This window comes from Tamandua tetradactyla, chromosome 6 (assembly GCF_023851605.1).
Source record: "Tamandua tetradactyla isolate mTamTet1 chromosome 6, mTamTet1.pri, whole genome shotgun sequence".
Taxonomy (NCBI): Eukaryota; Metazoa; Chordata; class Mammalia; order Pilosa; family Myrmecophagidae; genus Tamandua; species Tamandua tetradactyla.
The window spans coordinates 23,218,792-23,340,687 of NC_135332.1; the positions used below are offsets into that span (position 1 = coordinate 23,218,792).

At 49.4% G+C, this 121,896-nt stretch overlaps 6 protein-coding genes and 3 long non-coding RNA genes across 28 annotated transcripts; 4 read left to right on the forward strand and 5 right to left on the reverse strand.

Annotated features, from left to right (window-relative positions):
- Window positions 1-11,269: 11,269 nt before the first annotated feature.
- On the forward strand, window positions 11,270-27,377 carry SLC4A1 (solute carrier family 4 member 1 (Diego blood group)). Of its 2 annotated transcripts, XM_077164176.1 has the most exons (20): window positions 11,270-11,386; window positions 15,004-15,086; window positions 15,219-15,306; window positions 16,326-16,387; window positions 17,208-17,388; window positions 17,487-17,622; window positions 18,063-18,186; window positions 18,351-18,435; window positions 18,562-18,743; window positions 19,241-19,451; window positions 19,700-19,912; window positions 20,090-20,238; window positions 20,346-20,540; window positions 21,577-21,741; window positions 22,141-22,230; window positions 22,777-22,943; window positions 23,475-23,728; window positions 24,695-24,864; window positions 24,950-25,123; window positions 25,815-27,377. In XM_077164176.1, the coding sequence occupies exons 2-20, from the start codon at window positions 15,072-15,074 to the stop codon at window positions 25,893-25,895; spliced, it is 2,742 nt and encodes a 913-aa protein (XP_077020291.1). In that variant the 5' UTR covers window positions 11,270-11,386; window positions 15,004-15,071; the 3' UTR covers window positions 25,896-27,377. The 2 variants fall into 2 exon arrangements, with proteins under 2 accessions (XP_077020291.1, XP_077020292.1); XM_077164177.1 differs by lacking the exon at window positions 15,004-15,086 and having other exon boundaries at window positions 11,320-11,386.
- On the reverse strand, window positions 23,858-26,329 carry LOC143687312 (uncharacterized). The gene is made up of 3 exons (XR_013177490.1): window positions 24,665-26,329; window positions 24,477-24,531; window positions 23,858-24,119 (listed from the first exon to the last, which is right to left on the reverse strand). It is a non-coding gene; the product is annotated as an uncharacterized LOC143687312 (long non-coding RNA).
- Window positions 26,804-29,068, reverse strand: LOC143687313 (uncharacterized). Its single transcript, XR_013177491.1, has 3 exons — window positions 28,989-29,068; window positions 28,745-28,849; window positions 26,804-27,420 (listed from the first exon to the last, which is right to left on the reverse strand). It is a non-coding gene; the product is annotated as an uncharacterized LOC143687313 (long non-coding RNA).
- Window positions 29,069-56,069: 27,001 nt separating this feature from the next.
- UBTF (upstream binding transcription factor) lies at window positions 56,070-70,853 on the forward strand. Of its 6 annotated transcripts, none has more exons than XM_077164180.1 (21): window positions 56,070-56,427; window positions 59,317-59,420; window positions 60,911-61,086; window positions 61,649-61,732; window positions 61,828-61,983; window positions 64,487-64,551; window positions 64,803-64,923; window positions 65,278-65,388; window positions 65,723-65,856; window positions 66,020-66,161; window positions 66,492-66,533; window positions 66,682-66,795; window positions 66,887-67,042; window positions 67,402-67,557; window positions 67,641-67,751; window positions 68,204-68,292; window positions 68,394-68,583; window positions 69,539-69,586; window positions 69,684-69,755; window positions 69,841-69,984; window positions 70,072-70,853. In XM_077164180.1, exons 2-21 carry the CDS (start codon window positions 59,363-59,365, stop codon window positions 70,195-70,197), a joined length of 2,295 nt encoding a protein of 764 aa, XP_077020295.1. In that variant the 5' UTR covers window positions 56,070-56,427; window positions 59,317-59,362; the 3' UTR covers window positions 70,198-70,853. The 6 variants fall into 6 exon arrangements, with proteins under 6 accessions (XP_077020295.1, XP_077020293.1, XP_077020299.1 ...); XM_077164178.1 differs by lacking the exon at window positions 56,070-56,427 and adding an exon at window positions 56,747-56,893; XM_077164182.1 differs by lacking the exon at window positions 56,070-56,427 and adding an exon at window positions 57,693-57,762.
- A 6,380-nt stretch (window positions 70,854-77,233) lies between these two features.
- Window positions 77,234-84,660, forward strand: ATXN7L3 (ataxin 7 like 3). 7 transcript variants are annotated; one of them, XM_077164188.1, is made up of 13 exons: window positions 77,234-77,288; window positions 78,655-78,765; window positions 79,063-79,195; window positions 79,361-79,532; window positions 79,730-79,827; window positions 80,012-80,034; window positions 80,335-80,401; window positions 80,555-80,640; window positions 80,977-81,045; window positions 81,317-81,360; window positions 81,630-81,701; window positions 81,786-81,943; window positions 82,054-84,660. In XM_077164188.1, exons 2-13 carry the CDS (start codon window positions 78,715-78,717, stop codon window positions 82,200-82,202), a joined length of 1,122 nt encoding a protein of 373 aa, XP_077020303.1. In that variant the 5' UTR covers window positions 77,234-77,288; window positions 78,655-78,714; the 3' UTR covers window positions 82,203-84,660. The 7 variants fall into 7 exon arrangements, with proteins under 7 accessions (XP_077020303.1, XP_077020302.1, XP_077020304.1 ...); XM_077164187.1 differs by lacking the exon at window positions 77,234-77,288 and adding an exon at window positions 77,417-77,986; XM_077164189.1 differs by lacking the exon at window positions 77,234-77,288 and adding an exon at window positions 77,417-77,718.
- A 60-nt stretch (window positions 84,661-84,720) lies between these two features.
- TMUB2 (transmembrane and ubiquitin like domain containing 2) lies at window positions 84,721-88,775 on the reverse strand. 3 transcript variants are annotated; one of them, XM_077164194.1, is made up of 4 exons: window positions 88,617-88,775; window positions 88,007-88,165; window positions 86,210-86,776; window positions 84,721-85,966 (listed from the first exon to the last, which is right to left on the reverse strand). In XM_077164194.1, exons 2-4 carry the CDS (start codon window positions 88,039-88,041, stop codon window positions 85,600-85,602), a joined length of 969 nt encoding a protein of 322 aa, XP_077020309.1. In that variant the 5' UTR covers window positions 88,042-88,165; window positions 88,617-88,775; the 3' UTR covers window positions 84,721-85,599. The 3 variants fall into 3 exon arrangements, with proteins under 3 accessions (XP_077020309.1, XP_077020310.1, XP_077020308.1); XM_077164195.1 differs by lacking the exon at window positions 88,007-88,165; XM_077164193.1 differs by lacking the exon at window positions 88,617-88,775 and having other exon boundaries at window positions 88,007-88,540.
- On the forward strand, window positions 88,537-100,207 carry LOC143687320 (uncharacterized). Its single transcript, XR_013177492.1, has 3 exons — window positions 88,537-88,676; window positions 96,538-96,591; window positions 100,037-100,207. It is a non-coding gene; the product is annotated as an uncharacterized LOC143687320 (long non-coding RNA).
- ASB16 (ankyrin repeat and SOCS box containing 16) lies at window positions 94,926-101,508 on the reverse strand. Its single transcript, XM_077164185.1, has 5 exons — window positions 101,068-101,508; window positions 99,502-99,769; window positions 97,075-97,567; window positions 96,558-96,671; window positions 94,926-96,088 (listed from the first exon to the last, which is right to left on the reverse strand). The coding sequence occupies exons 1-5, from the start codon at window positions 101,366-101,368 to the stop codon at window positions 95,903-95,905; spliced, it is 1,362 nt and encodes a 453-aa protein (XP_077020300.1). The 5' UTR covers window positions 101,369-101,508; the 3' UTR covers window positions 94,926-95,902.
- A 2,532-nt stretch (window positions 101,509-104,040) lies between these two features.
- Window positions 104,041-120,070, reverse strand: HROB (homologous recombination factor with OB-fold). Of its 6 annotated transcripts, XM_077164200.1 has the most exons (11): window positions 119,933-120,070; window positions 118,400-118,450; window positions 115,430-115,925; window positions 114,765-115,318; window positions 113,695-113,778; window positions 109,634-109,774; window positions 108,950-109,058; window positions 108,680-108,765; window positions 108,194-108,319; window positions 106,635-106,752; window positions 104,042-104,750 (listed from the first exon to the last, which is right to left on the reverse strand). In XM_077164200.1, exons 1-11 carry the CDS (start codon window positions 119,963-119,965, stop codon window positions 104,659-104,661), a joined length of 1,890 nt encoding a protein of 629 aa, XP_077020315.1. In that variant the 5' UTR covers window positions 119,966-120,070; the 3' UTR covers window positions 104,042-104,658. The 6 variants fall into 6 exon arrangements, with proteins under 6 accessions (XP_077020317.1, XP_077020315.1, XP_077020312.1 ...); XM_077164202.1 differs by lacking the exon at window positions 119,933-120,070 and adding an exon at window positions 119,409-119,606 and having other exon boundaries at window positions 104,041-104,750; window positions 114,765-115,925; XM_077164197.1 differs by having other exon boundaries at window positions 114,765-115,925.
- Window positions 120,071-121,896: the final 1,826 nt, after the last annotated feature.

The window sequence follows — 121,896 nt, forward strand, 5'->3', positions numbered from 1 at the left end:
TTATTCTTATGCATTATATCGATATCCCTTTTTAGTTTATGGTATATTAGAGTGGCTAGAGGGAAGTGCCTGAAGCTGTAGAGCTGTGTTCCAGTAGCCATGTTTCATGAAAGTGACTGTATGATGATATAGCTTTCTCAATGTGACTGTGATTGTGAAAACCTTGTGTCTGATGCTCCTTTTATCTACGGTATGGACAGATTAGTAAAACATATGGATTAAAACTAAATAAATAATAAGGGGAACAAATGTTAAAAAAATAAAAATAAAAAGGATGTTTGCATGTCTGTTAAGTGTTCAGTTATAGATCCTCTCATCTATGGACAATTGATCTTTGATAAGGCAGTCACGCCAACTCACCTGGGACAGAACAGTCTCTTCAATAAATGGTGCCTAGAGAACATTATATCCATATGCAAAAGAATGAAAGAGGACCCATATCTCACACCCTATACAAAAGTTAACTCAAAATGGACCAAAGATCTAAACATCAGGTCTAAGACCATAAAAGAGTTAGAGGAAAATGTAGGGAAATATCTTATAAATCTTATAATTGGAGGTGGTTTTATAGACCTTACACCTAAAGCAAGAGCACTGAAGAAAGAAAGAAAGAAAGAAATGGGAACTCCTCAAAATTAAACACTTTTGTGCATCAAAGAACTTTGTCAAGAAAGTAAAAAGATAGCCTACACAACGGGAGACAATATTTGGAAACGACGTATCAGATAAAGGTCTAGTATCCAGAATTTATAAAGAGATTCTTCAACTCAACAACAAAAAAGACAGCCAATCCAATTACAAAATGGGAAAAAGACTTGAACAGACACCTATCAGAAGAGGAAATACAAATGGCCAAAAGGCACATGAAGAGATGCTCAATGTCCCTGGCCATTAGAGAAATGCAAATCAAAACCACAATGAGATATCATCTCACACCCACCAGAATGGCCATTATCAACAAAACAGAAAATGACAAGTGCTGGAGAGGATGCGGAGAAAGAGGCACACTCATCCACTGTTGGTGGGAATGTCAAATGGTGCAACCACTGTGGAAGGCAGTTTGGCGGTTCCTCAAAAAGCTGAATATAGAATTGCCATACGACCCAGCAATACCATTGCTGGGTATCTACTCAAAGGACTTAAGGGCAAAGACACAAACGGACATTTGCACACCAATGTTTATAGCAGCGTTATTTACAATTGCAAAGAGATGGAAACAGCCAAAATGTCCATCAACAGAAGAGTGGCTAAACAAACTGTGGTATATACATACGATGGAATATTATGCAGCTTTAAGACAGGATAAACTTATGACGCATGTAATAACATGGATGGACCTAGAGAACATTATGCTGAGTGAGTCTAGCCAAAAACTAAAGGACAAATACTGTATGGTCCCACTGATGTGAACGGACATTCGAGAATAAACTTGGAATATGTCATTGGTAACATAGTCCAGCAGGAGTTAGAAACAGGGTAAGATATTGGGTAATTGGAGCTGAAGGGATACAGACTGTGCAACAGGACTGGAAATGGACAGTACAATACTACCTAACTGTAATACAATTATGTGAAAACACCGAATGAAGCTGCACATGAGAATGATAGAGGGAGGAGGCTGGGGACATAAATGAAATCAGAAAGAAAGATAGATGGTAAAGATTGAGATGGTATAATCTAGGAATGCCTAGAGTGTATAATAATAGTGAAATGTACAAGGTACAATTTTAAAAATGTTTTTGCATGAGGAAGAACAAAAGAATGTCATTATTGCAGGGTGCTGAAAATAGATGGTAATTAATATTTTAAAATGTCACCTCATGTGTGAGACTAAAGCAAAAAATGTTTGTTACAAAATTTATATTTTGACTAGTGCATTTCCTAATATAACTTATGTAGATAGTTTGATTGAACGCCATAAGTACTTGGAATCTCAGGTAGGACATGAGATTTTGCTGGTTTGTCCAGAGTAATGTCCCGATGAATCCCAGAGTGATTCGATCAGTGAGTGGAAAAGTATCTGCAAAGCCCCCTTTGGGGAGTGGTGAGAACGGGGATAAATTCAACTTTCCTAAGTTGAATTCTTGATATTCTCACAAGCAGTGTGGACAACCAAAGCTATAGGCAGAGCTCCCAGTCTTGGGGTTTGTTCATATTAAACTTAACCCCGCAAAGGATAGGTCAAGTCTACTTAAAATTTAGGCCTAAGAGTCACCCCCAAGAGAGCCTCTTTTGTTGCTCAGATGTGGCCTCTCTCTCCAGCCAACACAACAAGCAGTCTCACCACCCTCTCCCTCTCTACGTGGGACATGACTCCCAGGGGTGTGGACCTTCCTGGCAACGTGGGACAGAGATCTTGGAATGAGCGGAGACTCAGCATCAAGAGATTGAGAAAAACCCTAGAATGAGCTGAGATTTAGCATCCATCAAGGGATTGAGAAAACCTTCTCAACCAAAAGGGGAAAGAGTGAAATGAGACAAAGTGTCAATGGCTGAGAGATTCCAAACAGAATCGAGAGGTTATCCTGGTGGTTATTCTTATGCATCAAGTAGATATCATCTTGTTATTCAAGATGTAATGGAGAAGCTGGAGGGAACTGCCTGAAAATGTAGCGCTGTGTTCCAGTAGCCATGTTTCTTGAGGATGACTGAATAATGATACAGCATTCACAACGTGACTGTGTGATTGTGAAAACCTTGTGTCTGATGCTCCTTTCATCTACCTTGTCAACAAATGAGTAGAACATGTGGAATAAAAATAAATAATAGTAATAAACCTGAAGTCTAGTACCATCTTTTTTCAAGATTAATAAGAGTGATTTTTAAATCCCAGTGTAAATGATATTAGCATGCTAACTAGTTACATGATAGTAGGGGGTTAATGGGGACTTTTTCTAAGAAAGATGTATCATTTATTACTTATCTAATTGCATTTTCCCACTAGATACCAGTCTTACATTGAATTACATCATCTTTGATTTTTAGCAACATTACCTATAAAATGGGAATGTTTGCTTCCCTTCCCCAAATTATACAAAAATTCTAGAATTTGCATTAAATAATTAATATTAAGTGGCAAATACATGATTTATAAAATGTTTTGTATTACTAAAAGTTTGAAGTAGAACCTTAAAATATGAAATAAAAAAGCTATTATTTCAGGAGAAATATATTCCCTTGATACCTAAGGAAATCTGTATTCTTTATTTTCTTGTATAAGGTCTCTACCCATGCTGTGTTGATATATTTTATTCCTGTAGTAAGTTAGTTCCACAATAAATAATTTAATAAATGTGTTAATAAATAACAGTAACAGATATTTTCAAAAGACAAAAAAAAATAATAGAGGGAACAAATGCTAAAATAGATTTAGTTTGAAATGCTAGTGATCAATGAAAGCGAGGGGTAAGGGGCATGGTAGGTATAATCTTTTTTTTTTCTTTCCTGTGTTCATTTTATTTCTTTTTCTATTGTCTTTTTATTTCCTTTTCTGAATTAATGCAAATGTTCTCAGAAATGATGAATATGCAACTAAGTGATGATATTGTGAATTACTGATTATGTATGTTGTTTTATTTTGTTTCTTTATTTTTTAATTAATAAATAATTTTTTTTAATGTTAAAAAAAAAAAGAGATGATGCTTCCTTCCTGAGGAAGGGCTGCTGGCAATACGTGGCTCCTCTGTCACATAACAAGGCACACAGCAACATCTCTCCCTTCTCTTCTGGGTCCTGATGATGTTTAGCTTCTTGCATCCTCTGGCTTTCTCTCTATTTGCCAAAATTTCACTGTTTATAAAGGCTCCAGTAATAGGATTAAGTCCTATCCTGAATGAGCTGGTCACACCGTAACTGAAGTCGTCTCATCAAAAGGTCTTACTTACTGCAGTGGGTTTAGACCCACAGGAATGGATTCGATTTAAGAACATGTTTTTCTGGGGTCCATACAGCTTCAAACCACCATGCCTACTTTTTGACCTTACACAAGTTACTGAACTTCTCAGAGCCTCACTTTGCCCAACTGTCAGATGAAGATGAGAATGCATCCCTCAAATTATTATTCGGTATGTTTGGGGTGGGTATGTGCATTCTGCATAATTTTTCCATAAACCTACAGCTGCTCTAAAACATAAAGTCCATTAAAAAATAATTATGGAAAAAAAATAATTACAGGGGGTATCATTCGGTCTTTCATTGAGTAAATATTCAGAGCCCACCGTGTGCCGTGCCAGGCACCATGTGGGACACTGGAGGTAGCGTGATGGACAAGGCTGGCAGAGAACCTGTCCTTTTGGAGCTCACCTTCTAGTGGGGAGAGAGAACAAACAAATAATTAAACAATAAATTCGGAGCTGGCAGGTAAAGTAAGGGAATCTAGCAGGGTGATGTGACTGTGGCTGAGATTGCTGGGTGTCCTCTAATTTCCATTCTCTTCTTCCTTGGGAATACAACAGTAACCACATGACCTCTCAGAATAAAGACAGCATTTCCAGGCTCCTTGAAGCCAGGTGTAGCCATGTGACTAAGTCCTGAGGAAAGGAATGTAACCAGAGGCCACCTTAAGGACGATCCTTAAAGAAAGAGACACATCCTTCTCCCTTTCTGCCAACTGGAAGGCAGAAAGTGGTGGCTGAAACTCAGGCAGCTATATTAGACCATGAGGAGAAAGCTGCTGAAGATGGCACAAGATAGGAGGTAGCTGGGGTCTCTGGCACTGTGAGCACTCTCCCAGTCTGGGGTCTCCTCCCTCTAGACTTTTACCTAAGAGAGAAATCAACTTTTCTATTGTTTTAGCCACTAAGCCACAGTGCCCCCTAATTTTTCTGACACAGTGATGGAGAATGACTGGGGGTTATCTCTAATTGGGCGGTGAGGAAAGCCTTTTTGCCCTAGGGGGGTGATATTTGATTTATCTGAGACCTGAATGGTGAGAAAGAGCCAGCTATAGAGGGATCCAGAAGGGAGGGGAGAGACAGGTAGGAATGGCCCTGGTGAGTTGGAGAAGCAGAAAGAGGGGACTGAATAGAGGGCTAGGGGTAGCCCCGAGGAGGGAATGGATGGTACATCCAGGGGAGTAATAATAGCTCCTGGTTTTTGTCCCTAAAAGATCACTCTGGCTGCTGTTTGGCACCTGCACAGCAGGGAGCCCAAGCGATGGGAAGAGGCCAGGTGGGAGGCTCGTGGGGTGATGAGAAGTGAGATGATGGGGCCTAGGGAAAGGCGGTGGAGGTGGGGACCAGGGTGCAAGTGTGGAGCAGGAACCACAGAAGGAACCCTGGCTGGGTGTCTGGGTGAAGGAAAGGGAATTAAGGAAGCACCTTGGAGTGGGCTCTTTGAGAATAAAGGAGGCCCAGGGTTTGTTTCTTTGCTTGCTTATTGTGCTGGTTTGAAAAATTTATGTACCCTAGAAAAGCCATGTTTTAATCCTGATCCATCTCCTGGAGGCAGCCGTTTCTTCTAATCCTGATTCAGCACTGTAGATTGGAAGTCTGATTAGATTATCTCCAGGGAGATGTGACACACCCAATTGTGGATACTAACCTTTGATTAGAGGGAGATACGACTCCACCCATTCCAGGTGGGTCTTGTTTAGTTTACTGGAATCCTTTAAAACAGGAAACATTTTGGAGAGAGCCACCAAAACTGCAGAGCCCATGCAGTCAGAGACCTTTGGAGATGAAGAAGGAAAACGCCCCCAGGGGAACTTCATGAAACAAGAAACCTGGAGACAAAGCTAGCAGACGTTGCCGTGTTCGCCATTTGCCTTTCCAGTTGAGAGAGAAACCCTGAATGTCATCAGCCTTCTTGAACCAAGGTATCTTTCCCTGGATGCCTTACATTGGACATTTCTATAACTTTGCTTTAATTTCGACATTTTCACAGCTTTAGAACTGTAAACTTGCAACTTTTTAAATTCCCTTTTTTAAAAGCCGTTCCATTTCTGGTATATTGCATTCCAGCTGCTAGCAAACCAGAATGCTTATGTTTAGGGGAAATAAAACCCTGAATGTCATCAGCCTTCTTGAACCAAGGTATCTTTCCCTGGATGCCTTACATTGGACATTTCTATAACTTTGCTTTAATTTTGACATTTTCACAGCTTTAGAACTGTAAACTTGCAACTTTTTAAATTCCCTTTTTAAAAAAGCCATTCCATTTCTGGTATATTGCATTCCAGCAGCTAGCAAACTAGAATGCTTATGTTTAGGGGAAATGACTAGAATCAAATGTCTGTTAATGTATTGTCCATATGACTTTTCTCAAATCTTAGTTGTCTCAGCTATTTTTTTAGCAGTTGGGTAAGGGACCAGTTTTTCATTGGTTCCATCCAAATCAGCAAACAATTACGAGCCATCAACTCCGGGCAAAACACTGGGCCAGGTTTAAGGGACTGAGCGGTTCGCCCTATCTCCGGGGCTCTTGGCTGTGGAGGAGAGAGATTGGCCTGGGCCGTCCCAGTAGAGCACACGTGTAGTGACAGGTGGGCTCTGGGCTGAGACCCCCTCAATCTTCTACAGATGGGGTGGTATTGGGGAAGAGAAGCTGTCACAGAGCCAGGACTGCTGAGCCTTGAACGTGACAAGTTTGGGCCAGCAGACCCAGAGAGGAGGGGTGTCTCCGGACAAGGAAGCAGCAGACATAAAGACCCAGACGCCAAAAGGACACGGCATTTAGAGAAGGACACATGTTGACACTCTGAGAGAACTTACAGCCCTTCCTTGAGGCCCCCTGAGCAGGTCCTTCCTCACAGGACTAACCTCATAGCCACCCAGAACTGCCCTTTGGCTATCTTCCTCCTCTTCACTTGGGGAACCCCATCCATCCGCCACGGCCCTGCTGGAACCCCTCCTCCCCTTCCAGGAAGTCTTCCTTGATCACCCAGCTCGCAGGGACCCTGCAAAACTCCCACTTTGTATTGCTGGAAGGATGCTCAGTGTGAGTTACCTTTGCATAGATCTGGCCTGGCTTTCCCCAGTCACAGGTAGATGCCTCCTTCTTCTCAGGACCACCACAGGACCCAGCCCAAGGGTATCATTGGGGTACAGGGTTTGGGACAGGAAGGCTGGACTGGTTTAGCCCCTTTAGGTCTTTCCAGTTCCAGGCCCACCCGCAGCCCCAATCCCACTGTAATGACTGGTCCATTTGTGATGTGTGTGTAGGTATCCGCTCACCGCCATTAGCCCCAGACTGTTCTGCATTCCCTCTCACGCTGTGCCTTACACCCCAGGTCCCTCCACCTGAGGGGCCTTGCTCCCTCCTCCCCTCACAAACATCAAGCCTCAGTTCAGATGACTCCCTCAGGGACTTCTGTCCCCTCCCCTCTTACTCAGCCTCTTTGGACTCCTCATCTTCTCACTGTGTGGTTATCTCCTGGGCTGGTGCCTGTTCTCCCTTCTGGCCATAGATCCTGGAGGATAGATGCTGCCTCGTCCCCACCCTGGCTGCCTTGGCCCAGGGCTCACCTGAAACACCGGAGACTCTCACCCCATGGCTCCTTCATGCCACCCACAATGCAGTCCCCTACCCACGTCCAAAGCAGAGTATGTTTTCCTGCACCTTCCCATCTGTTATCCCACTTGGTCATCGTAACAGCTCAGAGGGAAAAACAGAGACCAGAGGGAGGACATGGCCAGTTCAAGGTCACCCAGCCAGGGGCAGAGCTCCCTGCCACAGCTGTTCCACTGGAACCCAAATGCCCCAGCCATGGGAACATACTTCCCTCTAGTACAAAATCCCAGTGGTTTAAGTCCCCAGCTGCACGGGCACAGAGTCACATCTGAACCAGGAAATTTCCATGGGTTCCTCCAGGCCACCCTGGCTGAATCTTACCTTGTCTGTCAGCCCCCTGGTTCCAGCCCACCACACTCCCCTCATGGGTTCCTCCATTGCTATCTGGATGTCCACTCACTCTAGCTGCCACTGCAAACCATGGCCTGCTTTGCCCCAAACGTGGGCCCAGACCCTCCCCTCGCTCCCCACAGGGCTGGCTAAAGCAACTGCTCTTGTCCAGCAAGTCTTAGGAATAGCAGCCACCGGGCATCCAAGAGCTGATGTGAGATTATGAGAAAGGTCTGTCCTTGGTGGTCACAGACCCAAGCCGCTCAGCGCGTGCGCGTGACACATCGTTGCCAGGGCAACGCATTGTAAGGGACAGCTCACCTAACCACAGGGGGAGGGTCCTTAACGCTCCCTCCCCCACCCAGAGTCTCAGCCTCTGTTCCTTCAGGCAGAGAGAGAGCAGCCTCACCTCCAAGGGTCTCTGCCAACTCCCCACGTCTCACTGCATCCCAGGAGGACTGAAAATGAGAAACTGGAATAACATCATGTGGGGGATGCAACCAAATCACTGTTTGGGTGGGCTTCAGCAGTCCCCACCTTTGGCAGATTCCTGCTGACATCTGGCCTTGGCTCCCAGCCTTCCAGGAACACAAACCTGGACAAGGACACCCATAGGCCTCGGGAGGGAACTGGCAGGCTCCTCCCTTAATGCTCTAGGGAACAGGAGAGGAGGGGGAGCGAGAGGGACTCCAAGGAAAGGGAATGCTGGCATTGGCGGGCTGATCAGGACACCCTCTCCAGGGGTTCTGGGGCCCTGCTCCATCACCCTAAATGCTAGCCTTTCTGAACCTCTCCGTCCAGCCCGGGGGCGTGGCTGAAGGAAGGCAAGTTTCTCTCTTGCCTTGTTTCTCCAGCACCCAGCCCGACACCAGGCATGTAGTGGCCTTCAATGGAATCGAACCAACCCAAGTCCATACTAGAATAAAATGAGTGAGAGGGGCCATCACTTCTTGGAAAGCATAAATAAGTGTAAATGTGATCTTGGGCAGATTTGGGGAAACATCCACATTCAGTCAGGGCAACAAGAGGGACTAAGAACATGCGGTGTGAGCAAAAAGGATCAGATGCCCATCTGCTAAGCTGCTGTCTGGGTGTCTGCTGCCCGTCAGAGTCTGGAAAGGGACTACATTGCCATGTATAGAATAACTGAAAGAATGAATGAATGATGGAATGGAGACTCAGAGCTGGACTTTTCCTGTCTGGCAAACACGGCCCTTTCCAGGACTTTACCAGGCTGCTGCCAGCCCCTGATGGGGCCTGAGGATGATCCAATTTCCTTTGCTTTAATGCTCTGAGCTGGAGGGCACAGACTCCAGAGCTGGGCTGTGCAGCCTTGGGAAAAACCACTCAGCCACTCTGTGCATTTGTTTTAGAAACTACCTCAGAGGGTGCTCATGAGGACCGAGTGAGTCAGTGACACTTACCAGGTGCTGAGAAGACAGTGCCTTATGCAGTGAGAGCTCCGACGGCTGAGCTGGCATCCCTCACCCGCCCCCAGGGGCACCTCTGTGGCACGTGCAGAACAAACAGCTGGGCAGATGCTCCTCCTAAGCCGGATATTCCCATTTGTCCTCCCCACCCCACCCCTAGCCAGCTGCCTGGGCTGGGGCCTCGGGAGGGGGCCACCCCCGTACTCAGCCACCTCTGGGCTCCTGAGGCAGGCAGCAGGGCTGGGCAATGGGCCACTGGGCAGGCATTCGTGGTCAAGGCACAGCAAACCAGGGCTGTACAGGCTAAACGTGAGGGTGTTCCCTAGCTGGGAGCAGGAAGAGGCACTCCCAGCCCACCCTGGCCAGGGCCTGTCTCAATCCTGCAGGGCACGATGGCAGAGGGTGGCACGAGAGGGTCCTGGCCTCGGCATCAGGCCAAACAGCAGCTCTGTGATCAGAATGCCAAATCCTAGGCCCGGCTCCTGCTTTACCAGCCAAGAAGCTTTAGGCCGTGTGCTTAACTCTCGGGCCCTCACCGTCCTCCCCTGTAAGAGGGGAACAAATAAGAAGTACCTTCCTTGGAGGGATTTCGAGGCCAATGGGGTACCACACATGACGAGTGGGCGTGGTGCCCCCCACACGTGCATACAAGTGCCTGGTGTCTTGGGTCCTTAGAAGCCACTTTCCCTCCCTGTCACTTCAGTTTCCTCCTCTGTGAACGGGGAGGCTGTCAGGGTTCAGTGTCATTGCCAGGGAGTGCCGCGGACAGCGCCCGAAACAGGGGAGGGTTCGGGGTCTGGGCCGAGTCACTGCCCTCACGTTCTCTGCCGGGACCCAGCACAGCGCTGGGCTTGCGGGTCGGGACCCAGGAAATGGTTGTGGGATTGGGGATCTGCCCATTTCTCTCTCTGTCCTTGGCTCTGCGTTTCTGAGTCCGACCGGGAAATCTCCAGGCTGGTGGACACAGAACCCAGCACTGTCTCTCTTTATAGATGAGCAAACTGAGCCTGAGAGGGGCAGTGACTTGCCCAGAGTCTCACAGCCAGGCAGGGTCAGGCTGGAGTGAGGCTACACTCCCGAGGCCACGCCCAGAACGGCATCCACGACACCCCTTCTGTCTCTTCATTTTGTCCATCTGAACTCTCTTTTAGTCTCCACACCACCCCCCTCGCCCCCCCCCCCCCAGAAACCAGAGTCCAGGGATAGGTGCCAGGGCTGCAGCCACCCCCCACCCCCATCCCCAGGAGCAGAGAGACTGCCCCGTTGGGGAGAGAGTGGGGAGGGGCGTCTGTGGGTACCACAGGGGCCAAGAGTGCAGCTGCTCTGGCCCGGGTGCCTGGGCCGCCCTGCTCACAGAGGAGCCAGTGTGCCCAGACATTGGGGTTTTGTGAGCCACGGCGCTCGGAACTGGGTGCGGGGATGGGTGCTTTTGTTGCCCTGACATTGTTTCAGGTTGACGGAGCATCAGTGTCTTAGCTCCCAGGAGCCAGCCAGGGTCTTGGGGAGAGGGTGGCCAGGGCACCCCAGACAGGGGCGGGAAGAGGAGGGGGTTGTCAGGGTCCCCCCCAAGCACTGAGCAGGTCCCCAAGGGGGAGGCTGCGAGGGAGGAGTGGGAGTGAGGAGGACATCAAGAGAGGAGAGGGGAGAAGGCACCTGTACATGGGGCCAGGGCGGAGGGGCCTGGCCAGAGGGGAGGATGGCCAGAGGCAGGACGGGGGGATCCAGAGGTGGCACAGACCTGCTGGGAAGCTGGAGCTCCGAGAATCCGCCCACCAAACCTCAGACCACAAGTGAAGTCTTAGAAGCAACCTAGGAGGGCCACGGGATGGCTTGGGGGCTGGCTGGGCCAGGCATGGGGGCCAGGCTCACAGCTGTCCAGATGTGGGGGAGAGATAACACTGTTTACTGGGCACCCATTGGGAGCAGGGCGGGGGGTGGGAAGGGGCTCCTGGGGCCCATGGGGCGGGCAGATTAGGAGGCGGGGGCATGAGTCAGGGGTTTGCGAGCTGCCCCTGGGGAAGGACCTGGCGCTGTTAGAGCTGGCGTGAGCTCGGCTGATCGCAGAGGGCACGGGCCGCTGCAGGAGTTCGCCAAGGGATCCCGAGGCTCGTGAACAGGTGGGTAGGGCTGGGGGTGGGGTGGGGGTGGTCCCACAGCACCTGCCCTGAGGTTCTCAGCAGGTGCCCAGCCTGAATCTGTGCCCAGGTAGACATGGGCATCTCCACCTCCAAGGGGGTGCAGGGGGGTGGATAAGGAGTCCTGATGTGTGCTGTGGTCCTAAGGGCACAGGGCCTTTGGCACCTGCAGCTGGGGAGAGTGGCGTGCGGGCATTGGGAAAGAGAGGCTGGCATGTCGCAGCCAGGTGTGTGCTGCTGGTGTGTGTGTGTTGGGGTGGGGGGTAGCAAATCTGACACCACTGCAGGAGTGGGTTCTTCTCTGGCTCGTATTTATAAGTCCCTCAGATCCCACAGGTGTTACCCAGTCCTTGCCCCCCATTTCCTCTATATATGGGGGTCCTCAGGCCACCTGGTTTCCAACTGAGGAGGCAAGATGTCACTGACACTGCCTCCCCTTTGGGACACTTCCGGGGTTCTATCAGGAGTTCTGGCACTGTCCCCTGTCCGGTGGAGTGTTTGGAGGGACAGCAGGAGCCCACTGCCACCTGAGTTTCTCAAAGCCCTGAGCTCAGGCCCATTCCATGGGAACTGAAGGAGGATGAGATGGGGGTGAAGACAGCAAGTCTGACCTGATAGTGAAGGCAGACATTTACATAGAGCACTATAGGCCAGGCACTGTCCTAAATGCCCAATGTAGATGAACGGATTTAATGCTTACAATTACTCTATGAGGGAGATACTATTATATCCCTGTTTTATGGATGGGAAAACTGAGGCCAGAGAGATTGGGTCATTTGCCCAAAGTCACACAACTAATAAATGGCAGGGCTGGGGTATGAATCCAGGCAGTCTGCCTATAGAGTCCCTGCTCTTAACCACCAAACACTGAACCACCTCTAAGGGCTCAAAACTGTATACTGTCCTGGGAGGCAGCTCAGCACACGGGGAGAGAGTGCCTGGGGTCAGGTAGACTAGGGCTTCATCTTGCCGCTGGTACCTACCTACTGGGCAACCAGATTGGTAAACCTCCCTGAACCTCAGCCTTCTCATCTGTAAAACGGGGCTAAGGACATGTCATACTTCACAGAGTGGTGTGGGGAGTATGTGTGATAAAGCGGAGCAGCTCTCCATGTGACATGTGGGTGATTACATCAAGGTGGGGCTCTGCCACCAGGCAGCCCCTCCCAGTCATCTGGTCACCGCCCACCCCCCAGCCTCTTCCCAGCTGTGTTGCCCCTCCCCCTGCCCCCTGGGGCCCAGATGCTCCACTCACCCTTATCTGCCCCTGCCTGGCTGGCTGGCCACCCAGGTGTTTGGCACACTTCCAGGCGCCGGGCAGTGATGGGGAGTGAGCTGTTATTGACGCCAGGCAACCGAAGCCTGTGGCCGGGGGTTGTCCAGGCAGGGCAGGGACAGCGATGTGGGTCAGGGGTAGGCCCTCCAAGGCCCCGGCTGAGCTCCAGGAAGCCTCCGTTCTCCCTTCTTCTCTCTCACTGATGTCTCAGAACCATGGCCAAGAGGCCCACCCATTGTACAGATGGGCGGCCGAGGCCTGGAGAGGCCTGAAACCACCCACTGCCTGCCCTACCTCTCAGAAGGGAGAACAGGCCACAGTCCCAGCCCCACGGTGTGTGTGGGGAGGTCTTTTAGCACCTGAGGCTTAGACATCCTTGAGGCTTCCCAGAATCTGAGCCCAGGAGGGGAGTGGGCAAGGCCAGAGAAGAAAGAGAATAGAAATGGGGGAAGAGAAAGGGAGGAAAACTTGGGGAGAAGGGGAGAGGTATGAAGAGGAGAGAGAAAGCCCATGGCCAGGACCCTCCAGGGGCAAACCCTGTCCTCAGGCTTGAGGACCTTCCCATGGTCATCACTTGTCTCCTACCCTCCACCCAAGGTAGGGATCCCCCTGTTCTCTCAGTTCGGTGGGGCTCAGTCATGCCCTTCCCTATTCTAAGAACTTTCCTGAGAAAGTTCTTTGTGCAGGTCCTTCTGTCTACTCTCCCTGCCCTATTCCCCCACAAAACACCCAGCCAAGCTTTGCACGGTCCCACCTCTGCACCTTTGCACCAGCCATTCCTCATACCTGGGCTATCCTTCCCCCTCTCAGCCCATCAAATCCCACCCGTGCTTCTAGGCCCAGCTCCAGGGACCGCTCTGCCAAGGGTACCCCCTACCAAACAGTCCTACTCTTCTTCCTGCCACACAGATCCAGGGCACCCAGCACACCCAGCCTCGTGGCCTGTGTTTGTTTGGGGGACACATTGTCTCTTGAACCACTCTGGGAGCCACGTGCCCCCAGTTTGTCTCCTCAGTCAAGGCTAGGAGCTTCTTAGGGACCAGACCTTGTTCCTCTCAGCATCTCCAGGGCTCGGCAGGAGGCCAAGCCCAGCATAGACATGCCTGTGGACCTGCCCCAAACCCAGGGTCCCTGTGCTGCAGGGGTGGTAGGGGTAAAGAAGGCTCCTCCACACCCAGCCACCTTAGGTGACTCTTGACCTCCCCTTGGGCTTGTCCTCACATTCCTAGGGTGGGCACACCTTCCTCTCTGTTAGACACACACTTGGGGAAGCTGAGGCCCAGGGCTCAGTGGCCTGACTGCATCCTGGTCATCTTGGCTCCCCAGTTCCCCAGTCCCAGTGGGGAGCCATTCTTACATTCTTTATGGAGCACCCATTATGTGCCAACCATTCTGCTAGGATGATTCTGTGGTGATTGAGACAAATGGGTCTTTGCTGTCATGGCTTCCCTTCTAGGGGTAGCATCAGATATTATATACACAAGTCAATCTAGATACCAATAAATTGATCGGGTTAGTAAATGTTAGAGTGGTCAGGGAGGACCTCTTTGAAGAGGTGGCATTTGAGCTGAGATGTGAGAAGGGCTGAAGGGTGTGTGTGTGTGTGTGAGTGTTTTGGTGTGTTCCAGGATGAAACAACCGCATGTGCAAAGGCCCTGGGGCAGGAAAGGGCTTGATGAGTGCTAGGAGCCACAAAGATGTCAGCAGAACAGGTTGAAAGAGAGGAAGGGGCCGGGCTCAGGATGGGATTGGGGAGAGAAGCTGGGTCACGTCATCCAGGGCCTTATGGACCAAAGTCAGCAGTTTGAAACCCTCCCCTCCCTCAATGTCCTCAAGGCAGAGAGCCCACACTGCAGATACTTTGCCCCACACACTCCCGAGGATGCTGCCACCCCATGGCCAGTGCAAAGCAGCTATTTATGGGAGAACAGAGTATGCTGTGGAGACCTTCAGGGGAGCTGGGCCCCTGAAGAGAGGCAGGCCATGCCTCTGCAGTTGGCTGAGTCCTGGGGATGGGCAGGAAAAGAACCCAAGTGGCTGGAAAAAGGAGTCAGCTTTGAAGAAAGCTCTCCCCCACCCTCCACAGCACACTTAGATGGGTGCCAGCCACCTAGCTTCCTCTTCTCTGCACTGTCCCATCCCTCCTAGCCTCTGGGCACCTACCAGAAATCCAGCTCCTTCACCCATGGCCCCACCCCCTTCCTTCCTGTGGCCCTATCATCACCCAACCCCTGGGATTCCCCTTCACTGAAATGCAGCCCTCTCTGGGGGAGACAGGAGACCCCAGAGGCCCTGTGCCTCAGCCTGTGCCCCTCCCCTGTAGGGACCCGCAGGGCGGGTTATGCTGGGGGCTCAGATCGCTGCGCACAACTGGACACTTGGGACAGCGCCATGGGGGACTTGCAGGTGGGTCTCTCTCGGCATCTGCAGGGTTCCTACCTGAGGGCTCTGGGGACCCAACCCTGGGCTTCTGCCTTCCGGGGGAATGGCGGTGGTCAGGAGACCCTCACAGCTGCACCCTGATGCCATTCCCCTCAGGATGACTATGAAGACTTACCAACAGAGATTCTGGGAGAGGATTATGAAGACCCAGGTATCCCCGTGTTGCAGGTGGAGGAGCCAGCAGGTGAGCTCTACCTCCCCAACTCTGCCTGGGATGAGATGCTGAGCTCCAAGACAGTTGGGGAGTTTGTCCTGTCCCCTTGTCCTCACTTCCCCAGCCCCAGGGCCAGTCCTCTCCACAGTTCTGGCTGATTGAAGGATAAACAGAGTTTGTTTGAAATGATCACAGAAGGTGACTGGGGGGTGGGAGGACAGGACCAGTCACCCGTCTCTGAGCCCCATAGATGTGTGTGAGGCCAGCCAGGCCGGTCAGGTAGAGGGCATGAGTTCACAGGCCACCTGTGCCCATCCAATGCCAGTTTTGAGGCCAGGCACTGAGCCTGTTCTGGGAAAGGTGTTCTGTCTGGGGAACCTAGAGGTCCTGAGAAATGGGGGGGCCTTGGGGACCCCCAGGACAGAGAGGCATCAGGAAGGGTACACCTTCCTTGACCTGTCCAAGGTCTTAAGTGGGAAGCCCCAGGCACGGACCTGTTTACTGTCAATAGAACTTAAGTGCTGGCAATTGGCATTGGAGACAAGAGGCCCCTCTGGGAAATGAGGGCTGGGGAGGGATGGAGTGGGGAGAGTATAAGTTCCGAACCCATGACCAGAGCTCAGCCTGGAGGCAGTGAGAAGCCGCTGGCCTGGCAGGAGTGCTGAGGCAGGTGGAAAGAAGGAAGGGAATCTGGTCCTGGAGGGTGGCAGAAGAGGAAGGAGACGCTAGGATAGTCCTAAAAATGACCATTTAGGACTCTCCAACAACCTGGGAGATGTCCCCTCCCCTCTGCATCCAGGCAATCTCCAGGATGCTCACCCAGGAGTGACAGAGCCAGGCAGGGTGGAGGACAGACCTGGGGAGCCGCAACCCTGAGGGGCGGGGTGGACTGGGGGTGCCAGTGTCAGCCAGCGGCCATGGGAGACAGCTGGGCATCCTGCCAGGCCTGGTCTCTGAGACGCATGGTGGGTGCTGCAGGGGGATTTCAAGAGCCCCTCAGGCTCATGGAATCATCGGGGGGCAACACTAACCGGCCCCCGGGTTTTCAGCTTTCCTCCCAGAGTCAACAGCCACAGACTACCAAACCACATCGCACGCCAGCAGCCACGAGGTGAGGCCCCCCATGGCCCCCCACTCCCTTGCCCAAGCTGCTTTTGGGACCCATCATTCCACCAGGGCAAGGGAGGGGTCAGGGGCAGGCAAGATCCCACAGACAGGCAGAAAAACAGAAGGGACATGGAGCGGGGAAACCTGGCCGAGATAAACTGACCAGTCTGAGTCCCCAGGCCCTGTGGCCCTGGCCAGATGTCCGGTGCTCACTGGGGAAGCACAGAATTCAAACGTGTGCTGTCCTCTGCCCAGGCCCCCCAACCCGCCTGTCAAGCCGGTGAGGGGATTGGGCTGCCCCTCAGCTAGGCTCCTGGGAGTGGCCACCTGGCCCCAAGGAGACCCTAAGACATGTTGAACCTCACGTCACCCAACAATCTTGGAAGCAGGAGACTGACCCAATGACCCCAGAGTTCCCTGAGCCACCAAGACCCACCTTCCCTCTCTGTTCCCTCTGAGTGACCACCCCAGAATGCCTTTAAGTCCAGAGGTTCTCCAAATTCTTTCTGGGATGGGCTGAGGGGTCTGCTCAGAAAGTTGGGGAATAGAGCCAGAGGCTTGAGCTGCCACCCACAGGGGAACTTGGGCATCTTGCCATGCTTCCCACCTCAGCCGGGACTCCTGGTTGCAGCATCTGACCATCCCGATCGCCCCTCAGAGCTCAGGGTCTGCCCCTGAACCTTCCAGGGCCCTCGAGCACCCATAAGCACCCCTCGGGAGCCTGCTGAGTTCAGGGTATGGGTGTCCACTGTGTCCTGGGGTTCCAGTCTCCCCATGGCCCTGCCCTGCGCCTGATGGACTGACTCAGGGCGGTGGGGCCGCAGGTCTACGTGGAGCTGCAGGAACTGGTGATGGACGAGAAGAACCAGGAGCTGCAATGGATGGAGGCAGCACACTGGGTGCGGCTGGAAGAGAACCTGGGGGAGGATGGGACCTGGGGTCGCCCACATCTACCTTATCTCACCTTCTGGAGCCTTCTGGAGCTTCAGAAAGCCTTCACCAAGGGTGAGCCCAGTGGGCCCCTCTGCGGCGGCTGCCCATGAGGCCTGGGGGTGGAGGAGGGCCATGGGCCAGCTGCTTAGGACACCCTCCACCACCTGCAGGCACCGTCCTCCTGGACCTGCCAGAGACCTCCCTGGCTGGGGTTGCCAACCAGCTGCTGGACAGGTTTATCTACGAGGACCAGATCCGGCCTCAGGACCGAGAGGAGCTGCTTCGGGTCCTGCTGCTCAAACACAGGTGCCCCTGCTCACCTGGCCCAAGGTCTCCCTGGGTTCCACCCCGCCCCACCAGGGTGGGCCCACTCTTTATTCACCATTGCTCCTACCTCTGACAATTCTCAAGGGGTCATCATGTCTCCATGCTCGGAGTTGGCGGCAGGAGTCTGGGAGCCAAAACCTTCCCAGGCCCCTGCTCCCAGGAAGGCAGCCCCTTAAGCCCTGTCATCTGTCCAGTTTTCTGGGTCCCCTTAGTCATTTTGGAGAGAGGTCACCCACTCCTATCCACAGTGTCATTTCAGAAAAGGCTCTGATTCTCCTGCCCCAGGGTCTGTCCGGTCTGATCACTGGGAAGTCCCACTTGGTGTCTACACCTGATCCCTCCTGCCATCCTAGCCTCTGTTTTGCTGATAGCCCAGCCTGGTCGGCTCACTTACCCCATGTTCCCTATGTGTCCTGCAGCCATGCTAGAGACCTGGAGGCCCTGGGAGGTGTGAAGCCCACAGTCCTAACGCGCTCTGGGGATCCCTCACAGCCTCTGCTCCCCCAGCGCCCCTCGCTGGAAACACAGCTCTTCTGTGAAAAGGTGAGGCTGTGCCAGGTGTGTGTAAGGTGAGCTGAAAAGCCCCATCCAGAAAGTGATTAGAAGTGAGAAGGGGGCAGGGCCTTGAGGAAGGGTCTGGATGCTCAGATCTCCTGGGCACATGGTGACCTGAGGCCTGCCTGCCCTCACCATTCTCCTTCCATCAGAAAGAAGAGGACACAGAAGGGCGATTGTCATCTGGAATTCTGGAAAAGATCCCCCCAGATTCAGAGGCTGCCCTGGTGCTAGTGGGTAAGCGGCTCAGCCTCCACCCCTCACCCCACGCCCCCCACACTAACCTGGGGTCCTGGCCCAGCGGCCCTTTCCTCAAGTACACACCACCCCCAGCCTGGCCTGACCCCCTCATTCCTCCTGCAGGCCGTGCCGCCTTCCTGGAGCGACCTGTGCTGGGCTTCGTGCGCCTGCAGGAGGCCGCGGAGCTGGAGGCCGTGGAGCCGCCTGTACCTGTGCGCTTCCTCTTCGTGCTGCTGGGACCCGAGGCCCCCTTCATCGACTACCCCCAGCTCGGCCGGGCCGCTGCCACCCTCATGTCAGAGAGGGTGAGGAGGAGGGAGGGCTGGGATTGCTGGGAAGCCTGGCTTGGCTCCGGGAGGACTACTTTTAGGTTCACTGGTTTGACCCATTCAATCCAGTCCCGCAGGCTCTGACCCATCTGGCCAGGGCAGGCCCATCTCTGCGCAGTTAGGTCTAGTCCCACTGGTCGGCTTTGGTCTGGTTTACTCTGGCTTGACCTGGTCTAATCCCACCATTCTCACCTGGTTCCATCTGGTTAGATCTGGCTTGGTGGGGCCACATCTGGCCTGGTTCCATCAGGTTTGTTCTAACCCACCCGGTTTGCTTTCCCCGGCTGGGGCCCTATTTTTTCTCCCCAAAGCCCTGTCTTTGTGTGGGGGGAGAGTGGAAGGCACAGGAAAAGCCGCTCCTAACAAGGAGGAGCTGGTGAGTCTGTTGTGGTCCCTGGAAGCCCTGGCTGTGGACCCCTGGCTCCTTCTGCTCAGCAGGCCGGGACAGCCCTGACCCCCATCCCTGCCCGCAGGTGTTCCGCACAGACGCATACCTGGCCCAGAGCCGGGGGGAGCTGGTGCACTCCCTGGAGGGCTTCCTGGACTGCAGCCTGGTGCTATCCCCCACGGACGCCCCCTCGGAGCAGGCCCTGCTCAGCCTGGTGCCTGTGCAGAAGGAGCTGCTGCGGAGGCGCTATCTGCCCAGCCCTGCCAAGCCAGACCCCAGCTCCTACAAGGGCCTAGGTACCTGCCCCTGCCCAGCCCAAGGCTTTCTGAGCCTCCAAAGGCCCTCGAAATACCCCCCAGCACAGCCTTGTGAGCCCCCGCCTCTCCTGAAAAACCCTTTCTTCCCAGCAAAGACCCTTCTAACGCCTCTCCCTGTCCTCATGCCTTCTTGGCCACCCCAATTTCCTCCCCCCTCCAGCCAGCTAGTTCCCTTGTCCCAACACCTCCTCTGATACCTCCAACCCCCATCCTGTCCTCCACCACAGACCTGAATGGGGGCTCCGGGGCTCCTGGGGGCCCAGACGACCCTCTGCAGCGGACAGGCCGGCTCTTCGGGGGCATGGTGCGTGACATCCGGCGCCGCTACCCCCTCTACCTGAGTGACATTACGGACGCGCTCAGCCCCCAGGTGCTGGCTGCTGTCATCTTCATCTACTTCGCCGCCCTGTCACCCGCCATCACCTTCGGCGGCCTCCTGGGTCAGTGCCTCTACCCGAACCCCTAACCCGCCTCTCCGAGCCTCTGGCCTCTGCCCCACCCTGACTTCTGACCCAATCTGATCCTCTGGACCCCAGCCTGAGCCTGCCCATGACTCACTCTAATGGCCCCTGGATGTGATCTCCTGACCTTGACTCCACTGTGACCTCTGTCCGCAGGAGAAAAGACCAGGAACCAGATGGGGGTGTCAGAGCTGCTCATCTCCACCGCTGCGCAGGGTCTGCTCTTCGCCCTGCTGGGAGCGCAGCCCCTGCTGGTGGTGGGCTTCTCAGGACCCCTGCTCGTGTTCGAGGAGGCCTTCTTCTCGGTAGTGCCCCCCTGGTCCCACTAGGCCCCCGGCCCCGGTCCTGCCCCCTGCCCCCACCCCAACCCGGGCACTGGCCCTGACCCCCACTCCCTCTCGCGGCCTCACAGTTCTGCTCCACCAACGACCTGGAGTACCTCGTGGGCCGCGTGTGGGTTGGCTTCTGGCTCATTCTGATGGTGGTGCTGGTGGTGGCCTTTGAGGGCAGCTTCCTGGTCCGCTTCATCTCCCGCTACACCCAGGAAATCTTCTCCTTCCTCATCTCCCTCATCTTCATCTATGAGACCTTCGACAAGTTGATCAAGGTGGGCCGCCGCGGGGATGTTAATACACGTGGTGCGCGCGCCTGTGCGACACAGCACGTGACTGAGTGCCGCTGCACGTGGGCATGTCCGGCATTTGTGCGGCCGTGTTCTCACCTGTGTGTATCACTGTGCGACTATAGGTGGCTGCGGAGACATATGTGTCTCCATGTCCCCATACCTATCTGCACACGTGACTGTGACAGCATGACTGTGACCACGCATGTGTTGACACCTCCTGCCTGGGACCCTGCGTCCTTGCCATGATGCGCAGATCAGCTGCACAGGAGGGGGCACCCCTGGGTGTCCATGTCCATGTTTATGACCACCGTGTAACGAATAGCAAGTGTGACGGTGTGCATGATTTTGTGTGTGAGACTGAGCATGGGAGCTGCCTTCAGGGAGAGGGGAGTGGGGGTTCTGGAGACTCTGAAGTCCCCCTGCTTGCTCTTTTGCACTTGCCATCAAGAACTGCAGGGCACACCAATGAGCACCCTGCCTCCCCAGCTCTGTCACCTTGAGCTTTGCCTGCCTCAGATGGAAGAAGGGTGCACACTGTATGTCTGATTCTGTTGCTTCATGGGTCTCTCTCTTCTAGATTTCTTAAGCTCCTTCTAGAAACCTCCTCAGCACTTGTTTTCTGCCCTCCAACCTTCTCATGAGCCCCACATACTTGGTGCACATGCACAGACACATACCTTCAATTGTGCACACATAAACTCAATTGTGCACATACACACTCACTATTCACATATATATATTCATTATATACACATACACTCATTGCACACACCTGTGCACACGTATATACTTATTGCCTCCACGGCCCACTCCACTCAAGCCTAGCCTGATCTTCATCCTGAAAAACAAGCCATGGAATCCCACAGCTATTCTGTTACCATAACAGCTAAGGAAGTGGGGTGTTCGGATGGATGGACGGGTGGATCAGTGGGGGATGGTATATGAGTATATTTTGCTCATACTTCTCTGCCCAAGCCAAAGCTGGGAGGGAACAGGGTACCTTGGTTTTCTGCTGCAGATCTTCCAGACCCACCCGCTGCAGGAGAAGTATGATTCCAACATGCTGAAACCCCAACCCCCACTGCCCAACACAGCCCTCCTCTCCCTCGTGCTCATGGCCGGCACCTTCTTTTTCGCCATAATGCTGCGCAAGTTCAAGAACAGCTCCTACTTCCCAGGCAAGGTCAGCATCCCCTCCCCTCCTGCCCTTGCCTCCCATGCCTTATCTCCGTCTAAAGCCCCTCCCCAGATTCCCATTCCCAGCTGCACTCCTGTGTCTTGAACCCTCCCAAATCCAAGCTTCTGTGGCCTCGTCTCACCAAAGGCAAGCCCAGACCAGGCTGAGAACCCGGTGGGAAACCGGGAACAGGTCTTGGGAAGGGAGTGGAGAAGGGGGCCAGGGATGGGGTTGAGCCAGAAGAAGAAAAGCAGGAGGTACAGTTGAGATGCAGGATAGGGCATTAGGTCTTGGTGGATTTCTTGGAAGGGCTGGGACCCCTGGGTGAAGGTGAGGCCGGAGGGAGGGTAGGCGGGAGGTGGGAGCCACTGGGCACTGACCACTGGTCCTTGCACCTGCCACCAGTTGCGCCGGGTCATCGGGGACTTCGGGGTCCCCATCTCCATCCTGATCATGGTGCTGGTGAATACCTTCATCAAGGATACCTACGTCCAGGTGACCCCTCTCCCCAGCCCTCAACCCCCAGACCCCTCTCCCTGGTCCTCGTCCACTCCCTCAGGATGCCCCCTCCTCAGAATAACTTCCCCCAACCTGAAGCAATCCAGAATTACCCTTAACCCCATTCCTGCCTCGTCTGGGAACCCCATGTCCTTCCCAAAGCCTCTCAGGACCCCTCTGGCCAAAGCAAGGGGCTTGATCAGGATCCCCCTGTACCCTTAACCCAGGGCAGTAGGAAAGCATCTACTCTGGAGCCGGCAGATCTGGATATAAATCTCACTTTGGCTACCTAGTAGCTGTGTGATGTGGGGCACACTACATAACCTCTCTGACCTTGTTTCCTCATCTATAAAATTGGGGACAAGATGTAAAGGGCTTAGTGCAGTGACTAGGCACTTAACGTGCCTAAGTTCCCAAGTGCTCCCAGCACGATTCCTTGGCCCCCCAGAACCCTGGCTCCCCACCACCCACTTGTCTCCATCCTCTTGCCCCTGCAGTCTTGGGCAGTGGGACTGTCTTCTCACCAGCTGCCCCCTCCCACAGAAACTCAGTGTGCCCAAAGGCTTCACGGTGACAAACTCCTCGGCCCGAGGCTGGGTCATCCACCCGCTAGGCTTGTACAAGGATTTCCCCATCTGGATGATGTTCGCTTCCGCCCTGCCTGCTCTGCTGGTCTTCATCCTCATCTTCCTGGAGTCCCAGATCACCACGTAAGAGCCAGGGTTGGAGCCAGGAGGGTCAGAGGCAGAAAAGGGGGCAGAGTTCGAGGCACGGAAGAGACGGACGACTGAGTGTGAGTCTCAGCTGGGTGTGTGACCCTCTGGAATGATGAATGATCAGGGGGCACGTCCAGGTTTTGTGAGACCTGAAGCTTTATAATTTGAGGGGCCCTTTTAAAGAAAAAGAATACAAAATGAGAACTACAAGCTTTAGGCGCAGGCTCTTGGAAGAGGCCTGTGCAAGCCAGGGTTTCTGAAGTTGACGCTTTGTTACCTTCCTAGTAAATCTTCCTGTAGACGTTCTAAGTGGTGCCTAAATACATTTCTGCTCTTAGTGTCTGTGATTCTAAAGATGGGGAGGGAGAGAGAGAGAGCAGGAAGCTCAAAGGGAGATGGGCAGAGAAGGACAAACTGAAGTGCAGAGGGACCCCAGTATGGGGAAGGCTGGGAGGGGTAAATGAGATGGGAGTGGGAGTGGGGAAGACGTCTGCTCACCCCTGACCCCCACCCCTACACCCCCAGGTTGATTGTCAGCAAACCAGAGCGCAAGATGGTCAAGGGCTCTGGTTTCCACTTGGACCTGCTGCTGGTTGTGGGTATGGGGGGGCTGGCTGCCCTCTTTGGGATGCCCTGGCTCAGTGCTACCACTGTGCGTTCTGTCACCCACGCCAATGCCCTCACTGTCATGGGCAAGGCCAGCACGCCTGGGGCTGCGGCCCAGATTCAGGAGGTCAAGGAACAGCGGATCAGTGGGCTCCTGGTCTCCGTGCTCGTGGGTGAGTGGGGGCCAGGGCCACGCTCTCACCCTGGGCTCAGCTCCTTCCTGCCCCTCACCTTGTCTCCCACCCAAGCTTTCAGCCCTGCCCACCCTTCAAGCAGGCCTCCCTGCCCCCACATATCTCGGCTGTGTCTTTCCAACATCCGTTATTCACTGGCACTCCTGGCTAGAGGGAAGCCTAGAGGAAATGCCCAGGGCACTGGGATGGGCATCAGAGCAGAGAAGGAAGGACGACCTTCATTACTGAGGCGCCCTCAGAGCCATCTAATAGACGCTTACTGAACTCTGGGTTCCAGCAGTGCCCTGCTGCTAACTTGGTGTCATCTCCTTGTCTCTGGGCCTCACTTTCCCCGTTAGATGCAACTGTAGTCTCTTCCAGCAAAACTGTTCTATGATTGAAGAAAAGGCCGATGCTCCAGGCATCGTGGGGGGTGGGGAGATGGAAGATAGACGGGTCCCTGGGGTAGGTCTGAGTTCTGGAGCAGCTGGAGCTCAGTGTGGGTGGTGCCCAGTTGCTGATGGAGACATCATGGAAATTATGAAGTTGCTGTTATTTGGGGGGGTGGGCTTGGGAGTGGTTAAGATTTGGATAGGTGAAAACTAGGGAGGCATTCTGGGCATTCTGGGCTGGAGATGGGGTGGTGGGAAAGGTGTGACACCCCCCTCCCCCCTCACACACACAAGGTTAAAGGAGTTGGCTTTGAAGTCATGCAGGCAGGAATTTGACTCCCAGCTCTGCCACTTACTAGCTGTGTGGCCTTAGGCAGGCTGCTTCACTTCTCTGAGCCTCAGTTTCTTCATCTGTAAAGTGGGGGTAACAGCAGCTGCCTGGGGTTGTTTGAGGATTAGGAGGGCTCACAGTAGGGGCTCTGTATGACACCTGCGGATTCGTACCCCAGCCCCGGGTCTCTGCTGACGCTGGTCCCCCACTGACCTGGCTGAGGGTGCTTGGTTCTCCCTGCAGGCCTGTCCATCCTCATGGAGCCCATCCTGGCCCGCATCCCCACAGCCGTGCTGTTTGGCATCTTCCTCTATATGGGGGTCACCTCTCTCAGCGGCATCCAGCTCTTTGACCGCATCTTACTCCTGTTCAAGCCACCCAAGTACCACCCAGATGTGCCCTACGTCAAGCGGGTACAGGGCCCTCCCGGCGCTAGGCCCGGGGCGGGGATGGGAGTGCAGGGGCAGGGCAGGCGCTGACCCAGGCCTCCGCCCACAGGTGAGGACCTGGCGCATGCACCTGTTCACGGGGATCCAGCTCATCTGCCTGGCAGTGCTATGGGCGGTGAAGATCACCAAGGCCTCACTGACTCTGCCCTTCATCCTCATCCTCACCGTGCCGCTGCGGCGCTTCCTGCTGCCGCTCATCTTCCAGAGCCTGGAGCTCCAGTGTGTGAGTGGCGCTGGCCCGCCCCCACCCCCTCCCAGGGCCTGGGGAGGGCAGAGCGTGGGCGGCAGGACTGCTGGAGCCAGGGCAGGGAGGGGGCATCAGAGGGGCTGAGCGCACGGGGCTGGGGGGTGCAGGCGGCGTGGAACTTGGGAAGCAGGAGAGCTTCAGGGTTGAGGTCAGGCGAGCCTAGGGTGGAGATCCAAATCCTGCCCCTGCCCCTAGGGGCAAGAGCCCTCGTTTCTCCACGTCTCCGTTTCCCTCATCCGAACAGGGGCGTAAATAAGGACGGGGTGTTGGGAGGGTAAGGAGGCACGCAGGTGGGGAGCTGTCTCTACCACTGAGTGGCTAGTTCTGTGGCTTTCAGCTTGTTTGGGGCGGGGTGGCGCCTGCAGTCGAGCTCTTCCACGGCGGGATGCAGCTGACTGCGGGCGCCCTGGTGCAGGGGGACGCTGCCCCGCCTCTGCAGGCCCTCCCCTGCCGAGGCACCAGATCCCCAGGGGCTCCTCACTCTCTGTAAACTGCTCATCTAGACCCACCCCTGTGCGCACCAGAGGCTACGGGGACAGGATGGGACTTGTCCAAAGCTCAAAGGCAGCCAGGCCCTCCCCTAAGCCCAGCGGCACCTCTAAGCACCAGGGAGGGCTTGTCTGGCCTTGTGGCCTCTCACCCTGTTTCCTTGCTGCCCCACCTCTAGCTGGATGCAGAGGACGATTCCCAGTTGACCTTTGACCAGGAAGAAGGCCGGGATGAGTACGAAGTGCCCATGCCTGTGTGAGGGGTGGGTCGAAACCCCGGCCGCTCTCGTCATTCCATTCCCCCATCTTCCCAGGAGAAGCAGAAGTCCACAGACACCCCCTGGAGTCCCAGCCCCTCTCCTGGGGGAGCAGCTGAGGCCCCTGGGCGGAGCCATGTGGGTGAAGGGGGGGTGGGGTCAGGAGTGTCTGGGAAACCTGCCACAACTGACTGGCTTTTCTGGCTGGAGATGCCTAGGGGGCCTACAACAGGGGACTCGCTCCCCTGTCTGTCCCTCCTGCTGCCACCCACGTGTGTGCACCCTATGCTGGAAGGCTTACCTCTGAGCTCTCCTCCTCGTGGCACAGCCAGAGGCAAGTTCTTGCTTGTGTGTGATCTCGGGCAAGTCCTTTGACCTCTCCAGCCTCTGCTTCCTCTCCTGTAAAATGGGTATGTTGCTAATAATACCCACGTTACAGGATGGCTTCTAGGGACCAAAGATGTATGGGAAAGGAGTATTATACTCTAATCATCATGGCTTTTCGAGCCTGCACACGTTCACACAGCTCCTGAGCCTTCCAGCCAGGACCTGGACCACGTCGCCTGACTCCTGGACCAGAACTCGGTCCTCCACTTCATCCACCCACCTTCCCATGCTCAAAAGGTGCCCCTGCTGACTGCTCCCAGCCCCTAGCCTGTGACTTTCTTCTCCCGCAGCAGGGAGTGGTGTCCTAGAGAGAACTAGCGAGCACAACCAGGGCTGGGACATAGGACTCCTGGGTTCCTGCTCCCTCCCTCAAGCTCTGCAAAGGACCCTGAATTCATTCATTCATTCATTCATTCCATAAACATTTAAGCAGGGCCATTTACAGGGGTGACTGAAACAAGATCCCGCCCTGGGAGAAAGGAGGGTGCAAAGGAGGCCACAGTCTGCTTTAGATTTGGATGGGGGTGGGGGGAGGGACAGGAAGGTAGGGAAGGGAAGGGAAGATGGGAGGGGGAGTGGAGAGATTTGTAATTTATTAATTGTGTATTTTCTAAGGATTTTCATTGTACTTTGGCTTCATACATGCACACACCCTTCCCCCCATAATTACAGACCCACTGTCCCCAACCCCACCCAAACGGAATCTTGGGGAAAACCGAGATTTAACCAATTGAAGTAGAAGACTGGGCTCTCCAGAACACGGACAAAATCTATTTTTTTTAACAAAAGAAAAATATAAAAAAGACTTGAAAGAACTGGAAGTGGTGAGAGATGGGAGAACCTGAGGAGCAGGACGTCATAAAAAAGAAAGAGGTTGTGGGCTCTCGACTGCCCCTGAAAAGCGGACATCCACCTCCCACCACCTCCGTGATCTCTGCCTCAGTTTCCTCATCTGTAAAATGGGGACGATAATTGTACCTACCTTGTAGGGTTGTTGTAAGGATGAAATGAGATAGACATGCATGTAAACTGCTTGCTTAACAGAGCCGTGTGGCCTCAGAGGAGTTCAATAAAAGTTATCTGCTGATGTTATTTTGATTGGGGTGTCCTTTCCCTCTCTGTCTTTGCTCCTAGAACACTGCTAAGAAAAGCAGGGAAGAAGTCACCCACTCTGCTAGCTCCCTTTCCCTCGAGGCTTAGGAATATGTTTGCCAATAAATGTGTCTGTGGTTGAGTGGCTGCCTTGCCAGACTTCCTCTTCCCAGAGTCAGGGATCCAGGGGGTCTTGGCTGGACATGGGGTGTGTGGTGGGAACCGGTGCAGGGCTGTAGCCTTGGAGAGCAAGGAGAGCCAGGCTAGGGTGGCCCCAAGGCTGAGGCAGGGGCAGAGCTGATGGCCTGAGGCCTCAGGGTAGAGGGGCCAGCACCCAGTGAGTGGGTGGGAGAGCAAGTAGAGACATCTACACTCTAGGCATCTTTCCTCTCCCCAGATAAGCAAGACCTGTGGAGGGGGACAAAGATGCTGTAAGGAACCCCCGGACCTGCCCCTCGTTACCTGTGGATCCCCACATCCCTTTGGACTGGTCAGCCCCTTACTCTGGATCATCAAGTTGGGTAATAGCTTTAAGAGGCTCAGAGAGGGAACCTGACTTACCCTAGGCCACACAGGAATACCACCAACACCTGACCAGCTTTCCATTTGCCCCCAAACCCAGTTCCCTTTGGAGTTTGTGCATCTTGCCCCCCACCCACCCCCAGCAACAATAGGTGGCTGCTGGGTCAGGTGTCACCCACACCCAGAGAGGAGGATGCTGGGATATATCCCCTCCCCACCCTCCCCAGCCTTCCAGCAAGAGGTCAGCACAGGGCTGGGCTGCCTGGCTTCCTTCCCTGAGTCTATATTTACTTGCTGCTTATCCCCAGCTGACCCCTCCCAGGCTGGCCGGGACAGCCAGCAAGGGGCTGGAGAGTTGACATCGTCCTAGGGAGAGCAGCCCAAGCCACCCACCTCCCACAGCCAGCAGCTGTGTGGCCCAGCAGCCCTGCTCTTGGCCCTCTCCCCAGGGCTTGCCAGACCCCCGTTCCACGCCCCCACATAACTGGAAGCCTGGCATGAGGGGATTGTGCAGAAGGCTCAGGCCGAGATTGCTCCCAGCCTCCTCCCAGGGTAAAGGCAGGCTGTGCAGCCCTGTGCACGTTGGTCCCCTCTCTGGGCCTCAGTTTCCTGCCTGGCAGATCCCCTCTGGCGAGTCCTTCCCATCTCCTGAAGGAGAAACCAGCTCACCAGGATGTGGACTTAGGAGAACAAATGCTGGCTCAATTTGGGGGGAAAAGTCCTGTCTCTTTAAGGTCTACACCCCCTGTCCATGTTTTTAATCTGAATTCTGGGACAGTCCCAGGAGATCAGGTTGGGGCACCAGGTGGGGAGGCTGGGGGACCCTGGCGGGGCTCCTTAAAGCACCGCACCTCTGTGCAAAGTACCGTCTGAGGACCAGCAGCAGTAGCAGCGTCGCTAGGGAGCTTGTCACAAATGCAGTCTCCGGCCCTAACCCAGGCCCGCTGAAGGAGAACCTGCATTTTAACCAGGGCCTCAGCTGACTTATAAGTGCGGACTTATATGTGGGAAGTGGGGCCTTAGGAAATGAGAGGAATAGGGGTGGGGCAGGGGAACCCGGACTTGAAGCCTCTGCCCTGCTCACGCCACACCCACCCTTTTAGAACAGATCCTGAGGCCTGGTTTCCTCTCCCAACCCGTTCTTGAGTGAGTGAGGGGATTTCTGGAGGGTTCTCAGGGGGAGAGGGAGGCAGCTAGATCACCGGCTGTCTAATTCCAGCCCCCCCGCCCCCCCCCCAGTTCCCGGCCTCAGTGTGGAAGCCCTCAGCCTGCAGAGGAGTGGGAAATGGGAAGTCCCCGGAAGTCCGCCTGGTGCGGCTTCCGGCCCCTCCCTCGGCGTTTCCCCTCGGGGCTTTCCTTATGCCTCTGGCGCCCGGCCCTGTCCACACCCCCCAGCGACCTCTGCCACTTTAAATCCATTCAACCCCTTTCAGCCCATTTGGGGAAAATTACCTCGACCCTCCACCCTTGAGGCGAAGTAACTGCCGTAATGAAATCCACACCTTGTGTGAACACAAAGCAGCCCCACTCCTGTGAAGGGGATAATTCCACAGAATCAAAAAGCTCCAGACCCATCTGTGTTACTCGGTGAAGAGTTAGCCCAGTCCATAGTTTTAACTGCTGATATCCCCCACTTTTACCTCTCTGCTCTCCGGGGCGGGGGGGATGCTCAGAGTGCACCCACTCCCCTCCCCCCAACAAAGCTACAGTGCCGGGTCCCCTTGTGGCTCTGGGTGCGATTCTCTTTAGATTATGCTCCTAGGTCTCAGGACATGAATTGCTGGGTCATGCTGTATAAATAGGTCCACCTACATTTGGACAAGTATGGACCTCTTTTTCTCCACCATATCTGCACCAGTCCACAAGCCCACGGACAGTATAGGATGTCTCTATGTCCCCATGTGCTTGACATTATTCATTGGTTTAATTTTTGCTAATCTGATGGAAGTTATTTTTCCATTTGTCTTATTACTAATGAGTTTGAGCCTCTTCATTTGCTGACCAAATAAATAAAATAAATTGCTTTATCATAGCTTTTGGTCATATTTCTATTGAGGCTGATGTTTTCTCTCCGGATGTTGGTTTGCAGAGTTTCCTGGTATAGTTGAGTCCTTTTTGGTTTTAGATATTGCAGAAATATTCTCCCATTTTGACACCTGTCTCTGTACTTTGTCCATTTCATTGAGCAGAAATCCATAGTTTTGTAATTAAATAAATATTTTTTTACTTTGAAGTTACTTTCGTTGTTTTAGTTTCTTTTTTTAACATTTTTATTGCAAACTATATATATATATACAAAAAAAGCAATACATTTCAAATACATTGTAACAAGTAATTTGTTCTAGTTTGCTAGCTGCTGGAATGCAATACACCAGAAATGAAATGGCTTTTAAAAGGGGGAATTTAATAAGTTGCTAGTTTACAGTTCTAAAGCTGAGAATATGTCCTAATTAGAATAAATCAATAAAAATGTCCAATCAAAGGTATCCAGAAAAAGATACCTTGGTTCAAGTAGGCCGATGAAGTTCAGGGCTTCTCTCTCAGGTGAGAAGGCACATGGTGAACACAGTCATGGTTTCTCTGTCTGCTGGAAGGGCACATGGTGAGTATGGTGTCATCTGCTAGCTTTCTCTCCTAGCTTCCTGTTTCATGAAGCTCCCCTGGAGGCATTTTCCTTCTTCATTTCCAAAGCGTTGGCTGATGGACTCTCTGTTTCTCGTGGCTATGTCATTCTTCTCTGCTCTCTCTAATCTCTCATTCTCCAAAATGTTTCCTCTTTTATAGGACTTCAGAAACTAATCAAGACCCACCCAAATGGGTGGAGACATGCCATCACCTAATCCAGTTTAACAACCACTCCTGATCAAATCACATCTCCAAGGAGATGATCTGATTACAGTTTCAAACATATGGTATTGAATAGGAATTATTCTGCCTTTACGAAATGGGATTTAGATTAAAACATGGCTTTTCTAGGGGACATGAATCCTTTCAAACCAGCACATACTTATAGAACAGATTTCAGAGTTGGGTATGGGTTACAGTTCCACAGTTTCAGGAACTACTTCAAGATACCGGAGATTAAAAGAAATGTCAGTATATAATGATTCAGCAGTCATACTCATTTGTTAAATCCTGTCTTCTCTGTTATATCTCATCCTTCTCCTTTGATCCTTCTCCCAATCTTTAGGGGTATTTGGACCATGTGCATTGTTCCAGTTTGCTAGCTGCCAGAATGCAATATACCAGAAATGGACTGGCTTTTTAAAAGGGGAATTTAATAAGTTGCAGGTTTATAGTCCTAAGGCTTCAAAAATGTCCCAATTAAAGCAAGTCTATAAACATGTCCAAATTAAGGCACCAACACGAAGGTAACTTCACTCAAGAAAGGCTGATAAGTCAGGGTTTCTCTCCCCACTGGAAAGACACATGACCAACATGGCGATGTCTGCTAGCTTCCTCTCCAGGCCTCTTGCTTTATGAAGCTCCCCAGTGGTGTTCTCCTTCTTCATCGTCAAAGGTCACTGGCTGGTGGACTCTGGTTTTCGCCTAGTTCTGTCGTGGTTCTGGGGCTCTGTCCTTGTTCTAAAAAGAAACTCTCTCCAAAATGTCTCCTATTTTATAAGATTCCAATAAACTAATCAAGAGCCCACATAGAATGGGTGGAGATACGTCTCCATCTAATCAAGTTTAATACCCACAACTGATTGAATCACATCTCTGTGGAGATGATCTAATCAAGTTCCAACCTATAGAACTGAATAGGGATTAGAAGAAACCATTGCTCCCACAACAGTGATTAGGATTAAAACATGGCTTTTCTAGGGAACATAAATCCTTTCAAACCAGCACACCCATTCTCACTTTTTCATGTTGGAAAGTGACGTCGACAGTATGGGATAGAGGGATGGAACTAGTTGATGTTCTTAGAGAGGCTGGCCCCTCTGGGTTTCAGGACTTCTCTAGGCTAGGAACCATCTGGAAGTTGTAGTTCTGGAAAGTAATCTTAGTGCATGAAACTTTTGTAGAACCTCAGATAGAACCCTAGGTGTTCTTTAGGGTTAACAGGAATGGTTTTGGTGGAGTTATCAAACCATGGTAATTAGCAATATGTAGCTGAAACTTGCATATGAATAGCCTCCAGAATAGCCTCTTGACTCTATATGAACTCTCTTAGGCACTGATATCTTATTTTGTTACATTTCTTTCCTGCCTTTTGGTCTGGAAGGCATTGTCAATCCTGAAGTACCAGGGTCGGGTTCATCTTTGGGATTCATGTCCCATGTTGCCAGGGAGACATCTGATGTTATGTTCCTCATAGCAGGGAGTGTAACGATTTTCTTTGCAGAGTTGGGCTTAAAGAGAGAAAGATCATATCTGAGCAACAAAAGAGGTTCTCTGGAAATAACTCATAGGCATAACTATAGATAGGCTTTGCTCCTCCACTATAGAAATAAGCTTCCTAAGAGCAAGGCTCAAGATCAAGGGCTTGGCCTATTGATTTGGGATTTACATGTTTGAGACAGTATCAGGAGTTTCCTTGATGGTAAAGTTTAATAGTTCCATATTTTTTCTCCAGCCCCACAAGGGACTTTGCCAATACTTTTTAATTATCTTCCCAACACACTCTGGGATGTATCAGGGTATTACATCGCACTAAACAGAACTACAAGCCTTCATTCTCATTCTGGGTGCCATGTGTTTGGGTCCTGTAAATGAGCCATCCAGATGATGATTTAGATTATGCGCTACAGAAAATTTAGGTTTTGGACAAAATAAACCTTTCTTCCTTTGGTCTCATACCATAGGTGAAGTTCTAAAATACAGACAATGTTATCCTTTACCCTGTGTTCTGATTTACCTTAGTCTCAACCAGATTGGCTTCATTCTTATCTCTAATCAAAGCACAATCTCTTTTTGGTTTCTTTAACAGTTGTTGTATATAGCAATCTATGTCTCACCTTATCCCCACTTAGTTATACAATCATCAACACTCTCATTTTAGACAATTTTCATTGTTCCAAAGAGAAAAATAACAGATAAACACACTCTCGCCAAACAGAAAATCCAAGCCTCCCCTTAACTCTTGTCCTCCCCCACCCCCAATTTTTTACCCCTGGTATTGCCGTGGTACTGTTGATATCTTCATGTTAAATTTAGGCCATAGCATGCAGTAATAGTTTTCCCCCTATATCCTTCTATTATTGGCATTTTGTACAAAATTCATACCATTGAGATAGTTCATACAAGAACTTATTTATATTTGTAGTGTTACTTGGTGGGATATATGGCTCTATATAATTCCTTTCAATTATGTTCACCTTCAATATGGCAGTATTACTTATAAACCCACTTCAATCCATTCCCTTACATTTAAGTTCAACCTCATTAGCTAACCATTCACCCATCTTTAGCTTCTGTGTATCTCTAGGTCCCCTATATTCTACATTATAAGCCTCTGAGTTTACTTTTACCAAGATCATACTAGCGAAATCATACAGTATCTATCCTTTTGTGTCTGGCTTATTTCACTCAGCATTATGTCCTCAAGGTACATTCCTGCTGTCATATTCTTCAGGACCTCATTTCATCTTACTGTTGCATAATATTCCACCATGTGTGTATTCCACATTTTATTTATCCACTCATCTGTTGATAGGCGCTTGGATTGTTTCCATCTTTTGGCAAGTGTAAATAATCCTATGAACATCAGTGTGCAAATGTCTGTTTGTGTCACTGCTTTCAGATCTTCTGGGTATATACCAAGTAGTGGTATTGTTAGGTCATAGGGCAACCTGATGTTTAGTTTTCTAAGGAACCACCAAAATGTGTTCCACAGCAGCTATACCATTATACATTCACACCAGCATAAGTGTCCCAATTTCTCCACAACCTCTCCAACATTTGTAGTTTCCCATTTGTTTAATAGCAGCTATTCTTGTAGGTGTGAGGTGATATCTCATTGTAATCTTGACTTGCATTTCCTTATAGCTAATGAATATGAGCATCTCTTCACGTGTTTTTTAGCTATCTATATTTACTCTTTGGAAAAATGTCTATTCATATCTTTAACCCATTTTATAATTGGGTTGTTTGTTCTTTTGTTGTTGAGTTGTATAATATTTTATGTATACAGGATATCAAATCTTATTCGATAGGTGGCTTCCAAATATTTTCTCCCATTGAGTTGACTGCCTCTTCACATTTTTGACAAAGTCCTTTGAGATGCAAGAGGATTTGATTTTGAGGTGTTTCCATTCATTTATTTATCTATTTTTTCTATTGTTGCTTGTGCCTTGGGTGTAAAGTTTAAGAAGCTACCTCCTATTACTAGGTCTCGAAGACGTTTCCTTATATTTTATTCCAGGCATTTTATGGTACTGGTTCTTCTATATTGGTCTGGGTTTTTTTGTATGCTGTATGGCAAGGTCACATTTCATTCTTTTTTTCTATGTATCCCGTTATTGCAATACCATTTGTTGAATTTTTGTTTGTTCGGTTTTTTTTTTTTTTTTCCCGCTTGTTTGTTTGTTTCTTGGGAAGTGCATGGACCGGGAATCAAACCCAGGTCTCCTTCATGGCAGGTGAGAATTCTACCACTGAACTATGTTTGCACTCCCTTATATTGGTCTTTGATCTACTTTGACTAAATTTTTGTATAGGGTGTAAAGTAAGGATGCTCTTTCATTCTTTTGGCTATTGATATCCAGTTCTCCCTTGTCCATTTATTGAAAAGGCTATTCTGTCCCAGTTCAGTGGGCTAGGGGACATGTCAAAGATTAATTAACCATACAGTTGGTGGTCTATCTCTGCACTCTCAATTCAATTCCATTGGTCAATACTTCTGTCTTTGTGCCAGTGCCATGCTGCTTTGACCACTGTGAATTTATAGTAAGTTTAAAATCAGGAAGTGTTAGTCTTCCCACTTTGTTCTTCTTTTTTAGGATATCTTTGGCTATTTAAGTTCTCTTTCTTTTCCAAATGAATTTGATAACTAGCTTTTCAAAGTCTTCAAAGTAGGTTGTTGGAATTCTGAGTGGTATTGTATTGTATCTGTAGATCAATTTGGGTAGAATTGACTTCTTAACTACATTTATTCTTCCTATGCATGGGATAGGTCTTTCCACCTATCTATATCTATGATTTCTTTTAGCAATTTATTTGTAAAATAAATAAAATGTATTTATTTTAAGTAAAACTTTATTTTATTTAAGTACAATTTTTTAAAAAAAGTTATTTCTAGATATTTGATTCTTTTAGTTGCTATTTTGAATGGATTTTTTTTTCTTAATTGTCCCCTCTGTTAGGTCATTATTTGTGTATAGAAAAATTACTGATTTTTGTACATTAATCTTTTTTCCTGCCACATTGCTGAATTTGTTCATCAGTTCAAGGAGCTTTGTCAGGGTTTTCCAAAAACAGTATCATGTCATCTGCCAATAATGAAAGTTCTACTTCTTGCTTTCCAATTTGGATGTCTTTTATTTCTTTTACCTGCCTTATTGCTCTAGCTAAGATTTCTAGTAAAATATTGAATAATGGTGGTAACAGAGAACATCCTTGTCTTGTTCCTGAACTTAGGGGGAAGGCAGTCAGTCTCTCACTGTTGAGTACTAATGCTAGCTATGGGTTTTTCATATATGCCCTTTATCATATTGAGGAAGTTTCCTTCGATTCCTACCTTTTGAAGTACTTTTATCAGAAAAGGATGCTGAATTTTGATGAATGCTTTTTCAGTATCAGTAGAGATGATCATGTGATTTTTTCCCTTTTGATTTGTTAATGTGCTGTATTACATTGAATTATTTTCTTTTGTAGAACCACCCTTGCATTTCTGTTATAAACCCCACTTGGTCATGGTGTATAATTTTATTTTGAAAAGGGGAATTTAATAAGTTGGTAGTTTACAGTTCTAAGGCAGAGAAAATATCCCAATTAAAGCAAGTCTTAGAAATGCCTAATCTAAGGCATCCAGAAAAAGATACCTTGATTCAAGAAGACCAATGAAGTTTAGGGTATCTTTCTCAAGTGGAAGGGCACATGGCGAAACCAGTCAGAGTTTCTCTCTCATCTGGAAAGGCACATGGTGAATACGGTCAGGGTTCCTTTCTCATCTGGAAGGGCACATGGTGAGCACGGCATCATTTGCTAGCTTCTTCTCTTGGCTTCCTGTTTCATGAGGCTCCCCAGGAGGCATGTTCCTTCTTCATCTCCAAAGGTCGCTGGCTGGTGGACTCTGCTTCTTGTGGCTATGTCGTTCTGCTCTGCTCTCTCTGAATCTCTTTCTTTCTCCAAAATGTTTCCTCTTTTGTAGGACTCCAGAAACTAAGACCCACCCAAATGGGTGGAGACACGCCTCCAGCTAATTCAGTTTAACAACCACTCTTGATTAAATCACACCTCTAGGGAGATGATCTAATTTCAGTTTCAGGCATACAATACTGAATAGGGACTAGAAGAAATGGCTGCCTTTACAAAACCAGATTAGGATTAAAACATGGCTTTTCTAGGTATACACATCATTTCAAACCAGCACACTTGTTAAAGTCTATTAAAAAATTAGAACAGCCCTAGTTTAAATCAGAGGCCCTTTCTCATTTGTTTTTACTGTGTTTTGTTGTCAAAGAATTGGGGGTTGGTTGGGGTTGGGGAAGAATTATAGTGCCAGTTTTTAGGTAGATGCTAATTTTATGTTGGATTAGTGGAGCATAACTAAAGAAAGGTAGGACCATATCTCTCTGTACACAGTCCAGGAGATGAGATAGGGCAGTGGGTGAGGGACCATAAGCAGTCATAGAATTCTGGTCACACAATAATTGGCAGCAAAACAGAAAAAGTGCATGTTCCTGACTTCTTGTGTGTGAATATGCCTTCTACTCATATAGCATTGGGGGGCAGGGAGTAAGTTGGATCAAGGGCAGAGGATGTTTACTTATTTGCAGAGCTAGTTAAAACTTTTCAGGTTTATTAGCATATTTGCAGTCTTGTGTACAAGTACATTTTGTGAGGGAATCACAGTAGCACCACTGAAAGACTATTGAATGGTGAAGTAGAAGACTAGATTTTTCAAGTTCTGTTCTTTCCTAAGTGGTTAAACTCCCTGTGCCTCAGTTTTCATACCTGCAAAATGAATGGGTTGGACTGGGTGGTACCCAATGTTGCCTTTGCTTTAATCTATAAGATATCTAAAAGTTGTTAAGTAACTTCCATAATTCTTACTTGAAATAATATGATTAATTGATAATACGAAATTGTCTTCTCTAGTTTAGTTTAGCTGACTGTTTTGTGGCGCTAAATATAAATGTTATTCTTTGTAAGATCTTATGTTTAAACTTTATAGGCTAGTGTGCCAATAATTCAATCCATAAATAAAGTTGTATAGCCCTTTTAAAGAGTATTTATTTAGAAGATAGATTACATTGTAATATTATATATTCCATCTGAAGCAATGGCATTAAGCAATAGATATTAGTTGTGTTGTTCTAAATTTACAGCTATGAATTGCTTTTTTTATGCTTGAAAATATATCTCAGATTAGAAAAATCCTCTTTTAGGACACACCTACACACCCACAAGACTATATAAAATTTATATAAATTCTTATAAAAGAATAATTTTTAAGGACCTGGGTGCCCCACCCAGTTTCGGAAATGATTTGGTGCTCCCTTTGTGACTCTTACCAGTCACATCTCTTCTCTGCTCAGAGGAACCCACAGTCCTACATTTTTGTTTATCACTCGCTTATTTTCTTTATTTTACTATAGATACATCTTTAAATGTCATATTGTTTAGTTTTGCAAATGGTGTATAATCCTTTTAATGTGTCATTGGATTGGATTTGCTAGTATTTTGTTGAGAATTTTTGCATCTATATTCATCAGAGAGATTGACCTGTGTTTTTCCTTTCTTGTAGCTTCTTAATCCAGTTTTAGTATTAGGGTGATACATGCTTCATAAAATGAGTTAGGTAGTGTTCCTTTTTCCTCAAATTTTTGGAAGAGTTTGAGCAGAACTGGTGTTAATTCTTTTTGGTATGTTTGTTAAAATTCCCTGTGAAATCATCTGGCCCTGGGCTTTCCTTTGTTGGAAGATTTTTGATGTCTAAGTGAATCTCTTTACTTGTGATTGGTTTGTTGAGATCTTCTACTTCTTCTTGAGTCAGTGTAGGTTGTTCATGTGTTTCTAGGAATTTGCCCATTTCAACTAAGTTGTCTAGTTTGTTGGAATAATTGTTCATAGTATCCTCTTATGATTTTTAAAAAATTTCTTCAGGTATTTGACAGGGGTAATGACCCCCTGTCATTTCTAATTTTTTTTTTATTTGTATCCTTTCTCTTTTTTACGTTTTCAGCCTATCCAAAGATCCATTGATGTTATTGATTTTCTCAAAGAACCAACATTTGGTTTTATTGATTCTTTCTATTGTTTTTTGTTCTGCAATTCATTTATTTCTGCTTTAATTTTTGTTATTTCACTTCTTCTATTTGCTTTGGTGTTAGTTAGCTAGTTTCTAGTTTCCTTTTCTAGTTCCTCCAGGTGAGCAGTTAAATCCTCAATTTTTGCTTTTTCTTCTTTTAAATATGGGCATTTGGGGCAATAAATTTCCCTCTCTGCATGCCATTGTCACATCCCATATGTTCTAATATGTTGTATACTCATTTTCACTCATCTTCAGATATTTATCGATTTCTCTAGCAATTTCTTCTTTGATGTGTTATTTAATCTCCATGTATTTGTGAAACTTCTGGTTCTCTGGTGGTTATTGATTTTCAGCTTCATTGTGTTATGATCAGAGAAAGTACTTTGAATGATTTCAATCTTTTTAAATTTATAAAGACCTGTTTTGTGCCCCAGCATATGATCAATCCTGGAGAACGTTCCATGAGCACTAGAGAAGAATGTATATCCTGGTGTTCTGGAGTGTAAATATATATATATATATAATCTAATTCATTCATCAAATTGCTTAAGTTCTTTATTTCTTGATTCTCTGATTGTCTCTTCTGAGAGTGAATGGTGTATTGAAGTATCCCACTATTATTGTTGAAACGTCTATTGCTCCTTTCAGTTTTGACAATATTTGCCTTATGTACTTTGGACCTCCTTGATTAGGAGCTTAAACATTTATGATTGTTACTTCTTCTTGGTGAATTGTCCCTTTTATTAATATGTAGTGTCCATCCTCATCTCTTATGACATCCTTACATTTAAAGCATATATTTTTTTCTGATATTAGTATAGGTTCTCCTGCTTTCTTTTGGTTACAACTGTTATGAAACATCATTTTCCATCCTTTCATTTTCAGTTTATTTGTATCCTTGGGTCTCAAATGAGTCTCCTGTAAGCAGCATATAGATGGATCATATTTCTTAATCCATTCTGCCAATCTGTTGCTTTTGACTGGTGAGTTTAGTCTGTTGACATTCAAAGTTATTACTGTCAAGGTATTTCTTGAATCTACCATTGTATCCTTTGATTGTTATTTGTCAGATCTATATATTCTTTCTCTCCTCTCTGTTTATCCTTTAAGTTAGCCTTACTTGTACTCTCCAATTCTGTTCCCTCCTCCAGACCTCCCTCTCTTGTCTTTTTTTTTTTCTTGTAGCTGAACAGAACTCTCTTTAGTATTTCCTGTAGGGCAGACCTCTTCTTTGTCTGTGAAAACTGAAATCTCTCTCTCACTTTTGAGAGACAACTTAGCTAGATAAAGAATTATTGGTTGGAGGTCTTTCTCTTTCCAATGATGCTAATTGTATCTTTCCATTGCTCTTCTCACCTCCATGGTGCCTGTTGAGTAGCCCGAACTCAGTCTTACATGGTTTCCCTTGTATGTGGTAGTTGCTTTGCTTTTCTCATGCTCCTTTCAGGACCCTCTGCTTTTCTTCAACATTTGACTGACTGATTAGTATATGTCTTAGAGTAGGCCTATTTTGATTTATTTTATTTGGGGTTCATTGGGATTCTTTGATTTGCATATTTATACCTTTTATAAGGGTTGGGAAGTTTACCCTCATTATCTCCTCAACCATTCTTCCTAGCCCTTAACTCTTCTCTCTTCCTTCTGGAATACTGAGGATTCTTATATTTGTGCACATCAAGTTATCCATCATTTCCCTGAGATCCAATTCCAATTTTTCTATATTTTTGCCATTTCTTCTTTTATGCCTTCTAACTCAATTGTCCTGTCATCTAGTTCTTTTATTCTTTCTTCTGCCTCTTCACATCTGCTGTTGTATGTCTCTAGTATATTTTAAGATTAGTCAACAGTATCTTTCATCTCTTGTGAGATCTGTTATTTTTCTATTTAATCTTTCAAATTCTTCTTTATGCTCTTCTAGTGTCTTCTTGATATCCTTTATGTCATTGGCCAACCCACTGAATTTATTTAGGAGGTTTGTTTGTATGAGCATATTTGATTTTTTTATCCAAATTCTGTGTCTCCTCTGATATTTTAGTTTGGTCATTTGGTTGGGCCTATCTGCCTGCATCTTCATATGCTCTGTGATGTTCTGTTGGCTTTGAGGCATTTGATTATATTGATAGGGTTATTTGGAAAGTTGATTTCTCTCAGTCATCTAAGGTTTTGTATATTCTTCAGTTTATGTTGAAGTTTTTCTTTTGTTCTTGGTTTGTCAGTAATTCTCCACCAAACCAAGGTCTACACCTTATGCAGGGGATGCAGCTCTACTTGAGGATCTGTTTAAAGCTAGACGGGTAGGCAGCTTGCCAGACTACACTTTCCATTTCTTCCCAGCAAATGGCACTCTTAGGCATCCTCTTCCCCTTAGGTCCACTTCTCCCTGATTGCTGCTGCAACTGGTTAAGCTGGATGAGGACCCTGTGCAAATCCAGCCAGGTCCACTAGCCCTGGTGTGCACTGAAAGCTGCCAATCCCAGGGCCAGGGGTGGGCAATGTGCACCTCAGCAGTGCTTCTGCTCGGGAGCCTGATGGTCTGTGGGCCACAGTCTCCCATTTGGAATGACCTTGGTCTGTGGGATTGGGTATTTAACTACCCATGTAGGGGCAAAAGGCATGTTGTGGGGGTGTGACTGGGGGTTTGGGGCATGGGACACAGGGTACAGGGACCCAAGGGTCCATGTGGGGGCACATGGTGGGGTGTGAGGTATGGTGCAGGTGGCGCATGGCAAAGGTCACAGGGCACGGGTACACAGAGGTGAGTAGCACAGGGCCAAGTGCAGGGGCACAGGGTACAGGCCTGTGGTACTGCTGGCGTACAGAGGTGTGGGTTGCAATGTGGCTTGCTTCTTCATCAGTGCACTCCTGAGGGCTCCAGGCCTCCATATGAAAAGCTGAGTGGTGGGCTCTGTACACGAGCTGAATGGTCTCTGTAAGCACAGAAAGCAAGTTTGCTGGCTCCTGAGTTTCCTAAGGAAGCAGCAAGCTGTGGAGCTGAGGGAGTTGATCTCCCAAGCTATCTGCAGGGGCAGGCCCTTTCCTGGGTGCAGCCTTTTGTCCCAGTGGAGTTACAACCAAGCACATGCACCCCATGTCTCCATCTCAATTCCTTTGCTTTTTCATCCAGGTCCTCCCTATATAGTGTAGAAGACTCTCTCAGGTCACTCACACCCTGGATTGATGTCCTGGTCATTTTTCTGTCACTTCCCTAATTGTTCCATGGAGCAAGGGTGAACTCAGCCTATCCTATTCTGCCATCTTCCTGGATGTCTGAAGCTACTTTTAATAAGTTTTCTCTGACCTTGTGTGCTGGTTTGAAAGGAAGTATGCCCCCTAAGAAAAGCCATGTTTTAATATAAATCCCATTTCATAAAGGTAGAATAATCTCTATTCAATACTGTATGTTTGAAACTGTAATGAGATCATCTCCCTGGTTGATGTGATTTAGTTAAGAATGGTTGTTAAACTGGATTAGGGGATGACATGTCTCCACCCATTTGAGTGGGTCTTGATTAGTTTCTGAAGTCCTATAAAAGAGGAAAGATTTTGGAGAATGGAAGATTCGGAGAGATTCAGAGAGAGCAGAGAATGCTGCAGCACCACGAAGTGGAGAGTCCATTGGAGATGAAGAAGGAAAATGCCTCCCGGGGAGCTTCATGAAACCAGAAGCCAGGAGAGTAAGCTAGCAGATGATGCCATATTCGCCATGTGCCCTTCCAGCTGAGAGAGAAGCCCTGACTGTGTTCGCCATGTGCCTTTCCAGATGAGAGAGAAACCCTGAATTTCATCGGCCTTCTTGAACCAAGGTATCTTTCCCTGGATGCCTTTGATTGGACATTTCTATAGACTTGTTTTAATTGGGACATTTTCTCAGCCTTAGATCTGTAAACTAGCAACTCATTAAATTCCCCCTTTTAAGAAGTCATTCCGTTTCTGGTATATTGCATTCCAGCAGCTAGCAAACTAGAACACCTTGTTCACAAGAATATTTTCCTATGCTTTTTTCTATGAACTTTATAGTTCTACCTATCATATAGAGACCTTTAATCCATTTGGAATCCTCTTTTGATGTACTGTTAAGAGATCAAGTTTTATTTTTCTTCATTTAATGAGCCAGCTTCCCCAACCCACTAACTAATAATGAATCCTTTCCCCAATGATTGGTGGAACCAAGTTTATCATATATTATATTCTAATATAAGCAGAGTCCTGTCTCTGTGCTCTCATTTTCTTCTTTTGAGCTATTGACTATTCTTTTTTATTATTATAGTTTTGTAGAATGTCTTTATATCTAGAAAAGCAAGTACCCCCTTGTATTAGGGAAAGGAAGATTATCCTGTGGTGATAACCACAAATCTCAGTGATCTAATCCATGAAGATTTATTTCCCTTTTACAAGGATTCACCACATCCCTCCTGAGCAGCTCTCTTCCAGGCAGAGACTCATGGATCCAAGCTGACTGCAGCTTGTGACTAAATTAAAATATGCACTCCCAGGTCACCTTGACAGAAGAAGAGAGGGCTGAAGGGTACCTGCTCTTAAATGTTTTAGTTCTGCAATGACAGTTTCTTCTACCTACAGCCCATTGGCCAGGAAATCACATGGCCCCACCTAACTCCAAGGAGGCCAGCGAATTGGGAGTCCAGCAAATTTAGTCAGAGAGGAATAGAATATCTCCACCAAACATGTCTTTACTTTTTTTTCTTCAAGTGACTTAACTATACAAAGATCTTTATTCTTATTCTTATCAAGTTCCTCCAAAAAATGTAATTACCAGCCTGCCCTACAGAATTCAGACTCAAGACTGCAACATCAGTTCACACCCGAGTTTCCAGTCTGTCTGCCTGCCCTACAAATTTCAGATTTTCCAGCTCCCACAATTGCATGAACTAGTTTTCTACAATTAATTGATACACACACACACACCTACACACACACACACACACACACACACATCCTATTGGTTCTGTTTCTCTGGAGAACCCTGACAGTGTGTGATCTTTGAGAGACTAATTTTCTCCTTTTGTCTCTGACTGTCCATTCTCTTTGTGAAATGAAGAATTGGGTTGGAGAGAATGGGGTGAGTGTGCTCGGTTGGAACTCCACTGGAGACAAGAGGCTCTCACGTTCACTGATCTTATGGAACAATTCCAGGGCAGAATGACAAGATGCAACCAAGTGCTGGCGGGCAGCAGGGACACAAGCTCTTGGAAATTAAAAGGTTGGAGTTCATAAGGGACTGAAGGATGAGCTCCTAATATTTTTGAGCACTGTTTATGTGTCAGGCACACTTTTACACACTTTCTACATTCTTCCTCTTTTAATCTACCCAATAACCTTACGAGGTAGGTTCTAGCCCCTCTTTACTAGTCAGGAAAGTGAAGCACACTTCCTTAAGAAAATAAGGAACTTGCCCTAAGTCACATGGCTTCTAAGAAACCCTCTGGGGATTAAAACACAGTTCTCTCTAACAGCAGAGTCCCCTCCCCACTACTGCCTATCAGGCCACATGTGGTGAAATGGAAGGTTTTGTGGAAAAGAGGAACTAGACTTTGGACAATGGGTAGGATTGGTCTCCAGGGTCAGAGAGAATGGAGACCGTGGTTACTTTCACATGATTCTTGGAGAATAATTTGACCAAGGGCCAGAGGTGGAAATGGTGTGTGGAAGGCACAGGAAGGAGTCAGGCTTGCTTGCATGAGTGAGTTCTTCTTGAATAAGCTAATATAAGATAGAGAGAGCAAAGTCATGTTTGAAGAACCATGTATTCCAAGAAGAGTTTGGACTTGATTCAGTAGGCACAGGGGAGTCCTTACAGGTTCTTGAGCTGAGGAGTGACATGGGTAAAGTGCTTCATCTGGGAGCTAAAAACAGGAGCAATTGGCTGTAAGGGAACAAATTAGGAACCAGTGCCTGTGTGAATCAATATCAGGACAGGTGGATGTGGTGCCCGCTCTCACAGTACCTACAGTCTGCAGGGAAGTCTTTCTTCCAACAAGAGTGATGGATTTGCAGAGAGTGGTGGGAGCAGAAAGCACTGGGGTTAGACAAGGCTTCCCAGAGGCAGAGACATTTGTGCTCAATCCTGAAGGAAAAAGAGATGGAGAATGTTTTGAGAAATCAGGGTCTGGAAAATGAGATACATCTGAGAAATATCCTGAGGACAAAATGGATGGAATTTGCTCAGCAGAGTCAAGTGACATCATGGAAAGCCTGTTGGTGGGCCACATGGTGACTTCAGAAAGTTATTTCTTTCCCAGTTGCCTGGGCCTCCAGCCAAATGACATAGGTGAGGAAGGAAGGGCTGGTGAGGAAGCAGAAGCAGGAGCTACAGGCCATGGCCTGGGAGCTTTGCAGAAGCAGGACCAGCAAAAAGCACCTAAGTTGACTTTTTTCCAAGATGGACCAGAAAATGCTTTTCAGGCTGGGGAGGCACATTCATGGACATGCAATCATCTCTCTCATTCCTTTAAAACATATCTTTATATGTTTTAAAGATATCTTTATGTTTTTCCAAATAAAAAAATTACATGTACATTATAAAACACTTAAAATTATAGAAAATTTTAACATAGAAAATGAAAGGCTCCAGCATTCCCTTCAATCCACCCCTAATAACCACGGTGAACAATTTTAAGTATACTCCTCCAGACTTTTAATATATTTACATATGAACATTAATCTGTTTATATATATGCATGTTATACATATACATGCATATATATTAAGCAGAGCATATATATTTTAACAAAGCTTCAAAATATGTGAAGCAAAAACTAATAGAACTGAAAGAAAAAATAGATAAGTCCACAATTATAGTAGAAGACTACAACTGCTTCCTCAATAATCAATAAAACGAGTAGACAGAAAATCATTAAGGTTATAGAACCCCTGAATAACTCCATCAACCAAACTGACCTAATTTATGTTTCTAGAACACTGCACTCAATAATAGCAAAATACACTTTCTCAGTCCCCTTCAGGGAATGGTGAGAACGGGGAGAAATTCAACTTCCCCAAGTTGAATTTTTGATATCCTCACAAGCAGTGTGGACAACCAAAGACTGAGGCCCCAGACTTGGGGTTTGTTCATATGAAACTTAACCCCACAAAGGATAGGTCAAGTCTACTTAAAATTTAGGCCTAAGATTCACCCCCAAGAGAGCCTCTTTTGTTGCTCAGATGTGGCCTATCTCTCCAGCCAACACAACAAGCAGTCTCACCACCCTACCCCTCTCTACGTGGGACATGACTCCCAGGGGTGTGGAACTTCCTGGCAATGTGGGACAGAAATCCTGGAATGAGCTGAGATTCAGCATCAAGAGATTGAGAAAACCTTCTTGACCAAAAGGGGGAAGAGTGAAATGAGACAAAGTGCCAATGGCTGAGAGATTCCAAACAGAGTCGAGAAGTTATTCTGGAGGTTATTCTTACGCATTAAGTAGATATCACCTTGTTATTCAAGATGTAGTGGAGAGGCTGGAGGGAACTGCCTGGAAATGTAGAGCTGTGCTCCAGTAGCCATGTTTCTTGATGATGATTGAATAATGATATAGCTTTCACAATGTGACTATGTGATTGTGAAAACCTTGTGTCTGATGCTCCTTTTATCTACCATGTCAACAGACGAGTAGAACATATGGACTAAAAATAAATAATAGGGGGAACAAATGTTAAAATAAATTTAGTTTGAAATGCTAGTGATCAATGAAAGGGAGGAGTAAGGGGTATGATATGTATAATCTTTTTTTTCTGTTATTGTTTTATTTCTTTTTTTGTTGTCTTTTTATTTCTTTTTCTGAATTGATGCAAATGTTCTAAGAAATGATGAATATGCAACTATGTGATGATATTGAGAATTACTGATTATATATGTAGAACGGAATGATATTTTAATGTTTTTGTTTGTTGTTAATTTTTTAAATTAATAAATAAATAATTTTTTTTAAAAACTGGCAAAGAAAAAAATACACTTTCTCTGTATTACACATGGATTGTTCACAAAATTGACCATATTCTAGACCATAAAACAATTGAAACCATAGAAAGCATAATCCATGTGTATAACAGAATTAAATAAGACATATATAACAGAAAAATATCTGGAAACCCCCAAATATTTGGAATCTAAATAATAACTTCTAAATAACCCATGGATCAAAGCTCAAGGCATAAAGGAAATCAGAAAATATTTTTAATCAAATGAAAATGAAAATATAACACATCAAAATTTGTGGGATGCAGGAGTGCATGGTTGGTTCAGTAGTAGAATGCCCGCCTTCCATGCAGGAGACCTGGATTCAATTCCCACACTATGCACTCAAAAAACAAACAAAAAATTGTGGGATGCAGTTAAGCAGTGCTTAGAGGGAAACTAATAGCATTAAAGATTTATATTAAAAAATAAAATCTCAGATCAATGATCCAAGCATCCACCTTAAGAACGTAGGAAAAGAAGACCAAATTAAACCCAAAACAGGCAGAGGGAAAGAAATAAGAAAGATAAGAGCAGAAATCAATGAACTTGAGAACAGACAAACAATGGAGGAAAGCAATGTAACTAAATGCTAGTTCTTTGGGGAAGAAATCAATAAAATTGACAAACTTGTAGCCAGATTACCAAGAAAAAAAAGAGAGGAGAAATAAATTACAAATAACAAAAATGAAAGAGATGACATCACCACAGATGCTAAAGACATTAATAGGATAATGAACAAATACTACAAATACCCATAAGTTCGACCGCTTAGAAGAAATGAGTAAAATGAAACACAAACTGCCAAAGCTCACTCAAATGAAACAGATAGCCTGAAATAGTCCTGCATCTATTAAAGAAATTGAATTTGGAGCTATAATCCTTCCAACAAATAAAACAAGGCTGAAATGACTGCACTGGTGAATGCCATCAAACATTTAAGAAAGAAATAATGCCAGTTCTTCATAAACTCTTCAAAAACATAGAGTAAAAGGAAACACTTCCCAATTCATTTTATAAAGAGACCATCATTCCCCTGACACCAAAAACCAAGATATTGCAAGGAAAAAAACTACAAATATACCTCATAAACAGAGAGTCAAAATCCTCAAAAAAAAAAAAAAACGAAAAGCACAACACACTAGCAAACCAGGTCTAGCAATATTTTAAAAGAACAAAACATCATGACCAAGTGAAGTTTATCCTGTGAATGCAAAGTTGGTTCAATATTTGAAAATCGATCGATGTAATTCATCATATCAACAAACTAAAGAAGAAGAAACAGGATAACCTCAATATATGTAGAAAAACCATTTGACAAATTCTGTATTCATTCATTTATGATCAACATTTTCAGCAAACTAGGAATAGAAGGAAACTTTCTTAACCTGGTAAAGAGAATTTACAAAACCCCACAGCTATCTCTAGATCCTCTATAGTCTACCTTTCAAGACTCTGAGGTGGGCAGAGGCTAGAGAAGGGGGAATTGTTACCTAGTATGTACAGAAGAGTTAATGAGATTGGGAATAGATAGAGGTGATAGTAGTTCATTAATGGGTTCATAAGTAATAGTGCCATATTGAAGGCGAATATGATTGAAAGGGGTTGTTTAGAGCCATGTACCTCACCAATTAGCACTACAAATATAAATAACTTCCTGCATGAACTACTTCAAAGGTATGCCCCTTGTACAGAGAGTTAATAATACAGTGGTATATAGGAAAAACTACTCAATGCATGCTATGGTCTGTGTTTAACAGGAATACATCACTAGTGCCACATTTGTACTACGGGTAAATAATTGGGGGGGGGGACAAGAGTTAAGGGGTGTTTTGTGTTTTCTTTTTTGATGGGAGTGTGTCTATTATTTTTCTCTTTGGAGCAATGAAAATTGTCTAAAATTGAGAGTAGTGATGCTTGTACAACTAAGTCAGGATACTGTGAAACAGTGATAGTTCATTTTGGATAGAATATATGTTATGTGAATATATCAACAAAATCTGCAGATTCAAAATAAATAAATAAACAGAAGGATTCAGGTGCTAGAGAAAATGTGAAGAGGGAGGCATATCTATTCAATGTTGGTAGGGGAGCAGAATGGGGCAGCCCCTCTGGAAGATAGTGTAGAGGTTCCATAGGAGGCTAAATATAGGGTCTCCATAGGATTAAGCAATCCTGTTATTGGGAGTGTACTCAAGAGAACTGAAAGCAGGGACTCGAATAAACATTTGCACACTGATGTTTATGGCAAAATTATTCATGACACCTAATGGATGGAGGTGGCTGAAGGATACACTGGCTGAGAAGCAGAAGGCTGAATTGTAGCGTATACAGATGATGGAGTATTGTGGGGCTGCAGAAAGGAAGGAAGCCATGATGCATGCAACAAGATGAATGAGCCATGAGGCCATTATGTTGAGCAAAACAAGCCAGAAACAGAAGGACAAATATTGTACGATCTCTTTTAGAAAATGCTGATAAGAAAATTGGGGCCTAGATGCTATGCTTTTATAACAGACATTTATTCCTGAGCTTTAAGTGTAATTTCTAAATTTTGAGATGTTGTGCTGTATTTGTACAAATTGGTATTTTCCTGGAACTTTGGGTACATGTGTGACATCTAAGACTCAGAGTTGGAGTTTTGCAACTCTGAAAGTCAGCATTGCCTTATTCACTCTAATACATTAGAGACTCCCAAGTTAATAGGCCCAAGCCCTTGATCTTGAATCTTGCTCTTAGAAAATTTATTTCTGTAATGGAGAAGCTAAGCCTACCTATGATTATGCCTAAGAGTTACTTCCAGAGAACTTTTTAAAATTTATTTATTAATTAAAAAAAATTAAGAACAAACAAAAACATTAACATATAATTCCGTTCTACATATATATTCAGTAATTCTCAATATCATCACATAGTTGCATATTCATCATTTCTTAGAACATTTGCATCAATTCAGAAAAAGAAATAAAAAAACAACAGAAAAACAAATAAAACAATAATAGAAAAAAGATTATACATACCATACCCCTTACCCCTCACTTTCATTTATCACTAGCATTTCAAACTAAATTTATTTTAACATTTGTTCCCCCTATTATTTATTTTTATTCCATAGGTTCTACTCATTTCTTGACAAGCAGAGAACTTTTTTTGCTCAGATGTGGCCTCTCTCTCTCTAAGCCCAACTCTGCAAATAAAATAGTTACCCACCCCCTTACGTGGATTTGACATCCAGGGGTGTAAATCTCCCTGGCAACATGGAACATAGCTCCCAGGGTTGAGTTTGGCCCTGGCACTGTGGGATCAACAAAGCCTACCTGACCAAAAGGGGAAAAAGAAATATAATAAAATAAGGTTTCAGTGGCTAAAAGATTTCAATTAGAGTCAAGGGGCTATCTTGGAGGTTACTCTTAAGCAAGCTTCAGCCAGATATGGTAAATTGCCATGGTATGCCATATCTCAACCAATAAGATTCCTGTAAACCCAAAAGAATACACAGGGCTCTATCTGAGACTCAATAAAAGTTTCACTCACTAAGTTTATTTTTCGGAAACCTACAACCTCCAGATGGTTCCTAAACCAGATAAGCCCTGAAATCCAGAGGGACTAGTCTCTTCAAGAGCCTCAACCATTTGCATCCCCTACCTCATAATGCTGACACCGCTTTTCAACATGAAGAAGTTAGAATGGTCAGTGCCGAAATATCCCTAAAGATTGGGAGAAAGATTAAAGGGGAAGGAGGAGTTATAACAGAAGGAAATGCCTAAAATTGTGGAACTGTAATGCATACCATACTTTGAAACTTGTTCTATAGTTACTTGTTAAAATCCACTTTGAAATTTACTGTTTTTTTGTATATATGCTATATTTCATAATAAAAATGTTAAAAAAAAAACACAAACCCACAGCTAACACCATATTGGATGAGAAAAACTGAATACCTTTTCCCAAAGTTTGACAAGGCAAGGTGTCCATTCTTGCTCCCCGTATTCAACATCATACTGCTGTATAAAAAGACAAGAAAAAAGAAATAAAAGGTATAAAGATTGCAATGAAAGAAATCAAACTCTTTTCACAAACCACATGATTTTCTATGTAGGAAATCCCAAAGAATCTTTAAAAAAAAAAAAAGCTAATAAATGAGTTTAGCAAAATTGAAGGATTAAAGGTCAATTTAAAAAATTAATTTGTTTCTATATGTTAGGAATTAACAATTTGAAATTAACATGGAAATATACCATTTGCAATAACACCAAGAATACTTGAATATAAATCTAACAAAATATGTACAAAACTATACAGTGAAAACTACAAAACACTGATGAAGACCTAAATCAATGGGGAGATATACCATATTCATGGATCAGAAGATTCTGTAATGTTAACATGTCAATTTTTCCCAAACTGATCTATAGATTCAATGCAATTCCAGCCAATATCCTAGTAGGCTTTTTTTGTAGAAATGGACGAGTTGATGCTTAAATATGTATGGAAAGGCAAAGGAACCAGAATAGCCTAAACAATTTTGCAAAAGAAAAAGTTGAAAGACTCATCTACCTGATTTCAAGATTTACTATACAGCCAAGGTAATCAAGACAGGGCAGTGATATTGAAGAAGGGAAAAGACGTATAGATCAATGGACCAGAATAGAGAGTCCAGAAATAGACCCATACATATGATCAATTGATTTTTTTTTTTTTTTTTTTTTTTTTTTTTTTTTTAAAGGAAAGACAGAGAGAAGGAAGGAAGGAAGGAAGAAAGGGAAACATCTTTAAACATTTTCTTGTTTTATTGTATTTTGTTTTTCCGTTTTTTGTTACATGGGCTGGGGCCGGGAATCGAACCGAGGTCCTCCGGCATAGCAGGCAAGCACTTTGCCCGCTGAGCCACCGCGGCCCGCCCTGATCAATTGATTTTTAACAAAGTCGCAAAGCAATTCAATGGAGAAGGCATAGTCTTTTCAACGAATGGCACCGGTACAAACTATATGAAAAGAAATTAACCCTGATCCATTTCTTACACCATATATAAAAATGAAGTAAAATTGGATCATCGCCCTAAACATAGAACCTGAAACTATAAAACTTCTAGAAGAAAATATAGGAGGAATTCTTTGTGACCTTAGTTTAAACAAAGATTTCTTAGTTATTACACCAAAAGCATGATCCATAAAAAAAAAGATTCTTTCCGGGGAAGGTCTGTAGGCCCTGATGCCAAACACAGTCCTCAGCAAACTGTTTTCTCTCACCTCTAGGCTCAGGGGAGGCCAGGGCCAGGTACCCATTGAGGGACTGAGATATACAAAGGCCACACAGCAAGTTGGAAACAAAGTGAATTCTAGAACCTACGTTTTTCTAACTCCCTATTAAGTATTCTTTCCTGAACAACAGCATTTCACCAAGATCAAGTCCTGGGCCAAAGCTGCAGGATATCATGGCTATTGATCTTGATCCTTAGAGTAACTGGGATTCAAGGCCTACAATTGACCAAAACCAGAAGTCACTACTTTTAAGGATTCTCTATACAGCATCATTGTCCAGTAGAACTTTCTGTGCTGATGGGAATGTTCTATATCTGTATTGTCCCATACAGTAGTCAGTACAGACAGATGGCTATGGAGCACTTGAAATGTAGCTAGTGTGATTGAGGAACCGAATCTTCAATTTCATTAAAATTTAAATAGCCACAGGTGGCTAATGGCTATGAGACTATACAGCACAGCTATAGAGTTTTCTGAATTTCAATCTTTTGCCCATCACCTGAATGATCTTTGTCAAATCTGTGTATCGCTTATACTATTCTTTGCCTAATATTTTCCTATATGTTGACTCACTTTTTTTTTAGCAGCTTAAAACAACAAACATTTATTATTTCACAGTTTCTGAGGTTAAGTATCTCTGAGTGATCTAGGTGGGTGGTACTGGTCCAGATGTTCTCAAGAGGTTGCAGTTAGACAGTTGGCAAGGATTATAGTCTCATCCGATGGCTCGACTGAGGAAGTAGCTGCTTCCAAGCTCATGTGATTGTGGGCAGACCTCAATTTCTCGCTGTCAAATGGAGACTTCAGTTCCTTACCACTTGGGCCTCTCCCTTGGCTGCCCAAGGGGGCTGCCTTTGCCCAGAACAAGTGATCCAAGAAAGATCACGAGAGTGAACAAAACTTAAGCTGTAGTATTTTTATATCCTAATGATGTACTTTCACTTCTGCTGTTTGCTACTGGACACACAGGCCAAGGCTGGTACAATGTGGAAGGGGACCACACAAGAATGTGACTTCTGGGAGGTGGGGATCCAATATGGGGGCCAACTTGGATGCTGCCTGCCCCAGTGAAAGTCTACCAAATCATTGATTTGCCAATATTCCCCCCATCTGCCCAGTCTACGGCTATACTATTATGTGTCTATAAGAGATTGCCTTAGCAGGGCCTACCTTGACTGACTTATAAAACTCAAATAAATGTTTTAGAAAGAAGACTTAATATATGCAAAGGTAAACAACATCATTAGTTAACAGGGAAGGCTCGAGTTACCACTACACGCCTTCCAGAGTGGCTAAAACTTAAAAGGACTGATAACGTCAAGTGTTGTTGAAGATGTGGAGCACCTGGAACTCACATACCTTACTGTAAATTTGGAGGAAAAATTGTTGTGAGCATTTTGGAGAAATATTTGGTGACCTCTATTAATGTTCACAATATTTCTGCCCTATGATGCAGGAATTCTGCTCCTGAAAATATGCTCATGAAAAGAATGCATATATCCACTAAAAGATATACACAAAAATGCTCAAAACAGCTTTATTCCTAATGGTTAAAAACTGGAAAGAATCCAACTGTCCTTTACAACTATAACGGTTAAATTGTGGTCTATTTCTACAACAGAATACTACATAATAATGAAAAAGAATGAACCACTGCTATTCACAACATCATATTAATCTCAGACATAATGTTGAATGAAAGAGGCCAGGTTTTAAAAGAGTACACACTATGATTCCATGTAAATGAAACTCAAAAAAAAACAAAAAAAGGCAAAACTTATCTATGGTGATAGAGCTCAGTATATTGATGACCTTTGGAGGGGGGTTTGACTTTGTGAGCTTGCCAGGTGCTGGTTTTGTCCAAGTTCTTGATTTGGGTGGTGGTTACATGGTGTATACACATGTAACATGTATACTATGTGTACATATGTAAAAACTCGTCAAGCTGTACGTTTAAGATGTGTGCACTTTACTGCCTGTACATTATACCTCAATAAAAATAGAAAAAAGCAGTAGTGAAAAGTAGCTCAAAAAAATATAGTGGGAGGGGAGTCTATTGAAATAAAAAAAAAGAGAACATTTGAATACACATTATAAATACACACCTCTGAAAAGAATATGCTCATCTCTATACCAGCTTATATTATTCACCAGGAATTCGAGTACCACAGTTTGGTTAATGCTCTCCAGGGCTTTTATGTGGGCTGGTGGCTGGGATGCTGGCAATCCCGGAAAGGGAAGGGTTGGGGCCAAGAGGAGACTACATAACTAGGCTTATACCTCATCACCTGCCTGGGGAGGGGTTATGGAATGCTGATGCTCTACTTCAAGGCTCATGCCAGAAAACTGGAAGGGGGAGGAGGGCAGTGAATTAGGAATGGGGGCAAAGGAAAAGGGCCAAGGGCAGATTCCCTCAACTCCTGACCTAACCAGAGATGCAGTGGATATAAAACAAGCCAATTGGTTTCCAAGTGGGAAGGGCGCCAGCCATGATTTTTGCTACCCAAGGAATGAGAAATCAATAATAATCACTCTTATGATTCATGTTCATCCTGTTTCATTCCAAGCTTTTTACCGAAAGGCCCCTTGGCCCAGCCAAGAAGTTCGGGGCCAGGAGCCAGGACACCTGGACTCCAGATCTGTTGTAAAGTGTTCGGAATTTTCTTGGGGTCTGTTTCTCACACTGCAATCTTGACAAGTGACATCTATGAAGTATTTACAGTTTTATATATATTATCTCATTTGACCTACTTGGTGGAAAGCAGAGGAAATAGAATTGCTATTCTAACTTTACAGAGAAGGAAACTGGGATTCGGAGAGGTTTAGACTTGCTCAAACCCACACACTATTAAGGATGGGGAAGCTGGGACATTTGACTCCAAACTCTTTGCTCTTTCCCAGTCAAACAATTCCCCATGGCCCACTCTTAGTAGTGTGCGATGGCTTGAACCTACACAAAATTCTTTGTGTTTGTTACAGAGACAGATCTGGGTTTGTGGGGCTTGAAACTTGTACATGGGGCGGGGCGGGGTGGGGGTGGGGGGTAGTGCTCTTTAACAACAACAAAAAAAAATACCAAACAATAATTATAAAATTAAGTACAGGGTTTTGGAGAGGCCTGCAAGCTGAGAGGCCCTGAAGCTTCATTAGCATCATGCTAATAGTCTCTTCTACATGCCCTGCCCTCGAAAAAATCCGGATACACCAGATCTTGACAGGGGTTTTCCTCCCTGTTTGTGAAACGTGGCAGATGTGGGATGTGGAAGTCCTGGGAACCCGATCTCATTTCTCACAGGAGACCAGAGGAATTACAGCAGCGGCGAGGCCATGTGTGAGGAGGGAGAAGACAGTGTGCCAGGCAAGAGTCCAAAGGGGCTGGCGACCCAGCTGGCCGCGATGTGGGTAGGAGCAGTGCCGGTGGGAGACCCGGCAGCCCCGCGAGCCAGGAGCGATGGCGCTGCCCCGGGCGCGAGCGCTCGAACCACAGGCCGCTGGCCTGTTGCAAGCAGGAGTCCTTCAGACTGTCTTCTGGCTCCCATCCGATAACCCTTCCACTGAGAAAGGGAGGCAGAGACTGACAACCATAGCCGACGGCAATGGGGTTGGCTGGTGGTCCCCGCCCAGGCCTTTCCATACCCAGGCCCAGGCTGGTGGGGTGCGGGAGACCCACGCGGAGGCTGCCCCGCGGCGGCTCTAACAGCGAGGCCGGGGTGCCCGGCTCCCCTCGCGGCTCTCAGTCGCCGGGGGGCAGCGCCTGCGGCCTGCTTTCCCAGGGCTGGCCGAGCCTTTTTGACAAACTGATTGCGTGGCGGGGATTGGCTGGTCCAGGCGTGACGCCGGTAACAACAAAGGTGGAGTTGGAAGAAATTAGATTAAAGACTAGGAAAAAAAAAAATTAAAGGGGGAGCTGGCCAAGGGACAGGAGACAGAGATCGAAGGGTTGAGGCGCGAAGCGCCGTCTCGCGGCTCCGACCTCTCCCCGGAATCCCCTGCGTGCAAACCGGTCCGGATTTCGCTCTCCACGCCCACCCGGACCCAGCTCTCCAAAGCCGAGGTGGAAGGGACGGCTGGTACTTTCTGAAAAATCCCCCTCAACTCCCACCCGTGACACCCCTGGCTACGACCCAGGGGGGGGAACTTTTTGGTCGGACTCCTCGGATCCTATACCCGGCGGAGGTGGGGACGTTGAAAACAAGGAGAGACTCGCTCTAAACCCCGGAAGGCCCTTGCAGGGCACGAAGATCGGACCAGGCGGGGTGTTCCCCCGTTTTTTCGATGTGTTGTAAATCTGAGAAGAGCGTCTTTCGTTTCATTCCTTTTTCCTTCTTCTTCTTCTTCTTTTTTTTTTTTGTAAAATCCCCCCTTGATTCGCACCCCACCCCCAGCTTTGGCTTCAGGGTTACAAAAGCAAAGAGCAATAAAAAAAAAAAAAAAAAAAAAAAAACCGCGCACACACTCAGGCACACACCAGTGGCGACAGGGGAGAGTAGGAAAGACGCAGGAGAGAAGCAGGAGGCAGGAGGCAGCGGGGAGGGAGCAATGGGAGCGGGAAGGAGGCAGGTTCCCTGGCAAATCCGCCTCCGGCCTCACGCCGCCTCACCGGCCCCGGCAGGGGAGCGAGGAGCCGGGCAAGCAGATGGAGTGGAGCTCGCTCTAGGCAGCGGGCTTGGCCGGAGAATGGAGGAGCCGCCAAGCGACCGGCTGATTGGAAGAGAAACGCAGAGCGATGGAGGCGGGGGTAGGAGGACGATTTCTCTGCGGGGACTGGCGGCAGCGTACACGCCCGGGTCGGGCGCTGCAGAGCTTGGCTAGCTTTCAACCCGCGCTCGCCGGCTCCAGCCCGGTGCGCCCCCACCCCCAGCCCTACCGGCGGCTCCGCAGGTGAGTGCGAGCTGGGGGCAAAAAGACCCAAAAGTCTCAAAACGCCCGCCCTGCGGGTAAAAAAAAAAAGCAAGAGAAAATGGAAAAGAAAAGCATGTTTCTTTCTTTCTTTCTTTTTTTTAAAATTTTTGTGCAGTTCCCAGCACGGTGGGAGGGAAGGGGTGAGGCTGAGCCGCCCGGAGGAGGCGGAGGGGCCAGGCGAGGCCGGGGTGGCCCGGGAGGCGGCGGCGCCGAGGCGGCTCTGACGGGCGAGCGCTCGGAGCGGCGCTGCGCTGCGCCGAGGCGGGCGGGCGGGCGGAGCGGGGCGGGCGGAGCGCGGCGCGTGGGGCTCGCCATTAGCCGTCGCTCCGCTTCGCCATCTCGGGCTTTGTCTGGCGACTCGCTGCTCCGGTGTCGGCTGCGGCTCGGCTCTTCGGCCCGCCGCGCCCCCAGGTGCCCCCGGCCCGCGTTCCCATCCACTCGTTCGGTGAGTGCGCCCCAGCGCCGCGGGATTTCGGGAGAAGAGGGGTTGCGGCGAATGGCAGCGGCGGCCGATCTCCATGCGCCCGGGCGGGCCTGGGGTAGCCATGCCGGGCTGGATTGAACCGGCTCCCAGAGCGGCTCCTCGGCCACAGCCGGTCGCCCCCTCGCCGTTTCCGGGGTGTAAGGAGTAGAGAGGAATTTTTTTTTTTTTTTTTTGCGGGAGAGCGTTCCTGGGGGCGATTTTTATTTTGTTAAAGTTTAGTGTATATCGCTCTACTCGCCAGCGCGGGGACCGCGAGGCGGGCTGGCGCCGCGATCGGCAAGTCTGCGCCCCAAGCCCGCGGCCACACGCGGAGGATATGGGTGGGCGCGGACCACCCGTTCCAGGAGGCAGGAGAGGGAAGCGGGTGAGGGCTGGCCTGGGAGGCCGGAGCTAAACTGAGAGGAGTGGTGGGAGAGCTCCGGAACAGGGCTACGGGCACCACCGAATGTCCCCGGCCGCCGGGGAGCCCTCCGGGCACCCTCGTCGCAGCCGCGCCCTCCCTCCCGCGCCGGCCAAGCCTGCTAGTTCCCCCGCGGGTCTGGGGAGGTCGCTCTCAGCGCGCCCGCCCGCCTCGGCTCCGAGCCCCGCCGCCATCCGGGCGGCTGCGTGTCTCCCTGCCTCGGCCCCCCCCCTCCGGCGGCAGCAGCAGCAGCAGCAGCAGCCGCCGCCGCCGCCACCCCCCTCCCCTCCTTCCTTCCCTCCGCCTCGGCCGCCCGGGTCCCCCTAGCTCCCGCCCCTCCTCCCAGCTGCCCCCCGCGGAGCCCGCCCGGGCAGGCTGTGGGAGGGAGTGGAGCCGGCGAGGCAGGCGGGCTGGCGCTCGCTCCCCGGGGGTCGGTGTGCGCTCTACGGGGAAGGACGCGCTCGCTGCCCCGCTTCTCCCGCCCCCCCTCCCGCTCCTCCTCCTCCCTTCTCCCTCCTCCTCCCCGCTCCGGCGGCGGAGGCTGCGGCGGCGGCGGGGGGTGTGCGAGCGGAGGCCGGGGCCGGCGGGCGGGCGGCGGGCGGGCTGCCTGCAGGCGGAGGGCGCTGTGCTTTGTGCTTTTCGCCGCGAGGAGCAGCAGGCAGCAGCCAAAGCTGCCGCCGCCGCCGCCACAGCAGGAGCAGCCGCCGCCCCAGCGCCGCCGCCGCGCCCGGAGGAGGAGCCGCTGCCGCCGCGGGAGGGAGCTGCGGCTGTGCCCGGCCGAGCGGGGGAGGGCGCCGCCGCTCAGAGCCGGGGAGGGAGCCACGGGAGCGGGAAGCCCGGAGGCCGCGCTGCGCTGGGTAACTGAGGCGGACGGAAGACGCGCGCTGGGGTCGGGGCCCAGCAGCGGGGAGCGAGCTGCGGATGCGGGGGGCGCCCGGTGGGGACCCGAGGCGACCTCCGGGCAGGGGACTGGGCGAGAGCAGACCAGGGCACTGGGGAGGACACGCCGAGAGCCGGGGGAGGGGAAGGCAGGAAGCGAGGCCCGAGCCGAGCCCCAGCCGCGAACGTAGGAGCCCGCGCTTCTCCGAGCCGGCAGGCGCAGTTCTCGCCGGCCGCCGGAGGGGGCGGCGGGGCCGGTGAGCGCTGCGCCCCCGCCTCCCGGCCGCCGTCCTCCCGCCCTCTCCTTGGCTCGGCTCCCCGGAGGCCGGGGCGGGGGCGCCGGCAGGGCTGGGCCGCAGGCTCGGGGGAGGAGGCGGCGGTTCCCGCCGCGGTCGCGCCTCTGCGCCGAGCTCCTTCGTGCGCGTCGGGGTGGCTGGGCGGTGGCGGCGATTCTGGCAAGGGTGGGTGGCTCGGGGGCGGGGGGCAGGCAGGCTAGGCCGCTTCTCTCCAGCTGGTCGCCCGCCCGGGCGGGCGGGGACGGCGGGAATCCAGATCCGGTCCCCGGGGGCGGTGCGGCTGCTGCGCTCCGGGGCCGGCGGCGGCTGAGCTGCGTCCGGGTCCCCGCCGGGTTGCGGAGGCGGGGGGAACGGGCCGCGGGGAGGAGGGAGGAGGAGACTGCGGCGCGTGCTCGCTTCCGCGGCCACGCGCGCCCTTTACCCGCCCTTCCTTCTCCCCCGCCCTCCAGCTTGGGGCCTCCCCGGGGCGGGCGCACGGAGAGGAGGAGGAGGAGTTTTTTTTTTTTTTTCGTCGGGGTGGGGGAAGGAGGGCGGGAGCTTGCTGCACGCGGGAGCCGGGAGCAGTCTCTCGCGTGGGCAGGGGAGGGCGCACGCCGCGGAGCCGGGAGAGGGGGATAGGGGAAAGGGAGGAGCTGCGGGGTCCTTCAGGCAGTCTCACACCCACCGACCCATTAAGTCTGTTAGGGTCTTGTCAAGGTTTCTCTGACTGTGAACTTGTGCCCCCCTCCCTTTCAAGGGAGGGAAGAGGGAGAGAAGTCACTCACCGCTCAGCCCTCCTGAGTGAGGACTGGTATCTATCTCTTCTCCAGGGTGAGGTGGCTTTGACCCCGGGTTGCCCGGCTGGACGGCTGGAGGATGAACGGAGAAGCCGATTGCCCCACAGACCTGGAAATGGCCGCCCCTAAAGGCCAAGGTAGGAGCTCCCTACCCCAGTTCTCTTTAAGACCTCTTCCCATATGACTGCAGGACCCACTCCCGTTCTAGAGTATTTCTCCGGTCTTTTCTCTGAATTGAGGTGGGGGGATTGTTTTGAGTATATCTAAGTGTCAAGCACCTTTCCCTCCAGCGAGGGTTTGGCTGAATCCAAATTATTTTGCCTTGGACCTATAAATTGTATTTTTCACAAACATATCCACTATATCAGAGGGTGAGAAGGAGACCTGTGCAAGTTTTCCTTCTGGGGGTCTCAGTCAGTCTGGCATGTGTTCTGCCCTTGTTCTGAAATGGTGAGGGAGTGTAGTTGGAGAGGGCGATGGAGTGGGCTTTTTACTGTTAAGAGAATAAGGTTTTTGGAGAGAAGAGTGTCTTGGTGGTTTGAGGTTCTCAGTCATAGAAGACACATGATTAGATCCCACTTCTTTAGTAAGGATCCAGTCTGTAAAGGCGGGATGGATAAATGAAGCTAAGCATCTGGTAATGCCTTTGGGAATGGAGAGAGACTAATGGGTCCATGTGGCCCACTCTGGGGAGCCCTGGCCCAGGTTAGCAGGTGTAAATGAAAATGAAGAGCCCTTTATACTCATGGCCTTGAACGGTTTTCCCAGCTTCTTCCTTTTCAGAGTAACCACTCTCCATTGAGGGTCCTTACCCTCCACAGGACCTGACATTTCAGTAGCTGGAAATAGCTGATCCAGACCCGCGCCCCCCCCCTTTGCCTCCTGGGTTGTTGAGCAAAGATGACAACTCAGACTTTGGGGCATTCTCCTTGGAGCAGGGTGCTGAGAGCATTTGCCCATCTGCCTGCCTTGCCTCATCGCCTTGTGTGGTTCTTCAGTCTCCATCCCATCTTCCTTACTTATCAGAAATTCCTTCGTCCTTTGGTCTGCCTTGAGGAGCTGGGAGGGAGGGCTGAATATTACAACTTATGTCTCTAATATTATTAGTTTCCAACTGTGCTGGTCAGAGAAATATCTTTATGAGTTTTCCTTACTGCTCACACCCCAATCTTTAGTCCTTGCACTTTTAGGGCTTTGCCCCAGAACTTGGACTAAATGTGTTGCCTCCTTTCTCTGATAAGGTAGCTGCTTTCCCACAGGGCCCAAATCACTAAGGCTTCCTCTCCCCCCCCCTCCCCATTCCTTACAATAAATAGCTGCTCCTGGCATGCTGGCATGTTAGAAATGACAATACCTTTGAAGGCAGCCAGACCCAAGTTCAAATCTAGCTTTCTGGGTATGATACTATCTGGACCAATGTAGCTCTAAAAAGGGATCCTCTCTGCCCTAATCCAGTGTGACCACAGTTTTCCCTTAGCTCTGGGCCATGTCTTGTCTGTGCCTTCGGGAGGGAGATAACCGGAAACTGGGCTGCTCTGTAGAGGAAGGGTCAAATGCTCAATGATGGGGAAATGAATGTGGGGGGATGGCTTGAGCCAGGCATGATGGCCTCTCTCACCCTCACCAGACCGCTGGTCACAAGAAGACATGCTGACTTTATTAGAGTGCATGAAGAACAACCTTCCATCCAACGACAGCTCCAAGTTCAAAACCACCGAATCACATATGGACTGGGAAAAAGTAGCATTTAAAGATTTTTCTGGAGACATGTGCAAGCTCAAATGGGTGGAGATTTCTAACGAGGTAACTGCCTCCCTTCCCAATACATGTCACATTAATACATACATACATACACCCCAATCTCACTCAGCCTTCCTGGAGGAGCAGATGAAGCAGAAGGCTGGAAATAAAGAAACCAGGCAATATGCTCATGTGATCACCTGTTCACTCTCTACCCGCCCCTGTGCATTTGGGGCACTTGGCACGGTTGGCAGCACTGGCCTAGTGGGTTTCGTTCTATGGCTTTGAATACCTACCATACTGGAGCTTCTAACTTCGGCTCTTTTAGGGGTTGAATGAAGTGCTGGCATGAACAGCCACACTGAGGTCAAAAGGTCACACTCAGTGTCCTTTGTTGTGCACCTAGCCCACCTGGGCATCCTCAAGTGGCATGGCCAGTGGCTGACTGTCTGCCTTAGTTTCAGGGGTGGCCTGAGTGGTAAGATTATTGGTCTCTGCTCCTCCTCCTTTGATAAATTCAGTTTAGGGGGCAGTGGAGGAAGCACTGGAAAATGGGGGACATGATATTGGATGGTGTTTCCCTCTTCCAAACTTCCTCTTCCACCCACCTCCCTTCTTTCTTCAGGTGAGGAAGTTCCGCACATTGACAGAATTGATCCTTGATGCTCAGGAACACGTTAAAAATCCCTATAAAGGCAAAAAACTCAAGGTGAGTTTCCAGGAGTAGGAGCACGAGAGGTAGTAGAAGAATGGTTCAAAGAGTGAATGAAGTCTGACCTTCACCGTGTCCTTGTCTCCTTCCAGAAACACCCAGACTTCCCAAAGAAGCCCCTGACCCCTTATTTCCGCTTCTTCATGGAGAAGCGGGCCAAGTACGCGAAACTCCACCCTGAGATGAGCAACCTGGACCTGACCAAGATTTTGTCCAAGAAATACAAGGAGCTTCCTGAGAAGAAGAAGGTGGGGGGAGGGGGAGTTAAGGTGGAGGGAGAGGAGAGGCTGGGGTTTCTAGCCTTTTCTAGAAAAGGGTTGGCTGTAGGGGGCTGGGATGTACCTTAGAGGGACGTGGCATCAGGGCCATGGGCAGGCTAGCAGAGCAGAGTAGACCTGAGCCCAAACTGCTCGCCTCTCCCAGGCCCCCTCATGGTCAGACATGGGCACCACCACAGACCTGATCCCTACTGTGGCAGGTGTTCAGACAAACCTTTCAGCCCAAAGACAGGCCACGGCGTTCTGTTTTCATACAACTCTTGTCCCACACACCCATCCACACTGTTACATCTGCCCAGCAATTCCTCACCAAGTCCTTTGCATTTGATGTTTGCAGTGCCCTCGTGAAGGTAACCCTAGGAGAAGGGGCTAGCCTGATTTTTTGGGCAAGGCACTAAGGGGCAGGAGGGTTAAGTGCCTAGGTCTCACAAGTAACGGGGTCAGAGCAGGACTTAGACACAGCGTTCCAGCTCCCTGCCCAGTCAATGCCTTCCCACTGCTTCCTGCTGCCGTGCACACGTTAAGACATACTTCTTCCCTGTGCATGTGTGTTCTCCTGAGTACATATGCTGTCCCTAATGGCTCCCTGCTGGTCACCCTGCAGAGGTGGGGTGCTGTCCTAGACCATTAGAGGATGTTAATTTTGGGCACAGGTGCCCCCAGCCTCCCAGGCAGGGATGGACACACAGGCAAGCACGGTCAGAGATAGGCAGCAAAACACTGGAGGAGCCGTGCTGATGGGACACAGGATGGCATAGCATATCTAGGGTAGGGATGACATAGAGATGGGTTGGGGAGAGAGACAGACACAAAAAGGAGATAGGAAGGGCAAGAAGAAGGGTAGAGACTGTGAGGGGGCCAGGGAAATGGTGAGGGACAGCAGGAAAGACAAAAAGGAATGTTCTTGCTGGGAGAGGGAGCAGTTGCACATGGCCAGCTTTCAGCAGGTAGGACCAGCGCTACACTGGGAGCAGCCCTTTTCCTGGTTCATATACCCTGGTGGTGGGCTCACATACCTTTGGTTCTACACCCAAAAAAGGAGGTGAGCCAGTCTGGCCAGGTAAAACCAGCTGTCTGTGCCCACTGCCCAAGCCAGGCAGGAGGATGAAGTACCGCAGTTGTTATTGACCCCTTTAGTGGGGATGTTGGAAAGCTGACTGTACACATAACACCCAAACACTCACGGGATGGGAGGCAGAGGCCAAGAGGTCTGAGAACCAGGGAGGGACAGAAGAAACCACATGGTCGAGTGGCAAGGCACTGGCCTGGGGGACCAAGACTCGGGCCTGTTCTGGCTCCTGCTGAATCACTGTGTGTGTGGCCTTTGGTAAATCACTTAGCTTCTCTGGGCCTTGTCTTTACCTGAGGCGTGGAGGGTGAGCCGAATCTGTGTGGTGCTGTCCAGCTCTAAATCCTGCTGTTTGTCTGAGGAGGACTGAGGGTGGGGCAAAGGAGCAAGAGGAAGCTCTGCTCTGCTTTGGGGTCCCTCCAGGAACCCCAGGGGAAGTGGAACTGCCTCTGCATCTGGCACTTCTTTGGTGAGAGGCAGGATTAGGCTCAAGTGCTGTGAACTCCATGGCTCCAGAGTAACCCCTGTGACTATAAAAAGAGAACAGAGATGGACGTTGAATGAGAGCCAAGATAGGAGACAGAGGAGGAAGGGAAAGGAGGTAAAAGAGGGAGGGGTAGAGGAGAGGTGGAAGGAAAGATGCAGAGGGAGTCAGGTGAGGGGGAAGGGAGGGGCAGGCTGATGGAGGGAACAGAGCAGAAAGGAAGGGAAGCCAAGTGGCAGCAGAGAATAAGTGAGCTGGGGTGGAGGGGAGGGCTCACGGAGCCAGACAGCCTGGAGCCTGGAGGAAGGGATCTGAGGAGGGAAGGAGGGGATGGCTGAGGAAGGAAAGAAGAAATGGGGCTGGTGTCAGAATCAGGAAGGAATATAAGGGCAACCAGAGACCCTGAGCAGTGAGTGGGAAGAAAAATCCAAATTCTGGAGTCGGACCTATTAGGATGTGACCTGCGTGGCAAGAATTTACTCTGGATTCCCTTGGACACAGTCTTCCTCCTGCCTTGGAAGCAGGGCTCAGCCTGCCCCCAGGCCAAAGGTTAAGCCAACGTTAGCTGCCTTACCGCACGCAGGCCGGAGGGCAGGAGGTGAGGGCCAGCCCTGTCCAGCTCACTCTGACGGGGTGACTGCCAGGTTGCCCCTTCCAGGACACTTTCCCTCTTAAAAGGAAGGAATAGGAAGAAGGATTCCTGTTCTGAGCGAGCCCCGTAGCTCCTACTGCCTTTGGTGATGCCCCCAACCCGCAGGAAGCAGACCACTGTGCCACCTCCTACCCACTCGAGCCATCTGCATTCTGCTACCTTGCTGAGTGGGAAGCAAAGAAGGAGTTAGGAGGGCTCTGGGTAGCTTTTGTAGCTCAGGGTGAGGAAGGCCTTGGGTCCTGGATGACCCGTCCCCTCCTTCCCCCAGATGAAATATATTCAGGACTTCCAGAGGGAGAAACAGGAGTTCGAGCGAAACCTGGCCCGATTCAGGTAAGGCAGTGGAGCCCAGGGCACTGGGTGTGGCAGGGCAGGCTGACCCTGGCCACCTCCTCAGGCTTGCCATCTGTGAAGCATGGAGGATGGATGGTTCGTGCTCTGGGACAGGGACAGGCAAGCAGCTGCTGTCTGTGAAACCCCATCTGAAAGGCCCAGGAGCCGTAGTGGGCAGGCCTCTAGCCTGGGTCTGCCATGGCAGTGTCCCAGCTTGGCCCTGCTGATCGATGCTCCCATGCCCTGGCTAGGGAGGACCACCCTGACCTAATCCAGAATGCCAAGAAGTCGGACATCCCTGAGAAGCCCAAAACCCCCCAGCAGCTGTGGTACACCCACGAGAAGAAGGTGTATCTCAAAGTGCGGCCAGACGTGAGTGTCCGGCCGAGGGGTGAGGGTGGAGGGTGCACGGCGGCGGTGGCAAGGGGGGAGCCGCGTCAGGTCGGCTGGGCACGGTGCAGGGGAGCAGGAGAGGAGGCCCCTCCCCAGGGGTGGGCTGCATGGACAGGGCCTGGGCCAGCTGGCGTGCGAGCGTGTGCGTGCGTGTGTGTATGAGCCTGTCCCTTTGCACCTAGGCGGGACCCCGCCTCTCCATCTTCCCCTCCTGGCCTGTGGGGGACACTGGTGTGACCTCCTGTGGCCTGAGGGGGCGGGGGCCTCTGGGCCCCCCACCCCCCTCCCCTGCCCCTGGCTGCCTGTGTGTGTCTGACGGCTTTTGGTTTGCAGGCCACTACGAAGGAGGTGAAGGACTCCCTGGGGAAGCAGTGGTCTCAGCTCTCGGACAAAAAGAGGCTGAAATGGATTCATAAGGCCCTGGAGCAGCGGAAGGAGTACGAGGTTAGGCTTCCGCTGCGCTCCTCCCCATCAGGCTCTTCACGAGCCGCCGCCCTCTGACTCCGTGGCCACCGCACTCTGCGGGAGGCATTCACTCCCCCATCCCTTTATTGAGGGAGGGGCCTTCCTGGCCCCTCACCTCTGCCCTCTACCTACCCCTCCCCCCCAGGAGATCTCAGGCTAGGGCAGGGCAGGGCACCATGTCTCGTGTGACACAGCAGACACACGGCCACCCTAGCTTTGCTTCTTGCCTCCCCTCCCCAGCGGCTCTCCCCCTTCCCCTGCCCCGGCTAACCCCACACCCCGTTGCCCTCCGTCCCCCCACCCTGCTGTGCAGGAGATCATGCGCGACTACATCCAGAAGCACCCTGAGCTGAACATCAGTGAGGAGGGCATCACCAAGTCCACCCTCACCAAGGCCGAGCGCCAGCTCAAGGACAAGTTCGACGGGCGACCTACCAAGCCACCCCCGTGAGCGCCGTCCCTGGGGTGGGTGGGTGAGTGGGCAGGTGGGCAGCTAGGGAGCCGAGCCAGCAGCAGGACCCCAGCCCAGGACTCTGAGTGTGGGTAGCCTGCTGCCTAGCATCGCCCCTCTTGCTCATGGGGGTGCCTCTATGTCCGCCCACCCCGCCAGGAACAGCTACTCACTGTACTGTGCAGAGCTGATGGCCAACATGAAGGACGTGCCCAGCACTGAGCGCATGGTGCTGTGCAGCCAGCAGTGGAAGTTGCTCTCCCAGAAGGAAAAAGATGCGTACCACAAGAAGTGCGACCAGGTGAGCGGCAGCAGGGACCAGCCCAGCAGACCTGCAGGCCCTGCCTTTCAGTTTGAAGCACATGTGGTCTGACCCCCAACTAGGGCCAGTCAGCCATTGTTAGTCATTCCTGGGGCACTTGCTGTGAACTTGGCATTGTGCTGAGATGAGCATCTGCTGGGCAGGGAATGCCGGCTCAGCCCTCATCATGCTGGGGTGGCCTTTTGTGGGGGGGAGATCAGGCCACCTTCAAGCTCGGGAGTGCCTGCTGGGTATTCCTGTTCCCTCCGTACTAGAGGGTCTCCTGGGAGGTTGCCCGTGGACTGACCCTGAATCCCCTTGCTTTTGCAGAAAAAGAAAGATTACGAGGTAGAACTGCTCCGTTTTCTAGAGGTGAGTGTTGTTCCGGGTTGGGGTGGGGGGAGATGCGGGGCGATTGGGGCAAGACCCCAAAGACACAGTGGAAGGGCAGGGGTGTCGGGGGTTGGGAGCAGGCTGGGAACCAGCATGCAGCCCTGTGCCCCTGGTCTCCCCCGTGTAGAGCCTGCCCGAAGAGGAGCAGCAGCGGGTCCTGGGAGAGGAGAAGATGTTGAACATCAACAAGAAGCAAGTCACCAGCCCCGCCTCCAAGAAGCCCTCCCAGGAAGGGAGCAAGGTGGACAGGGGCATGCCGGGCCAACGGGGTGGGGGAAGGGCAGGGCGCCTGGTCCCACCCATGGACGCTGACCCTCTTTGCCAATGGACAGGGCGGCTCTGAGAAGCCCAAGCGGCCTGTGTCGGCCATGTTCATCTTTTCCGAGGAGAAGCGGCGGCAGCTGCAGGAAGAACGGCCTGAGCTCTCTGAGAGCGAGCTGACCCGCCTGCTGGCCCGCATGTGGAACGACCTGTCCGAGAAGAAGAAGGTCAGGCTTGGCTGCCAGGCTGCTCTGCACGACTCAGGGCCAGAGTGGCTTTCTCCCTGCCGGGCTGGCTGCACTTGTTCGCCTCCGCCCCGTATGGGCTGCACGTGTGCTTGGGTTCCCGTGGTGGAGCTCGGAGTCCACCGATGGGGAAGGCTGACTCCGTGGGGCCGGGGAACCATTGTTGGCTGGGACTGAGCCCCAGGGGGTAGACATCTGCACCCGCCCACGCTCTGCTTGCCCCACCCTATGCTCTGCTTGCCCCACCCCTTTGGCCCTCCGGGGAGCCCTCAGCTGCTGGGTGTGGAACGTGCGCCCCCTGATGGTGGCTGGAAGGCTGACACCCATGGCTCCCTCCACAGGCCAAGTACAAGGCTAGGGAGGCAGCTCTGAAGGCCCAGTCCGAGAGGAAGCCGGGCGGGGAGCGTGAGGAGCGGGGCAAGCTGCCCGAGTCACCCAAGAGGGCTGAGGAGATCTGGCAGCAGAGTGTCATCGGCGACTACCTGGCCCGCTTCAAGGTGGCACGCGTGGGAAAGGGGTTGTCCTCTGCAGCCTTCCTGCGCCGGCCTCTCCTGTGGCTGACTCCCTTGTCTGCCCCTAGAATGACCGGGTGAAGGCCTTGAAGGCCATGGAGATGACCTGGAATAACATGGAGAAAAAGGAGAAGCTGATGTGGATTAAGAAGGCTGCCGAAGACCAAAAGAGATATGAGGTGGGAGTTGGTGGCTAGTGCCATGGGGTAGGGTGGGACTGGAGCCACCCTCTCCACTGAAGACACTCAAGCTCCCTTTTGGGTGGGCAGCTCGCATCTCTGGGTGGGGCTTGGGGCCAAAACTTCCAGCCTTGATTGGGTGAATTTGAACAAGTCTCTTAACTCCTTTCTCTGAGCCTTATTCTCTTCTCATTAGTAATATAGGGATGACCCTACTAGCCTCAGGTGATTGTTTGGGGGGACAGGAGTTCAATTTTGAAAGTCCTTTTATACCTTAGTGGATGACACAGATGTGAGTTGTTACAAAGTTGCTCCCTGACTGCCTCAGCTTCTTTTCCCACCCAGCCCATAATAGACCCTTAGAGCCAGCTAAGGGTCTCATGGTAATGGGGCAGAAGGCAAGAATATTTCAGGAAGTGGGATGAGTAGGATCTTTCCTGCTTTCCCCACAGAGAGAGCTGAGTGAGATGCGGGCACCTCCAGCTGCTGCAAACTCTTCCAAGAAGATGAAATTCCAGGGAGAACCCAAGAAGCCTCCCATGTGAGTCTGGAGTGTGGAGCCTGCCCTGGGCCTGGGGTTGGGGAGGGCTAAGGCTTTGGGATCCTGATCCTCCCTTTACCCCCCCACCCCCCACCTCCCAGGAACGGTTACCAGAAGTTCTCCCAGGAGTTGTTGTCCAATGGGGAACTGAACCACTTGCCACTGAAGGAGCGCATGGTGGAAATCGGCAGCCGCTGGCAGCGCATCTCCCAGAGCCAGAAGGAACACTACAAGAAGCTGGCTGAGGAGCAGCAGAAACAGTACAAGGTGCACTTGGACCTCTGGGTCAAGGTGAGAGGGCAGGGGACCCCTGTGGAAGGAAGAGGGAGGCACCATGTTGGCTGGTCAGCAGTCAGAATTTCATTGAGTGCCCCCGCAGTCCTACAGTAAGAATTACTATCACCCTTTTAAGATAAGGAAACTGAGGCTCAGAGCAGTTAAGTAACTTGCCTAGGATCACAAAGATAGTAAAAAAATCCAGATTAGACTTCCTTTCACCTTCTTTCTAGCTGGCATCAGGGGACCTCTACTAGACCTTAGCTCATCCCCTGGCCTCTGAGTGTCCCCTCTGTACTTTGGTTAAGCAATCAGATCTGTAAAGTGGGGAGAGTCATCTGTCTCCTCCCCAGTTCCCCAGGTAGGATGACCAAGGAGCCAGGGAAATAGTACGGGTTCTAGAAGTTTGGTGAGATCCCAGACTGTCTCATCAGTGGCACAGAGCTTTAGTGTTTGGTGGAAGGTGATGTCAGACTTTGGGAGTCATCATGGGGGCCTCTCTGAGTTGAGCCTCCATTTGGGTAGCACAGCAGAAGGGATACGAAAAGCAACAGTCTTAGTGCAGGGAGACTTAAAAAGGGACATGGCATCATAGCAAAATGAAAATCTGCTATTTTGTTCTCAGATCCCAGGGGTATCTGCAGAGAACCAAGACATCAGGGAGATTGGAAGGGGTAACCATGGGGGTGGGAATCTTGCTGAGGTGGAAAAGCTGGCCAGACCCGGTTCAAATCCCCAGTACCCCCATGCTCTAGCTGTGTGGCACGGGCAGGTCACTGGAGGTTTCTGAACTTCCATTTTCTTATCTGCAAAAGGGGAGTAATAACTGTCTACTTGACAGGGTTGTTGCTAGGGTTAAGGGATGACATATTAAATCACCCCACTGCCCAGCACTTGGTAAGCATGCTTAGATGGCAGCAGTATAGGTAGGTGGTTTGCCAACCCCCACCTCCTCCTTTGTCTCCCCCAGAGTCTGTCTCCCCAGGACCGTGCTGCATACAAAGAGTACATCTCCAACGTGAGTCTGGGGACAGGGCAGCAGGGCAAGGTGTGGGGGGCTTAGGGTACTGGAGCTCATAGCTGTCCCCTTTATCTGTCCCCATCCTCCCCTGCAGAAACGTAAGAGCATGACCAAGCTGCGAGGCCCAAACCCTAAGTCCAGCCGGACAACTCTGCAGTCCAAGTCGGTGAGGAGCCACACTGCCAGACCAGAGGGTGGGGAATGGGGCCCAGGGCTTGGCAGAGACCTTGATATGCCCCCATTCTTCCCAGGAGTCTGAGGAAGAGGAGGAGGAGGATGATGATGACGAGGATGAAGATGAAGAAGAGGAAGATGATGAGAATGGGGATTCCTCTGAGGACGGCGGTGACTCCTCTGAGTCAAGCAGTGAGGATGAGAGCGAGGATGGGGATGAGGTGGGCCAGGCAGGCCTTTGGGGTGGGAGTTGGGGAAAGTCCTGCACGGAGGGCTGCCTGGTGACCATGCATTCCTTGTGCCCCCAGAATGAGGAAGATGAGGAGGAGGAGGACGATGACGAGGATGATGACGAGGATGAGGATAACGAGTCTGAGGGCAGTAGCTCCAGCTCCTCCTCCTCGGGAGACTCCTCAGACTCTGATTCCAACTGAGGCTCAGCCCCACCCCAGGGCTACCAGGGAGAGGAAGTACCTCTTGGGAGAGCCCAGGGACTCCCCTCCCCAACCAACCACCTTTGTTTCTTCCCCATATTCTGTCCCCTGACCCCAGCCTCCCCCACTTTCTTTCTTTCTTTTCTTTTTTTTTTTAAACAAAATATGGTGGGGGAGAGGGGCTGGAGGAGCCCAGGCCAGGACTCTGCAGCCCCAGAGACATCAGCCCTGGGGGGCCCTCCAGGGCAAGCAACCATCAGACTGAGCCAGCACTGGACCGCCCCACCCACCCCTCTGCAGAGCCCACTGCACTTGCGGTTCCGGTTCCGGCATGGACAATGGACCGGGGAGCGGGGGTGGGGGTCCAAAGAGTTCATTGTGGCCCTCCACATCTGCAGCCCACCCCAAGGCAGAGTGGTTGGAAGCTTGGGGAGCACCCCTTCCTTCCCAGAAGGGCTTGCCGTCTGGAGCCCTGCATTGGAACTGGAGGCGGGGAACATGTGGAGAGAGGAGGGCAGGTGCCTTTGAGCAAATAGGCATTGCCCTGACCTCTCTCCCCTGCCCCCTGCAGGAAGGAGCTGCCTGGACCCATTCATGGGGGGCGGAGCGGGCAGATGTGTTTTTTATATATGTGTATATATTTTTTTTTTAAGCTCTGAGCTGTCAACGAGACGTTTCCTACCGATCTCGGCTGCCGTCTCTGTTGTCATTTCTGGGAGAGGGAGGGTTTAGGGGGTAGGCTTGGGATTTTTTAAAAACGGTCTTGTGTGTGGAAGAATGTGTATGTGTGGTCTGTACAAAACATGGATGCAACACCTGTGTGTTTGCGCGTGAGTGTGTGCATGCATGTGTGTGCGTGTGTATAAGAAAGAAGGGGGTCTGTCTAGGAGCCCACCTCGGTCTTTGTGAATCTGGAAAAAGGGCTGGTGATTTAAAGGTCCAGGTTGAACCTGGTGGGAACAGGTTGGGACTGCCCCTTTCTCCACATCCTCTGCTTTGCCTAGTCTCTGATTCAATTTAGAGGGTTGTACTCAGGCCTCTTGATGTCCTATACCTGTTTTCCCTCTGCGGGGGCCATATGAATGAGCTACTGCTGGTCTCTAACATCAGCAGGAGATGGGGAAGGAGAGAGATGGTGTGAACCTTACAGCTTTTGGTGGCAGGGGCCCTCCCAGCTCATCTGACAGGCCTGGCCATCATTGACTCAGAGTCAAGGTTTTAAGAATGTGTTAGAAGCTCTTAACTTACACATCCCTCCTACCTTTCCCTGTATCCTCCAGCCTCCCCACTCCCATCCCTATTTTCCTTTGATTTCTCAGGTCTGCCCCCTTCCCCTCAAACCCGCAGCTGAGAAAGAAGTCTGCAAAAGCTGCTTTAGCAGCTGTCCCTCTATTTTCCCAGCCATCCTTAATTTTTGGTACCCTAATTCCTTGACTCTTAATAAGCCAATTCACCTTTGTCTCTGTGGACTTTTTTTTTTTTTTTTTTACTAAATTTGGGCTTTTTAATATATAATCATGTCAGTGACCATTTAATTCGGACTTTGTGCTTTCCCACCTTCCCCCTCTGAATGAAAGCCAAGGGATGGGGGAAGAGTGGGAACTGCCGAGGAGGTAGGGCAGGAAAAGTGAGGGACCCCAGTCCCAGAATGCTGATTGGGTTCTCCCAATGGTGGCCAGAGACAATCTCTGCTTCTCCTTGGAACTTGGTGCTGGGGTGGGGTGGGGTGAAGGAGGGACACACCCCACTCATACGCCCCTCTCTGTCCTGATCCTGGAATTAGGTACAGGATTTAGGTTCTAATTTTTCCCATGCATCAGCCCCTGCAAGGAACCCCATTTCCCTGGTTGAATGCCCCTGTGCTGTTGTGATTTAGTGGAATGTGTTTTCATTTAAAGACAACTATGAACAGGGCGCTTTTTCCCCCCTTGTTTTAAAAATTGAAAAATTCTTACAGTACGAACAGGGCTGTGGGGTTGGGGGTGTTGGTGCTGTAAGAGGTCACTCTGAGTGCATTTTGGCACTGGGATGGGATGGCTGGGGTAGGAGGACCCCCGCTTCCCCCTTTTTTCTAATATTTAAGGAGTGTTTTGTAGGTTTCAACAACCACCACAACTTGAATTTGTATTATGGGAGGTGGGAGGGAGTGACTTAGAGGTGTCTGCCTAAGCTTAAGGCCAACTGTGGAAGTTTTGTTTTCCTTTTTTTTTTTTTTTTTTTGTACAATAAAGTGAAAAAGGTTTGACTGTTGTCTGATCACTGGGATGAATGAAGGTGGGGCAGAGCTTGTTTGCCCCCTCTTTCCAGAACCATCTTCCCCTTTGGGCTAACAGTTCCTCTTCCTGAAGACTTCATAGGCGGCCTACTTTCAGATAGTTCTGTGCTACTGTTCCTGCAGTTTTTCAATTCAGTTTGTTCACCTTGGCTTGTTAGACCACTAAGGACTGAGAAGTTGGAAAACAGATGCCTTATTTTCCACCAAGGGCACTCTTGAAAAACTGGGGGTGATGTGCCACTAGCGTCAGAACTTCACCCTGGTTGCACGAAGCCTTGCGTAGGATTTTTCACGGACGATTGGGAGCATCTCAACCACAAGCTCCACTCAGGGTTAGGGATGACCTTCCTAACTCCACCCAGACCTCTGATGGGAAATGGGCTGGGCTGGGATGACGTGCTCTCTGTGATTAACAAAGACAGTCTGCCCTGAGCAGTCCTTGGCTGGGTTCCTGGACTCACCAAGGGTTGAAGACCCAGGCCCTGTCCAAGAGCTCTCCCTGGACCCTGCAACCCTCTCCTATCCTTTGCCAAACTTCTGAAAAGCTTATTGTCCCTTATGGCCTCTCATTTCCTCACCTCCCACTCACCGCTCCCCTGAGATGATTCTCTCAGGTCAGTAACATGTTCATCATTACATCCAGTGGACACTTGTCTGTCTCTTGCTTTCTCGGTCTACTCTGTTCGTGGAGGCTCCTCCTCCTCATTCTATCCTAGGTTTCTCCCTGGATCTCTGATTATCACCCATATGCAGAGGTGGTATTTACAGAGATTTTTCTAAGTTATAGACCTGTGTAAACGTGTGTGATTCCTCAGGGATGTCTTGCAGGTACCTGAACCCCCAAGACAAACTGATTACCAACCATCTAGTTATTCAATCTAGAAACCAGGGTATCACCCTTGATTCATCTTTCCTTCCTTCACCTTCACATTTAATTGATCACCTAGACTTGACCACCCTAAGCCGCTCTCCTATCTGTCCTCCACCGCTACCATCTCCACCCTATTCAAAGCCACTACCATTCTTCAACTTCTGCAAAGACCCTCTAAAACTTTCTGCTTGCAGTTTTGCCCCCTACAGTCCATTCTACACACAACGTTGTCTTTGAAAAACAAATCTGATTATTTACTCCAGTACTTAAAGTGATTCCCATTATTCTTGGTATAAAAATCAAAAGTCTTACAATCACCCTACAAGGCCTGGGCCCTACTACCCTTTTCCCACTTCCTCTCACCCCACTCTTCCCATCACTTGCAATGCAATTTGTTTTCTGTTCCTCAAACATGCCTGCCACAGAGCCTTTGCAATTGCTGTTTCCCTCCCCAGAATGCTATTCCCCAGACCCTTCACTTAGCTGTTTTTCTTATCCGTCAGCCCTCAGCTCAAATGTCACCTCTACAGACGGTCTTCCCTGACCACACTCTCTCAAGAGGCCTCCCCAGACATCTCAATGTTTATGTATTTGTTCACTTGTTTATTGTCTTTCTCCCCAAGTAAAAGATACCTTATTTACTTGTTCATTACAGCAACCCCAGCAAATAAACCTGGCCAGCATACAGTAGATATTCAAGAAACATTTGTTGGATGAGTGAATACATACAGCCCACAAGGCCGTGGGGGATTTGTTGCCTCTACTGGTTTCTCTGCCCCAGCTCTAGCCACACTAGCCTTCCATGTTTTCCATGCCTCAGATATATCACGTTCCCTTCCAGGGCCTTCACACATGCTTTTCCCTCTGACTGGAATTTCTTTTTCACCTGTCTGGCTAATTCAGGGTTCTACTTAAAGGCCACTTCCTGAAGAGCATCCTGACCCTGACTTAAGAGGTGTGTTTCCCTAGCAGCTTGGATGCCTTCACACTCAGACTTGTTTGTCCAACATCAGGTTTTGCTGCGTTATAAGCTCCAATATGACTTGGGAAGTTGAGCTTTGCCTGTTGCTATAACCCCAGGGCCTAACTCGGAGCCAGGCACACAATTCGATCCTTGGTGTTTATTGACTGGTGCTGAGGGTACCAGGCATGTGTCCAAAGAGGTTACCACCATATAACAGCCCAGGCTGAGTGCTGAATGAATACTATAGCCCAGCTGTAGAGGAGGCTGGTGAGAGGATGGCCATGGCTGAGATGTGAGAAAGGACTCAGGTAAACAGGGGTAGCCATGGTGGCTTCCTGGATACCTGCAAATTCCTTAAGGCAAGATGTATCTAAGGGGGTCTATGGAACAGATCAGTATCACTAGAGCAGAGAATTCCTGAAACAGGATGGGCGGTAAGGCTGGAAAGGAAGGCCAAGGCCACCTTGAGTAGTATCTTGAAGGCCAAGCCACTCCTTTCCTTCAGACCCATGTTCAATCATCTTCTGAAACTCTCGACCAGCTGGTCCCACAGTTACCCCAACATACCTTAAACTGAATTTGTCTTTCTCCTGTACTTTCATATCATCTCCTTGGAATAGCCTACCCTAGTTAGAGGCATCTTCAGGTCCTCCTCCTCCTTTACACAGTACACCTCAATAAATAAGGAAACCCTACTGCTTCTATGCTATCCTCCATAACCACGACCAGAGTGATCAACTTAAAATGCAAGCCTGGTCAAATAGTTCCTCTTGATGACTCCTCATTGTCTATGGGGTCAAAGACCAAACTCCTCAGCACACCCCAAGACCTGTGTGATCTTGCCTGTCCAACTCTTCTGCCTCCGTCCCGCATTCCTATGTTCCAACAAGTCTCTAGCCTGATCCATACTTTGGAAGCTTGCTGTTTGGGGTGCCCAGTGTCTACCTTACCTGTGTTGACCTGGTTCACTTCACTAGCCAGCTCAATCATCTCCTGGTACAAAACGCTTTCCCTGACCAACTCTATTCTTTTATCATTCCATCCCTCACCTGACCACCTCTGAATTCTATGCATCTTTTTTTATCACACTTTTTGAACCTATTTTCCTACAGTTCTGTCTACACCACAAGACTGTGAACTTCTTGAGGAACCACAACTCTTATTACATCTTTGTATCCCAGCACTTGGAACACCCAAGAATTAATAGCTAACATTTACTGAGCACTTACTAAGAGTTTCACATGCAGTGACTCTTTAATTCTCACAGCCTAATGACCTGGGCATTATCATTACACCCGCTGACAAGGGAGGAAACTGAGGCACTGAGAGCTCATTTGCCCACGTACATACTATAAGGACAGATTTAAATTCAAGTGTGACTTGTGGTCTTAACTACTTTGGAATATTGCCTCAATAAGTGTTTGCTTTAGACTATAAGAGCCAATGATGGTCCCAAATTACGTGATTTAAGACTTTCCTCCCTTAACCTTATCTCCGGAAGGGAGAGGGCTATCACACACCATTTCAGGACACCAGCCCCAGAGAGTAACCGCGATGGAAGCGCCAGTCCAGGCACCTACTGCATCTGGGAAGGGCCCTTTCCTCCTGAAAGTAAAGGGGGGCTGTGAGGGCATGCGAATATGGGCACACCCGGGGCGTACCACTGGGTGGGGGGGAAGAGTCTGGGCACGCCAGGCAGGCTGAGAGGTGGGGGTCCAGCGTGGGTTCCGGAAGCAGGAAAGGCGAGCAGGTGTGGGAGCTAAATTAGGAAGAGAGCGGGGAGGGCTCTCAGTTCTGAAAGGCCCAGCTCGGTCACAGTCCTCAGCGGAGAACCTTAATCTCAGGCGCTGGGTTCGCAACGTGGGGTGGGCTGATATCCGCCCAAAAACGGGTGGACTGGAAGTTCCGAAGATTCCCTTTGGCTTCAAGGATTTTCTGCCCTGAGGACCTTAAATACACCCTGCTTTAACTCTGGCTTCTCACAGAAGCGGCTGCATGCCTCGGGATAAATGCCGTGTTGGGGGTGAAAGAGCCGGGAACCCCGAGGAAAGGGCGGGGGAGCCCGGGCCGGAAGACGTCCCAGGCTCGGTTGGGAGCCGGCGCTCTCTTTCGACGCCACCCGCCGCCCCGCCCCCGAGCCGGCCGGGACGGCACAACGTCTCCGCCCGCAGCGCACCGCGCACCTCACCTTGAACGCCGCTCCACCCACCGCCATCCCATTGGGCCGCCCGGGCCGAAGCGGCACGGTGATTGGCCGGGACGTCCCAAGAAAGCCCCGCCCCTCCCCGCCCCCGTCCCCGTCCGCCGGTACTTTGGACGGCGGCGTGGCGCCCCTCCTTCCCGCCCGGTCCCCGCCCCCTAGAGCAAATGCTGCCGAGCTGCGGCCGCGGGGCAGATGCACGCGCTCGGGCCCTTCTAGCAGGCGCGAGCAGTCGCTGGGCGCGCGAAAGCGAAAGAAGGAAGAGGAAGGCAGGGCGGGGGCGGGGTGTTGAGGAGGGGCGGGAGGAGGAAGAGGAGGAGGTTGGAGCGCGTTCGCGCTTGGCTTCACGCCCGCGCGGAGGGAGGGGGAGAGGGGCGCGCGCGCGCACACTCGCGCTCTCGCTTGCTCCATCCATCCATCCTCCGGTCGCGGCACGCGCGCGCACTCCGGGCTCGCGCCGCACCCCCCGCCCGGGAGAGGCGGGCTGGAGTGGGGGGCGGGGGGAGGGGCGCGCGGACGGCGCGCGGACTGCGCGCGGGCGGGGTGAGGTGAGGAGGAGGAGGCGGCGACGGGACGAGAAGGGAGGGGAAGGGGCCATGGCCGCCCGGTGAGGCGGCGAGGCGGGGGGGCGGCCCGACCCCCCGGCCCCGGGCCCTGGGCCCCGGGGAGACGCGAGGACGGACCGACGGACATGGGGCTCCGGAGCAGCCGCCGCCGCCGCCGCCGCCGGAGGACGCGGCCCTGAGAGGCCGCCGGGCCCCGGCGCGGCCCCCCGGGCGGGGTGAGTACGGGACGGAGACGGGGACGGGGGAGGGGCCTGTGGGGGGCGGGGCCCGAGGCGGGGCTTGGGCCCCCTCCCCCCAGGTCTGGGTCAGCGCCCCTTCCCCTCCCCCCGGGCCGACGCGGAAACGCCCGGCTTCACCCGGCTTCCCGGCCCGGCTGGGGCCCCCTGCTCTCCCCCTGTCCGGGTCCCCCTTGGGCGGGGCAGGGCCGGCCGGGGAGGGGGCGCGGGGCCTTTGTTAGGGAGCCAGGCCCCAGCCCCCGGGACAATAGAGACACCCTCCCGGACTCCTCTCCCCGGCCGGCCGGGGCTGTCGGCAGGCGGGGAAGGAGAGGGGCCGGGACGCGTCCCACTCTATCTACTCTCTGGGGGTCGGTCTGTCCCGGACCGGCGCCGATCTCCAGCGGCTCGGCCCTCCTCCCCCCAGTCGGTATGATGCAGCAGCAGTGCCGCAGGGACGAGGGAAGAGTCGAGGCCCGGCCTCCTGCCCTCTTTAGTACCCCTTTCTCATTTGTCAGTCCCCACCCCACTCTAGGCCGGCAGCTCCTCAAACTCGTACCCACTGTTCAGAGGGGCTCCGAACCGTGGGCACTGTTTCTGAATCCTTTGGTGGGGGTTCATGGACTTTGGGGGCTCTTAGAGAGACTTCCGGGCTGGTCCTGAGAGAGAGAGAGGGTGGTTATCTAAAAGAAGAACAGGTAAGGGGAGTGCCCGCTCCTGGCATGCCATCCTACCGGGCTACCCCCTCTTGCTCACAGTGGCTAGAAATGTCCCCTTAGCTCTGGGTTCCATGGGCTCTGCTCCTCTGCTTCTCCTCCTGTAGCGGCAGACTGATGTTAAGGAAGGCAGAGTGGGGTGAAGGTTGTAGGGTCCTAGGGCCATTCCTACTTCTGGTAGCAGTACCCCCCCAAGTGGACATCCTGGCTGAAAGCAGAGGTGACTCTGAAAAGAGCCTTTAGGGAAGGGGGGGAGACTGTATTTAGGAGTCTATGCAGTTTTTTTGCCACACCCTGTGGGTTTGCTTTGAGGCCTCAGAGTTCCTTCTCCTCCCCCTGCTGCATTGCACCATGGGTATTGAAGAGGGGTTTGAGTTTTGGGGACCTGGGGTGAGCTGCTGCCTCCTATAGACTCAGACTCTGATTGGCAGTAGATAGAGTCCAGGGTCTGAGTTCAGCCCTGAGAAGAGCTAGGCCACCTTTGCTTTCCCAGGCCCTGGAGGACCATCCAGACTTATTGAACCCAGGCCTTGGGGAGAGGAAAATTGTGATGCCAGGATTAAGCTCTGGGCAGCGAGGCAGGGAGGGGAGGTGGCAGTCTTCAGAGGTGCCTTGGACTCATACCAATACCCCCACCCCCATGTGTGCAGCCGTGTTGCCGCCCGCTGTGCTATGAGCAGTCAGAGCGCCGTCTCCACAAGAGTTTACAAATGAAAATGGAGGAAATGTCTTTGTCTGGCCTGGATAACAGCAAACTAGAGGTGAGGGCTCCCCCACGTGTGCCTCTAGTTCTTTCTCTTGATGTCTCTACGTCGCTGTATCTGGCAACCACTCCAAAGAGAAATTTGGGTAGTTAGCCTTGTTCCTTAAAGGGAATAGCCAGCCAGAAAGGCCCAAGGATCCGGGAAGAAGAAAGAACACAAAGTCAAGATGGGGGAAATGGCAAACAAAGCATTTTTGGCCAGAATGATGTGGCAGGAGATTTAGTTGATGAGAGCTGCTATCAGTCCAGGGGCCTGTGACTCTTGTGACCATGAATGTTCTCCCTTGGGGCCCAGGCCATCGCTCAGGAGATATACGCGGACCTGGTGGAGGATTCTTGTTTGGGATTCTGCTTTGAGGTACACCGGGCTGTCAAGTGTGGCTACTTCTTCCTGGACGACACGGATCCTGATAGCATGAAGGATTTTGGTGAGCTTCAGGGTCGAAGGAGACAAATCTAGCCCTGCCCTGGGAGTACCTAGAGATTCCTTCTCTGGATTCTGTACCAGATGTAGAGCCATGGGGTCACAGGGGTGGGGACAAGAAGTGAGGGCCCCCTGCTTGCCCTGATCACCACGCCTCTCCTGTCCCCAGAGATCGTGGACCAGCCGGGGTTGGACATCTTTGGACAGGTTTTCAACCAGTGGAAGAGCAAGGAGTGTGTTTGCCCCAATTGCAGCCGCAGCATTGCCGCCTCCCGCTTTGCTCCCCACCTGGAGAAGTGTCTGGGAATGGGTCGGAACAGCAGCCGCATCGCCAACCGCCGGTGAGGGCTCCTTCCCCAGTTAGGACCAGAGCTACTGCTCCTCTTTTGCTGCCTGCACCATGGTGTAATCGCCTGGGGTATTTGTAGGGTACACAGGGTGGGTTGTAATTGGCCCCAGGTGCTCCACAATACCTCTGAAGATTGGGGGCTCAGAGGAGTGCCATTCTTGACCTCTTTCCCTTCCCTACCTTTGGCAGGATTGCCAATAGCAACAATATGAACAAGTCTGAGAGTGACCAAGAGGATAACGATGACATCAATGACAACGACTGGTCCTATGGCTCGGAGAAGAAAGGTGTTTGGGGATTTTGGGAAACTTGGTGGACATTAGGGTGAGGTAGGCAAGCAGGAGTTGGACATACAGTGGTCACAAGTTATCTTGAATGATGGGAGGAGAGTGTAGTTTTGGATTTTTCTTCACCTAGTTTTAGATTGGAAATTTAAAGTAACCCTGCTCTTTATCCTATTGTCCCACACAGCCAAGAAGAGAAAATCAGATAAGGTGAGAGCTGTGGCAAGCATGGGAGATATATGGGCAAAGGACAGATTCCCTGCCCCTTTGGGCAGGAAGTCCTTGGGTTTCTTGACTCGAGTTTGAAGGTTATCAGGGGCCTCTGTGGGTTTGGGGATGAGGGTATCTGTAGAGGGCAGAAGGGCAACAGAGGCCTTGGGAGAATTGGGGAGGGAATAGGGTAGATAGTCATGGGGGAGGAAGAGTAGGAATATGAGGATGTTTCTTTGTCAAATCTTTTTTCCTTCCCTGGGCTCTCGGCTCCCCCTTATCGTTGCCCTTTCCCCAAAGCTATGGTATCTCCCATTCCAGAACCCCAATTCCCCTCGAAGATCCAAGTCTTTAAAACACAAAAATGGTAAGTGGGGGCTAGAACAGCGGGAGTGCTTCAAGTTATGTTTTCTGGGACTTGTTGCTGATGGATGGAGGTGGGAGTTTGGGGGGACAGGGGGTATTGAGGGAGGGCCTGTGATCCTTCTGTCACCCCCACTTCCTCTCTGGTTATTTTCAGGGTTCTCTGTCTGTACCTCTGCATCAAACACCCTTCCCCTTCTTTTTTCTTCTTCAGGGGAACTTAGCAATTCGGATCCTTTTAAGGTGAGTAGAGGCTGCTCCTCTTACTTTCCCTCTCATTTTCCTTTTTATGAGTTGGTTGGGATTCAGACAAGTGGGGAAGTAAAGTCTTGATTGTAGGAACAGAATGCTTACAGCCAAAAACACTAGGTGGGGTTGCTTGGGTCTTACATGCTTTTGTTCTTTCTGGGTCCCTGTGCAGGTGGGATGGAAGGAATCACTTGGAAAACTGATAAGACAGTCTTGAGCCCTTCCCACATAGTCTCTTTCTTTCATCCCTTTCCAATCCTCTACTTCTATCCTTTTTTTTTATCTGCCTCTTCTCTAACCTGTAACTCTGTACCTCTGGTTCTCTCTCAGTATAACAACTCCACTGGGATCAGCTATGAGACCCTGGGGCCGGAGGAGCTACGTAGCCTGCTCACCACGGTGAGGAACCAGGGAAGGGGAGGTCCTTGGGAATGAGTTGGAGCCAGAGGCAATGGTCAAGGCCCTGCAGGAAGCTGGTGACACAGCAATCAGGGTTATATAGTTCTTTCTCTAGAATGTTTCCTGGCCAGTAGTGGTCTGGGACCATCTGCTCTGGACATCTTGGGGCATTTCTGCTTGTGCAGTCTCTAGCCTCTGTACAGAAGGGATTACCTAGTATCTAGAGTAGGTTCCCATCCATCCCTCTTTTCAGCTTATATTCCTCTTCCAGCAATGTGGGGTGATTTCTGAACACACCAAGAAGATGTGCACAAGGTGAGCACAGCACCTAGGAAGGGAGCCAAGGGCCTTCTGCACGCTCCTCCTGGGCATGGTATGGGAGCACCCCTGGACTTGAGCCATGGGGCTCCCTCTGTACCCCTCCCCTCCTTTAATGGCCAGGCTTTCGGCCACAGTGTGGGGGCTCTTTCTTCATCCCTTCCCTGTGTCCATCCCTCCTTCCTCTGCTGAGGGGAGGGGCTTCACCTGGGTTCCTCAGACACTCACCTGCCTTTTTGGGGGTCTGATAGTTCTCTCCCCACCAGGTCCTTGCGCTGCCCCCAGCACACAGATGAGCAGCGGCGAGCAGTGCGGATTTATTTCCTCGGGCCCTCGGCGTAAGTGACTCTCTGAGAAGGGTGGTGGTTTGTGGGATGATGATCAGGATCCCGAAAATCTTTTTTGGCCCTTCCCCTTTCCAGCATCCTTCCGGAGGTCGAGAGCTCCCTGGATAATGACAGCTTTGACATGACTGACAGCCAGGCCCTCATCAGCCGGCTTCAGTGGGATGGCTCCTCTGATCTCTCACCATCTGATTCAGGCTCCTCCAAGACGAGTGAGAATCAGGGATGGGGTCTAGGTATGTGTTAGAATTGGAGCCCAGGGCATCTGTGCCCCAGGGGTGGGGCCTTCCTCTCCTGCCACAACCCTATCCTCTGAGTCTCATTCCTTGTACTTCTTTCTCTTCAGGTACCAACAGCACCGAGTCACGGAAAACCAAGAAAAAGAAATCCCATCTGAGCCTGGTAGGGACTGCCTCCAGCCTAGGCTCCAACAAGAAGAAGAAGCCAAAGCCACCGGCACCCCCGACGCCCAGCATTTATGATGACATCAACTGACTTGGGTGCAAGGGATAGCCTTTGGCTGAGCAGAGCCCTCTCTCCCGACCCCCACCCAGGTGGCATAGCCTGGCAAATGGACGGCTACTGGGGGTTTGGGCTTGGGAAGCTTGGTGGGCCAGGCGGGCAGAGGATTCAATTATGCACCCCTGGGGGGTGGCAGGGTCCTCTGCAATGGAGCATGACCCCTTGGCGTACAGGACTCAGACCTGGACATATTATGCCTTGGACATAAGTTTCGTGGGGAGGCGGTTTTCCTATTTATTCTGTGAGTTACTGGATGTCCAGCTAGGCCAGGGGCCTGGCCTGGGCACTGTGCCAGGGCACTGCCTGCCCCCCACCCCAGGAACTGGACTAAGCCCTGCTGAGGGGTACTGTGGCCACCCGGGAGGCTGTGGGTTGGAAGCTGAGCCTGGAGGGGGCCTCCCCCAGCTGCCCTCAGCAATGTGAATGGGTCCGGTGCTTGGAGCTGAGGGGCAGGGCTGGCCTGTGTCCTGTCTGTGTGCAGAATCTTATCAAATGCCCCCATTCCCAGGGGTAGGCAGGTACAGAATGCTGTCTGCTGAGGTAGGCATCCAGAACTGCCACCGCCTTCCCTGCCCCTTAGAGGGGCAGCCCCTTCCCCTCAGTCCCCATGGGCCTCCATGGCAGCAGGAGCTGTCCTTTTGTTGGGTGCCAGGAAAGGGCCTTTCAGCCTCTGCAGCTTCAAGGAATGGGGAAGGGAAAGGTAGGAAGAGGGAGCAGTATATCAAAATTACTCCCCCCTACCTTTCCTCCCTGACCCAGAGCTGGTGAGGAGTGGGGCCCCAAGGTGAGAGGGAACGGTGCTGCTTTATTTGAAATGTTTTCTTACCTCATTCCCTGCCCCAGGAAGGGGCCCAGCCTCACCCTCCTGGGGTGGCCCCATGTTCCTCCTGCCTCCCCTGTTCCACTGCCCTACTGGGGCAGCCCAAGTTCCCAGCTGCTGCTTGCCACCCTGTCTTTCACCTTGACCAGCTTTGATTCCTCTCTCAGTGCTCCTGCCTCTGAAGCCTGCCCCGTTTCCCCTTCTTTGGCTGCTTTTAAGTTATTTATTCTGTACTTGTGGTTCAGGGCTCTGAGGAAAATCCTGATCTTGTGCCTCCCTCCCTTTGCTAGGAGCAGGGTGGGAAGAGAGGGTGGTCTCTGCTCTGGGTTGTCAGTGGAGTGGGAAGGGGCATCATGCCAGTGTGCCCACCTGCCTGGTCTACATCCTGAGATGTACTCTTCTGCCTCTATGCGGGCACTGCCACTCTCAGGAGCCGAGCTGGAGCACCGCAGTCCGGTGCTGGGAGCAGAGCTGACTGACACAGGGATGGAGTTGACCCTGAGCCATGTTCTCTGGCACTTGCTGGTTGTGTCCCCTGCCCTCCTCCCAGGAGGAACCATCCCACATTTGGGTAGCCAGTACCCAGGACTGGTTGGACTGATTTGGGTTAGGGACCCTAGAGGGTTAAGGGAACAACAGAGATAGGGCTACAAGACCCTGTCTTGAACCCCAATGTCCCCCTAGGGTGGTTCTGATTGTGGCTGATGCTTGGTTACAGATTGGTTTTTAACCCAAGAATTGTGATTATTTTTTAAAAAGCCGAACAGCTTTTTGGCAGGAGTTAGAATAAACCTGGGGCCTGGGCTCCTCTGTTCTTGACCCTCCACACCCTTCTCCCTCTAAGGGGAAGTCAGAGGGAAAGGAGGATCTCAGCAAGCCTCCAGCCTGCTTCCAAATGAAGTCTTGGGAGTAGGCTGAAGGTGAAGGGAGGAAGGCCAACGGCCATTCTCCTTTCTGAGGCAGCTTCAGCTCAGGCCCTAATTCACCCTTTCTCCTCTGGCCTCTCTCTTTTCCCCCTTCTGATTGGAGGAGGAAGAAGTGGGAAGTAGTTTGGGAACTGGTTTGTCCACTTGTACTTCCTCATTGTTCCTTGGCCCACCCTCAGGGCAGAGCCCCCTGCCCAGGCTGGGTAAGAGGTGGGCTTGGTCCAGCAGGGATCCTGAGGGAACACACCCCTTTCCTTTTGGGGAGAGTACTCTCCCCACCACCCACCATGTAGTTGAACAGGGGCTAGGAGCTCCCCACTCCCCTCCTTAACAGCAGGCTGTGGGTTTCAATTCCCATCCTTCCCACCCCAGCTAGGTGTTATCCACCCTGTATCCTATCATGTGTCCGAGTGTGTGTGGGGGGGTTCTGTACTAATTTCCATGGCCGGTGGCTTTTCCTTCCATGCATCACTCCCCCCCGCATGCCCAGGGGCCACCCGCCTGGCATTACCGCATGCTGGGGTCATTGGGGGAGGGGGGTGGGGCTCACGCTGTCCTGTGGTCTTTGAGATTTTTATTTTTGCATATGTAATCCATCCTGTACAGGTAGCTAACTTTGTAAACGCTGTGTATTCCCCCTGCCCCCATGGCTGCTGGTGTAAATAAACTGCATCTCCCGTTGGTAGCCTGGCCTACCTACCCTCATTGCCATGTTGCTGAGAAGAGCAAAGCCATTCTCTTAATGTCACAGGAGGCTCCACAGCCACAAAATGGAACTTTATTCAGTTATAGAGACTGACCATCCAAGAACTCCAGAGGCCAGGGACCTACAGCCCAGTGCTCCATACACAGGACTTGTCCTTGGAACTGGGCAGGGTAGGACACTGGCAGAGGGCCAGTACTGTCTCTCACAGCCTCAGGCCTAGGGTAGCAGCAGCTGTGGCCTGGCCTCTCCCAATGCTGGGGGCTTGGCTTTGTGCCCCAATCCCCTTCCTGACTGGGCTCTATAAAGGATTATTGAAAAAATATATATGTGCAAGCAAAGTGCTCTGAAAAAAGGGAGAACACAGAAAACTGCGCAGAATGTAGAGAATACCCTATTTCTGCTGCAGGGGTGGAGGGAGGCTACGTGGTTTAGGGAAAGCCGGCACAATCTTCATTCCTGCCCGTGTCACCTTAGTCTCAAAAGACCGATACTCAACTAAGGAATTGAAAGATACTCCACGTTCCCTAAAGAAGTATGCTGGGGCCATGCTGAGCTGCCCTGGCAGGCAGCTCTGGGGACTGAAGAGCAGACATGCAGGACACAAGGGAAAAGTTAGGGCCGTAGCTGGGAGGGAATCCTCAGAGCCCAGGCTCTCCAGTGAGCTGGGCCATTAGCTCTGAACTCCTTCAAAGGGAGAGAAGATGACCTCATTTCTACCTGAGTTGTGCTTGCACAGAGGGATGTCTGTACCCTTATGGACATGAAGACAAAGCCCTTTACCTGCCTCCTCTGTCTTTTGGAGGGGGCATCCACATCCTTGCCACCCCTCCCTCCCAGGCCCTTGGGCCCAGCTCTGGCTAGGAAAGGGGGGAGGCCATAAAGGAAGAAGACCATGCCTTTCATTTTCTCCCTATGTCCTTATCGTCCATACATCCCAAATACTAGGAAGCTGAAGAAGACAGTGACCCCCACCAGGGAGACAGTGGCAGGTGCTGTGAAGAACTGGCGGTAATTAATACGGAAGTACCAGACCACACCCAAGAGCACCACAAACACAGGCACCATGAGGCTGCCCACATTGACACCGAGGCTAGGTGGCTCAGTGGCCGAGGAGTGGCCCAGTGAGGTTGGAGGGCCTGGAACAGCTGACCCTGGGGGTGAGCGGTGGCAGTGGATCACACAGTTGTCAGTAATGTTCAGGGAACGCAGTGTGCAGGCTGGATCCTGCAGCAGGCGGCCCTGGTAGATCAGTTTCATCTGACTTTCTTGTCCAGGGAAGTATTTGCTATAAGGATGAGACAAAAAGACAGAAGAGGGTGAGAAATGAAGTGGTCATCAGGCCTGGACTAACAAAGCAGGGTAATGGGGGAAAAATGAAAGATACATTTCTAAGGAAGTACCCCACCCACCCTTGATAGGAGCTGGACCCGACATCTCCCTGCTGTTCAGTCTACACCAGCCTCATCAGGGACAACCAAGGGCTGAGGGTATAGGAAATAAGCAGCCTCCCACTTTCCAGTTCACTCACCTCTTCAGGGCACCTACAGTATCCTCTGGCCTGGCTACTGCCAGCTCCTCGGTGTCATTGAGGAATTTGAGCCGTACATTGATGAGGCCGGGGCTGGGAGGGAGGCAGGTATTATCCTCAGATCTCAGAGGGGCCTCTGTACTGCTGTTCTCTGGGCCTGCTTGTCTTTTGGGCAGACCTTGGATGTCAAGCAGATGCTCAAGGCTGGGCTCAACATCACCCCCAGCTGCAGGCTCCCCTGTAGAGTCTCCCCCACCTTCATCAGCCTCTTCAGCCTTCTCATCATTAACCTCCGATGGATGGGGGGGTTCAGTTGACTCTGGGGTGCCTTGGCCTGCTACCAAGTGGTCCACATGCCCCAGGTGGAGTACAGATGTGTCACCTGCTGACACAATAGTGCCCAGGAGCTGGTTGCTACCGTTGTCTGCCACATAGGTAGAGAGCCAAGCTAGGACCAAGGCTAGAATCAGCACCACCACACCTGCCACCACCGTCACCTCATTACCCACACCCTCAATGAGGGTGACATCAGAGAGCTCCATGGCTTTGCTGCTGACTGGGTCCACACTGCAGGAACAAAGGGGGATAGCATCAGCAGGGCCTTCAGGTTGCAACCAGGTTTTTAATTTGTTTAGGTTCTAAATGGCCCAGCCCTTAAGGAAAATGGAGTTCACTGTCCTATAGAAGAGACAAATCTTCCTAACTGTGGACCTCAATCTAAAGCTAAAGATTTCGGCTTTGCCTCCATTCTAAATATCCTTTCTCAAATCTTCAAAAGAATGGATTCTGGGGAAAATCTCAGCCTTGTTACTGTTGTAGCTACTGTTTGTTGCTTTTTTGGTGGGTAGCAAGACTGCTTTTGCTTTTCAAGCCCTGAGTTTCTCCAGGATTTCTATCACTTCATTAAGCAAATGTGCCCCTTTAGCAGTCTCCAAGGTAGCTTAAAGATATCAAAAGGCTTGGAATATTTTATTTTGTAGTCCCTTTGGAAGCACAGTGCAGTCACGTTTGTTAGATCATCTCATTTGAACCCTAGTTCATTCATAGATACAGACCTAGGCCCAGGTGGTAACAGCCAAAGTTAACCTATCAAAAGCAGTCAGCCCACCCAAAATGAGCAACTCTGCGGGAACCATCAGCAGACACTATGCAGCAGCAGATATTACGTTTGCCTCCTCTGAAACCCTTGTGACCAGCCCTGGAGGAGCCAAAATGGGATGCATGCCAGAAACACGACCCTCCTGGGTAACCATGTGCTCACATATGCAAAAACCACTACCCAAGTGGAAATGATTTAGAAAAGACTCAGAACAGCTCTCACAATCCATATCTCAATCTATCTGCTTGTACTATAAAGGTTTTCCCTTGGCAGGTTCTTAGAAAGACAGAAAGGAGCTCTGCTTCTCCTTGGAGTATGTATTCTTTCCCTTGGAGAATCTGCTGCCTTCACGGGTGTCCCTGGGCAAATCCAGTCTGGTGATTATCATTACCAGACTATTCTCACAGCACCTATAAAACTTCATTATACTTATCTACCTGTCCATCTTTCCTCACTAGACTCCTGTAAGGCCAGGATCATATGCATTCCTCCTTGTACCACAGTGCCCGGCATAATGCCACAGTAGCTGTTCAAAAGAATATTGTGGAACAAATCAATATCTGAATAGTTTCTGCACATTGGAGTTGGAAAAAAACTACTTATAATCCTAGTCTTGCCTTACTAGTTTGTAAACCTGGACAACTTCCTCAGCGCCTCAGCCTTCTCATCAGTAAAATGGGATTAAAAATAGTACCTACCTCATAAGGCTGTTTTGAAGATGACGTGAAATCATCAAGGCAAAACACTTAGCACAGTGCTTAGCACATTGCAAACATTCAGCAAATAAATAGCAGCAAGTATATCTCACTCCCACAACTAACCCCTGCTAGTAAGCGGGTTAGTGTCATCCACCCGATCTGCAGAAAAGGTAACTGCGGTGAAGAGAGGCGAATGGACTGGCACTTTCTTGGGGACGGGCCGGGTAGGACTCCAGACCTCCCGCCTAAGAGGCCTTTGCTCTCTCTGCTGCCGGTAAGCGACTCTGACCGCCGGTGTGGAGAGGTCCCCGGCCCAGCCTTTTCTGAGGAGAAGGCTCCGCGTTTCAGCGACCCTATTCCCGCTATCCTGGGGTTCACCCGAACCGAGCCGAGGGGCTGCCGGGTCCCGGCTGCCCCGCCCAAGCCCGGCTCTCCCAGTCCCAGTCCGTGAGGGGCAGGGTCGGATGAGGGGGTCACAAACCATCCACACCCCTTAAGCTTCGGGGCGGGGCTGGGGGATTGAGGGCGGGGCTTGAGGACGCGGGGAGTCATGGGAAATTAAAGGGGGCTTGGCCTAGTACTCGGTCTAGATAGGGAAGGAACTCCTCACCTGAAACGGCCAGACTAAGTGTTTTGACTTCGCCGGGATGGCCCCTGGACTCGCCTTTCGGTAGGGGCCGGGCCGGGGCTGGGGGAGGGACTGACAATCCCCAATTCTGTCCAAGATCCAGTCTTCCGGCTTCTCCCGGAAGTTGTTGCACCAGGAACAGGAAGTCCCGCCTCCGCGCCGTGCACTGATGACGCAAAGCTACGTAAAGTGGCTGACGTAAACGTATCTTTAAAAGGAACCTGTTTCTCAGTGGAAGGAGGGGTGGGGTCATTGTTGGCGGGATCGTGGGCCTGTTGCGGCAGGGTCACGCTTGGTGGGCGGGGCCGAAGGCGGCCCTGAGGTGAGAGGTGGAGCCAGGGGGGAAGGAGTGAGTCGGGGAAGGTTCTTGGGAAAGGGGCGAAACTTCGCGCCTAGAAAGGTGTTCCTGCTGGCGCTGGCGCTGGCGCTGCCGGAAGGAGCCGGTGCGAGGCTCTGTCTTTCTGACCGTGTACTTCGGCCCTCGCCCCCAGCCTCCGGCGCTAATTAGATTCGTTACTGCTTTGCAGCGCGCACTGAGCTCCACGTTAGCGGGGGTCCATCACAACTGGTCTAACTTCCAAGAACTCCGCTCAGGGCTTATAGAGAAAAAACGAGAAGACAATTTAGTCACCTTCCATTGCCTCAAGAGTGCAGCTCCAGGTGATGTAAGACCGTGATAAATTAGGCGTGAAAGCATTTCAAGGAGGGTTTTTCACGAGGGCGATAACACTTCAGCCTTCACCCGGATCCCTAAGGCAGAGATTAAGAGCAGCCTAAGTCACAGGAAAAACAGGAGCCTAAAAACGTCAGGGGAAAAAAAGTTCAGCTTCCAAGAATTTATCAAAATTTTTGCAATTAAAAAAATTCTAAAAACGTGCTGGGGATTTTTTGTTGTTGTTTTAGCGGACTTGTGATTGAAGTATAAATAATGCAGGCAGGAATTCTAATACTAAATTATTTATTCATAAATTCATGAAAAAAGAGCTCGGTGTTTCTCACCAACTGAACATACCGGTGAAACTAGTGTCCAGATCAAGAAATAGAAAATTACCCCAGAACCCCCTTTCCTGTTCTCCTTCAGACGCTAACCTCCAAAGAGTATAACCATTGTCTGACTTCTGTCACCACAGATTAGTTTTCCCCGGTTTTGTACTTTATATACATGGAATCATACAGTGTGTACTCTGGTATTTGGCTTCTTTGGATCAAAAAACAGCATGTTTGTGAAATGAAAGGTACTGTTATGATTTCAGCATATCATGTACCTTTTGGCTTTAAAGTATTTTTTTTTAATATTTTTATTGTCAAATTGCCACACACATATAGTCCATTCACGGTATACCATCAGTGACTCACAACATCATCACATAGCTGTGCGTTCATCACCATAATCATCTCCAGAACATTTGCATCACTCCAGGAAAAGAAACAAAAAGAAAACAGGAAAAATTCATACATCCCATATACCCCTCCCCTCCCTCCCACTGACCACCAGTGTTTCAATCCACCCAATTTACTTTACCCCCCATCTCCCCTATTATTTATTTATTCTTTATCCATATTTTCCCATTCCTCTGTCCATATCCTGATAAAAGGAGCATCAGACACAAGGTTTTCACAATCACACTCACATTACAAAAGCTAGCTATATTGTTACACAGTTGTCTCCAAGAATCAAGTCTACTGGAACATGGCTCAACAGTCTCAGGTACTTCTCTCCAGCCCCTCCAATACACCATAAACTAAAAAGGGATATCTATATAATGCATAAGAATAAACTCCAGAATAACCTTTCAACTCTGAAATCTCTCAGCCACTGAAACTTTGTCTACATTTCTCCCTCCCCCTTTTGGTCTAATGTATTTATTTTTAAGAATCTGGGGCACATCATAATCCAGTTAAACAGAATTTTGAAGAATGAGTAGAGATTTACCAAGCAGAGTTCCAGAAAAAACAGCAGGTGTAAGGGCTCTCAACAAATATCTGTTGAGTGAGTGAATAAACCACCCAGTTGAATCATCATGTTAATGCTTTTGTATGATAATAACCAACACATATATTGAGAGTTTACTGTATGTCGGGTTCTGTGCTAAGCATTTCACATACATTATCTCTTGGAGTCCTGTAAGTTAACTACTATTGTACCCATTTTATTGGTATAGAAACTGAGGCTCAGAAAGATTAGATAATTGTCCATGTTATATAGCTAGTTGAATAGCTAAAGTCACCCAGGTCTGTCTTTTTTTATGCACATGTATTCATGTTTTTATAAGATCTTGTCCATAGTATTTGGTCCCCTACTTATTTTCACTTAGCTATTTACCATGAATCTTTCCCCTGGTCATTGAATATTTTATAACATTATAACATAGTTTAAATAGCTGCCTAACAATATTACATTCTGTGGTGTACCCATAATTTTTAAACTAATCTCATTTGAGTGGAAATTCTAAATTGTTTTCAGTACTTTGTTTTTAAAAAGATGAACATCTTTTTAGACAGATCATTGTACACATCCATGATTCTTTCCTTATGATAAATTCCTGAAATTGGGATTGCTGGGTCAAAGAGTGTCCATATTTGTAAGGTTTTTAATACACGGTGCCACATGTCCTCCAGAAAGTTTTACTTATTTCCATTCCCACCAACAGTGTGAGTGGTACCCATAAGGGTGTTTTTTATCCCAAAAAAAAACATGGTATTGAGGTTAGAGGGAAACAGGGAATAGATGCAGGAATTTTTTTTTTCCCAATCTACTCAATTTTAGAGGAGATTGTTGAGAGATGAGAGGATTCTGAAGATGCTTCTATGCCAAGAGGAAGGAGCAGAAAAGGGGTGGAATGATGAAGTCACACTTAGAAGGGAATAACTGAGGAGCAACCCCTGGAGGCTGGGAGGGCGGAGCAAGTGGCTGGGCTTGTCCTGGGCAGGCAGCGGAACAGCTGGCTTCCTGGCCGCTCTCTGTACCTGACCCACCCATTTGTGATTAGGTAGGCACACTCTGTGTTCCCCAAGCTGCATGAACTGGTTTCTACCTTAATACCTCACACTACATTATCATTTTTCATTTGTCTGTCTTACCACATTTCTTGAGGGAAGGAACTGTGGGTTTTTTTATTCCTGTATTCCCAAACTCTATCCCAGTGCTTCCAGGCCACAAGTACTTGATAAAATATTTATTAAATGAATGATGGATGGAGGCAGATTGTTTGTGGGAAGTAGGTGGGGGGGTTGAGAGAACTCTCTCATCCGCTGGCCAGAGGTGAAGTCTTAAAATTGCCATGCTAAATGTTCTAAGAAATGATCATGATGATGAACATACAACTATGTGATGATATTGTGAGTCATTGATTATATAACAAGAATGGAATGATCATATGGTAAGAATGTTTGCGTTTGTATGTGGTTTTGTTTCATAAATTTAAAAAAAAGTTGCCATGCTAAGGAGGTGAAATGGATAGAATGGAAGAAGGATTGGGGAGGGCTGGAGATGGACTTGGAATGTTCAGTGGCTAGGATGAAGGGTTTGAAAAGGTGGTGCTGAGTCTGACCTAGAATGCAGCTTTGCCAAGTGTGGACAGCAAAAACACAAGATGCAGTGGAGTCATAGGAGTTTTGTAAGTGGCTCTCAGGGTTGAGGTTTTGAGGGTGGAGGAATTCTGAGAAGAAAGATGAGGAAAGAAGAAGACCTGTCGCTAGGACTATATAACTGCCCAACTTTGGTCCCCTTTATATATATATATAATAATGACTAAAAATAGAGTATTTTAATGGATCAGAACTCCTTGGACATTTTTCATGATGTAGTTTATGTGATGTTTATTTTTCCTGAACTATTGAACTTAGTTATTTTTATACCTTTCTGTGAAATGTATGATGGTGAATTGTATTTTTCAGTCTATGTGCTGCCTTAACTAAATATGTTTATAGTAAATCCATTTTATTAAAAAGCAAAAAGTGTTCCTTCCTTAACCACTAGATGTTATTTAAGCCTACCATTTTGATAGGCAAAAGAGTAAAGGGTTTTTCTTGTTATTCTTTTAATTTGCATTCATTTGATTAGTAGCAAGTATGCATATTTTTCATTGACCATTCTGTAAATTACCTTTTTGTGCTTTTTGTCTTTTCTTCCCTTAAAAATATTCCAAGAATCCAAAGATATCCCTTTATACAAAATTCAAATGCAGACAATAAAAAGTCCCCTGGCCCAGGCCTTCTCCCCTCTCCAGAGGGGGATTCTTGGACACCAGCCTTCCAGGCCTTTTTCTTTTGGTTTGCCATCACATGGTATTGTATTCCAGCCTATTTTTGCATAAACAACAGTTTTGGAAATCTTTCCAAGTCAATATGCTTGCCAGCCGCTTGGAGTCCGTTCCCAGTTCTCTTCTTTTGAGGATATCACCATGTGTAAGGGCTAAAGTATATTCCATATTCCACATTTGGCTTGTTCCCAGTTTTTACTGTTGCAGGCAATGCCGCGATGTATATTCCCACATGTATCTGCCTTTTGGGGAGTTGTTTTTAAGGATACTGCCAAATTGGCTATCAAAGAGGCGATTTCCTTTCCCACCAGCAGGATTTACAAGTACTTATTTCTCCACATCTTCACAGGCACTGAGTATCATTATTCTTTAAAATGTTTTGCAATCTAGTGGATGAGTGATAATATTGTTGGTGTTTTAATTTGCTTCCCTGATGCTAAACATCCTCATTCACTGGTCGAACAAATATCTGGGTCCATTCTCTGCCAGGCCCTGAGTCAATGACGGTGAGGAGAACAGATGCCATCCCTGCTCTCATGGATCCAGGGAAAAAAGTCTTTTAGCTACAAATATTTTTTCTAATATTTTGCCTTTTATTTGTGTTTATGTTTAGTTTTATAATCAAACTTTTTCTCTAGCTAATATTTTAAAAATATTTTGAACTTTTTTATTCTGTAACATATATATAAAGCAAAGGAAGAAAAAAGCAATACTTTTCAAAGCACATTTCAACAAGTAGTTACAGAACAGATCCTGGAATTCGTACATGGGCTACCATTCCATCATCTCAGATTTTTCCTTCTAGCTACTCCAAAACACTGGCAGCTAGAATATTAATATAGTGGTTCAGCAGCCATACTCGTTTGTTAATCCTATTTTCTCTGTTATACCTCCTTCTTCTCCTTTAATTCTTTTCCCAATCAATAGGGATCTTTGGGGAATGCCTGTTCTGACATTTTCATGTTGAGAAGGGGTGTCCACACTGAAGAATAGGGGGATGTAATTAATTGATAATCGTGGAGAGGCTGGTCCCTCTGGGTTTTAGGATTTACCTGACCTAGGAACCCTCTGGGAATTATATGTTCCAGGAAGACAAACCTAGTGCACAAAACCTTTATAGAGTCTCAGTTGGAGCCCTAAGTGTTAAGAATCAGAAGGAATGATGTTAGTTGGGGTTTAGCAAACCATGTTAATTAGCACTATCTAACTGAAGCTTGCATAAGAGCAGCTTCCATAATAGCCTCTTGACTCCATCATGGATGCCTTATTTTATTACACTTCTTTTCCCCTTTTTGGTCGGGAAGGCATTGTCAATACCACAGTGCCAGGGCTCTAGCTAATATTTTGTGTTTTAAATATATTCTCTTATCCCCAGATACTATACATAATCACTTGTATCTTTTGTTTTTTTAAAGATTAGAAAACAATTCTATTGTTGTAGCTATAATAGAAGGGGAAAGGCTGAGCGCCTGCTATAATGGGTGGAGCACATGGCATCCTCCTGCAGAGTAAGTCTCCCAGCTTGGGTTCAAGGCTGGGGAGAATTTCCCTTTCCTCTCTCAGGCCTTTTAACTCTTTTAAATTAAAGCAAAAACTCCATCCAGATAGGAGAGGTTGCCCCTGCATAACAAAGAGTGTGAGTGTCTGGTGTGCACATGAAAGGGCATCTTGGCAGATACAGTTTTCTTCCTCAGAGAAGATAGGGCTGGGTACTGACTGCCAGGGGTGGATTCCAGGACACCCTGCCCCTGCCCCTACTGTGTGATCCCGATTGGCAATGAGATTGCAGAACCTCAGCTAGGACCAGGAGAGCAGGAGAACAGGTTGCTGAGAGCCCTTCCAACTGCATCTCTGCACTGGGTACTATAGGCTCTTGATCTGGGAGAGGCCTTAGGGCCAGTATCGGTGGTGTTCTAATAACCTTTTTCCTATCACAAGAATAACTGTCGCTCAGGGCAGAAAATTTGGGAAGCCATAGAAGAGCACAAAGGGGGAAAATAAACCTAACAACATCCATACTTTGGTTCTGCACACAAACATTTATTTACATTCATTAAACTGGCACAGTTTTTAAAGCTTCCTCCAAAAGATAAAGGGTGTACCAGAGGAGCAGGAGGCAGGAAAGGGGAGCTGAGGTCTGGTCCTCCTGTCCCAGACTGTCAGAGACCACGAGTGTGACCACTGTCTAATAAAAGACCACACATCACTTAAGGAGGGGGGGACACAACGATAAATGGAGCCCAGGCTTCTTTAAAAAGTTCGATACCAAGGAAGAATACTGCTGGGCTGGTCCAGAGAGACTCTGCAGAGCTGCTGCTATTTGAGCTGAGTCTTCAGGGTCAAATCAGCCTGGACCAGGCCAAAAAATGCGGGAAGGGAACACCAAGCAGAGGGAATGGCATATGCAGATGCCCGGAAGCAAAGGAGAGCAGGTCTATCCAGCAACAGGTGAAAAGTTTACAAAGGCAGGATTATGGTAACCTCAGAAAGGAGAAAATGGGCCAAAGGTCAGAAAGCATGACAGAGGCGAAGGTCTAGAGTCTACATCGATCTTGTTGAAGAGTTTTTATTTCAGCCCAAAGATAATGGGAGCCATTGAAAGGCATGATCAGATTTATGAATCCCAAAGATCAATTCTAGCATCCATGCAGGGCCTGGGTTTCAAGACCCTTCAGCAAAATCCTTCCTTGAAATGAAAAAGGCAGGTTGGGCAGGAGCAACACAGTTAGAGGTAGGGTCCACTCCCCTTTAGGAGGCTGAACAAGTACTCAGGTGGTAGGGGAAGAGGCAAAAAGGATCACAGTCTCCTGGCCTAGGGCCTCAGAGTGGATGGGGTACCCTTTGCTTAAGCACAAGAAGTTGGGTGAAGGCTGAGTTTGGGGACAGGCTGAATGCAGACCTTCCCAAATCTTGAGGTAAGCAGGTAGCTCAAGAGCAGGCGCATGGACCGGTTCTTTAGGGCTGGAGGGGGCAGGACACACTATGGGAGCGGTCAGGGCCTGGGGTTCATTGGATGAGTCCCTCGATAGGCAGCAACAGGTAATTTCTGAGGAACTGAGGCAGTGGGAGCCGGGTAGCTGCCTGGCGGCAGCGACCACCCAACTGAGCACGCACAGCCAGCCGGGCCAGGTGCTGCAGCCGCCTCGGCTGGTTCACCATGCACAGGGCCGACCTGTAGAAGGCTTCATGCTCCTAGGCCGGGAGGACAACAGGGTCAGATGGGCCAGCACCCTTGACACTTTGCCCTTCCATCTGGGGGTGATGGAAGGGTGCTGGGATTTTTCTCAAAGGACTTAGATTTGGAATCAGAGAGGCCTGCAGGGGTGCCGGGGACCAGGACCACGCTGCAGGGTCTCAGCCACGTCTGCATCCTTCCCTACCCCAGAGATGCTGACACAGCGCCCACCAGGCCATAGTCCCTGAAAGAGGTTTGTGCTGATGTAGGTAAGACAGAGACTGGAGAGGTGTGTGGAATTAGAGGTCAGCTGAGCTGCTAGGCGGCTGAGGGTACCCTGGGACCCAGTGTTTCACCGTGCCCATCTTCCTCTAGACCCTGGGGCTCTCCTGCTCCTCCCTCCAGGGAACCTGTCTCGGAAGGATAGGTCTGTGGTGGCTTATTCTTCCTCTCTTTCTTCCCTTAGGACCCCTGGGGTGGACATACCTGCCACAGCTGCGGGAGCACAGCCTCAGCCCAGGTATCACAGGATGGGACACAAGAGTAGGCATTCAGCAGGACTTCCAGAGCCCGAGGGAAGGAGGCACAGACTTTCAGCATCTAGGAATCAAAAGCGGGTCTCAGGGGCTCTCTGCCTCCCCCAGCCAAGGGTAAACTGGAATCCAGCCAAACCCAACTTCCCACACATACCCTAATTTGGGGGGAAGGGGGAGGGTGGGGAGAGTGGATAAGGTTTGAGTCTCCCTTCACCATTTTCTATGTCTCAGTTTACTCCGCCCCTTGAGTGTGCTCCAATCTGACTCCAGACAGTTTTCTTCGGGGTGGGGGTGGGGGTGGGGGTCTTTCGTGCCTGAGGCACTCCAGCATCACCTTGGCCCTCTTGCCCCCTCCCACTATAAGGAAAGACCCTTGGCCACTTGCAGTGTCGTCTTGTGGACCCCTTTCTTCCCCTCCATTCCAGCCTCAGCCTCCCCCACTAAGCTGGGGCCTCCTTCCCTCGCACCTCAGGGCGCACAGGCTGGGCCCCGTAGTCCAGCAGTGCTGCGAAAAGGCCCTCGGGCTCCCAGTTAGCGGTGTCCTGGATGGCCTGCAGCGCACAGTCCATGGGTGTGTGGCCTGCCCCATTGGGGACCCCAGCACGGGCTCCGTGCTTCAGTAGCAGCTCTGCCAGGCCCCCGCAGCCGTTTGCACAGGCGTTGTGCAGCGGTGTGTGGCGCTTGCGCCCAGCTGCGCAGGCATCAGCCCCGGCCTCCAGGAGCCGGCGCGCCACTGCCTCTCGCTGAGAGCTGCTGCCTGGGCCCTCGGCCTCGGCGCACACCGAGTTCAGGGCGGTCTCGCCCTGGCTGGTGCGCAAGCCCACATCTGCGCCGTGCTCCAGGTAGAGGACCACGTGCTCCTCCAGGCCGCGGGCTGCTGCCACATGCAGAGGTGTCACCTCACTCTCCTGCACTGCCAGGTTCACAGTTGCTCCTGCCTCGAGTAGCAGCTTGGCACACCTGGGGGCAGGGCGCAGGGTCCCAGGGCAAATCTTGAGATTCCAAGGCCAGGCATGGGAACCCCCCTAGATCCAGCCTCCTCACCCCCCTACACCCTTCCCTACCACTCCTTCCCCTCAGGTCCAGCCTGGTGTCCTCCATCCCAAACACAAAAGCCCAGGGACAGATAGCAGAACTGGAAGGCCCATCAAAGTCACTGGGAGCTCCTTCAATTATCAAATGCTTAATTGCAACCCAGAAAGGTCTGGGTGAAGCCAGGACCACATAGCAAGTTAGTGGCTGTGCCAGAATTAGAACCAACTGTGGGGGACAGCGCTCCCAGAGTCTAACCTGGCTCCCCAATACAATGGGACCCCAAGGCCTGGCTCTAAACTTTTATTAGTAGTCTCTTTTTATATTTTGATAGCACAAAATTTTAAGAACACACACTGATATGTACGCTATGAAGCATAGAAAATTAGAGTATGAGCCAAAAAGTAAAACAAATTGAAATTCTTGAAGACCCCTCTCAGAGACCAGCCTTACCCATTCAGGCAAGCGCAGGCCCCTGGGGGCCCACCTGTACCACCTTGCCCCAGAGAAAGCAAACAAAATCAACCAAACAAAAACCACATTTTGAGAAGCATGTTCCACAGTCTTGTAGTGCCTGGAAAAATTATCGGCCAAACAACATTGCTGCAAATATGCATCATTAGGCACTATGGGGTAAACCAAACATATAACAAGCAAAGTTAATAATGGTGAAACAAAACTGAAGGTAATTTATAGTTAAAGAGCCGAGTGGCAGCCACTGAAAATGCAAGAACAGCTCCAGCGACACTGATGACGTCCTGATAACCAGGTGTCCATCCCCCAGTGGCCAATTCCAGCTCTCTTTCAGTGCACATGTCCTGATGGGCTAATTTTGCTTTCCAAATATGACATTTAAGTAACACTTAAAAACTCACTCAGAAATGGGAAATGTTATCTTATATATATTTTACCACTAAGAAGTTAAAAACAAAACAAAACAAAAATACCCCAAAGTATCATACAACACAAAACATAAACCCTAATGTAAGCTATGGATTTTAGTTAGTAATATAATTCTCATTTTATTGGTTTATCAGTTGTGACAAGTATACCACACTCATGCAAAATGTTAATAATAGGGAAAACTGTGGGAGGGTGGGGAAATAAGGGAACTCTGTATCTTCAGGGTAATTTTTCTGTAAACCTAAAACTACTCTAAAAATAAATATACTTTTTACAAAGCTCACTCAGTAGGGTTCCAGTAAGTGGCTGTTCTCACCTTACTTAAAAGGATAAAGTCTGCAGGAAGGTACACTGTGTGCCCAAAGAACCCAAGAAAAGCTGGCAAATTTGGATGCCTTCTGGATCATCACTGGTGTAGAACTAGCTACAGAGAGATCCCTAGCATGTAAACTGTGGGATGTCTTCCAGGCACCCTTGAACCTTGTCTATAGACCTGTTTTGCAAAAATGCAACTGTCATCAAGCATGGGGTCCAAGAAACTGCAGTCTGTAAAAAGTGGGCAGAGGGGATACTGAGATGGGACACACTAGACTAGATCTTTCTTGGCACCCACCTCAAAATAACTAGGAATTTAGCTTTAGGAGATTGACAGAAAATAGAAGAATGCAGTTGTTACAGGGTTTTCCCAAAAAGCAACAGGTTGTCTGCCTTCTGGGCCTACCTGATGTGCCCTTGGATAAGTCACTAAACCTTTCTGAGTCTCAGTTTTCTCATCCATAGAATAAGGCCCGTTTCCCAGGCCACACCTGTTGGGAGGATGTGTAAGAGAGGTGCTCTGTGAACTGCTGCGGAGGGACATCAAGTTCCCCTGCTCCCAGCTCTGTGGGCTGGTCATGCACACACACATCACACATGATCACACATTCCACTACAAATCATGTTCATTCCTGGGCACGTACTGCAAGGATTCAGGGGCCGTGCAGAGGTGCAGGGGGGCTGTGCCCTCCTCGGATAGCACGTTGGCCTTGGCACCAAAGGTCAGCAGCAGCTGCACACAGTCGGACTGGGCCTGAGCGCAGGCCTCATGCAGGGCAGCCCGGCCCCCAACCCGGGCATCCAGCTCAGCCCCCTGCCGGATGAGGTGGCGGGCACAGTCGGTGTAGCCTCGGGCCGCAGCGATGGTGAGAGGCGTCGTATGCTTGGTCTTGGGGGACAGCACCCAGAACCCTGGGGAGAGCAGGCAGTGTTGGGGCATGCTGTGGGAGACCAGCGGAAGGGCAGGGAGCAAGGATATGGGCTACACCTGTTGTTGGCCTTCCCGCGGTACAGTCTGCTGAGCACAAACACCGTGCCTGGCTGTGCCTGTGGGGCTCACACGAGGCTTGCACTGGGACTGACTGTACATTGGACAGGCATTTTAGAAGGGTTTAGCAATCTGTAACAAAACAGAATACGTGTCATGGAAAAAAAATAATTGCTCTTTCAAACTGCCAGGGAGAAGAGCGTATCCTGTGAAGGAAACCTTGGGGTCTTTGAGCTGCTGCTGTAGGTGATGGTTCTTTTTGTTCAGTGGGATCTCTGGCCTTGGGCATGGGAGCAGTTCTGCACAGGACCTGGAGCTGAGCTGGAAAGAGACCAACGAGTTGAGTTTGGAGTTCTGGAAGGATGGGGGTCGGTGTGGGGGAATGGTGGAAGGAGAGAATGAGAGGTGGGGGTGGGGAACAGGTTGGGTCTGTGTGACTGATATTGTACCCCAAACTGTGGAAATGGTCAAAGTTTTTGAAGATGCCTAATATCAGACTGTAAGTTGTTACCATTGCAGCAAATGAAATCCCTGGTGCTCCTCAGTCTTTGGTAAAGCCTGTTTTGTTTTAGGATTAAAATCCTAATCCTAAATCAGAGGCTGAAGTGGGTTTGAAGCCATCTCTGGTGAATCTTAAGAGCAGGATGATCTCAGTTGGGGTATTGGATTTACATATACAAATCCTCTGGCAGGAATTTATCCTAAGATGATCATCTGTCAAGGGCACAAAGATGTTCATAAATTGTTATTTAAAATAGCAAAAGAATAAAATCAAAACCTGGGATCCAGCCTATTTGGGCACTAGTTATATCAATCGTGGCACATCCCTGCAGTAGAATTTAGGTCTTTATAAGGTTATGTGGACTAATGGTTATTGACATGGACAGATGTTACATTAAAAAAAAAATCAGGCTATAAAATAGCATGTAGAGTATAATCATATTCTATAGAAGAAGAAAATATTCCAATGTTTGGATACAAACATGCAGAAAAAAAAATCTGTTAGAATATACTGATGTTACTTTTAGGGTGTGATTATTTTCATAGTCAGGAAAAACTATTTTAATCCTGAAAAGATACACGAATCACCAACTCTGGCTCATTTCTGCTCAGGAGAGAGCTAGAATTGAGTCTGAGGTCTGGAAGAAGTGGAGGGTGCCACGACCCCCACCCATCCCTCTTCCCTCACCCTCCTCTTCTGTCCCCACGTGGCGCTCCTTACCCTGTTCAGCTGACCAGGCCAGCTGGTTGCTCACGGTCTCCACGATCATGTTGGCGGCCTCTTCATCTTGGAATAGGGTTTGGACCTGCTGCAGGTCACCAGAGAACAGGGCATTGTGGACCACTGGGTCACGGCAGGAGCGGCGAGGCCTAGTGAGTCGCGCCCGGGGGCTGGAGGGGCACCTCTGGCTCCGGCACCGCCAGGCAGCTGCCCGCCGTCGGTCCTCCCATTCCAGCCACTCCCGCTGCAGTCGGAGAGAGCGCAGGGTGGAGGAGGTGAACGGGAATGTCTCCCCTGCCATGGGGAGGAACCCAGGGGTCCAGGCAGTGGCACCTGGGCAGAGCCGGGTTCTCTCGGCCTGGCTGTCGCCCTTGCTCTGAGGAGCCACCCTGCCCCCTCTCCTGTAAGCCAGAGAGAGGAGCAGCTGGGGCTATAAATAGGCTCCACTGTGGATCTGAGAAGTACAGTTTGTCCACAGTCATGCTCCTGGTACAGAGAAAGTGCCGGGCCAACCTCCATCCCTAGGCTAGGGCCAGCCCTGCCCTTCCTGTTTCCCTTCAGATGGATACTAGGCCCTCAGCTGAGGCCCCCTGGATCCCAGGGTCCTCATCCTCCCAATTATTTGGGAGGGGAGGCGGGGTGGGGTGGGGTGGGCAGCTCTGGGATTGGCAAGGTCCAAGACGAGGGAAACAATCAGGGAGATGGGCAGGACAGGGAGCAAGGGCCAGGGCTCTAGCCTCTCTGATGTCGCCTGGAGGGCAAAAGTTCCCCAGCAAAGGGAAAGGTGGACCTTAGGCCTGGAAGTAAGGGAGAGTCAAGGCAGTGACTAGGAACAAGGACAGCTTTTCCAGGCAACTGCAGTCATAGTGACAACTCAGCACATGTGCTCAGGGTTTTACAATAGTCCAATCACCGTCACACCTGTCTTCATTGGGTCATCATACTTCCCAGCTTCTCAGGTAAACCATAAATTTGGTTTGGGTGATAAATCATATGGTGAGACTAATAACGACAGTTCAGCACTTCTGAGAGGGGTGGTCTTATCCCTATTTTACGATGAGGAATTTAAGTCTTAACAATATAATATGACTCACTCAAGGTCACATCAGGCTAGAGCCAGAACTAGGAGTCCAGACCCCGGAGATGGCGCTCTTTGCTCCAGCTGGGTCCACGTAACGGGGAAGACTGTAGTGGGACTCTCCGCCAAGCAGTCTAGAAACTGCCCTGATTCTTGAATTTTTTTTTTTTTTTTTAATCCTAGCTCTTAAGGGGACTCACATGCCTGCCTGGGGAGGGCCAAGGGGTTGACTTCGCAACTCTGGGTGTTCTAAGGGGCTTTGAAAGCACAAAACCATTCACCCTCCAGAGAAAGTGGCTTTGCTTCTAGGCGCCTCTAGGGGGAGGAATGAGACTGTGAAACAGCACCTGGCTGAGGCCAGAGAACAGCACGTGGGATGGCCAAGCTGGGGAAGGGAAGGAGGGAGGGACGCCAGCCACCACCCTCGAAAGCTCTGCTAACCCTTGAGCTCCTGCAGTGCACAGGCTGGCCTCTCCTTCGCTCAAGGCCTATGGGGCCGCAGCCTTTGGCCAGTCTGTCCCCCCAGCATTGCAGTCTCCTCTACTCACTCTGCTTCAACCTGTCCCCTTCCTGGCCCTGCAGCAGTTCCCCATCAGCTCTCTTGGACTTGTTCCTCTCCCAGAGCCCTCTCACATAAACAAGTTTTAGCTCCTGTGTTTTTAGGCACCATCTAAAATTCAGGCCCTAGATGCCCTAACCCACCAGCCCCCTTCCTGGATGGTGTTCCTTCCTCTGACCACACTCCCCCTCTGCTCCATTGCCAGAATGTGTTGAAAATGGTTCATTTCCTTCCTTTAAAATGTCTGCTGACTTCTATGCCTTCCTTTTCCAACTAAGCCCCAATTCCATTGCTTGGCTTATATAGTGTCCTTATCACAGTTCCTTGCCATTCCTTCTGCTTGGAATTCTCTTCTCATTCCTCAAAGGTCATCCTCTCCATGGGAGACATCCCTACAGCAGACCCTGGTCCCCAACCCCAGGTTCAGCCACTCCCCAACTGGTGCTCCTGAAGGACTTTACACATACTTTGCTCACTGGTGATTGTCTGCCTTACTTGATGTGGGCTCCGGAGCAGGACCTGAATTTACTCATAGTTCTGTTTTTGGTACCCAGCAGAGCCTGGCACGTAGTAGGTCTTGATGTGGTGTGTAGAAGCACCTGGCTCATAACAGGCTGGTCTCTTATGTGTAGTACATTGAATGAAGGTCCCTATTCTCTTTGCCAGAACAAACACTTGTCTGCCTGCCCAGGTGGGTGGCAGCAGCCTGGCTTTTTCCAGCACTTGCCCTTACCCTGCTGTTCACCCACTCTTTGCCTGGCCCCAGCCTCCTGGTGGTATTCCAGGGTGGTGGATTCCAGAGGTGAAATGAGATCACACACAGCAAGAGACTGGAGATCCTCAGAGAAAGGTGCCTCTATGAATGCAGGTGTGATTAACCCTGCTGGAACCCACTGGATGTTTTAATTGCCCCGCCAACAGCCTGGCTGAGCACCCACAGCTGAGTTCCCAGGGTTGGGAGTCTGGCAAGGTCAGGTGGGGCCAAGGTAGTGTGGGTGTCCCCTTTTTCCCTAGGGCACATAATAGTCAGGGAGTGTGGGGGCCCATGGCTTTGTGGACCTCCCTAGCCTCCTTTCATCTCCTTGCTACACAGGCCAGAAGATTCTCTGACCATACCTCAGTCCCCTAGAGATACCATGGTTCTATCTCCTCATCCTTAAATTTAGCTTACCAAGGGCAGAAAGAGCTGGCCTCTACTTCAACCCACTCATGGGCCCAGGGGAGCCCAGAAATTCAACTGGAGGCAATAGTGCCAGGCAATTAGATGCCCAGCATGTCTTCTAGAATCTCAGAGCCTGTGGGGCAATAAGCGCAACACAAGAAACCAGGACAAGAAGCAGTGTGGGGTCAGTCAAGACTGTAAATAGTAGAGACCAGGGCTTGAGGGTGTCCAGGTGAAGCAGGGGCTGCTTTATTTCAGAACAAGGTACAACAGCCTACAACCCTGCCCCCACACCCAGGACCCTTCAGCACAGGTGAGCTGAGCAGCTCCAAGCTTCCAGAGACAAGCAGAGGTAAATCCGAGTATGTTCCTTCCCAGTCCAGAGCCATTGCTATTCTATGGCCCCTCTCAGCACCTCAGCTGTCCAGGGACCAGAAATTAAAGGGATGAGGAAATCAGGTCCAGCCTCCTCTAAAGTCCAGTTGAGGTTGCAAGAGTAATGCTGAAGGTGACACACCTTCCCCGTTGGTAGAAGAAGGAACAATGCACTAGAGGGATGGAGAATAGCAAGGCTGGATAGTCAGTCTTGGGCTAAGTTCTGGTATGCCAAATGACCCAAAGTGATAGCAGTGCAGAATCCAAGAGACCGCAGAGTTCTCAGAGAAAGAATCCAGGTGTGAACAACCACGGAAGCCCTAAGCTTCGTCTATTCTCCAGTCGTGCTGGTCTTCTTTCCCTTGGACATGATCAGACACATCCAGAGACTTGCCTGGGTGCTGAGAGGCTGCCTGTTCACGGTGGGTGCCCTGCCTTGGGGCAGTCCCAACTACTGGTCCCACTGAAGAAGTCCTCAGGGAGCTCGCTCAGGAGTCCATCCAGGTCATCTGCAACAAGGGGTGGGAGGTAGCCTCGCTGCCAACTAGGATTCTATCTGACTCCACTTTAGGCTATAAAGGTTTTGTCCTGGCTGCATAGCTGAGGAGGTGGCTCCCCCTGGGCAGTAGGGCCTATGCCAATGGGTCTGAAGCTGGCCTGATTACCATTTTCCCTCTGCTCTCTGTATACCCACAAACTAGAAAAGCCCGAGGCATAATCCCTGGGCCATTCTGCTGAGAAGGAGGATACCACTGGGCCTCAGTGGTTCTTCACTTTCCATCCAGAGGCACAGATGCCTGAGCAGGAGTCATTAGAGGTGTTCAGAACCATGCAGTTCATTACGTGAAGAATGGGAGGTGACATCACTCCCTATCCCATAATGCCAGTGCAGGCAAAAGGAGTGACAATAACTTCCTGACTGCAGTTCTCAGTTGGGCTGTAACTCAGACATAAAACCGGCCTTGGTTATCCCCATTGCCACTACTGACATTAACAATAGCTGTTAATATTTACTGAGTGCCTGCTTGGGGCTAGGCCCAGGCCCTGCACATTGTATTTCTAGGACATCTCATGGTATTTCCTATTAGAATCCCACTTTACCTGAGAAAACAGGGTTTAAAGAAGGAAAACAACTTGCCCAAGGTGGGCATACTTAGGCTCCTTCTGACTCCAAAGACACTGCTTCCAACTAGAAAAGTCTCACTTAATGGATGGGATCAGGAAGCCACAGGAGTAAGTCAGACTGTCTGTAAAGGACACCTGCAGTACCTGGCTTGGAGCCGGGTGCACAGCCCTCAGAGAGCACTGCTGCTGGAAGGAAGAAGCTAGTTGGGGAACACTCAAGGTCTAACCAAAGTGGCCAGCAAAGTAGGACTGGAATTTCATTATAAACCAAAAAGTTGCCCCTCACTAGTTACGCTGACCATTTGGAAAAACACTATTCTAAATGAAGGGGAATAAGCAGTTGGCGAGGGCCCAGGAAACTGGGAATCAGAGTAAGAATTAGTATTTATGTCTCCAGCCATGTCCAGCCACCACCAATAGCTTTGCAGGTCGGTTCCTACAGAGATGTGACACCAGTCACAATATTCCACAGCCAAGTCCAAACGCTTATTATTCCATGACCACCAGCCCCTTTCTGAGGATGATTTGGCTTGTCATCAAACTGACTGACAAGGAGAGAGTGCAAGATTCCAGACAATGTGATAATTTCAGCATAAGGGGCAGATACTTTTTCAGAGTCTAAATTAATGGGCTTTGTGGTTTATCCAATGGTTCAGTGGTGAGACATCCATCCATAATCCCATGAACTTTGGAGCCAGACAAGGTTGAAGTTCTAGAATTGAAAAGCTAATGATCAAATCCCTAACCATGTTAGCTTCTCCTGGGTGATGCTACTTCCTGGGGAACCAGCTGGCCCACTCCTAAGAGGCCTACCTCCAGGTCTCTCAGGTCTGTATTCTGATCTCCTCCCTAACCTCATGGATGTTGGCCAGGAAGGCCTCTGAGCTTAGTTAAGTTGAGGAAACCTGCCTGTTCAGTTTGGCCGTGATCTGGCCTAGCAGACCCAAAGTATGGCAGCGAGGATAGAGCCTATCCATCTGGACAGAAGAGGGTGATGTTTCCTCCTTTTCACTGACAGTAGATGGTTTGGAAGTGGGGGGGAGACCTGTGGATCACATTTTTATTTGCTTTTTGTGGTCCCCATCACATTGTTAACTAGTTTGTGGCTTGCAGCCTTGCCAAACAAGATCCCACATCTGATAGCTGTAAGAGCCCAAAGACTCACAGAAAGAAAAACAAGATGAAAGTCAGGAAGGTTCTGGCTGAACTATTCAAGACGAAATAGAAGGAAAAACCTCCCTTATTTCTAGATAGGCTGACTGCCTTACCTGCTTCTGGGAGTTCTTCCTTGGTGTTCAACCCTGTCCCTGGGTTTTGGGCTGGTTTGAGGCCTTCAGGCTTTGCAGCCACACTGGGTTGAAAGCTGTCACGGAAGTTTCCTTGATCCTGGGAGCAGAGAAGCTGATCACCAATGTCTGTGTCCCTGAAATCCCTCTCGGATGGCACCACTTCTATCCAGACTACTTAAGGGAATAGGTGGGGGGGCTAGGAAAGGGTCACAGTGAGGAGTGTGGCAGGGGCCAGTCAGTTATCCAGCACCGTATTGAGGAGAGGGAGTAGAAATGCTGAATACCCAAAACACGTAAAAAAATTGGGGTGGGGGGGTGGGTGGGTTGGCTGAGTTCTTTCCTAATTCTGTTGGTATTTCTTTTAGGGAATCTATATAACTAGAGTAGAGAGTGAAGAGGCCATTCAGAAATATGTTGAGGAGCTAGCCTGAGATTAAAAATTAGCTATCAATAATCCCCCAAGTAGCTAATATGTGGACAAGTCATCAAAATTGGTAGTTAAACTGTTAACCAAGCTGGCTCTACAGAATGGGAATAGGAAAGGGTGAATTTCACTTTTTATTTTATTCTGAACCATTTCAATTTTTTTCAATGAGTATATATGACTTGAAGTCTAAAAGAAAAATAAAAATTAATTTTTTAGAAGTGGGGTGCTCATGTACTTTTAAAATTTCTTAGAGCAGTTATAGGTTTGCAGAAAATTCATGTAGAAAGTACAGTGATCATATACTTTGGGAGTATGTAGAGGGGTAGAGGGAAAGAGGAGGGATATGGAAGTAGAAAGTTAGAACTAAAGGGCTCAGAGGGGTCATTAGTATATGTTTTATAGATGACATAACATCAGGGGAGGGAATAGGACTTGTCCAAGGCCACATTACAAATTACCAGCAATGCTGGGGCAAGACCCAGGTCTCCTGAGCCTCAGGGCAGCCCATGACAACAGCCTGGGAACCCAGGAAGGTGGGTCACAGAGGTGACACCATGTGCCAATCAAGCCCAGGCTCTGTTGTCTCACCCTAACTGCCTGGAACCTGGTTTTTGCCTCCCACAGATTCCAAATATTCCTAAAAGGGACGTCTCTACCAGAGCTCCACACGGGTTCCCTCTTGGCAGAGGCAGAGGCCAGGAGGAAAGGCACAAAGCAAGTACTGTTTCACCTGACAGGCCATTTGTAGTCCACTGCTCTCTGCCACCACCACCTGTAGCAGATCTGACCTCTAGTCATTTTCTGCCACTGCTCCCTGGTAGACCCTCAACCTGTCAGTTCTACAGCGACTCTTTTCCTTTCAGATGTTCAGCCTCCCAGCAGACACCGAGGGGTCACCAGACACTGAGAGGTCACCAAGAGACCAGCTGCTCCCCCAAGTATTGTTACTGTGTATTGTGCCATCTGGTGGGCAGCTGGGCCAGGGACAGAAGGAGATGGTCCTGTCTCCAAAGGCGCTTCTGACCCTCAGAGCTACTACCTCCCGCATAGCTCTACTCACCAGGGTGGAGATGGGAAGAAATCAGTGCCTCTTCCATCCTGCCCCTCTTACCTTGGGGAAGGGCTGAGATGGCTTGAAGAAGTTCCCATCCCCAGAATCTGGACTGTAAATGTGGACCAGGTTATTGGGTGTCACATTGAGGTAGTGGTTTCGGAGTGAGGGAGAAAACACTCCAATCTGAAGTACAGGAAGGGAAGGGCAGTGGCCTGATGAAGTACTTGGTATTGCCAGTTGGTGACCTTGTCCCCACCTACTTCCCATTTGGTGTCCTCTATACCAGGGTCACACAAATTGTCCCTAGTGTCAGAGAACAATTTACTATATTCCCCCATCCCATCTTCCCCCAAAGAATGGGGAGTTGGCTCAAGAGCCACAGCCTTCACTCAGCCCTAGCAAGCCAGGGAGGGCCTAGCACAGCCCCACACTCAGTGCCTGGGTGTTGGGAGGGAAGGCAGCCATACCCGTCAAGAGAGAGACAGCTTAGGGGCTCTTCCTGGTATGGGTGGACAGTAGGTCCCCACTTGGAGCTTCCCATACCTGCTTTAGCAGCAGCACGGAGCCAGGCTTCAGCTCATTCTGGCGCATCTCCAGTAGCAACCTGTGCACTGTCCCCTGCATCTCTCCTGCAAACACCACATGGACCTGTCAGGTTCAAGGTCCAGGGCAGTAACTGGTTTGGACCCTGGCTGGGAAGTGGTTTCTCACTGCCTCAATTTTTCCATCTGCAATCGGAGAGGGTGACTCCTTCTCACCTCCTGATCTCAACAGAGGACACTCATCAGACATGTCCAGGACCTATCTCCTCACCCGTGGGGTCCTTGAAAACCACACTGGCATCCACTGTACTCCGAGTCAGGGACTTGATCATCACCGCCATGTTGGGGACCTTGTTCCTGGGGAGCTGCTTCAGGGCTGCCTATGGAACAGAAGAGGCATTTGCTGAACCAGCCACAGTCCACTTTCAATTGTGCCAGAGCAAGCCAAGCAGCAGGGAGGTAGGGGGGGTAGAGCATAGGTGTGGTGAGGAACTTCCTTTGTGGAGGGCAAAGGGGCAGGTCTACCCGTGGGCAGTTCCCTCTGGCAGACTTGATATTGGCACATCCTTCATCTCTTTCCTGGCCCCCTTTCTTTTGTGTATATGTATTTATATAGCACCTGTCATGGCAGGCCACAGGCAGGGATAGACTAGCACATGTATTAACCTGCCCTTGACCGCTGGGAAATTTTAAGGGGAGCAGTGTGCTCACCTCACCCACTGCGGAGCCTGGAAGTGCATGGACAGGTCCCTAATTTACCTTCTCCCTCTGCCTGTGCCCAAGACTGTGGATGGCAGTGAAAGGGTAAGTAAATGGAAGATACAACCAAAGAGACAGGACCTGGGTGAGAGGGAGGAAAGAGATAGATCGCCCCTTTCCTAAGGAGGGGAAGAGGAGGCTAGTAAAAGGGAGAAAAATTGACTTTCCCTTGCGTCTCAGGGCCCAGGACCCTTACCTTCCTCAGCACCATGATGATGCTGTAGGTACAGAGGAAGCAGGTGGGGTCTCTTTCATCCAGGCCCAGAGCAGATTTCATGGTCAGCCAGGGCCCTCGCCCAAAATCATCCTCCACTGATGCCTGGGAATTAGCAACAATCTGGCACAAAACAGCAGAGGGGGAATGTGCGTTAATGGGTCCATGTTGCTACAGATCCTTGACTAAAACAAGATGAGGGGGCAGGAGAGAAAGGGTGAGTTCTCCAGGAAAAATTCTGTAGGATGGTGGCCATGGTCTCTCTCCTCGTTTATCCTCAAGCCTAGAACATGGCATGTGAAATCTTGTTGCATATCTTATCTTTCACTAAGCAGCCACAGAAAAGTGTCCTTTTTTTTTTTTCTCTATCTCAGATCCTGACTTCAATTACCTTGAAGCAAATGATTATTCATGCCTAGCTCTTGTATTAGACTTGAAAAGTCTTAGGGGTAGGGAACCCCCACATTTATAGGCTTCTAGAGGCTTAGATATTTTGAAACCAGCCACATATTTTATTTGGGATGCCCCGGGCTTTCACCATTAACCTTCTAATATTAATAAATACCTTGAAACCAGATAGGTATTTACTGCTTTGGATCTGAAATGGACTGGCAGAACTGGGGAGTTGCAGCACAGAGAAAAACTGTTGGAGGGAATTAAAACCAAAGGCAGACATCCCTGCCCCAATCAAGATGTTAAAGTGAGATACTTCAGGACTCCATCTCCCAACAGAAGCTTTGAATTACCAGCAAGAACTGACAGAAGTGTCTTTCTCAAAGCTCCAGAAAACAATTAAAGGACTATAGTACCCTTTCCCACCAAAATAAATAAATAAATAAATAAACAAATGATGCTGCAATAATGGAATAGTCACATGGAAAAAGAATGAAATGTGACCCCCACCATATAGCATACAAAAAAAAACCAAAAACAGGCAGTAGGATCTCAGGGTGCCCAGGCTGGCCCCTCCACCATCCCTCACCAGCTTGGTGCAGAACTGGCCTGTGCTTCCAGTGCAGATCCCTGCTCCTGATACCAGAGGGTAACCCTCGTGCGCATACTGGACGCAATAGGTCTGGCCCTATCTGTCTGGTGGTGGTCTCAGGAACTTGCTGTCCCAGAACTTGCCCTGCATGCAGAAGGTGGCTCACAGAGCTCTCCCACAGAGTTCTGTTAAGTTGTAATGCCTGGGGCGAGGGGTTGCTAGGACTGCTGGCTGCAGGACATACAGTATAGTTTTCAAGGCTGGGAGGAAACTTTCTGAGAGTCAAATGCACATGTCCAAGATAAGACTCAGGCACAGAAAGTAACTGAGGGGCTCCTAAGTTTTGGCCTGGAGCTATTACCTAAAGTCTTTATATGGATAAGCCCTGAAGGAGAGAGAGCACTTGTACAGGTTAATCTGCAAAGATTGGGAAAGATGTTTTCTTCTTTTTTTCCCTTTCTTCCTTTTTTTTTGTTAGTTACTGGCATTCAAGGAAAGCTCTGTCATAACACTAGATGGATATAAGTTTAAGGAACAGATGACTCAGAGTCTAAATTCCAGTAATAACACGTTAAAATGTTGAGTTTTCCACAAAAAAATTACAAAACATACAAAGAAATAGGAAGGGAGGGCCCATGCAAATGAGAAGATTAAAGCATTAGAAACCATCAATAAGGAGGACCAGACCTTGGACATACCAAAGACTTAAAAAAAAAGTCTTAAATATGCTCAAAGAACTAAAGGAAAATATGGACAAAGAACTAAAGGAAATCAGGAAAATGATAGATGAACCCCCAAAAAGAATATTAACAGAGAGATGGAAATTATGAAAAGGAACCAACAGAGTTGAAGACTACAGTAACAGAAATTAAAAATTCCGTGGAGGAGTTTAACAGCAGACTGGAGCTGGCAGAAGAAAGAATCAGTGAACCTGAAGACAAGACAATAGATATAATTCAGTTCAAGAAGCAGAAAAAAGAAAGAATGAAGCAAAGTGACCAGAGCCTGAGGAACGTGTGGAGATACCACCAAACATACCAATATACACATTCTGGGAATCCCAGGAGAAGAGACAAAGGGCAGAGACAATATTCAAATAAATCAATGACTGGCAACTTCCCAAATTTAACAAAAGTCAGGAATATACACATCCAAGACATTCCAAAATCTATAAACAGGTTAAATTCAAATAGATGCATACTACAGCATATTATAATCAGACTGTCATATGCCAAAATAAATAATTCTGAAAGTTTTAAGAAAAAGGCAACATGTCATGTATAAGAGACCCTCAATAAGATTAAGTGCTCATTTCTCAACAGAAACCATGTACGCAAGAAGACAATGGGATGACATATCTAAAGTGCTGAAAGTAAAAAATTGCCAACCAAGAATTCTATCTAGCAAAGCTCTCTTTCAAAAATGAGGACAAAATTAAGACATTCCCAGATAAACAAAAGCTGAAGGAGTCTGTGACCGTTAGACTGGCCCTACAGGAGGTGCTAAAGAGTTCTGCAGGTTGAAAGGAAAGGACAATAGAAAATAGATTGAAGTCACAGGAAGAAATAAAGCTCTCCAGTGCGGGTAATGACATGGGTAAATATACAAGCCAGTGCTATTGTATTTTTGGCTTGTAACTCCACTTTTATATTCCATAGGGTCTAAAAGGCAAATGGATAAAATGTAATGATAAATCAGTGGTTTGGAGCTCACAATGCATAAATATGTAATTTTTAACAAGAACTACATAAAGATGGGGGGATTGAAGGGTATGGCAACATAGTTTGTGTGTACTATTGAAGTTGGTACCAAAGCAAGCAAGATTGTTACAGATTTATGATGTTAAATTTAAGCCCCCTGGTAATTATAAAGGAAGTACTAGAGAGTAGGTAAGCTCTAAGAGACAGAAATTAGAATACAGGCTGCCAGGAGTGGGAAGCTTGCAGAATGAGGAGTTAATGTGTAATGATGGAAGATTTCTGTTTGGGGAGATTGGGAAAGTTTTAGTAAGGGAAAGTGGTGAGAGTACCACAATATTGTGAATGTGGTTAATTAATCCCATTGAATGGTATCCTTTGGAGTAGTTGAGATGGGAACATTTATATGTATATATGTTCCTACAATTTAAAAAAAAGAATGGAAAGAGCAACTAAAGAGACAATAACAATTAAAATGTATATATGTTCCTACAATTTAAAAAAAAGAAAGGAAAGAGCAACTAAAGAGACAATAACAATTAAATACAATTTGGGTACACAATTTACACTCAAGTGTTCAGAAAATGGACTGACAAATAGACTGATGGAGAGATACAATAACATGGCAAATGCAGAAAATGTTAAAATTGGTAGAACTGGGTATCTGGGGGAGGTAGGGGTATGTTGGAGTTCTCTGTATAGAGTTTGTATTATTTTTGTAACTGTCCTGTAAGTTTGAAAGTTTTTCAAATTAAAAGTTAAGGGGGTGGTGCAATGGTGGCTCAGTGGCAGAATTCTAGCCTGCCATGCCAGAGACCCTGGTTTGATTCCTGGAGCCTGCTCACACCAAAAAAAAAAAAAAAAAAAAAAAAAAAAAAAAAAACTTAAGGAAAACAAAACTAGCTAAAAAAACAAAATAAACAAACCAAAAACCAAAGGCAGAGCAGTTCAGCCAGAATCTCAGGGAGGAAGGAGGCTGGGTCCCATCAACCAAAGAGAACCTGCAGGAGGTGGAGGCAAGATGGAGATCCTTCCCAACTCAGTTCCCTCAAAGGGTCCCCGAGACAGAATCTCCTAATACTTGAGACACTCTTTTCCTCCATGGGAAGATGGCTGGAGCTAGCTGGGCCTTTAGTTCTTAGGTAGTAAAGAAGGCTGGACACATGGCATCAGTTAACACCTGGTTGGCATCAGGACGTAGGCTTCACTTTATGTCAGTCAAGTTGCTGCCTCTCCCAACTACTTTTCCCAAATGTGACACCAGAGAACAGGCTTGGCAGCAACAACTCTTCCTGAAATAGGCAGGGAGGCCTCTCACTTTCAAATGCCGATGAAGTTCATCTTCACAGGGAGTAAGTTACCTCTGTCCGGAATTTAGCCAGGGCACCATGAATCGGAGTCTGGGGCGTGGAAACCATGATCTCCTCCAGATTTTTCCCACTATGCTAGCAGGGGAGAGGAAAAGGCGAGAATAAGCTCAGCAGCTGTTATTTACAAGTACAGCTTCTCATCTGGGTTACATAATGAGTTCAGGAAACTATCAGGGACAATTAACACATATTACATCTCTCCTAACAAAGTCTCAGGAGCCTCACTGGCAGCTCAAAAAAAGATACTTTGGGGATCTTTTTGGGAGTGTGAGGAAGCTGGAGCTGGTTCAGGAGCTAAACCCAGGGCTGCCTGAAGAGGGCAATGACCCGAACAGAGTGATGAGCAAGGGATGGTTTTCCCCAAGTCTCTTTTCAGAGACCTAACCCTTCGCTATAGGGAGATCCTACCCAGGGGGAGCACTGTGGTCTCCTTGGATTTCTCTTTAAATGCTAGGAAAGAGCAAGGCACAGACAGAAATTTCCCCAGACACCCTCAAAATGGGGAGCAAGGAGGCACACCTCTCATAATCAGATTAGATCCTCAGAGCCCAGGATGACTGATGGGCCCCGTCCAAATCCAAACTCCTAGCAGGGCCCTGTCTCCTTTGCAGCCCCCAAACTTCCCCACATTGATCCCACATGCCAGCCACAATCAACAGTTCTGCAGATCTCCAAAAGTACCTCACTTTTACATCTTTGTGCCTTTGTACATGCTCTTCCCTGTATTCCTAGTGCTGGAATGTCCTCCAGACACCTATTACTCTCTTACTCACCCATCCAACCCACTCAGAAGGCTAAAGGCAGAGCCTGTGTCTCCCAGATCCCAGGTAATGACATCCACTCACACTGAGCTCTTCGGGTAAAATCATCTGTATATCAGCTTTTACTCTACTGAAAACTCCTTAGGGCAGGAACTACTTCTATTTTAAACCTTGTATTCTCTGTTCCAAGCAAAATCCCAACCCATACATATCCTTAGCAAACATCAATGAATGATTTTTCCAGCCTCGGTGCCTAGCACACAGGAGGTGCTCAAGGTTCAGAGAGAAGACATCACCCACCTGGTGAGGCAGGATCCCTGCTGGGCCTGGGAAGCGGCGTGTTTTGGCCCGGGTGGAGGTGCAGGTGGGCTGCTGGGGTGTCCGGTTGGCAGCAGTTACCAGCTGCACCAGATGGTTGGTGACTGTGGGTGTCTGCAGAGCTGCTTGTGGAATGAGGGAGGAATGGGGACCCTTTGGGTCACAGACAGGAGACACAACAGAAGCCACTGGAGCTCGGGTTTCTACGAGCCCCCGAGAAAACAATCCAGAGCGAACCCTTGAGGGAGTAGAACAGTGTGAGTAGGAAACTTGTGGTCCAGAATATCGAGGTTTGCTGCTTAAGCCTGGAGACGGGAATAGCTGACCAGAAATATGGTTTTGAGGGCTGCTTTGAACAGTTTGGGGTACTTCGAGAGGGGTGCTTCTGGAACAGACTTCCCAGTGGGATTGCTGCATGGGAACTGTTGGAGCAGTTGGAATGGGAAGGTGACCCGGGGCTCCAGGTCTCAAGTGGTGCTGTGGAGTCCTCCAGTGGACAACAGGATGTAGAGGCTGGTCCTGGGCTGATGTGATACCTGTTACATGGGAGGAACATACAAGCCCCTTTTGGCAAGATCCACTCAGTTTGACTACCCGGGCCCTTTTAGCCAATATTGATTCCTTGCCCTGACAAGAAGGCAGGATACCTATGGCCTCACTGCTATCTCCAAGTTCCTGATCCATGCCAGGCCCTTCCAGCTCCATGCTTGCTAGGACCTTATCAAATTCATCTTGCTCAGGCCCTTCAAGGTCACCAAACAACTGCTGCTGGCTCTCAAAGGTGAACTGGGAGTGGGGGGCTGAGGACTGGGGTCTTGCTTGCTTTCTGAGTACTTCTGTCAGTGTTGCTTTTCTTTGATTGCCAGTCCAGCTGCTGGAATTTGAGGCAGGCCTTAGGAGGGCTGTTCCCTTAGAAAGGGGGCCCTTGACAACCCTGGGTGTGCTAGAGGTAGGGAGGCAGAGTCCCAGAGCTGGCAGTCCTGAAGCCTCTGAAGGAGAAGTAGCATGTGACAGCAGCTGTCCAGAGGACTGTGCCAGCACAGGTACGTGTGGCCTGGAAGAGACAGGTCTTAGGCATCCAGCATTCACAGGCAGTGAACCTGCAAACTGGTTCTCTGCATCTTCCACGGCAGACAAGAAATCCTACAAAGAAGCAGAATAGTGGCTTTCGGCATCCAGAAATCAAGAAACACTGCTTTTCTGGTTTTAGGCATGTGGTGCATTTGTGTACATGCAAGCAAGAAACCAAGGTACAGGGCGGGCCACAGTGGCTCAGCAGGTAAGAGTGCTTGCCTGCCACGCCCGAGAACCCGGGTTCAATTCAAAAGTAATGGTGTTGTCTCTCATCACTTTTGATTTTGTCCACGAACCTGCTGCTAGGTTTCTATCAGAAACATTCTTAGGCTAATTCTTCAGGTAGTTTCTCTCTTTCTTCAATCTCTAGGGGGCAGTTACAGAAACAGGAGAAACAAACAGACCAGGGGTCCCAGGAGACAAATGAACCACACAAGATCACACACCCATTTCAAGATCAGTTTTCAGGCATCAAGCTGATCAGGCTCCCTGTCCTCAGCCCAGTCCCCACCCCCAAACACACCCACACACACCAAACAAGCACACACAGCCTTCAGTAAGCCAGAGAGGCCTTGGAACCAGTAAAATTGGCAGAGGTTAAATATAGCTTTTCAGGCAAGTTAAATTAAGTATGGATTCCAGTTGGGAAGCAAGGTGAGACTGACACCTTCGAGAGCATCAGACCTGTTCTGAGGGTGTTTTGAGTCAGAACTGCTGATTTAACTGACAGAAAGATCTCCTCCACCCCCACCCCCTGCCACCACATTGGATTGTCTGGGCTAGAAAAAGGCTTTTTCCTGATATGTATATTTTCAAGAGTTGCAAACTCCAACAGGACAACTTTAGGATTAGCAATGATAAGAATTACAGCAGCATTTAAGTCCCAATGACCCTGGAGGTCCATAGATTCCCTTTCTCCCAAAGAGCTCACTCTCAGACATGATGTCATCTGCCTTGGGAAGGGGAAAAGAGACTCATCTGACATTTTCATGAATCAGGAACTTGAGCTGTCAGAGCCTTTCATCTGAATTCCATTACCAGCCTAGCAGTCCTACCATCACCTGGTAAGACCAAAAGAGATAACTTTAACTGCTAGTTTTTCAGCCTGTAATCACATATCCCCCCAAAGCTGACAGACAAAGACAAATTCCCTTGCCAAAACTGGCTGTTTTAGCTTATTTGCTATAAAGACAAAAATCAAGTCCTCAAGTAATTAAAATAACTACCATATGAATCTTCACTACGTGCTAGCTACCACGTAATCATTTTACTTGAATTCTCTCAATTAATCCTCATGATGCCCAACGAACAGGTATTATTATTATTCCCATTTTATGGATGAGGAAAGTGAGGCTCAGAGAGATTAAGTAACTTCATGAATCAGGACTTGAACCCAGGAGTGCCTTTGTCACTATGTCTTCAGGCTCAAGGAGTGAGACCTGTTAGGGACAGGCTCTTAAGGATGAGGCCTGAGGAAAGTCCATTCTTCTTTTCAAACCTCAGCTTCCTAAAGCCACAACAGAAGAGAAAGGTGGGGAGTAGGCTGCCAGAAGGACCCTGGATATAGCCTCAACCACCATAACAGGCACATATTAGTCATCTGAATGAAATTTAAATGGGAATTTTAAAGCAAACGGCTAGGAGACAAAAAGTCTATTTTAAACTACTTGTCATTGGTAAAACAAAACAATTCTATTCTAATAAATTAGTTCAGTTGTTTCCATATATATTTGACTGAAGTCAAGAGACATCATCCTGGCTCTGTGCTATATTCTCAGGCAGTTAATTTACCTCTTTGCACTTTACCCACTTAAATCCTGCCTCTTTCCAAAAAGGATTTGAGTAGCAATTTTGGCCTCATGGATGAAACTATATCTATGATGGGGAGGGAACTGTGTGGACTGCTAGTTCTGTGGTCTCTGCCTGCACATTAGAAATAACCCCGGTATGTGCTCATTCCCAGGACTTATGATTTAATTGGTGTGTGGTAGGGCCTAGAAGGGGTTGATTCTAATGTGGTAGTGTGCTGGCTTCAGATCTAGTCTAACTCCTTAGGAGCCAGAGGGAAAGGAGAAAAAGGAGGCAGAAAATCCTGCCGCTCCTCATATTACAGAAGAGAAAATGGCAGGAGAAAGAATGAAGTAATTTTCCCTGGCTCCCATAGTCAGTGGGTGACTGCAGGCCTCCTGCCATCTAATAACTGTGCGGTCTCCTATATTCTGGCTCTCCATAAACTTTCTTCTCAAGTATGTCATCATGAGGGTAGATTAAGTCATCTCCATGACATAGCTTCCAGTCAGGGGCCCTTATAATTTACAGGTATGACAATTAGGCAACTGTTTTTTTTGTTTGTTTGTTTCTAAGACAGTTAAGTGGATTGTTCACATGTCTCATCATTTCTCAGCCTCTCACACACAAAAAAGATATACATGTCAACTAAAAGGGGACCGTCAACTAAAAGGGGCATGCTGTTCCAAAATGTTTTGGGCTTGGGTATTTACATCTTGAGATCTCCTCTGCAGTCTCTGATCCCGAGCACTTACCTCATCTTCAAACTCCTCTTCCACAGCAAACAGCTTCTGCAAACTGCATGCCTACGAGGAAAACAAAGCAATTGAGGTTTGGGAGGGAAATAGCATTTGCAAGTACACTCTGTCTTCACTATGCTTCTTCCCGCTTCTAACAACAGGTGTACTAGGTTTTGCATGTTTGTTTGTCTACTAGTGCTGGGGGAGGGATAAGGGATGGGGAAAGAGGAGATAGGATTTATTTAAAGACTGAGATGATTTAGAATTTAGAATAATCCACTCAGATCCATCTGCATTAATCTTGGAAGGGGGGAGGGAGCAAAGGGAAGCAAGGATTGTTCTTTAGACAGCACTGGGTACCTGGACCTAAGGATTTTGCTACATCCCAGAGGTTTGGCCTGAGGAACCTATCAAACATAAGAGAGAAACTACCATAAATCACAGCATGCCCAGTACAGTGGAGTTGCTTGTGAATAGCAACCCAGTGGCTTCCTTCCTATGGAACCCACTGACTAAAAGCTAACTCTATAGTCCCAGAAGAGTGGGATGGCCTAAGTCATGGCGGCTCCTTCCTTCCACCCGGCAGAGTTGCTGTGGCCAGCTCCCGATGGGTGTCAAACCCAGACCTGAGAGGTCCCAGAGCAGTAAGAGCTACAGAAGTGATTCCCACCCCCAAGTGTCTAGGGGTCATGGTGATAGGGGTCACCAGGGGGTTGGGGAGACGTGTTCAGGAAGCAGTAACATTTCAGCAGTCAGGGAAGAATGAGAGAAGTAAGGCAGCTGGAAGGAAACTGAGGTCCGGGTGGCGGGGGTGGGGTGGGGGGGTACCTTCCCTGGGTCTCCTGACGCATACATGCCGAACTCCAACTAAACCCGATGTCTCCCGACCCCACCCAACCTCTCGCCCAGAACCGCCGGCCCCGGCCTTGCGGCTCGTCCAGCAAGGATGAAGGGCTGGAACCCCAGAAGCAATTTCCGCTATGGGAGCAGGAGTGGAGGATCCCGGGCCCGGGCGAGGCATTACCATGGTGACGGCGCGTGGGCTGCGACCCGTGGGTTGACCAAGAGGGCCTCGACCCGCAAGGAGGGTGAGGGGGGGCCGAGGCCTCAGACTCGGCCGGGGCGGGAGGGTCAGAGTCGTCCAGGTGTCGGTATCCTCAGCAGGGACGGAGAGCGGCGTCGCTGCCACGCCGACCCGGGCCGACGAAGGGTCGCCGGGAAGTCAGGGGCTGCTCCAGGCCTGCGCTTTCGAAGCCGCCGCCAATTCAGAATCCCCGCCCTCTTAAAGGGACAGACCTGTTTCTATTCAGCCGACACAAAGTCCCTTCACCCTCCAGCCTTCAGCCTTGACCTTAAAGGGGAAATGACTGGGTTCTCTATCGCCCTCTGGCGGCCTTTCGGCTGGATCGCCTGGCTCAACTTCTGTACACCTAAGAGAAAGGTTGGGGAATCTTGGGCCCATTACACCTATCTCCGCCCACCCTCCTTTCTTGTGTTAAGCCCTGTGTTAAGTCCTAGAGCCTGACTCTCATTCACCCCAGAACTCACCTCATTGGTTTGTCTGTCTGTTCCTCTATCCATTCATCCATAAATCAATCCATCTATCTATCTATTCCATCTATTCTTACAACATAGCTCAGATCTCAGGCCTTCCCTGGTATCTTCTCTCTCAAGTAACATCCACCCCTCCCCATCAGAACACTCTCTTTCTTGCACAACACTTGTCATAATTTGTAATTATCACGGTTTACATCTTCATTGTGTGTCATCCTTGCAAGAATATAAGCTCTGTGAGGCAGGGAATTTACCTGACTTGTTCAACTTTGTATCCCCAGCACCAGCATAGCTCTAAATAGTATTTGAATGAATGAATGACTACTGTGTATCTGCCCAGTGCTTAACTCTGGGGTAGAGAAATGAATGTCTCCTCCTGCCTTCAAGGAGTTCACCAGCAAGTCAGGGAGACACAGGTCAAAAGATAAGAGTCCAGGAGGTTTGTGCAGAGAGAAGGGCAGAGGCGTAGTGAGATGGGAGAGCCAGTGCTCTCCTCATTAAAGCCTGCTGTGGTCGATGATCCTCAGTCCTACCTAGATTTCCCTTCTTGCTTCATCACTAGCTAGCTGATCTGAGTAACAACTACAGCTGCATACCTTTGAAGCCTCCAAAGGCAGAAGGAAAGTAGTAGACTCTGGTTCTTAATCTGATCTGGGCCATCCCTGTATCTTCTCCTGGGGAACCTGATGCCTCCACTGGACCAGTTTACCTGTCATTGTCATATGTCAGAATGGAGGTCAACTGAGATGAGAGAGAGGCTCCTGGACCCCCAGCTCCCATCCAAATTAGGGATTTCCTCAAGGCCTCTGTGTTTCTGAGCAAGGAACAAAATCCCAATTCCAGGTGCAGCACCCCTGTGCCCCTGTGGAAAGTTCTTGAGACCTCGTCCCAGGGCTCCCTGCAGATCTGGGCTCTGTTGGCTCCAGCTAAAGGGATGTAACAGAGTCCCAAAGTCCAAGAGTAATAATAATTACCACCCATACCACAGTTCAGTTTCCAATTCTAACCATCAGCTCATTTATCCTCACAAAGAGCTTTATGAGTTTACAGATTAAGAAACCGAGGTCCAACATGGGACAGAAATCCTAGAATGAGCTGAGATTCAGCATCAAGGGATTGAGAAAAACCCTAGAATGAGCTGAAACTCAGCATCAAGGGATTGAGAAAACAAACCTTCTGGACCAAAAGGGGAAGAGTGAAATGAGACAAAGTGTCAATGGCTGAGAGATTCCAAACAGAGTCCAGAGGTTATCCTGGAGGTTTAGAAGTTATCCTGGAGGTTATTCTTACGCATTAAGTAGATATCACCTTGTTATTCAAGATGTAATGGAAAGGCTGGAGGTAACTGCCTGAAAATGTAGAGCTGTGTTCCAGTAGCCATGTTTCTTGAGGATGATTGAATAATTATATAGCTTTCACAATATGACTGTGTGATTGTGAAAACCTTATGTCTGATGCTCCTTTTATCTACCTTGTCAACAAATGAGTAGAACATATGGTATAAAAATAAATAATAGGGGGAACAAATATTAAAATAAATTTAGTTTGAAATGCTAGTGATCAATGAAAGCGAGGGGTAAGGGGTATGGTAGGTATAATGTTTTTTTATTCTGTTTTCGTTTTATTTCTTTTTCTATTGTCTTTTTATTTCTTTTTCTGAATTGATGCAAATGTTCTAAGAAATGATGAATATGCAACTAAGTGATGATATTGTGAATTACTGATTATATATGTTAATGTTTTATTTTGTTTGTTCAATTTTTTTAAATTAATAAATAAATATTTTTAAAAAAAGAAGTAACTGAGGTCAAGATGGGGAAGGGACCAGCTCAATGTAACAAAGTCACTTAGGGTATCTCTCCTGACTGTAAATTTCATGCTTTCTCCTCCACCACATGGTTAGATGAACCTAGCCTCTGCTTCTCCTACTTGCTGCCCATGCAGAAGGGTCCTCCGCT

Bases quoted from the DNA above. Each gene is read 5' to 3' on its own strand.
- SLC4A1 (XM_077164176.1), top strand. The intron at 17,623-18,062 runs GTGCCCCTGCTC...TGTGTCCTGCAG, and splicing joins GTCCTGCTGCTCAAACACAG to CCATGCTAGAGACCTGGAGG. The intron at 22,231-22,776 runs GTGACCCCTCTC...CCCCTCCCACAG, and splicing joins TCAAGGATACCTACGTCCAG to AAACTCAGTGTGCCCAAAGG.
- UBTF (XM_077164180.1), top strand. From the start codon at position 59,363: ATGAACGGAGAAGCCGATTGCCCCACAGACCTGGAAATGGCCGCCCCT. The intron at 67,043-67,401 runs GTCAGGCTTGGC...CTCCCTCCACAG, and splicing joins ACCTGTCCGAGAAGAAGAAG to GCCAAGTACAAGGCTAGGGA. The intron at 67,752-68,203 runs GTGGGAGTTGGT...CTTTCCCCACAG, and splicing joins AAGACCAAAAGAGATATGAG to AGAGAGCTGAGTGAGATGCG.
- ATXN7L3 (XM_077164188.1), top strand. From the start codon at position 78,715: ATGAAAATGGAGGAAATGTCTTTGTCTGGCCTGGATAACAGCAAACTA. The intron at 79,196-79,360 runs GTGAGCTTCAGG...TCCTGTCCCCAG, and splicing joins TGATAGCATGAAGGATTTTG to AGATCGTGGACCAGCCGGGG. The intron at 79,533-79,729 runs GTGAGGGCTCCT...TACCTTTGGCAG, and splicing joins AGCCGCATCGCCAACCGCCG to GATTGCCAATAGCAACAATA.
- TMUB2 (XM_077164194.1), bottom strand. From the start codon at position 88,041: ATGATTTCACGTCATCTTCAAAACAGCCTTATGAG. The intron at 86,777-88,006 runs GTAGGTACTATT...TTGTTCCTGCAG, and splicing joins CTTCAAAACAGCCTTATGAG to TGTGGACCCAGTCAGCAGCA. The intron at 85,967-86,209 runs GTGAGTGAACTG...TCATCCTTATAG, and splicing joins ACTGTAGGTGCCCTGAAGAG to CAAATACTTCCCTGGACAAG.
- ASB16 (XM_077164185.1), bottom strand. From the start codon at position 101,368: ATGGCAGGGGAGACATTCCCGTTCACCTCCTCCACCCTGCGCTCTCTC. The intron at 99,770-101,067 runs GTAAGGAGCGCC...TGCTCTCCCCAG, and splicing joins GGCCTGGTCAGCTGAACAGG to GGTTCTGGGTGCTGTCCCCC. The intron at 97,568-99,501 runs GTACGTGCCCAG...CCCTGCCCCCAG, and splicing joins ACGGCCCCTGAATCCTTGCA to GTGTGCCAAGCTGCTACTCG.
- HROB (XM_077164197.1), bottom strand. From the start codon at position 119,965: ATGGATAGAGGAACAGACAGACAAACCAATGAG. The intron at 109,775-113,694 runs GTAACTTACTCC...GTTTTGTGCCAG, and splicing joins TGGCTAAATTCCGGACAGAG to ATTGTTGCTAATTCCCAGGC. The intron at 109,059-109,633 runs GTAAGGGTCCTG...TCTGTTCCATAG, and splicing joins TCATCATGGTGCTGAGGAAG to GCAGCCCTGAAGCAGCTCCC.